Genomic DNA, 143,844 nt, shown 5'->3' on the forward strand with positions numbered 1-143,844 from the left:
CCACACTCTGTAGTGGTATTTGATCCACCCATGACCTTGGACTATAGGGTCTGAAGGAGGCAGTGCTTCCTGCTGTTGTCCATGACCCCTTAAAAGGAGAGAGAGAAGGGTCACATGTCCCTGCTCGCTGCTCCTGCCTTTGAGGTGGGTTTGCTCCCAGTCAGATCAGAGAACAACTTCTGCTGTCTACTCTGTTCTGTATTCATGAGTGTTATTTCCTCAATTTATATCTTAATAAATCCTGTTACCCATTTAATAGACTCACGTGGATTAATGATAATAACAGTCTATCTCAAGAGAGGAGGAAAGAGGAAGGGCGGTGGAGGAGGCCCCTCTATAACCCGATTCAGAAGGGCTCACGTTCCCTTTGCTCTCGTCTCATGGGTGAGGTCTTATGTTGTTGGTTTTACTCTTTTACGCTTTTGGGGGCCTGCCACCCAGCTCCCAACAAATACATGGAGACTTAATTCTTTCTTATGAATACCTGGCCTTAGCTTGGCTTGTTTCTAGCCAGCGTTTCTTAAATTTTCCCATCTACCTTTCACCTCAGGGATTTTACCTTTCTCTATTTCTATATATCTTTTCTTTCCTTCTTATTCCATGTCTGGCTGTGTGCCTGGCCCCTTCTTTTCTCGTTCCTATTTCTTCTCTACCCAGGTTCCTGCTCCTATTTATCCTCTCAGCCTGCCAGCCCTGCCTATCCTTTCTCCTGCCTAGCTATTGGCTATTCGGCTCTTTATTAGACCAATCAGATGTTTTAGACAGGCAAAGCAACACAGCTTTACAGAGTTAAACAAATGCAACACAAAAGAACGCAACACATCTTTACATCATTAAACAAATGTTCCACAGCATAAACAAATTTAACACATCTTAAATTAATATTCCACAACAGTTTTAGTCACGAGGTCAGATGGAAAGTGATACTGTGAAACAGAGACTCAAAATGGGCATCTGTGTGTGCTACAATGTAGAACTCTGGCTCAAAGGCCGATGATACCAAGTGAGTGAAGTCTAAAGATGTGCACCTGGGCAAGTGATGAAAACACATCCACAGTGAGACAGGCAGACATGAAAAAAAAAAAGTTCAGATGCTTGTTTATAACAGAAAAACCTGGAAGCACTTTCTGTTTTCTCTGTTAATACTATTTTCCTTCTTGGGTCTTTGATGAGGTTGAAGACTAGATAGTTACAGTGGTCCTGATTCAGTTATAAATCAAGCTGGCTTTGGAGTTGAAATGTGGCTCTCTCCTTCTTTAAACCCAAGCATGTTGCTAAAAGAAAAATTAGGAGATTCTGTCTCACACTGGAAGAGCCAACTGGTGTGGGACAGAAGAAAACCAGTAATCTAGGGACCATTGTTATCAAGATTCTATTTCTTTTCATGCTTATCCTTGACTTCTGGGAATCCTTCCTCAAATCATCCCAAATCCAAACTTTCCATTTTGATGTTAATAATGTTCAAGTTTTCCACAGTGAAAAATAAGTCTTTTCAATAGCAATCTCCAAAGTCTCCAGAAGGAAGACGGGGCCCCACAACAACAACTCTACCCAGTCAGGAATGATGTCATTGTACCCAAGAACATTACTTGATGATCAGCTTTGAACTGAAAACTCTCCAGGACAGTTCTAAGATGAGATGGTCCATCATACTACACTTCTAGCCAGAATCTCAGATAACCTTATCCACTACTCTGAGACTGGCTATAGACTCTACAGCTAGCCCTATTAAGACCTAACTATCTGAGCTTTCTTACAGGACCCCACAGAGATACCGTCGCCCCCAAACAACAGGAAGCAATTATAAGAAAACGACGCCCCCTCTCCCATTTTTCTCACGGTTAAGGATAAGTTGTTATAGGGTTGGGGTGGAACAATAAAATTTAGACTCAGTATTCTCTTTAAGAAAAGAAAAAGGGAAATGGATAGGTATAGGATATTAAGGTAGATTATTGTATCTACCAGTAAACTAATTTAGCAAACTATCAGCATTGGATAATTTGCACTGATATGAATTCTTGTATACTGATACAAATGTAAAATTATATTTGTCATACTGTATGTATGTTCTACCTCTGTTTAGGATATTTTGTATTGATACATATATAGGATATTGTTGTCATATTGCATATTGCACTATACATTTCTACCTCTGATAAAGATATTTTTGCATATTGTCTCAAGTTCAAGGTCATTGTCCCAATACTGTACATATGTTTACAGATTGTTTATTTCTATAATGTGAAGCCTTAGTCTTAAGTTATTTAGGTTGATAAAAATTACAGGTTAACAGTCACTCATGTTTGCCATATTTATAATCATGTTAGTTCAGTTTTCTAGATATACAGAAATATATGTTGGATGGATAGGTAATCTTCAAACACTTCATAGACTTCAAGAATATGGCATTTAAAAGTATTATTAACTTAGAATGCCAATGACCTGAGATGTGATTGCTCCTGGCAGCACCGATCTACTCACAAGAGAATGATGGGCTTCTAAGACACTCTTTCTCATAGTTTGTATTCTGCTTGGCACAAAGTGGCCTGCTGGGCAAAGAACTGATCTTGCCTTGACTGCTGACAGTGTGAACGCTGTCCTTTCTGGATGAGTGCGACATAAGGAAAAGTGACTACTGAACTCTGCCAAGACAGGGTAAGATGGTCTATCAAAATTCCTGCTTCTGAAAATGGTATGTCAGATATTCTAGGCCTGTAGCCAAAATGTATGTCCCAACAGTGCTGAGAAACTTTAGGCGACTGTCTAGGATGCCAGCTGTCTCTGTCTATTCTCACAAAAGTTTTTGAAAATTGCTTATATTACTTCTCAGATCTTTGATGGGGTTGAAAACTAGATAGTTACAGTTATGATCCTCTCATATCTTAGCTAAGAACTTTCAGATACTAATGTTAGATATTTTAGGATAGAACAGCTATTGGAATAATCTCTGTAATGTGCCATTTCTATGTTCTGGACATCTCTAGATTTTAGCATGTGTCTCTTGTTTGATATTGTTCTTGTTGGTTGTATTTCTATTTTTGCTTAGGTTATTACCTTTCCCCTCTCCTGGACAATACTTGATAATCAATCCTATTGTGTATAGTTTTAGATTCGGTTAGAACTTTCTTATTTATACAAAAGGGGGAGATGTAGTGGATAGCTGTTCTGTCTATGACCTTGAAGCATTGCCTCTAGAGTGCATCAGGTAACTGCTCTACCTGCCTATGACCTTGAAGCACATGCCCCTTGTCCACCCTTAAGACTTGAGATGCAGGGTAGGCAGCCCTCTCTTCGTTCCCTCATGGTTTGGATGTGGGATTGATTCAGATGGCTGGAACAGCATTCCAGAACCTGCAACAATTCTGCTCTGTACAGTGAGTTTTTCTCCCTTGCTAAATTCCTTTGGCCTTTAAGCAGAGTCCGTGGATTTCTCCTTATAGGGATGTTTACAGAACATGGGTGAAAAACTTGAAGGAGTGTAGGTGACTCCCAAATTGCATTACCACAGAGATGGACCCCATCATGGCTGGTGACTCATCAAGTCACATCATAGGGTCTTTCTTGAGACTAATGTTTTACTCTGAATGTCAGTCTAGAATCTCTTACATCCCCTGCAGCTGGGGTCAGCAAGGGGATGAGGGTTTTATGACTTTTAAAACATCTGTTAGGAAGTGTTAGTAGCCCTGTTAATGTTATGTTTACCGAGGACCTGGCTACCTCTGAATTGTTCTTGTTGCCTTGGCTACTGGCAAAATCCAAGATGGCATCATGGTATGCCCTGAGAAGGAGACAGTGCAATAGACCAGCTACTCAGAAGGAAACACTCAGGGCTGACTGACCGACCTGTCATAGGGTACGTATGGCTTTAGGGTCACAAAAACGAACTCCTAAGTTGGGCAAACGTGGGTTGAAGGCACACTTTTAAGTATATGTACTTGAGAATAATTTTCATTACATGTATTTATTTATTGGGAGGGGTGGACATGTAGTGGCAAGACAGGAAGGTCAGAGGACACCTTTCAGTCTTCAGTTCTCTCCTGCCCTGCGGGGTCTGGGGACCGAACTTGAGTTGTCAAGTTTGGTGTCGAGTGCCTTTGCATGTAGATCCCTCTGGACAGACCCTGCATGTTTTTTTTGTTGCTGTTGTTTTTTGAGACAGGATTTTTCTATGTGGCCCTGGCTGTCCTGGAGCTCAGTATGTAGACCAGGCTGGCCTCAAACTCACAGAGATCTTTCTGCCTCTGCCTCCTGAGTGCTAAAGCCTTCCTGGCTATGTGTTTTGTTTTTGCTTTTTGGATGAAGGAAGTACACATGAAGTGCACAAGGCCCATAGAATTGATTACACTGTCATATAAACAGCGATGGATATTAAACACATAAACTAGGGAAAACAAACAAAGCAAAACCCCCAAACTCAGCCAGGCGGTGGTGGCACACCTCTTTAATCCCAGCTCTCGGGAGGCAGAGCCAGGCAGATCTCTGTGAGGCCAGCCTGGACTACAGAGCGAGATCCAGGACAGGCACCAAAACTACACAGAGAAACCCTGTCTCAAAAACAAAACAAAACAAAACAAAACAAAACAAAACAAAAAAACAAACTCAGAGACACAAGAGTAGGTGCCCTGTGATACTCAAACAAGCAAAGCTAATCAGATTGGAAAGCTCTGGGCTCCCAGTGGGGGGAGGGGGCACCAAAGCAGAAGAACAGAGGCATGTTCTGGGGTACCAGCATTCTAGATCTTGTGCTGGGCTGTGTACCTAACCATGGTATCCAATGTTCTGGAATCGTGACCTGAACCTTAAGGACCTGGGCATTTTGTGTTACGTACATTACATCATAATTTTGAGAAAGAACGGGAGAGAACGGCCTGGCTACAGTTAGTAATCTCTGCAAGGGACCTGATGCGTGAGTCTCCGAGACCATGTGAGCTGATGAGATCTGAGGGTGTCTTTTTGTCTGACAGTCTCCAGGAAGGCAAAGGGCAGAGCCTCTGGCAGCCTGGCACTGTGACAGCTCAGTGGGGGGGGGGTGCTCCCCAGTCGCAGCAGAGTCTGCCTGACTGCAGTGAGTGGGAAAGGATGTATAAGCAGAGTAACAGGAAGTCCTCAGAACAGGCTCTGCAAACAGGCCCAGTTGAGCAGGCAAACCCGGGCAGGGCTCACAGGAGACCATCCACCATCTCAAACACTCCCTGTTCTTGCCTAGCTGCTTCCACCCCTGCTTTCATTGATTCTCTGTATTGCTCCCCCATAGTGGAAAAACCCACGTGGAAGCATTTGATTGGCTAAGTCTAGGCCAGGCCTCTGCCTAATAATCAGGTAGGGGTAAGGTACATTTCATTTTGACTTCTAGATTGAGTGAGCCGTGACCCTTGGTCACCCAAATTGTAATTTCAACCCTGTATTGGAAGGCATCATTTCACCCCATGTTTGAAAAAAACAAAACAAAACAAAACAAACAACAACAACAAAAAACCATGCTTCTTCTCAGGCTGGAGATGTAGCATGTAGGTCAGTAATTAAAGTGTTTGCCTACCATGCATGGAGCGCTGGCTTCCATCATGCTCCTGGGTTATATCATGCTCACACTCCATCTTTTTCTTGGGTCTGAGAGATGGCTCAGTGAGTAAATGTGCTTGCCACCAAGCCTGAGGACCTGAGTTTGATCAACCAAAACCACATAGTGGAAGGAGAAAACAGAATCCTGCAAGGTGCCCTCTGACCTTGATATACCCACCATGACACTCATTCACACACACGCGTGTACTCGCACACGCACACACGTGTACACACACATGTAATGGAAAAATATCGTAGAGTCACAGCAGTGCATTCTCTATGCGTCTCAAGGCAGGCCCACTGTGGATAGCTGTGTTCTAACCATTGATCCGGATTGAAGATCAGACTACAGGATCAGGTTTGGAAACGCTTCCTTGCTCATCCATCCAGAAGGGGAACCAGGACCTGGGCAGGAAGAGCAAGCAGTCTGAAAGCTAGTCAGAGTCAGCCAGGCTTCTGACCTGAGAGAAGTGGGTATGTGTCCTTAAAGAGCAAGATATAGTTCAGGTTTTCATGGTAGTTTGGAAGGAACTAGGCTCTTTTAAAAATTTATTTATTTATTTATTTATTTATTTATTTAATATTTTACTTCGCTGACAATTTTGTAAGGTTATGTTCTGATCTAACCCAGCAATACCCTCTCCCACATCTACTCCCAACAAGTCCTCTCCAGCTCTTCAGACAAGAGCTCATACATTCCAGGGTGTCCTAGAACTCAGAATTCACTATGTCCCCAAGGAGGATGAGCATCCTGCCTTTCCTGGCTGGTATTACTCATTCGTGCTCACCACATCCAGTTCACCCAGTGCTGGGGATGGAACCCAGAGCTCCATGCATGCCAGGTAAACACTCTACTAATTCAGAAGCAGCGAGTTTTTAACATGGGGTGAGATGGTGCCTTCCAATACAGGATTAAATCACACTTTGGGACACCAAGGGATGCCTTTTAGCTGAAACCTGAAGGCTCTGGTCCCCGGTGGTTAGGTAGAGCATGCAGGGGGGGGCGGGGTTCTGGAGGAAAAGGTCAGGGGTGAAGTGAGGCGCAGCGCCGCACGCGCCCCCCACCTCCCCCAGCACTAGGCCCCAGCGAGCAGCTCTGGGCCTGGGTGCAGCTCCCGCGCAGGGGCGGTCCCGCGCTCAGCTCCGGCCCTCGGTGGGGCGGGGCCGCGAGCACGCCGTCACCCGGAAGAGGCCGCTGCGGGTAGGCTCTAGCTGGGCTTCTCGGGGGATCCCGGTCGGGAGGGGAGGCTGCGGAGCCGCGAGTGAAGCGATGCCTGGCCCCTTGGCTCTGGGCGCGATGGTAGCCGCGCTGGTGGCCTCAATGCTCCTGCTGCAGCGTGGGGACGAGGGGTCCGGGGCTGGCCCCAGGTAACCCCGGGTTGGGGATGGAGCTAGACCCTGCAGCCCTGCCCAATCCGCCCGGGGTCCCCTAGTGTAAGAGGCTGGGTGGTGTAGAGACACCTGTGCCATCCAGCTGGGCACATTTGTGGTTTGGCCATCGTACCGAGCCCCGCTGTGACTCAGCACTCTCCCTGGGCTGGGACTGTGTAGATACAGTCTCTTCTGTCCAACGTATCAACCACCCTTGTTCCCCAGGGTACAGACGTCGTCGCCTAGCACTCTGAGACAGTACCTGTGGGTGTTGTTTCCCCCAGCATGGTGGACAAGGAGGCTCTGCCGAAGCTTCGGGAAGACTTCAAGATGCAGAATAAATCAGTCTTTATTTTGGGCGCCAGCGGGGAAACCGGCAAAGTACTTTTAAAAGAAATTCTGGGACAGAACCTGTTTTCCAAAGTTACGCTGATTGGCCGGAGGAAGCTCACATTCGAGGAGGAAGCTTATAAAAACGTGGTGGGTATTTGAGCTGGGGCTAAAAAGAGTGTAGCCGCAATCATTTTGCTGAGGGGAAGGTGTCCGCATCCAAAGGCTGACCCTTGCCTGGTGGTGGTGGAGACAGAGAAATATCAAAATTCTAGAGGAGCCCTCCTAGCAAGCCCTGGGTTGTGCCTGGCTTATAGGCCTGCCTTCTATCCTATAGCGTCCTGCAATGCTGTTCAGGTGTCTGGAACCTGGATTGGAATGGAGATTGGCGGTCAGAGAAAGCCTCTGTTTATAGTTCTAGAGCACACTGCTTGCCCATTTTCTCCATCTGTGCGCTTCACGATGTCAGAGTGGGAAAGTGTGACAAGGACAGGTGGAGTTTTTCCCAAGCAGGAATCTGCCCCCTTCACTTCCCAGGCTGTGTCTGTAAATGCAATATTGCCTTCCTTGTAAGTTACACTTGGATGGTTAAGCAAATGGTAGTGCCAGACTTCCACCTGGTAATAACACCTAAGCATCTGAAGTCAGAGCTTCCGTGTATATTTTGTTCTCCAGTAAACAAGAGTAACCTATCAACTACAGCACATTAAACAGTGCAGTGTGCTGCTGGGACCACAATCCAGTCCCATGGGTCCCACAGAGGGACGTTCTGACTGGAAGGCACACTTGCAAATACATGTTCTTGATTCCTGTGGTTTCTTGGTCATTTGTTTTACAAATGCCTGGTGTGTCAGACTTGCTGGTTTAAATAGACCTCTCTGTGTGGGCGCAGGTAGGTGCTGGGTAGACTCCATTCTTGAACCCTGGGGAGATTCCTGGCAAGTGGAGCCTATGATTGCAGTCTTGGTGGCACATCTCTTAAGCAGGCCTTTTTGTTTGTGTTTTTTTGTTTTGTTTTTGTTTTTCTCTAGTATATACTGTGCCAGAAAAATCCTTAGGAAGGGACTGAAGATAGAGACAGCCCCAGGATTTCATTTCATACTGCCAGTTTGACGGCCAACCTGTACTCTTAGATACAGGTTTAGGTTTAGATATGTAAGCTGGCCTTGAACGAATGCAGGTCCCCTGTCTCTTTCTGCTGATGCTGGGATTACAGGCAGGTGCCACCCACTCTTAGTCTGCTTAGCATATACCAACTTCAGGTATGTTAGAAAGACCATGGAGAAAACCAAAATGGGGCTAGGGATGCAGCTCAGCTGATAGAGTACTCACTTGAGCGGGCACAAGGCCCCTGGTTCAATCTCTAGCACTGCATAGAATGGATATGGTGGTGCAAACGTGTAGTTTTAGCATTTGGTCGGTAGAGGCAAGAGGATCAAGAGTTCAAGGTCAGCCTCAGTTACTTAGGGAGTTTGAGGCCAGCCTGGCCTGGAGAGGGAGGGAAGAAGGGAGAGAGACAGAGGCTGACTCACAGGTGTTGGAACAAGTCCCAGGAAGACAAGTGTCAGGTTCTTTCTGCCTAATTCTAATGAAGGTAGTTCATAAATTGAGCTGAAGGAACACTGTCACCCAGACATTCCAGAGTGACAGAACTGAGGCATACACAGGATCAACAACTTAGCCACTGGTTTGGAGAAATGGCTCTGAAGAGCTCGGGCTGCTCTTCCAGAGGACCTGGCTTAGATTTCCACCATACACATAGTGGTTCATGACCATCTGTTAATTCCAGTTCCAGGGTATCTAAGGGGCCCTCTTCTGGGTCTTTTGACTCTACAGACATGTGGTGCAGAGACATGATGCAGGCCAAGTACCCAAACACATAAAATAAGTTTTTAAAAAATTTAGTTAAAAAATAAAAACTTGGCCACAATTGTATGTCTGTGAGTATCAGGCCTAAGATTTGAACCTGGATCTTCCTTGCGATCCTACTTACCACTCTGTGTCCACATCCTACCTGAATGGTTTCCTTCCTGGTAAAGTATAGTTTTTTTTTTTGGTTTTGTTTTTGTTTGTTTGTTTGTTTTCCCAAAGGTAAGGTACACATGACCTTGATATTTCATTGCTAGGCATACAACCTAGGGCCTCACATGTACCCTGTGAGCACTTGGTCATTGAGTTCCATACCCAGCTTCAGGTTTTTGTTTTGGGGCGTGTGTGTGTGTGTGTGTGTGTGTGTGTGTGTGTGTGTGTGTGTGTGTGAAAAGGGGAAATTGGCAAATTTGATGTTATGAGTTTAGACCCTTCAATAATCGTTTGCTATTTATCCTTTACATCTTGAAGAGTGTTTCATCTCTTTTTAAGTGTATGAAATTATATGCCACTGTGCCCTTCCTTGTCTAGAATCAAGAAGTGGTGGACTTTGAGAAGCTGGATGACTACGCTTCTGCCTTTCAAGGTCACGATGTTGGATTCTGTTGCCTGGGAACCACCAGGAAAAAAGCCGGAGCGGTGAGCAAGAAATACCCTGTCTCTTCTCACTGGCCAGTACTATCAAGCATCTCTTCCTTTCTTTCTTATTTTATTTCTCTTAGGTGTTTCTGGGTGGTGGTGAGGGAGACACAGGATGGTGGGGAGAGCGCCGGTTACAGCCACAAGAGAATGCAGATGCCTGCAGAGTCCAGAAGAGGGCATCGGAGTTCTAGGTGTTATAGGTGGGCCACCTGGCATGAGTACTGGGAACTAACTCCAGGTCTTCTGCAGAAGCACTTTGAAATCCTAACTGCTAAGCGGTCTCTGTAGCCTCGAGGATTCCTTTCTTGCTTACTCTTTTTCTTTGGTCATACTGCAGTATTTAAATGTAGAGTGTGCTTAAGATTCCATCTGTTGCCCCATCTGTATTATACAAAGGACATTGCAGAGAAGGTCATCCTTAGAATAACCTCTGAGTTAAGGCCTGAATACCAGCTACATCACAGCTATTTAGATGATCGTGCCTATGGAGATATAATCATCACAACATCCCCTGACTAAGGGAAGCAGCCCACAGTCTCTGGGGAAAAGTAGTTGGCTGATGCTGTGGGCGGTAAGCTGTATGTTTCTTTCCATAATAAATGGTTTAGGCTTGAAGCATTTTCTCTCACTCATTTGCTTCATCATACTCTCAAGCTATCCTTTAAACTTGGGAGCTTGACCATCAGAACCCAGAGGCACGATTCAGTCAGCCCCCGTGATGATTTAGCAGTCAGCAGTGATTCAGCCCAGGGATGACTCAGCCCTCACTGACGCAAAACTGCTTTCATACGCATTTTATTTTCTCTTTAATGGCGTACTAAATTGAGTCAGCCCCTATCCAGAAGCTCTAGTTTACTGCATAGTTAAAAGTCATGGTTTATACTATAGATCCTGGGCAAATACTTAGATTGAGTGTGGTTTATGTCTCTGGCAGGATGTGCTTGCTGGAGTCCACATAGCTATTCAATATGTAGGATCCTGACTCGGCCATAGTGATTGTTAGCCACTTTTTCATCGCTGTGACAAAGTACCTGACAGAAGCCACTTGAGGCTGGAGAGGTTTATTTCGGCTCACAGTGTGAGGGTTCAGTCCATCCGGGAGGGGAAGCATGGTGGCAGGAACCTGAGGCAGCTGCTTCTCTTCCGTCCTCAGTCAGGCACTGGAAGGATGATGCCAGGGCCCAGTTCACTGTCTCCTTCCCATTCAGTTTAGGACCCCAGCCCATGGGATGGTGCCAGCCACAGTGAAGGGTCAGCTCTCCACCTCAGTTAACCAAATCTCTGCATGCTCTCCAGACATGCCCAGAGGTTTGCGTCCAGGTCAGGGCAAGTTGACAATGTGAACCTGTAGGGTGGTTTACACTAGTTTTGTTTTGTTTTTTTAAAGATTTGAGTGTGTGTGTGTGTGTGTGTGTGTGTGTGTGTGTGTGTGTGTGTGTGTGTTTTACAGCTACCTATGGAGACCAGAGGTATGGCTCTACTTGGAACCGAAGTTAGAGGCACTTGTGAGGCTCCTGGTGGTGTGTGTGCTGGGCATTGAACTCAGGTCCTCTGAAAATGCAGTACCTGCTCTGAGCCAGCCCGCCAGCCCGCCCCACTTACCTAGAGTCTATAACCTAGTAGATCATTGTGGTTCTGAACAGTGGTTTCTATGAGCAGAGCAGTGGCTTGGTTGTGTCTGTCTAGGCTTCTTGGTATGTTTACAAAAGGTAATTCTAGAAAAGGTTTCAGTGGAGGTGGACATTCCTGTCCTGTGCAGTTTTGTGCTTCCAACCTTGGAGCTCAGGGCTGGGAACTGGATTCCAGAGAAGTTCTGCTTCCCCAAGAACTGCATTTCTTCCTACAGAAGGGGCCATGTTCCTGCTCAGCTAGTGCAGTCCTTTCTGGCCTGGGCCAGCCATAGGAAGCGTGCCCTCCAAAAGCAATGAAGAGCTTTTGTGTCTGGCACACTGCAGCCTCCAGCTCTGGGCTCAAGCCTGGGTTTGGTAATGACTCAGCAGAGTGAACTGCAGCATTAAGTACAGAGCAAAGCAAAACGAGTGTGTGTGGGGAATGATAAATGTCACATTGAGCTGGAGTTCTAACCAGAGGAAAACAGTTGTATAATTGGAGTAGGTCCCACCTCTGAAGCCACTCAGTACCTTTTGTTTGTCTTTAAAATCAGTGTGAAAAGATAAAGGTAATTAGTGAACACAAAGAGCAAAGAGCAGCCAGGTCAGTAGTTGAAGGACCAAGAGGATGGGCAGGAAGTAAGCTGACGTGTGTGTGTGTGTGTGTGTGTGTGTGTGTGTGTGTGTGTGTGTGTGTGTTTGCATGTGCTCATATGCGTGCTCAAGAGTGCCACAAGTTCGGGTGCACATGTGGAGGTCAAAGGACAACTTTGGGGTGTCTCTCCCACCTTGTTGGGGCAAGATTTCTCTTCCTCTACCAGGCTTCATGTTAGCCAGCCTTCAAGCTTCCAGGGTATGCTCTTGTTTCTTGCCATAGTAACACACTGTGTATCATCTTGGGCTTTTTCCTGTAGGTTCTAGGTGTGGAGCTCGGCTCATGAGGCCTTTTAAAGCCTGGTGTGGTATGTGCCTGTAATCCCAGCACTTGAGGTAGAAGCTGAAGCTGACACCAGCCTGGAGTGTGTGAGACCCCGTCTCCAAAGCAAAGAACAGAGACCTTAAACACTGTTTGGAGACTGCAGTACCTTCGGGTTTTTTGTTTGTTTGTTTTTTTGAGACAGGGTTTCTCTGTGTAGCTTTGCGCCTTTCCTGGAGCTCACTCTGTAAACCAGGCTGGCCTCAAACTCACAAAGATCCGCCTGGCTCTGCCTCCTGAGTGCTGGGATTAAAGGCGTGTGCCACCACCGCCTGGCTGCAGTACCTTAGTTTAAGAGGCAACAACACACAGGTGGCTAGGAATCGTGGTTCAAAGGGGTTTTGTGACTCTGTCAGCTCATCCCCGCTGGGATTCTGGGTTAGCAGGCCTCTTTGGAGAAGGACTAGCCAAGTGGTTAATCTGATGGACACTGCAAAGCTGGTGGCCAGCCTCCTATCTTCTGGTAGCCATTTGTTCCACGAATATACTGTTTTTATCTCAGCAATCCAAGTTTTCAATAGAGAAGCTTGGAGAAGTTCAGGTTTCTGTTTCAGTGCTCAGATTCTCTGAGTAGCTGGCGAGGTGCCCTATGACCCTTTGTGGACTGGTCTCCTAAGACCTAAGGAATTGAGTCAACAGCAGTATGTGTGGCCTCACAACTTGGTAGATAAGTCTTGAGGTCAAGGTATTCGTGGGTTGGTTCTTTGATGAAAGGGTTCTCTCTCTGCCTTCTGATGGTTGCCTTTGCACATGACATTTTTCCTATGTGCATGTGTCTGTGTCCACATTGTCTTGTTTTGTGAGGACATGAGTTGTTGACATTGCATGAGGGGCCAGTTTGCTCAAGTACAGCCTCTTCACCAATTACATCTGCAGTGATTCTTCCTCCAAGCAAGATTGCATACTGAGGTATAGGGGTTAGGACTTAAACTGATTTTAAAGACAAACAAAAGGCACTGAGTGGCTTCAGAGGTGGGACCTACTCCAATTACACATCTGTTTTCCTCTGGTTCAACCCTTGGATTTCAGGCTGCACAGATTTTCATTAGAGCTGACAGTAGGCAGAAGCCTTAGCTTTCTTCAGCTGTTTGGAAACCAATGTCTTTCAGTGGTAGCTGACTAGATGCTAAACTTCTCATAGGCAACAGCTGTGTAGCTGGTGCAATGGCCTTCTCACTTGGCCCTAATCCAGATCTGCTGGATGATTATCTCTCAGGTTAGAGGCTTGGAGTCTGTTTTTCCCTTGTTTCTTTGGGAGATCCTGATATGGCTGATCCTGCTTCCTTGTTGGGCTTGCTTTTGGGAGGCACGGGGTTGTACTCGTTTCTTCACCTGCTGGTTTTCCAGGCACTGTAGTTCTAATAATCTTGCTTTTCCCCAGGCACAGGGGCCAAATGAAGGCTGAGATACCCTTGGAAACCAAATATACCTTGAAGAGCAAAAGTCAAAGACACTGCTGGGCATAATGCAGGCCCCTTGTGTGCAGTATGAGAAGGGTGTGGGCAGTGAGTGCGTAGTTTCACCCCTTTGAGTAGCTCCTGTTAGCAGTGAACTCTAGCAGCCCGGGTCTGTGGAAACTGTCGATGCTTGTTGCTGTTAAAGTGATTAATGCAGCCACTGCAACGTTTACCAGGCATCCGTGGAATCTCATTGCTTCTGACTCCAGTAATATACTCTGCTAATGCAGCCTGGGAGTTGACTGCCACTAGCCATCAATTTTTGTGTGGCCTGTGACCAACAGATGTTTTTAAATGGCTGAAAATTTTATACCACATGAAAGCACAGTAAGTTCTAATTTTAGTATCCATAAATACATTTTGGTTAGAACACAGCCAAGAAGTCCATTACATTTCACATCACGTATGGCCACTTTTATGCAATAATGGCAGATCTGTGTAGGTGTTAACAGTCCGTCGCAGCCAACACATTTGTTCCCATCCTTTGCAGGATGAGATGCCCAGCCCTGTTCTGAGCTCCACTGGTTTGTTTGATTTCAGGAGGAGGCTTATGAAATGGTGAAGTCCTTGATAGTGCCAAGGACCCGGATCACAGGTCCTGTGGGAAAGCAGGAGGTGGTGTAGCCTTGAGTGTGTAGGTTGGTGTCTGTTGAGCACCCCTCCTTGTCTAGCACGGAGCTCCCTCAGACCTGCAGAAGTCCTTGATGGCAAAGCAGAGGATGGACTGACTGGAGTGAGTGCAGTGATGGACCTCAGCACCATTTGGCTTGAGTTCTATGCTTTTTCTTGAAGCATGAGCTGCCTCTCATTTCTGTATGTCAGATAGTTGCCATGCAGGACACACATGGAGTTTCAGGTGATACCATTTTCCTTTTCTCAGCATCTGTTTTCTACTCTGATTTAGGGTGGAACTGAAAAGAGGAACAAGAACCACTGAAACAGAATCACACTGAGACCATTTACACAGTGATAGGTCTTCTTTCTCAGGAAGCGCCTGCAGACCATTAGTGGTTCCAGAATGTTCTCTGGTCCTATCACTGCTTAGCTACCTTGTATTAGTTACCTTTCTATTTTTTGCACCGTGACCAAGGCAACTTATAGAAAGGTTTATTTTGGCTTATGATTCCAGAGGGTTAGAGTCCATGATGGCTGGGCAGAGACAGAGGCAGCAGGCTTGATGGCTGGACCAGCAAGCTGAGGGCTCAGGTTTTGAACCACAGGCAGGAAGCAGAGAGCCTACTGGGAACTGCGCAAGGCTTTGAAACCGCAGTTGTTAACATGAGTTGTTCCTGGCCTGTTATCTCCCCACTTGGGAGGTAGAGGCAAGAAGATGGGGCTTCAACATCATTGCTGGCTACATAAGTGAGTTCAAGGCCAGCCTGAGACCCTATCTCCATGAGACCCTATCTCAAAGCAACAAGAAAATGACAGCAAAGATGAGTTGTTCCAGAGTTACAGTATTGTAGTGTTGTTTTGTACACTTGGATTTCAATAAGACTTGAAAGTATCAGGGGAATTGTCTGTGCTCATGGTGGAGCCCCTGATGCAAGGTGTATGCATTCTTTTGAGTGGGTCTGGGAAAGAAACTTACCGTGGAAACTTAATCGCTTACTCTAGAAAGCGTCTCCATCTTAAGAGTAGGGCACATTGGCTGTGGATGTGAAGACTCACTAACATGATGGGCTTAGGACTCTCCGAAAAGAGGCCTGGCTTTTCTCTGGCTGTGTGGTTAGACAGTGAGTTGTTCAGAAAAACTGTTTCTGGGGCATGGGGTAGCCTCAGAAGTTTGTTTTTCTACTGTTTTTAATTTGAGCAGCAGAGCAAGACCAGGAGTTAAGATTAAAGTGAGGTCCTTCCATGGGTAAGTAGAATCTTCCCTATTCCAACTGCCGCACCCCCAAACCTAACACACACACTGCTGTCTCTAGCCAGTCCTCAGGGCTTGTTTCTGCTTGCTTTTGGAGTCCTTGGAAGCCGTTGACCCGTTTGCTTTCGAGTCTAATTCAGCAGCTAAAAAGGCCACGCCATCAGAGTGAAGGAAGTGAAATTCGAAATTTAGTGTGCTTGGAAAAGTACGTATTTATAATGAGCTTGAGGGCTCAGAGGATTTGTGAAGTCGGTTGGGATTAACAGCCATTGATTGCTAATAAAACAATATTTAGCTTTGTCTGGAGAACAGCCCTGGAGAAAGGTGTGGGCACCTTGTCACCAGGGCCCATTGAGAGGGGATGATGGGCTGAGGACAGGGGTCCACACGTTGGCGTGGGTGCTGGTCCTTCCAGAAGCTGTTGTCAGTTGCTGGCCAGGCCGGTGAAAGGAAGGACGCCAGAGCCTGATGGCTGGGGTGGTATTGATGTGTCTCCGCTGACTAATCAGATTGAAGGAGTCCATGGCATGTATGTCACTTTAATTTCCATCAAACAATTGGGGGCGACAGCGCTCTATTACGGAGAGCTTGATCCAGAACTAAAGCCAAATAAATTAGGGTCTCAGTTTAATCAAATTATCCCTCTTCTGGCCCTGGATTAAGTGAGAGAGATAGCGTCGGTCTGGAGGCCTGTGATTGGCTGAGCCTCTCTTATTTTTCAAGAAGCTGCTGGAAAAAAAAAAGCATCAGAACACAGACAGCTATAATAATCCAAGCATTGTGCTAACAGAAGACAAAATTTATGTTGCTAGCCAACTATGCATTGTGAATAGTACACCATTTCTTAAAATTGCTTTTCATTAGACTAAGTGAAAGAAATAAATATGAGAGAGAGAGATCCAGGGAGGATTTTTCTCTATAGTTTGGGGTTTTCTCTTTCAACTCACAGCATATCTAAAACTCTCCATTTAGAGAAATCAAGGGAATCAGCTTTCTCTTTCCCCTTCGGGAAAGTATTGCAATTTGGTTTGCTTTACATTTTTTTTTTTCATTTATTTATTTTGGAGATATAGTCTTGCTCTATAGTGCTGGCTGGTCTGGAACCTGCTATAAAAAGCGAGCTGGCCTCAAAGTTGCCATGATTCTCTTGCCCCTGCTTCCCAAGTGCAGAGACTACAGGCATGCACCACTTTCTCTGGCTGTTTGCACACGCATGTTGAAAAGCAGAAACGTGAATTCGAGTCAGCATACGGGGCTGGCTGGCAAGGGTCAAAATATAAAACACCGCAGAAGATAGTGGTGATTCCTGGCCAAAGAGATGAGTTCCAGGACTGTAGAGATGTCTCAGCGGTTTCCTGCTTTTGTACAGGATCTGGATTCAGTTCTCTCTTGGGAGTGAAAGCATGTGTCCTTCAGTTAGGCCCCATTACTATGTAGTTCTGTCTGTTTATCCTAACTGGACTTAACCTTTTCACTCAGATTTTTGGAGCTCTGATCCTGTGATGTAAATTACCAATGAAAATTCAGCACTGTCCTCACTGGGCTGATCCTTGGGTGGATGGGGAGGGTCAGGGAGTGGCCAGCCTTGTGTTTTGTAGCTTAGGCTGTCTTCAGACTCAAAGCAGTCTTCCCAAACATTTAAAAACTGTGTGTTGGGGCAGTGAGTAAGCCAAGCACACTTAGGGAGGCCCGAGGACAATTCTGTGGGTTTAGTTCGCTCCTTCCACCTTTACATAGCTTTGGGGTTGAACAGATTCAAGGTGGCGAGCACCTTTACCCACTGAGTCCTCTTGGTGGGTCCCTTTTCAACGTTTTTATTACACACTTACCAGTTTTTAAAAAACAGAAAGCTATGCATTGCCATATACTATGCAAAGGATTTTGTAAAGGCCCCACATAAACGCGATGTCAAGTTTTCCATTCTCACAGTGCCTGGGTGTTCCCATGTGGTACTTTGAGACCCCAGCATGGTAGAGCTGACACAGGGAAAGAAAACAAAAGAAAGCAGATTTGTAAAATTGTTAAAAGAACGGGCTGGGGTTGCGGCTCCCTGGCAGTGTTTGCTTGTCGTGTGTGCAGCCCTGAGTTCAGTGCTGAGCAGTACAGTAAATACATAAACAAACAAGCAATGAAGAAAGAGGAGGCACACATGTGGCTGAGAGCAAACTTTCCAGTGCAGCCTGACCGTCTGCTCAGCTCCCTGTAGATTTGTTTGCTGTCTGGATGGTCATCCTGTGGCGTAGTGGAGTCCATCTCTGTCGCTGAAGCTGCTGTGTCCAGCTGGAGGATCACACTTGGAGCCTTTTCCCAGGGTCCAAGTCTGGCTTTCGAGTATGGCTTAGACGTGTCCTATTTAGATCCCATTGCCCCCAGGCCTCCCAGCCTGCTGCAACCTTGGGAATCATCTCTAACATGAGCGTGCAACATTAGGAACTAACTCAGGTCCTTTCCCCCAGGAAGGATTCGTCCGTGTTGACCGAGATTATGTGCTGAAGTCTGCAGAGCTGGCAAAAGCGGGAGGCTGCAAACATTTCAACCTGCTGTCCTCCAAGGGGGCCGACAAGTCCAGCAATTTCTTATACTTACAAGTAAAGGTTTGTGCGTGTTCTGTCTTCCATATACAGAGAGTAATTGACAATACTAAGCAACCTGTATAATCCTTGAAAAAAACCCCACATTATATTGTGTATTTTTCAAAGCTGCAGGGACATACTGTTGGGAGAAGCATACTTAGAAAGCAGTCATGGTTTAAAAGATGTCTTGTCCATGAATTATTCAGTAAATTGAGTGGAGGAAGTAGAGGCAACCTTGGCCTTGGATGACATGGTCTCTCAGCCTCGGAGATGACGGTCCCTCCATTTTCCTCAGGCTAGGGAGACAGAATTTTATGTCTCCTGCCAGAACAATACATGGCCGTTGGTGATTTTAAGCAGAAGTTTCCATTCCGAACGTTGAGTAGAGTTGTGCTGCAGGAAGGCAGACCCGGTTCTGTGCTGTGCGTCTGTCCCGAGACATGGTTGTCTGTCCTCAGTGTAAGAGCAGTGTCTGAGGGGTTACCAAGCCACAGACCCCTCGGTGTGAAATCCCGTTTCAGAAGCACACTTGCCTTTTGCTCAACTACTCCAGCAGAAGGGGCTTTCGTCTAGTGAGGCACCATTTGTCAGTGGTCCTCACCTGGACGTGGAGTGGATGTTTTATAAACACCCGTCATTTCGAGACTCAGTTCTTTGCTGTAGTCATAGCCATCACTCGGGGTCCCCGTTGCCCAAACTACTTTCTTCCAGGCACAGCACCCTGAACTCTTGGCTCCATTTTTCATTGGTTCCTATGCCTACCCCCTTCATCACCTTGGTCTCTTTACTGAGTAGACGTTGAAGAACATGTCACACTATAGCTCCCCTGGCCTCCCTGATTACATGCCTGGTGTGAAAATTCATGGCTTTGAAATTTAAAGCACATTCTGTCTGTAACTTCATTTTTTTCTTCAGGTCTGGGTGGGGGTTGCTAATGCTTCGAAGTGATTGACAAGGAGGTCATCTGTACCCTCCTGACCACCATTTTTTCTCTGACCTATCATAACTGCCTGTACACTAAAAAGGTGACTGTGGGGCCTGTGGTTCTCTGGAGGGACTGAAAGGGGTTGGGTTGATGCTTCGTTTACCCTCTCTGGGTCTGTTTAGACACTAATAAATGGAGTACTGTGGAGCATGGCCAGCCCACCAGGGGTCCCACCCTTAAAGAAAACTCACCTTCCGCCTCTAGAGGCCATCAGCTGTCCACAGTGCCTCAGTTAGGGGTGGGAGTTTGTCAACCCCACCCACCTCCATGCTAGACTGTTGACTGGCTTGATCTTGTTCAGGCAGCCACAGTGCAGCGGCCCTGTCATGTCCAGAAGACACAGTCTTGTTCAGGTCCGTCCTACCCTCTGGTTCTTACAATCTTCCTGCTTCTCCTCCTCTACGGTGGTCACTGAGATTTGGGGGGTCTGGGGGTGATGTCAAGCATTTGTGGTTGAGCATTCCCCTGATGGCTATTCTCTGCATTTTGACCGTTAGCAGATCACTCTCGGTGTGCCGGGGTTAAATGGCCTCTTCCTCGCATCCAGACCCTAGACTCAGGCGGTCCGTTGGGACTGGTGTGAGGCTTGACAGCTGCAGATGCTCTTCCAGCCCAAGTGATGCCTGCTCAGGCTTTAGCTGGGCGCTTTGGTCTTGGTCACTGGTTTGATTTTACTTTATTTTTTAAAATCGTAACAGGGAGAAGTGGAAGCCAAGGTTGAAGAATTAAAGTTTGATCGCTTCTCAGTGTTTCGTCCAGGGTAAGTTTTATCCTGCCAGGGGTAAGTAGAGAGAGGCTGACAGCTAAGACACCTATGAACAAGGTTGGCTAGTGATGGATTGCTTCTCTGGGGGACCCACCCTTCAGCTTTGAAAAAAAGAGTAGCTGGGGGCTGCCTCAGAATCATCTGGAACTTTCTGGAAGTAGTTGGTTGCTATGTGCACTTTCCTTAGCATTTTAAATCTTATTCACTTACTGCCTTTTTAACCCCCCACCCCTCACCCTTTATTTAACAAATCAAACTTTACAACCACATGAGCCAACTGATTTTCTTGAAGCTGGAGGTTGGTGTCTGCTGAGGTGCCCCTCCTGTTGGCAATGTCACTTTCTAGATATGGCCTCTCTTGTGCATGTGCAGAAAGACGTCTCATGTCTTTCTCATAAGAACAGCAGCCCTGTCCTCCCTCAATACGTCTTAACTCTAATTACCTCCATAAGGGCCATCTCCAAATCCAGTTACCTTTGGGGTTAGACCGGCTTCTGCTGACAGGTTCCCGGAAACAGAACTCAGTCTGAAGTCTCTATAAAGTCTTGGGCGCATGTGCCATCGCTTCCTCTGCCTTTCTCTGTCTCCTAGAGTCCTACTGTGTGACAGACAAGAGTCTCGTCCAGCTGAATGGCTGGTTAGGAAATTCTTCAGCTCTCTGCCAACCTCCTGGGCCAGTGGGCACTCTGTGCCTGTGGTGACGGTGGTGAGGGCGATGCTGAACAACCTGGTGAGTCCCAGCAGTGGACAAATGGAACTTCTGGAAAATAAAGCCATCATCCACCTGGGGAAAGAAGGTGATGTGCCCAAGCTGTGACTGTGCAGGAGGACAGCTTGTTCTCAAACCTCAGTGCCTGTCACCAAATCAGTCATTTGGGGGGTCTATAAAACTGTCTCTCTCTAGTCTTTGTGGTGTCCCTCTCCTCATCCATGCAGCTCCCAGGAAACAACAGTGCTCTGCACCAGTTGTTGATGTACCAGTTGTACATTGAAGTCACCCAGGGAGCTGTGGAAGGACAGGTTTGCGTCACAAACCTTCTGGAGTTGGTGGGTTGAGGACAGGGATCTGTGATTTTTGACTTCCATGTCCACTGGAGGCCTCTGTGCCTCTGGTTGTGAGCCCAGCTTTGAAGCACTCCTACAGAGACACCTGAGCAGTGGGGCCCTCACACTCCAGGCAGGCGGGTGCTGGTGAGGCTTGTTGACAGTCTAGTCACTCCAAGCTGCATAGTGCTGATGAGCTGCATGGTGCTGAGTGGACACTGTGCCTTTTTTCTACGTGTCAGCACAGACGTTATGAAATGAGCTCCTGTGATTCTTTGAGGAATAAAAGTAAATGGACAAACACTGGGTGCTGTTCAGTTGCAGAAAACTGTGGAGGCATTAGTGGAAAGGAGTAGTGACAGTTCCTGGGGATGGCGTCCCAGTCCCCAACACTGCAGGTGTCTGCAGGATCTTAGGTTTATGTCCTTGGCGCTCTAACTCTCCAGCAGTCCTATAAAGCCATATTGCTGCCCTCACATCTTTATTTTTTTTTTTCATTTAAATTTCTACTCCCACCCTCATATTACAGGTGGGGAATCTGAGTTACACAATGGTCAAGCACCTTGCTCAAGGGTCTAGAGCTGAAAAGCTAAAGCTAGGAAAAGGCAGGGTCAAGATTAACCCCACTCAGCCTGACCCCATAGCTTGTATTTATTTTTTTATTTGTGTGTCTGCCATATGTGTGTGTTCCCTCAGGCCAGAAGCTAGTATCAGATCCCCTAGACCTGGGGTTCCAGATCCACCTATGCAGGTGCAAGGAGCTGAACCCAGGTCCTCTGGAAGAGCAGCAAGTGCTTTTAACCACTGAGCCATCTCTCCAGCCCCAGAAGCTGGTTTCTTTAACCACTCTGTAAAAGAACCCCATGTCCATCTATTTCTAGAGGGTTCCAATTAATTTAGCACATTGTGGATGCATAAAACTTAAATTCTTGGGTTTCTCCATTGGTCCAGGGTCCTTACAATTAACTGCCAACAGTGGTTAATCTAAAATACTTTGATACTAAACAGGAAGACTCAAGTGAGATGTGCTTTTCTATTGTTTTGTTTTGTGACAGGGTCTTGGGTAGCCCAGACTGGCCTCAAATTCAGTAAATAGTCCAGGATGACCTTGAACTTCTGATACTTCAGCCTCCACCTCTCAAGTTTTGGGGTTACAGGTGTACCCATCAGGCCTAGTTTTTGTAGTACTGGATTGAACCCAAGGCTTCATGCATGCTAGGTAAGCAGTTTACTAACTGAGCTGTGTTCTAGTCTGAGCTGATACACTTTAAACAGGCAGGGAAGGAAAACAGAGAGTGGGAAGGGCCAGTGCCCAGAGGAGCACACGGTGCCAGTTCCATCATGGAGCAGGTGCAACTTAACTTCTGTGCTGGGGAACCAAGTCACTTGACTCCAGTGACTGAGTCTATTATCCCAATTACATCTCACTTTCGGGTGGACACTGTGGAGTGAATACCATCCCCTACAGTATGGGTGTACATTCTTGGAAGACAGTAGACATTGTCAATGTTAAGTCTTCTAGAGCAGATGGAGATCCTGGAATGTGTAGAATGGAATGAAGGAGACAGTGCTGGATGCATGCCTGTAATCCTAGCACTAGGGAGGCTTGGAGGATCATGGTTCAAGGTCAGCCTGGACTGGAGTAAAACCCTGTCTCAAAATTAGAAGTTTACTTCCTGCCCATGGGGTTCCCTTGTGGCTGGGCTTGGAAGGGCCTGCACATGTTTCCGTCACATCAGTCTTGGGCCCCCAGAAGTGAAGCAGCCTTTGGGGGTACTCATAAGAATATGCTGAGCCTTGTAGGCTCTGAAAGCAACCAGATTCCGTGGCCAATTACTCTCTACCATTTCTGCACATCAAATGTTAAGGAGCAAGTGAGTCCACACTCAGATCTCTCTAACAGTAGAGTGATGTTAGAAGGATCTATGTTCATGTTTGGAAGAGAAAATTAGCCAATGCCCAAGCCCTGCACCATGGTGAGATGTCAGCTTCACAGAAGCTTCTGGCTCCGTCACCTCCAGACTGGCATTGTTGTCACTGACAACATCTGGACATCACTGTGATTCAGCAGGTTCCTTCAACAGAAAAAAAAAAGGGGGGGGGCCTTGCTGGAGAGAAATATCAAGTTGGTGATGAATTAGTGGGCAGTGTAGTAGCCAAGATTTCTGGCGATGTCCTAGAATGTCAGGGTGCTTCAGAAGTTAACATTTGGTGGGCTCCATCCTCTTCTGTGAGTCACTGTGGAGTATGGCCAGTGGGAAAGGAGAGAGAGGAGATGGAGAAGATAAGTAGATGGTAGTAGTAAGAAAGACACAGGCTATGCCTGGATAACAACACAGCCTGTTGTTAGAGATGGTGGCAGACTAAGCACACCGGGGAGTGCTGCAGAGAAACGGTGTCTTCTGGACACGATAGGACTTCTGCACTCAAACGCTGCAGCTATGGTTGCCTGTACAAGACCCGAGCCAATCAACATTCTAATGATGGGGTGGGGCTTCATGAGCTCCCAACTGAGGAGCTATGGGAGAGGGTGAGGGAGTTTTCTTTAAGGATGTGGCCTCTGGTAGGTTGGCCACTCCAGTGGATGGTCCCCACGCCCAGAGTATATGGGCTCCAGAAACTAGAACCCATGTTTTTGTTTTGTTTTGTTTTCTAAAGGATACAAAGGTGAGGGGGAGGGACATGGTTGTGGGTAGATCTGAGAGGAGTGGGAGGAATATGATCACAATACATTGTATGAAATTCTCAATAAAAGTATTTAAAAATATATAAGTGGCGGCGATGTGAGCAAAGTCCTAGGTGGTGGAGCAGACAGGGAGGAAGCACCCACTGGAGAGCTTCAGAGATCAATAGTACACAGGCCTGAGGGTGTGCATGGTGGGAAGCATTATGCAGGCCTAGCTGGCCATGTCCTCAAACATGTCCTGTGCATAGTCCAGCCTTAGACTGCACCCGTTTGAGGGAATCCCATGGTTAGATACTAGGAATATTAGAAAGGAGTCAGCCTGAAGAGTGGGAATCACCCCATCGCCAGGGCAGACACATTTGCTGGCACGTATCAAACAGTCCACCTGTTTCCATGGTGTAGGATCAAAGTCTAAACTTTTCACACACGTGAATCCGTGTAACCCTTACTATAGACCTTAGGCTACTGCAGTCGCGATCATGTTTTACCAGCCAGGAAACTGAGGCCGAGAGAAGGCAGGGGTACCTGCTCACGATCTTAGACTCCTAGCAAAGGTTGAAATAGGATTCACACTCTGTGTAAAGTCTATGTTCTCACTTTCCCACTTTCACGCCCCTAGTAGGGGGTGGAGTTTGGCTCCATTTGACTTCAACGGTGCACAGTATCAGGAAAGTTGTTCCCTGAGCCTTCTGCACAGACACCTAGTGTGCTGAGCCTAGCCGGCACTAGCCACCTCCGCCGCCAGAGGGCGCTGCGGCAAGTCGCGCTCAACCTCGCCGTTGCGCATGCGTCCACGCTGCAGCGGACGGTAGAGGGGCCCGGCTTCTCGCCCCACCCAGTCGACCCACGTGACCCGGAAGCGCTCTCCGGCCGGCGCACGACCGGCGTCTAGGTTGCTCCGTGACTACCGCGCGCCCGCGCTCGCTCCCTGGCTCCGGTGCCGCGCTGTGCGGCCACGCGCTTGTTCGGCGGCCATGTGTTCTCTGGAGGCGGGGAACGGTGGGTCCCTGGTGTGGGCGGCGGGGCAAAGGCGGGCTGGCGGGCGGGCGCGGGTCCCGGTGCTGACAGTGTGCCCCGCAGGCCAAGGCGCCGAGCTGGGGCCGGAGCCCCCGGAGCTGTCGGACAGCGGGGACGACGCCGGCTGGGAGGACGAGGACGCTGAGCCCGCGCACGGCCGGCAGCACACGCCCTGCCTGTTCTGTGACAGGTTCGTGCCCGCGTGGGAAGCGCGCTGTGGAGCTAGCGAGCACGTGGCGGGCCGGAGGCCGTGGTCCACGCGTGGCCGCTGATTGACAGGGGCCGCTCACGTGGCCCGGGGGGCGGAGCGGAAGCCGCTCTGGGTTTGTCTCTGCAGCCTAGTCAACCACCCCCACCCCCAACACCCACACCACCCCACCCCCGCTTCCCGTCTCAGATCCTAAACCGGGTCTGGCACACCATCACTCTGGAGGCTGAGGCAGGAGAATAGCCACGAATACCAGGCCAACCTGAGCTACCTAGCTAGCTAGACCTCCCTCTCAAACTAAAAAACCAGAACTCCACACTTTAGTCTTAAATCATGAGGACACAGTATGGGTAGTTTTAATCTGTTTTACTTGGTAATAAATTTTCGGGGTGTGTAGTCTGGAAGAGCGCTTCTGTTTCTACCATCCTATAATGACTAGTCCATCTCCATGATTGAGGGAGAAATTGCTGCCTTTTGTACTTAGGGGAAATGAAGCTGCAGAGCCACCAAGTTGTTCAAGGTCATGAAGCTGCATTCTATATTCGAAGAACACAATTCTTTTCACTTAAAATCCTGCATCTTTGTTTCAAGAAAGTGACTTTGGGTGTGTGGGCATGAAAAGAGGGTGTTTGACATTGATCAATGCTGCTGAGCTCCCAGTATGGGGGGGGGGGGGTGGGGGGTGGGGAGAGACACATGGTGCAGACTGGTGACATATGAGTGTTCCTAAGTGGCACCTCATTGGACAGGAGGAATGACTGCACACTCATATTTATTGAGCATCCGTGGTGCAGTGTCCTGTGATAGGCTGTGAGGACTATTCAAATGACCTATCTTGGCAAACACGGGTTGAGAGTTGCCTGTGTGCTAGGCGTGCAGAAGGGTGCAGAATCTATCTGTCTGTTTGTTCTTGTTCCTGCCCTTCAGTGTTGGAGGTTACATACAAAAGAGGTGTGATTCTTCACATTGCAATGCAGGTGCTGTGGGACAACCAAGGTCACTTGAATTCTCTGCCAGCTGGACAGTTGTGTGCTGTGTGTCTAAAAGCATGTGCTGTGCCGGTTCACTGGGAGGAGAAAGCGAATCAAGTAGGGAACTTGTGTGACTTGAGAGACACAAAATACATCAGAGAAAGCTGTGTTACCCAGAAGCCTTTGGGAGATTTTAGGGTCGTCAGTATTTTGACTTCCCCGCAGACTGTCCCATGAGGCTATTGCTTGTCTCTTCAGGTTGTTTGCATCCGCTGAGGAAACATTTTCACACTGTAAGTTGGAGCATCAATTTAATATTGATAGTATGGTCCATAAACATGGTGAGTATCTCTTAGAATAAAGACAATTTTGCTTGTGAAGTTTAGGCTCAAATTTTACCATTTTCCAGACCCTTTATTTTCCTTGTGTGTGCTTCCCCAAAGTGGATGTCAGGTGACTTCCTGAGTTGTGCTCCACTTCCTGGATTGAGGCAGGGTCTCTCACTTGAACCCTGAGCTTGCTGACATGGATAGTCTGGCTAGCCAGCTTGTTCGAATGATCGCTGGTCTCTGTCTCCCAAGCACTGACATTATAAGAGGCCACCACTCTGCCTGGTGTTTTGTGTAGTGCTGGGAATTCGAACTCATGTCCTCTTGCTTACCCATTTAGCTACACAAGTCTAACGGCCTGAGTTTGCTCCCAGGAGCTCACACAGAGGTGGAAGAAGACAGCAGTACCTGTCACCCCCCTGACACTCATACCGTACCCCACATCATACATTCTAATCAACAAAAATGCAAGGAAAGCACCTTAAAACTTGTTAAATATGGCTGTTCCTCAGATAAGGTATTTACAATTATCAAAATTATAGTTTCTAGTTATTAATACAAAATTCCAAATACAAGTGATACTTTAGAGGTCAGAAATACCTCATTGGAAGAGCATTTAGTATCAGTTAAATATATTGTATTAAAATCAGTGAATTATTTTTTCTTCTCCTGTTTAGGACTTGAATTTTATGGATACATTAAACTAATAAATTTTATTAGACTTAAGGTAAGTTGGAAATGTAATGAAGTTCACCGAGGCTGCCATGCCCCTGGGCTGATTATTAATGGACTATGAGCGGTTGTTTCAGATTTGGCATTTTTCGTATTGTGAGAATTGTGGACATGAGGGAAGAGTGCGGGGTGAAGCTCCCGGTGGGGTGTCCCCTGCTTACTGCTGTCATGGTTAACTGTATTGAGTCAGTACTGTGCAAAAAGCACTTGTCAGGTAAAAGGAAAATTGTCAGTTTTTCTGTAAAATCAAATAATTTCTAGTCTGATTCCAAGTACTTTGGATGTATTTTTTTTTTTGTTTTATTTTTTCACAGTTTATTCTCTTTTAAAATTTATATTTTATTTTATGTGTATGAATATTTTGCCTGCATTCCTGGTGCCTGCAGAAGCCAGAAGAGGAGGACGTTGGATTCTCTAGAACTTGGGTTACAGATGGCTGTGAGCCACCGTGTGGATGCTGGGATTTGAACCTAGCTCCTCTGCAAGAACAGTCACTGCTTTTAACATCTGAGCCATCTCTCCATCCTATGTTATTTAATTTTTTTTCAAACATTTTGTTCTTAGACCTATTTAAATGAATGTTTGAGCTGGGGTCACTTTGCCTGCATCAGATAATATAAGAATACGCAGGGCTGGAGAGATGGCTCAGAAGTTAAGAACACTGGCTGTTCTTCCAGAGGTCCTGAGTTCAATTCCCAGCACGATCACAACCATCTGCAATGAGATCTGGCTTCCTCTTCTGGCCTGCAGGGATACATGCAGGCAGAACATTGTATACATAATAAATAAATAAATCTTGCCGGGCGGTGGTGGCGCACGCCTTTAATCCCAGTACTCAGGAGGCAGAGCCAGGCGGATCTTTGTGAGTTCAAGGCCAGCCTGGTCTACAGAGCGAGATCTAGGAAAGGAGCAAAGCTACACAGAGAAACCCTGTCTCAAAAAACCAAAAAAAAAAAAAAAAAAAGAATACGCTCCAGCCTGGTAAACACAGATGTACCAGTCTTGTGCAGAATTCAGGTTTTTTGGTCTTTTGGTTTTGCTTCAGTTCCTCAGTTCCCCACTCTTTTTTAGGGAGCTTTGTTGTTACATGCAATGAATACAATGTGCTCTAACTTCATACCCAGAATCCTACAGTCGAGTATATGAATTCCATACACAGCCCTGTGCCTTGGGAGAAAGATGAGTACCTGAAGCCAGTATTGGAAGATGACCTTTTGCTTCAGTTTGGTAAGATGAACCTTCTTTATCTACTTTAGCTAGTGTCAGGCCATTTCTTACACCAAATGAAAGCAAAGTGCTTTGTGAAAACGGACCTTAATTGTCATCCCCATCCCTCCCCCCCCCCCCCCCCACCTCCCAGGTGATTTTTCTCCTTTCTCTTGTTTTACGTGGTCAGCTAAACTGGATAATTCTGAAAGTAACCAGTTGGTAAGTTTTAAGTTAGCTGCTGTTCTGGGAGGCATGTACTTTGCCAGCCTGTTCTCTCCCTTCCTGGCCTGCACTTCTTGGTTTTGTTCAGTGTATCCACACTGTGTATGCTACTCACTCTTTAGTTATAGATATTGGATTGACTATTGCAGTACCACAGTGCTCATGTTCAAGGAATCCTTTCAGGAGACTATATTCATACACTTTTTACTGTAGTGTCTTGTTGTTATTGTTAATTTATTTCTGTGTCTTATTTATTGACTAAACTTTATGGTGGATATGCAGTATGATAAGGAAAACATGGTTCATAGAAGGTTCAGTTCCAGGCATCCACTGTAGATCCACCCTCCATGGATAATGGCTTCATTTCTCAGGACCGCAGCGGGCTGTCAGTTTTCACAGGTCTGGGGATGTAGCTGAGCCGATGAGGGCTTGCCTCTCATATCCTGGGTTTGACCGCAAAGCACTTCCAGCCTCAATAAGACTGCATTCTTGTTCCCGATCATTGTGTTACTGATTTACTCTCTTATTCCACACAGACACACACAGAATTTTTATTGCAGCATTGTAGCTTATTTCAGAATATGGAAAGAAACTAAATGTCCCCTTAAAAGAGAGTGGCTGAGTCAACTGTGGGCAACCACACTTGGAGCAATATATCCTTAAGGAGAACAGGCATCCCTATGAACTCTGTAGAGTTCTGCACCCACAGAGCTCAGTGCTTCATGTAGTAGGGCCATGCCTTCCAGGGCTGCTACTGTTTACTGCTTCTCTTTCCCTCCAGTTTATAAGATTAACATCACTGAATGGTGCTGCATATTAATGTTAAATTATGACTTTTTAAATTGTAGCCATAATAAAACCAAGCTTGCCAAACAGCTTGAATTTGGAAATAGAACACAAAGTAAGGATTTGTAGTAGTTTTTGTAGTTGATGTGATCAGATAATCAAGAGATGCAGTTGGCGGAGGAAGGGCTTATTCTGGCTGACCATTTAAGAGGACCATTCCACACTGCAGGGAGCAGCTGGTCACATTGGGTCTACATCAGAAAGTCTAGAGTGGGTGGGATGTGGGGTTTAGGTTGGGGTTGGAGAGATGGCACAGGAGTTAAGAACATACACTGGCTCTTTGGTTCCCAGCATCCACATGGCAGGTTTCAACCTACTATAACTTCAGTTCCAAGGGATATGACACCCTCTTCTAGAGGCTTCTGTGAGCACCTGCATATATATATATATATATATATATATATATATATATAGATAGAGAGAGAGAGAGAGAGAGAGAGAGAGAGAGAGAGAGACTAGCAGGTAAACATACACATAAATACAAATAAATAAAGCTTAAAAGCTTATTGTCCTTTCCCAGTAACCCACTTCCTGTAGTGAGTTCTACCTCCTAAAGGTTCTACAACCTTCTGAACATGACCACCTAGGGACGGAGTGTTCCAAACACATGAGATGACTCTTCTCTGAATTGAGGTCAGTGATGAGGCATTGTGTGTGTGTGTGTGTGTGTGTGTGTGTGTGTGTGTGTGTGTGTGTGGTAGGGGGGTTTCAGCCTGGGCTCTAGACTCCTGGAGCAGCAGTGTGTCCTGGTTAGCTTAGCTGTTGGGTGGGTCCCAGCACTGAAGAAGTGTCTTCATAAGTATCACAGCAGAAACCCAAGTTGGGGTGGAGTACTGTCCCCAGTCCTGCATGGAGGACAGTGTCTGCAGTCTGTTGCTATAGGTAGACCTGAAAGTTAATGAAGTCTCCTGCTGATTCTGGGGTTTCTTAAGACTCACTGGCTCCGTCTCTACAGGGTTATTTCTATACTAGATGTTAATGATGGAATTAAGACTAAATCAAGATTTTGTTTGTTTTGGCTTTGGTTTTTCAAGACAGTGGTTCTCTGTGTAGCCCTGTCTATCCTGGAACTCTGTAGCCCAGGCTGGCCTCGAACTTCTGAGACCCGCCTGCCTCTGCCTCTGAGAGCTGGGATTAAAGGCGTGCACTACCACTTCCTGACAAGATATGGTTTTTTAGCCTAAGATTTGGCTGCATCATAATATCAGAAATAAGATTTTAGTGTCTTGCCTGGGATGGGAAGGATTTGGATATATAGCAGTCCTCATCTGTACTCCATCCTTACATTTGATGAAGGTGTGATTGAGTGTAACCTTCGGGTATGCACAGTTGTGATGCTGTGAACATAGACATTATGAAATGGCTGTTGCAGTCAAGTAGATTAGCATCCAACATTTTACCTACCATTTTTATGTATAATGAGAACACTTAAGCTGTGCTGTGTTGGCACATTGCACGTGTACACCAAGGCATCAGCTATAGTCACATGGTGAGATGTTCTGAATGTATTCATCTGAAGTGAAATCTTAACAGTCCTAACACATGGTGGCCCTCTGCCTCAGGAGACGGTGTTTTAAATGCACTTCTGAGTGAGATTTTGTGTGTGCCCTTTGGTGTTGGCATGTTTTCTTTCACATACTGCCCTCCAGGCTCATTCTTGTTGCACCCAGCAGGAAAACCTGTGTCTTCATGTGCTGTCTGCCGTACTGAGGCTAAGGACACAGGCTGCGAGGTGGCTTTGTTAGGGTCAAGAACCTGGGTTGGTAAGGCAGGTGTTGGGTTTTTCTCTTCTCCAGTGAATAACTGTATGACTTTTGAGTTGGTCACTAAGCTTTTTCGAAATTTATTTTCTCTGTGTCTGAAGTAGGAATAACTGTTTGCATTTCAGATTGTTTTGAGAGTGAGATGTAATGTGATATGTGCACACTTGAAAGCCTAGTGGTGAACACTGGAGTCTACCCCCTGTGTTTGGTTCAGTGTATCCATGTATACACATGTTCAGTTTAGCTAGCTAATGACAAGCAGACTATCATACTCCGTGAGGTCAAATCAGAGAGCTTGGATGACAAGTATGTGAAAACTGCTTTTAATCATTTTTCTCACTTGACCGTGGTAGGCACTTAGGCCTGTTTGTCCCCACTGTGCTGCTGTGAGGTGGCCCGATAATGGTGTCTGTTTACCTTTTAGATGTAGAAGATCTTTATGAGCCAGTGTCGACTCCCTTCTCATACCCCAATGGACTCAGTGAAAGTACATCCATTGTGGAGAAATTGAAGCACATGGAGGCGCGGGCACTGTCTGCTGAGGCTGCATTGGCTCGGGCGCGTGAGGATCTGCAGAAGATGAAGTAACTCCCTGTCCAACCAAACGCTGCTTTAGGTGTAGGGTAGTTACCTGCAAGAACACTTGGGATGCTAGACACTCAGTGCATATACTTAACTTTAGGAGCATTAAAGACATATAGCGTTTCATGGTGTGTGAATATAGATCACTGTAGCGTTGCATTTTTATGTACTTGTACATACTTCATAATTACTTTGCATGTGTAGCTGTTCTAATTTGCTCTTGAATATTTGTTTTTAATATTTCCTGCCTTTCAAGGTTTTTTTTTTTTGTTTGTTTGTTTCTAGTTGTTTTCACCTCTTTGATTGTCTTATTCTAGTTTTTCAGAAATGGAAGAATTATTATTATTATTATTATTATTATTATTATTATTATTATATTTAGGTATTGGGAAAATATAGTGTTGAAAAGTTGTTTTTAAAAAGCCAAAATGTAGGCGGTGGTGGTGCACGCCTTTAATCCCAGCACTTGGGAGGCAGAGCCAGGTGGATCTCTGTGAGTTCGAGGCCAGCCTGGGCTACCAAGTGAGTTCCAGGACAGGCTCAAAGCTACACAGAGAAACCTTGTCTCCAAAAACAAAAACAAAAACAAACAAACAAAAAAAACCCCAAAATGTGACAGTAGTGTAGAATTTAAGCAAAGAACCAGGTAGACGGGGGCAGTTTTTCCTCACTGAGTTGGCATTCTCCAGGAGCCCTGAATCTCTAGGGGGAACTTGTTAGTCTAGAGGTGGGCACAAGCCTTCACATGTGCGTCCATAGCGTGCCCACCTCCCAGCTTCTCCCTTCTGCATCTGTAAGCTGGTCACTAGGACCTGAGTTCCTAGTTCATGGCTGGCCAGAATGTCAGGGGCAGGAAGAGCAGAGTCCCTTCAAGTCCCTAGTCCTTGTTTCTGATTATCATGCTTGGGAACATAGTCAGCCGTCACCAGCTCAACTTTCTGCCCTTCTGTCCTCCTCACTCTTGTGTAGCTTGTAGATTACTAACATGTCACCACCTGAGTGAGACCCGGAATGGGGGGAGTCAGCTGACTTGGGTCTGCTCTGCTCATTTAACCCATTTCAGGAATATTCAAATTTGAAATAGGCTCCATTGATGTAGATGCTAAGAGGGAATTTTAAAACAGTAGGAAAAATAAATTTGAATAAACCAGATATTGCTTCAGATCCAGCAGGGGGCGCTGTTGGGGCTTCAGCTAGAAAAGGATTTAAGATGCTGGGCACACTCCCTCCCCTTTCTCACCCTTTAGCCTGGCCTTTTCTCATGGTCCAATAAACCTGTCTCAAGGGTATATTTCAAATTGATTACAGACAATTTGCTCAGGATTTTGTGATGAACGTAGATGTCAGAACCTGCTCCTCCACGACTGCCATTGCAGACCTGCAGGAGGATGAAGATGGTGTCTACTTCAGCTCCTACGGGCATTATGGGATACATGAAGAAATGCTAAAGGTTGGACAGAGTTCATGTGCATCAGATCCTCCAATGGAGAACTCTATGTAATAGGCCTTAATACCCAAGAGTGAGTGTGTGAGTGTGTGTGTGTGTCTATACCTCTGGTGTTTAGATAACTACTCCTCAGATGAAAAGTTTACAGAGGTGTCAAGTCCCTGTGAATCCTATTAAGTTAATATTCATCTTTTCTTTATGAAGCCACTTTTTGCTTGAAATTGAACGTTGGAAAAAAACCTGCTTGGTGGTTCTGGCCTTCCCAGGAATATCTACTGTGTGAAGTGGGAATTAAATGACGTTTTTTAACATAGGAAAGAAACAATTTTAGTTTTTAAAATAGCAGTGCTGACTTGGTTTGGGCAAGTAATTTTCTTATAAAGTTTAATTTATAATAGTTCTCACAGTATTCATGGTATAACCCACAAAATCATTGATAATATAGAAATGTTTCCTAATGTGGTCAGACCTGGTATTTGAATCTGTTTAGTTTTAATAGTCATAGTGTAATGTCCATATAAGATAGAAGTAGTTTCTAACTTTATATACTGACAGTACATTTTATCTAGTACTGTAGATTATAGTAGTAAGAGTTTTAACTCAGCAAAACTGACTCTACCTGAATAGCATAAAATACAACAAATTTTGATTTGTAAAATTTTTAGATGTTTATCTCTAGGAATTTTAGATGTTACAATCTTTTTTCCTAAAATCAATCAATAAAAAATCCTTCCTACAGCCTCCCTCCAGATTATTCTATTTAAAGTTGGCCCAAGGACTTTAAAGCAGTGTCATGCAATTACTAATGCCATATATCAGTTGCTGTCACCTGGGTAATGATGGCATTGCATTGCAAACAGTGGATACCATATAAATGAGTGAATTTATGTAAAATAAATTGGCATGCTATTATTTTTATCTAAGTTCTATTACCAGTAAAGACTCAGGAGTCAGATATTGGGGTAAAAACCTGATCAAAGAAGTGGAGGAAGAGGAGGAGGAGGATCAACCAACTGACCTTCCCTTTTTTCCCAGAAACCCAGCAAGCACATCTCTCTTCTCTCCTGACCAAAAAAGACTGCGCATCTCTAAGTCTCTCCCTACTCCTTCATGTGTCTTTGTCCGTCTCCCTGGGTCCTCTGTATTCTCTATTTCTTGTCAACTAGTTCCTGGCTCTGCCCCGATCCAAGGTTAATTTTATTAACACAGTCTTAGAGTTGCACATTGTGATCAGATATCCCAAAACAGCATACTTCATATTTGGAGTTGACTATTTTCTGTAAAGATGATAAGCTGTCATCTAAGCCCCATTGGTTGTTTTAGATCTGTCCACTTAGTGCTTCATGCCCTTCGTATCTTTAGTGTGGAACTTGTGTCGCCTTTTCCAGACAGGTCATAGTTGCTGCAAGTCTTGGGGATGGAAGTGTTTCCACTGCAGTGATCAGAGACGGCTGCTTTGCATAAAACAGCTCTGCCTAGGACTCATGCGCCTGTGTGACAGCAGTTAGAGACTGTGATATGTGACCAATGCCAGACTCCTGGATGCACACGGAGACTCCAGCTGGAAGGCTCTTTACTTTTAGAGAACCACTTAGGTGCTGTCTCTGCCACAGTTTAACTTCCTGTGGTACAGAATTACTCTTGGTACAGTACTCTTCGATACTGGCTAAGTTAAGGAGTAGCATGCCCTGGAGCAGGTTGTAGTTCCTGATTTTCACCAGAACAGCTCTCAGCACAAATGAACGGTTCCATGGTGTCTTGCTACGGAAAACCTACCTAATTCCGAGAAGTCATATCAGAATGGGAAGCACTTAGTGTCAGTCATTTCTAGGTTTGAATGTAATTGTTCAAAGTTTAAAGACAAAGTTGACAGGGGTGTGGGTTGAATGAACTTCAGATAGCCCTTGCTACCTTGGGCCTTTGAGGAAGAGCTGTTGGCTGTAATGCAGATCTCAGCTGCGCCCCAGTCTGCCTGTGTTTGCTGTGGCAGTGACAGCCGCTGTCTGGGTATGCAGGTCTTCTGTCTGTGCTGTTGAGAGAGAGAAGTGTGGGCGCTTATTATGTTGTCTCCTCGCACCTGCAGCTGACTGGGCTTTGTGTTCCCTTCCTACGCCAGGGCACCTTGACGGCTTGTGTGTGGATGTAAAATTGTCTCGGTGGCTTCTCTGCCTGAGGATCAGCTATAGTGGTTTGTTTAGAGGGATGGAGCTGAGCTCCGGTCATCTCCACACAGCCTCCTATGTATCAGAGCTCTGATTTTGTTCTTTGCATCTGGTTGAGGAGAAAGACACCTTCCAAGTGTTATTCTGTACTCTAGAGTAAGTCTTCAGAACCTTGTTCTATTTTGAGGATTTTCTTTATTGTTTTGTTTGTTTGAGACAGGGTTTCCTGTATGTAGTTTAGGCTGGCCTGAGACTCTGTGTTAGCCAAGGACGACCTTGAACTCTTGATCTTTCAGCCTCCACTGCCACATGTTGCAGGGTCACAGGCCTCCACTGCCATCCTGGTTTGGAAGCAGTTTTTAAGGCGAGTTCTTTGGTAGCTTTCCTATTCAGGATTGTGGGCTTTTTTTTCTCTAGCAAACCATCAGTTATTGAGCCGAGGCTGTGTGTTATGAGTTTAGGAACAAGGCAGATGATGGGAGAGGCCACAGGAGGAGCATAGCCAGGTAGCAGTGCGGTTAGGACAGCAGCTGGGATGCTGTGGATTTAGTTGGAGTGTGGAGAGGCAGGGTGATGGGCAAGAGCCGTTCAAGCTGCTGCACCTGTGACTGATGCACACTTTGAGTTAGTTCTGTTGTTTCAGCAGAAAATGTGCAAATGGTGTGCATTTAAAGGGGCATTTTATTTTTATGTTTTCTTTATTCTTGAAAATTTCTTATATGTATACAATAAAGCATAATCCTACCCACCCTCCCCCCCCCCCCAATTTGCCCCACACCTGGCACTAATTGGACTAAGTGGACTGCCCCTCCCCCCCAAAAAAAGGGGAGAAAATTAATTTTGAAATAGGTCTGTTTGAGGGATTTTGGAGGAATTGTCTTTGTGATGTAAGTTTACTGTTTATTTTGTGGGGAAATGAGAAGACAGGTCACTGGTGTACATTATTTAGGGAAAGATAACAAGGTCGAATGGGCTCAGGACAGATTTGGTTATTTGTCTGAATCCTTAAAAGTGACACCCACAGGTAACAGAGGGTCGACTATTTTTATTTCTTTCATTCATTCATTCATTCATTCATTCATTAATTTATTTATTTTGAGGCAAGGTTTCTCTGTGTAGCCCTGGCTGTCATGGAACTCACTCTATATAGACCAGGCTGGCCTCAAACTCACAGAGATCCACCCGCCTCTGCTTCCTGAGTGCTGGGATTAAGGTGTGCATCACTACTGCCCAGAAGGCTATTTTTATTTTTTATGTGAAACCCAAAGCTGGAGGTTCTCACTTGGTGACACCTATCTTTATCATACTCCTTGCCGGCTTCAGAGCTCTTCCTCTCCTCATCTGCAGGCTGTGTGTGTCTGACTTGGGGATGCAGCTAGGTCACCAGCCAGCAGGAATGGGAGGATGCTGTAGGCCTGCATGGTAACAGCATATGAGGAACTCCTGAGCATGGATACAGCAGGGTTCACATGAGTTCCTTCTAGGCCTACAGGCTTTGAAGCATCATTTACTACTGCAGAAATTTCTAGAAACAAAATAGTACTATAAATCAGATGCTGATGTGGCTTTCTTAGAAAAACTTCATCAGTGTGAATTTATGATCCTTGTGCACCTCACCTTTTCATGTACCTATTTTATCTTTTCTGTTCCTAATTTTCACGTAGCTTCAGTGCAGGGAGCCAGGCTTAGCTTCACGGGTGCCTTCTCTTACTATTTATCATCACTTGAGTCTGACAGTGACCATGTGTGGAAAGAGAAAGACATGCACATTTCAAACTAATGGCTAGATCTAACTTTCACTGATACTTTTTATATAGAAATTTTTATGTGTTGCTGCTATTTTTCCTCTTTATTATTTTCTTTTAGAAAGAAAAAAAATTAAGTAGCTCAGTTTTCCAGGTAGAACGTAGCTGTGGAAGCTAGCAGTGTGTAATACATTAGCCATAAGTTCATAAAAGAATTCATTTCCTCAGACTGTCCCTGTAAACACAGTGCTTTGTTCTCTACTCTAGGACAAAGTCCGCACAGAAAGCTACAGAGATTTCATATACCGAAACCCACACATCTTCAAAGATAAGGTGAGTGAGTGAGTGTCTTGAACCGTCCATCCTGGATGCTTGACTCAGGCTTTGCTTCCCAGGGGCCTTTGATGCACTGCTCTGTGGTGCTGTATTCTGACAGGGCTGCCATTCAGGGTATCTTTTGTAAAGCTGAACATTGTTCATTACAAAAATATAGCCTAGTTAAACTTCGCCTATCCAGTAGTTTATAGATTATAGTTTTTGATTTATGGTGATTGTGTGCTTGGAATGTATCAGATAAACCCTATGGCAAAGCACACTTTTAATTATTATTCTACTGTGTTGTATAGTTAAAAATTCATAATGTTGACTAGAGTTAACTGTAAGAGCTAAAGTTTTTTTCTGTAAGATTTAGTCCTTAGTGAGTTAAATGCTTTATGGGACATCTTGTAATCACTTTTAATACTGTCTAACTTATTTAAAGACATTAGTACATTTTACTTATTTATTCTTCCCTCTCTCTCCTTTACATGTATGTATTGTGTATGGTGGAGTGGGCATATGCGTACCACAGAGTGTGTGTGGTGGACAGAGGATGGTCTGTGCTTCTACCATACAGGTTCCATGTTGTCAGACTTGGCAGCAAGTACCCTTTCTACTGAGCCATCTCGCCAGTCCTGTTGTGTGTGTGTGCATGAGCACAGATGGAGTTCAGGGACAACTTGCCAGAGTCCATTCTCCTTTCACTAATCTCTCTGTGTGTAGTAATCCTTCCTCACAAGTTCTCACATTTCTTCTCTCCACTCCGTCCTTTCCTTCCCTTTCTACATTGGCATGGTTGCCTAAAGCATCATGTTTCTGTTTGTCTTTGTTAGAAGTCACCCCACTAATTTGGTCAGGAGTTACCAGTTCTGCTGTCGGAATACCTTTCCTGGAGTTTCCCTCCATGGTTCTTCCTTCAAGACTCGAGACTGTGAGAGCATGCGGGTGTTTTTAGTTCATCAAGCTCCTGTAGGTTGTTTCTTGGGCTTTTGTCTTGGAGGAGCAGAGAGTGAAGACCTTTGTTGGGAGAGCCACTTCTGTTCACACACTGGGGCATGTCTGGAATGGCTTTCTATTTCCTTTCTTTTTTTTCTGTATAGTTCTAGTTTGGTTATTTGCAGGTTGTTATTTATTTTTTCCTTATTCTTAACCTAGTAAGATGTGTAGAAATGAAGCAGTCCTTGTCTGGCCAGGCAGGAGCCAGCTGTAGGATCCGGACACATGGGGAATTGCTGTGTGCCTCACTGTGTGCCTCACCTGCAGACTGAGTTTTCAGGTCCTTCCTCATTGATGATTGCCATTGTCAGAGCGCTCTCCTGTCTTTGAGGCATCTTCTCATTGCTTTGTGATGTGAGTGCCGTAGGATTTGAAGTGGTGATTTAGAAGTTGTTCTCTTATGCGCTCTGGAGTAGAAGGGATCAAATACTAGTTACCAGAGGATTTAGTCTTTTGAAATAAGTTATTTGTGACTAGGAAGAGTTCTTACTATACACAGCGACTTTTGCTCATAGTTTCTTTGTTGCAGTAATGTGTGTGTGTGTGTGTGTGTGTATGTATTTGTGTGTGTGTGTGTGTGTGTGTGTGTGTGTGTGTGTGTGTGTGTATATATATGCTGGGGATATGGATCAGTGCTAAAGCACTCGCCGCACAAGTTGAGTTCACATTCCCAGCATCTGTGTAATTTCCAAGTGCAGTGATCCAGGTGCAGTGAGGCACAGATGGGTTCCCTGCAGCAAGCTGGCTAGCTAGAAAAGCTGAGTCATTGGCTCCAGGCTTGAGTGGTGGAGAGTGGTAGAATAAGGCACGCCAAGTCAATCTCTGGCCTCTGTGTACAAACATACATACATGTAAATGTACATCTTGACACACATGTGCATGCACATATGTGTGCGTGCGTGCGCGCGCGCGCGCGCACACACACACACAAAACATGGTACTTTTTTTTTTGAGCTGAGGATCGAACCCAGGGCCTTGCGCTTGCTAGGCAACCACTCTACCACTGAGCTAAATCCCCAACCAAAACATGATACTTTTGCCTCATCAACAAACCATGGCAAACTGTGGAGTCAGTTTGCGGCATTCTGCTTCTCTTATTGAGAGAGCCTGCCCAGGGGAGGAAATGGCAGGCTAGTGTGAGCACCTCCTTGCTGCCTTGCCCAAGGTGTTAGCCATTAACTTTATCAGTGTGATGAATTTTGCTTAGCATTTGTGGTTTCTCAAAAGTCACTGTAATGTGAAATGTTTTAGCTTCTTAAAGCACATTAAGGACACAGGTTTTTGTGATTAAGGATATTAAATAGTCTACAGCTTTTAGCTCCTCTTGCACTGTGGCTGTGGCTATGGCTGTAGAAGATGCAGTACCATGTATTTAAGTGCATCTGATGATGCATAAGTCATTGTGTAACACCATGGGACTAGATGTCATTTGTCTGCTTTACCTGTGGTTTGTCTTAAGTTTACTTTCAAACAAGGAGGTTAATTGATGTCTTCAAACCACAGAACTGGGGAAAACAAAAAACAAAAACACAGGCTTTGTGTTCTAGTGTAGTGCTTACAAGCCTTATTCTTCGTACTGAAAAGCAGTGTGTCAGTGTAGAAGAGATGGTAGTTAGGGTGGGACTTGTTAGTTACAGTGTGGCTATTAACACACATACGTATGTGGTTGTTGCTGTGTGGCATGGCCATGTAAGTTTTTATATGTTTTTGTTTTAAAAGTCCATGAAGTTCATTTTTTCCTGCATTTTATTACTATGTTTCCCCTTTTATGTATTAAGTAAACTTCATGTTACAGCACTGGCTTCTATATCATACTGTACAGTGCATAGTAGTATCAAAGTATTGTTATGAGATGGCTTAGTGGTTATACATGCAAGCATGAGGATCCAGTGAGTTTGTATCTCCATAACACACATAAAGCTAGATGCAGTAGCAGGTCTGTAACCCAAGAGTCCCTTGGGCAAAAGGGAGGCAATGCCAGGAGACTCCCAGAAGCTCTGAACAGCTTGCTTGGGGCACACAGCAGTAAGTAGATAACAGAGATGTTGTTCCAAACTAGCAGAAGGCAAGGATGGCATCCGAGGTCCTCTGACCTCCACGTATGTCCTGTGGCACACACATCTTCACAAACACACAGTGTACACTTGTTTTTTTTTTAAGGTGGCTGTAATTAAAAATGGTCTTTTTCTTCTTTCCCATTCCCTCCCAATCTTCTCTCCTTTCTTAATATTGTTTCAGTTCTCAAAATTCCTGTGGAGACCATATGGTAACTCAATTAATTTAACTTTGGGTGACATTTAATCATCCTTTTCCATGCTCATAATTAATTTGTTTGGAGTCCATTGAAGAAATTCCCAGTCAGGTGCCTTTTTATGCTGCTGGCTTCTGTCTACAGTTAAGGTTTGTTAATTCACTTTATTTATTTATTTTAGAAAAAAGGAAATCAACTTCCTTTATCATTTTATATAGTAGCACCAACTTGTTTTGTTATTTTCACTGCTTTTTCTGAGCCTGTCAAGTTTTACCTGTCTGATCACTCAGTCATCAGCTAGATGTAATTAACTACTAAAGTTCAATGGAGACTATAATTAGGCTCTGGAAGCAACTGGACCTGTATCAGAGACAATCACATGATTCACCAGCTATGGATCCTGGACCTGCTTCTTTCTCTTTGGAATTTACTTTGATCATTTGAAAAATGAGGATTAAATCAGAGAGAGAGAGAGAGAGAGAGATGGATCTGTGTGGTATGTCCCTGTTAGCACAGGCCCCAAGGCCAGTAGAAGGCATCAAGTATCTTCCTGTATCATGTCCCCCTTACCCGAGTCCCCTGAGTCACATTCCCTGGGGCTCCCATTTTATTGGCTAGAATGGAAGCAAGGAAGCCCCAGAAATCCTCCAGTTGTTCCCCACTCAGAGATGTGGTTGCAGGCATGCCTGCAGTGCTGGACTTGTTGGATGGGTGCTGGAATCTGAACTCCAGTCCTCATGATTACCTAGCAAGCACTTTTAACCACCGAACTCTCTCTCCAGCCTAAAAACACATTGTTAATTGAACTATGCTTGTATATCCTAAAGCTTTTTGTGCAGTTATTCTTTATAGAAATTATCCCTTATTAATATTTCTTCTTCCATTTTCCAGTGTGATTAAATAATAGAGTTTTCTGTCTTAGTCGTTTTAAGTGTACAGTTGCGTGGTATTCAGTGTAGTCCAAATGCTGTGGCCCATCACACCGTCCATCTCTAAGCTGTGTTCTTTTGCAAAGCTGAAGCTCTGCATTGGTGACTCCCCACTCTCCCCCTTTGGCTCCTGTACATCACTATTTTTCTTACTGCTGTGACTGTTCTAAGCATCTTATGTAAGTAGAATCATGTGCTCTCTGTCTCACATAACAGTGGCTCCAAAGACTTTATATTGGAACATATGTCAGAATTCCCTTCCTTTTTAAGGTTGGGTAAACTGATGACACTTGTATATGCCCTGGTATCCATCCATCGGTCTGTGGGTGGTCAGGTTACTTCTATACTTCTCTCTGTTGCGGATATTGTTGCTGTTACATGGATGTTGAGATGCCCTCTGAGAACCTACCCTCTTTGTTTGGAGATGTACCCAGAATTGGAATTGTCTTGAAGGCTGCCACATAGTTTTTTAGAGTGGGTTTTCTCTCTTCCATTCCCAGCTATGCACAAGGCTTCTGAGTCCTTGCTAACTTTAGTTTGTTTTCTGTCCTGTAGCCATCCTAATGTGTCTGAGAGGTGCTTATAATTCAGATGTGCATTTCCCAAATGACTAACAGTGTGGAATATCTTTCCCTGATACATTATAATTGTTTATTTATCCAGTGTCCTTAGACACCTTTGCCAGTGCAGCATATGATCAAGCTTATCAGGCCCTTTCCAACCTTTTATTTCTAATTCTACAAATTGTATTTTAATGAGGATTTTGGGAGATGCTATGGATTCTGTCCTCGTCACAAAAATGAACTTTTTTGGGAGCTTTTGCCACACTGTCATGCTGCATGTAGCCACATTGTACATTTGTACTGTGTGTTCTACTGCTTTCTCTCTGTTTTGGTGTATTTTACTTGGAACTTGACAGAATTATTTTGTTTTCAATGATATTAAAAGAAAATTCTTAGAGATTGCTGATGTTGCCTCATGGGAGGAAGAGGTCTAGAGGGTCACTGGGCCCTCACTGAGATTCCAGCTTCCCCTTCCTGCATCTTCTTGCCATTTGTAAGCTAATTCTACTCTAATCACACTGGCCTCATGGTCTGGGGAGGTGCTAAAGTATGTAGAGGGAAGAAGATTAGCTGAAGGGGGACTCCATCTGTGCAGCTGTGGGGAAGTTGTAAGTAAGCCCCATCAACTCACTGGCTTTCCAAGTTGGACTTCTGAACCATGGTTTGTCTTGGTACCCTGAAGGAGGGGTTAGATATCATTTCTATCCCTCAGGGAAAGTGTTCCACAGCAGCTGAGTCACGTTATAAATAATCTCGGAACTTCTAAAGGATTGCTTGATTTATTTCTGTTGTAAAAAATTTAAACCTGTGCTGGGTTTGTGCACACTCTTCCACTGAACTACAGAACTCTGATATAAGGTTACATTGGAAAGAAGAAAGTTAGCAACTCAATAGAAAGAATAAGAAACAATATTTTATGTAGTTCACATATAAATACAGAGGATACTATTTGTGCTTGTCCTGTTGGTACACATCCTGGGTGTTTGTTACATAGTCTTACCTCATAGTAGACTGGCCCTGTGGATGTCACCTTGGTTATGTGTAGGCAGGGTTTTTTGTCATGACCACTGACTCCCCAAATAACTACACAGAGACTTATTATTAATTATAGTTGCTCAGCCAATAGCTTAGGCTTGTTACTAACTAGCTCTTAAAACTTAACCCATATTTCTTATCTACATTCTACCAGTTTTCAGCATGTTCATCTGCTTTCTCTGTGTTTGGCTGGTGACTCTGCTCTCTTCCTTGCGCTCTCTTTTTGTCCACAAGTCCCGTCTAACCTCTACCTGCCTAGCTATTGGCCACTTAGCCTTTTATGAAATGGATCAGAAGTATTGGCAAAGACACATCTTCACAGGGTACAAAAAGATTATTCCACAGCAGTTATGTACCCAGATCTTTGCATAACACAGTCCTATTAAGGCTTGGTTCTCTAATAATATTAATCAGAGGTGTTCTCCAACCTATTTAAAACTTAAAAGGAGTATATATCTTTCCCCATGCTCTAGTATTTATTCCAGTTTGTACTACATCACTGCTTGGCATTATTTTATATTCTTTTATTCATATTGTTCATTTCTCTAAAACAATTGTATTAAGACAAAGACTTGGGGAGCGAGGCATGGTTGTACACTCCTATAATCCCAGCATTTAGGAGACGGGGGCAGGAGAATTGCAAATTCAAAGTCAGGCTGGGCTACAGTGACATCCAGTCTCAAAACTACAAAGATAGGGTTTTGGCTTGCTTGGTGAATTCCTCACCAAGATCAGAACCTGGTGCTTAAAGTAGATGGGCCCTGGAATGACACATATTTGGTACAAATTTATAGCTTTGCGGGCTACAATGACAATGAAAGATCTAAAGCCTGGCAGTTTACTCCAGGTGTTTCTTAGGTTAGCACAGAAGGCATTAGATACTACTGTGACATTCTCAAGCAAAGTGTTTGGGAGATCCTCTTCCCACTCATGTTCCCTGGCCCTTCCTTCTGGTCTCCTCCCTCATGTGCCCTTTTGCCTTTGTAACTGTTTCTAAATTGTATGAGATCTACCTTAATTCCTTTTGCTCAAATTTGAAAGGCTTGTTTCTATCCAAATTTAGAACCACTGAGCCTCAGTTAGACTCTAGCAATTAGCAGGGTAAAGCACCTTTATGCTGGCCACAGAATTACTCAGTTTATGCAGTCTTTTAATTTAGCTGTGTTGGCCTAATTGTAGAAGACCGTGGCCAACTGCACCGTTATTAATTTACAATAACCCATAATATGTTGTTTCTGCACATACAAGTTAAACTTTTTATCAAAAGATATTCCTATCCCCAAATATTCTCACATTTTGTGCAGTTGGAAATCAAGGCCTTCCTCAGTAGTAGCTGTTTTATTTTCCAGGTTGTTCTGGACGTTGGGTGTGGAACTGGAATTCTCTCCATGTTTGCTGCCAAAGCTGGGGCAAAGAAAGTGATTGCAGTTGACCAGTCTGAAATCCTCTACCAGGCTATGGATATCATAAGGTAGGCATACATTTAACACTCAATTCATAATTAATTTTGGACTTGAAAATTTACACATTTCATAATTTTTAGTAAATGTCTAGTAAAAGATACTCGAGATATTTGTCTTTTTGCAAAAATCCACCAGCACAATAAAATCTTAAGTTGTGTTGAGCTGGAGCTGCATGCCAAGTCATGCTGACAGTTATTATGGAATTGTTTTTATGCTGTTTTGACCCAGAAGATTATAATATAAAACCAGAAACTATCATAGGATGATATTAACACAAGACTCCCCAGAGCAAATCTGTCAGTGATACTTTCTTTAGGACTCAGCAGTTATATTATATATACACACATACATTAAAGTTAGATTAAAGACTGAGCTTCTGTTTTTATTCTCTGGCATCAGCTGGATTCCTCCTGATTATACAAAGTAAATTCTGTAGTGGCTAGAAGTGAGCTGAAGTTGTGGCTGTGTGTATGCCATTCTGCAGTTTTGTAAAGGCTTTTATTTCTCATTTATTTGATGCACAGTTAAGTATGTCACTGTCACTCTAGGGGTCATCTAGCAGGTATCTCAGTCGCTTGTGCTAACAAACATGATAGACACCATCTGAAGGAAAAGCTATTTTAGAACAATTAACGAAAACTCACTGTTGGTAGTAAGATCATAGCAAGGCACTTTTGCCAGAAAGTGCAAGACTTATGTACTAGCTTGATCCTGCAGAACTGGACCACCCGTGCCTTCAATTGAATTTTGTGTTTTATTGACGTGATGGAAAAGGATAGTTTGTTTCAGTTCTGAAGAGTTTTAGATACATGTTTGCACATGGTCATGTTCACATTCATTGTATCTGAACTGTAGAACTCAAGTGTATAGTGTTCAAGTTTAGAAACATGTTTAGAACTTTTTTTTTTTTTTTTTAGTTTAAAGGAAAATTGGATGTGTTTGGTCTGTGTGTATGTATATATGTGTACCGTGCACATGCCTGGTGCCTGCAGAATCCAGAACAGGACATTGAAGCATCTGAAACTGTAGTTCCGGGACAGTTGTGAACCACTGTGTGCATGCTGAGAACTGAACCCAGGGCTTCGGGAAGAGCAGCCAGTGCTCTTACCTGCTGAGCCATCGCTCCAGCCCAAATTTATGTGTACATGTTCAGGTTTCAGTTCCATGATGAGCTCTGTTCTGCAGGAGAACTTAATTCAGTTCACTGTTTCAGAGGTCATGGCTCAGGGTCAGCTGGATTTATGTTGTTATGTTGGAGTTGAGGCAGAATACTGCTATGGGATAATGCTAAAAACTTCTGACTACAGAATACTTGGGTAGAAGGGTGTAGAGGAAAACTCACTTGATGTATGGGTCAGGGGAAACCCAGGGGGCAAGGTCTTGTCTTCAAGGTGTAGTTATTTCTTCCAGCTAGTCCCTGCTCCCTAGTCCCATGTCCTTGTGACATCATGAGGTGGACTTACCTACCCATTGATGAAGGCTGTGCCCTCTTTAACCACGCACTTCCCCAAAGCCCCACCAGCTGGCAACACAGCCTTGACACCGCTGCAGGAAGGAAGGTGTCTGTGATACATACACAGGACAGCTTCTTTTTAGTCTCTTTTCCTTTGTGGTGTCTTAACACTTTGTCACTCATGGAGGGTGACAGTGACATCTCAAGAAGTAGTAGATTTTAGAGTGTGGTGCCCCTGCACATGCTTCTCTTACATCTGTGTGGTGGGAGCTGAGAGGTGGACATCCCAGCTGAGGAAGTAACTTCCTGTCACAATTCTTGGTGCTGGGGCAGGCCACTGCCTCTGGCTGCTTGTTGAATGAATACCTTGTCACTCTAGGTTTTTTGTGTCTTTTTAAGGATGGATATTTTCAGAGGCAATAGCTGTATTCTAATACTGGTGTTTCTATAGTCTTTATCTCACTGTGCTAGGTGGTCTTGCTTAAATTACAATGTGGACATTTGCCACCGAGAGGAAATCAGGCTTATTTTGCTAAAACTTACATTTTAATTTTCTTGAAACTGTTAGATAGCTGCGTACCCTAATCTGTTTCAGCCACACATGATACATGGATCATGATGCCCAGTTGCAGCAGTTCTGACTATGTTCTTGTCTATCACAGCCCATCCTGTTATTTATTTTTGTGGGAGAATTTTAACATAATCTAATATACCATATCAGTAAGTGGATCATCAATCATGTATTGAATCTTAGTTCAAATTAATTACTAGTAACTTACCAAGAGTGCTCAAACTATAGGTTCCCCCACTTACTAATAAACTACTAACATTTCTTTAGTTCTTTCTATTGAGTTTAGAGTCAGATACATTTTAGTTATTTTAAATCAGTGTGTTAAAGTTTAAAAATAGTTTGACCACCTGTTCTGAGGTTGCCTGTATGAAAATATACTTAGGATTTCAGAGGTGTTAGTATAGCAAATAAAACTAAAACATGGAAGAGAAGGAATTGCTTTGCTGCTATCATGTTTTAACTGTGCAGAGAGTAATCATTTCAGAACATAAACTTCCATGAGGGTAGCAAAGCTCTTCAACCGCCACACAGCTACACACTGCGTTCACTCTCAGGTCTCTGCTGGTTGTATTTTGCCATTTCTCTGGTTTCTCCCCAGCTCAGCCATGGACGGCTAGCTCATCATTTAGACTTTGACATAGCTGGAGAGTTTTCATGGGAAAGCTGATCTATCTCATGTTCACAGTGTGGTATTTTCAGCCCCAGTGTGAAATGGAAGGCGCAGTCTTTCATGTTGCCTCTGTCTAGTGTATTAAACAAGATAAGAAAAGCCTGGTGAGGTGTATAGCTCAGCGGCCAAGCATGTGCCTAGCATATGTGAGGCCTGTGCTTGACCCCAACACCACAAACAGAATAAAGAGAATAACAGGCCTGTTTTACCTGCTTCCTGTTTATATAAGTGTCCTCTAGACTCTCATCTTTTCTCCCCTGACACCTGCAAAGCGAAGTGCTGGTGGGCACTTAGCAACACTGAATAGAGCTGGCACAGGCTTCCTGAAATGCTAGCTCCTCTGGCTCGGCAGGGACATGAGGGGCTCCTGTGGACACCTGTCTGGTGAGCAACTAGATTGAAGAATTTTCAACACCTACGACAGCACAGGTTCAAGGCCAGTTAAGTTGCCCTCCTTGGGTCTGGAGCCTCCTTATCTGCCTGAATGTGGTGACTGTCCTCACTGCTGCTTGTCTTGTGGTAGCGGCTGAGTTACTGTATTGTGACTTGTGCCGATGGATGCCCCGGAAGTGGAGAACTCAACCAGTAGCCTTGTCCTGGGCTCACCTCTGAGGTCTGGATCCTCCTCCCCTTTTGTTTATCTACCAGGTAGTATTTCTTTTGAAGGGATTATACAGCTGTGAGTAAGGAAACTGGGGTGGGTCTGGTGTCTGAGGGGTGGAGAAGGAGTCCTGGTCAGGGCAACATTCTCATAGTCATGTTTCAGCCCCTTTGGCACACCCACCTCGTGGACCTCTGTGCTCCCTTTGCCGTTTGTGTTGTGAAGAATGGCTTATTCATTTCTCTGTGCACTTGAGTGCTGGGTTCTGCATAGGTTTGCCTGATTTGGTTTTCTCTCCCACCAAATAACCAGAATTTGTTGTTTTCTGATATCCTCTTACAAAACCTCTGTTTTTATTATTACATTTTAAATTGTCATTTCAATATGTTTGGGCAAAAAAGGTGAAGAAATAATGTGGTTTTGTCTCACTGAACTGAAAGCTCATCAGTGCTATACCTATTAGAGTATTCTCACCTCTTGTCACTCACTCTCAACTTTTGTTGACATACCTGTGTTCTTTTCTTTGCATTTTAGGACCATCTGTCACCACTTTTAAATGTCATTCACTTGATTGTGAATTCCCCTGATGCTCTGCTTTTTACTTGTGTATTTTCTCATGTTTCTTAAAATGTTAACCGTGTCTGTATATCAAAATCACTAGGCAAAAGTGGATTGCAAACTTAATGGTACACTGCTTATTCTAAAGATACATAAATGGCTCTTCATTGTCTTAAGGAAATATGACTCTGTCAGCCTCACCTTTCAACTCTTGGTGTGACCCCTGCCTCTTCCATGTGGTAGGTACACTGCTAGCTCTTTCTCCGAGGCCTCTCCCGGCACCAGCTCCACCGTGGAGATCTCATGGCACCCTGTGCTGCTCATCATCCTCTTCCCGCTCTGACCTTCTCTGTAGGGCACTGGTGTATGTCAGCTCCCTTGATACCCCTCTCCAGTATCTTAATGAAGTAGATGAGATTGCTGCTCTGCAGACAGGAAATAAGTGGAGAGGGTTTTGCTTAGTGCAGTTTCCATGCTAGAACAAATCGATAATTTGGTGCTTATTGGGTTAGTTGAGAGCTGCTTAAAGGGTTTTTTATTACAGAGAAATATTCCCACAAGTTGAAGCTTTACTAGTTTTACAGCAGATTTTGCTAAAGAGATTCATTTAGAATGCTTTAAGGCTCAAAGTAAGACTGGGGTGCACTTGGGTTTCTAAGTTCAGTCTGTAGATATTTTCTTAATGGGAGAAGTCAGCTGGTGTTGAAAACTGTGTGGAGCAAACTAAATCCACCTGGGGGTCCTGGGAACAATGGAACTTTGTGTCTTCTGTGTAGCTTTGAATTATCTTCTCTACATCCATATCTGAGCGGGTGATTTCTGGTGCTAGCAGCATTGTGAGTTGTAGCAAGATCGTAAATCACCCAAGCAGACAGTTGTTCACAGAGCAGGCCATGTCTCCACACAGCCTTCCTGAGATGTGGCTGCATGGGTGGGTGTGTGGGTGGATGGGGTGCTGCTCCTTTAAGCAGCATGAAGTGTTTGTTTATAGCTGCTAGAGCCTTAGTGTTGTAGAAAATAGCAAGCAGCTATATATAGTATTTTCAAAGTATTCCTTGGAGAAATTCAAAACGAAGCAATTTTTCCTTTTTTGTTTTTGCATGAAATACAACATAGATATAAACAAATGCAGAAACATAAGTGAGCAGGAAAATGCATAAGTATTCAAAAATCTCAGAGGAAAATAAACATACAGTAACCATCACCCAGGATGAGAGCCTGAATCCACCTTATTCTCTGCCCTTCCCCCGTCAGACAGGCTTCCGTGACTGCTGTGCCAGTTTCCTTCCACATGTGCCCTCACACGTGTCTGTGGGATTTGAGAGTCATCTGGATAGACCCACCTGCTGACTTCCTGGGCGCTGCTGCTGGCCATCCTCTCAAGTCCTCATGCCAGTCTGTTTTGGCATCAGTCATGCTTATGCATTCCCATTTGACGTATCTGCAGGGTTGTTAATAAGTCTTTGTAGTGCCCATATAATTCTCCTTGACTCCCCCCTCCCGTGTGTGTGTGTGTGTGTGTGTGTGTGTGTGTGTGTGTGTGTGTGTGTTGAGACAGGATTTCTCTGTGTAGTCTTGGCTGTCCTGGGACTTGCTGTGTAGGTCAGGCTGTCCTTGAACTCACAGAGATCTGCCTATTTCTACCTCATGAGTGCTGGGATTAAAGGCGTGTGCCACCACAGTCCAGCAATACCCTTGCTTCCTTTTTTTGGTTGTTTTTTTGTTTTGTTTTGTTTTTTTAAGTCATCTAAACAGCCCCTCTTGGTAAGCTATTTATTGCTTTGCTCATCCTTTCTTTTCTTGCATAGAATTTTTTTTAAGATAGCCATGATATTACAGTTTGAAGTTAACTATAAGTGAGCAAGGGCCTCCAGAGAACCTAACTCATAAGTGGAAAGCCCTCTTATCCTCACACCTACCCACAGGCCTACTAAAGAAGCCATGCAGGGAAGCATGTGTTTCAGATGATTCCTTTAGTGTGAGTCTGCAGACTAGAAATGTCCTAAGTGCTGAAAGAAAGAAAGCTGCCAGGGGTCAAGACCAGTCTCAGTTACATAGTGAGTTCAAGATGGTCTCCAAGAGGGAGACTCGAGGGGGGATAGGATTCTCTGAGAATTAGCAATCATCGTCCTTCATGTGTTGTTGATCATGGTCACCCAAGTATAAGTGTTTCAGCAAAGTATACTTTACAATGAATGCTTTAATGTACAGTAATGCCTTGATATTAGGGCGAGTCTCTTCAGCACGGGTAAAACTTCCATGTAATTAAAATGCACGTTCTCTAATTGAAAACGTGGTTTAATTAGATAGCAACATAATCTACAGCTTGCTTCTTAAGATGGTCATTTTACTTCTATCATCTTAAATTGCAGAAAAGGAGGGATTGAAAAATACATGTTCGTCATCAAGCATATAGCGGTATGAGTACCTTTGGGCAAGGTTACAAGAAATTTTCTTTTTCATCTGGTGGTTTTGTGTTTTGTTTGTTTGGTTGATTTTGTTTGTAGCCCAAGTCAGTCCTGAACTTGTGGCAATTCTCCTGTCTCAGCCTCATGAGTATTGTGATAACAAACACATAACACCATGCCTGGTCTGAAAATACTATATGATTGGTTAGTTCCTCTGCACAGTAATGACTTTGCTATTCTGTGCCATGTTTGAGGTGTGTCCATGATGTTCACCAGTTTGTGGTCCCCCAGGAGCCTGTGCAGCGAACAGGCTGGGTGCTAGTGCCGTCTCTTACCATGAGTTCCACTAGGCATGGAGGTTAGCAAGTTCTCTGAGAGTGGGCAGCTACAGTAGGGGAGGGTGTTATGTGCCCCGGCTTCCAGTTTGCTTATTGCTGTCACTCACTAGTTCTGGGAACCTTGCCTTTGTTTTCCTTGTTGCTGTTTCTACTCTTGCTCTTTGTTTCTAAAGACACCATAACCCCGTGGAGCAGTGTTCTTCATACATGCAGATTTCTTTTCAGGCTGAAGTGTTGTGGTTAGTTCAGGGTTACTGCCTTGTTAACCAGAGCTGTTGGGGCACTCATCACTAACACTTACAATGCCCAGGCAAAGGGACTTAAGCAGGCTCTTTGTTCAACAGTGTGAGCATTCTGCAAAAAAAAAATCATGCCATTTAACCAGCTTCTAGAGTCTGTTTAACACACTGGAACAATGGAGTCAGCAAGAACTTTCTGAATAGAATTTTCGTGGCATGGGAGCTAGTCCCTGATGTCAGCAGACAGGACTACATGAAATTAAACAGCCTTTGCATAGCAAAGTAAACCATCAGCCGAGCACACAGACAGCCCACAGCATGGAAGACAAGCTTTGCTAGCTGTGCTTCAGGCAGGGGCTAATGTCTAGAATTTACAAAGAAATGCAGAAACTAAACACCAAAGCAATAAGACTTTTAGCCAACAAATGGGCTGATGAAACAGTTCTCAAAAGAAGAAACACAACTGACCAGTGATTACTTTAAAAACTGTCCATATCCCCAGTCATCAAAGAAATGCAAATTAAAACTAGTTTTCCATACCACCTCACCCTAGTCAGACTAGCTGTCATTAAGAAATCTGACAACAAATATTGGAGAGGATGTGGGGAAAGATAAGCCCTTATTTGTTGTTGGTGGGGGTACAAATTAGTACAGCCATTAAAAAAAATCAGTTTGGAGAGACCTCAAAAACCTAAAACTACATATGACCCAGCCATTCACACCCAAGCACTTACCTGCCAGAGATATTTGCACATCCATTTTTATTGCTGCTCTGGTCAACTGTCTGCAAGGAGATGGAACCAGCCTAGATGCCCGTCAGCAGATGAATGCAAAATGAAATGTGGTACATGTATAGAATGGAATATTATTCAGCTTAAAAATTAAATCATGAAATATACAGGAAAATGCATGAGAAATATATTAAGCTAGGCGACAGAAATTCAGGAAAAACACCTCATGATCCTAGCCTATAATGTATAGTGTGTATATGTAAACAGGTGTAAGTGTGGGTATAGTATACCACTTAGAAAGGAAACCAAGAGAAGCTAATGTTAGGTGATGAGGAGAGAGAATGCAGGCAAGAGGGCGTGAGTCATGGAAAAAGTTTGATTGATCGTAATGTGTAAAACCCTAAATGATGCTTCATGGCTTCAGAATGTCCATTCTAACTGCAGAAGTTCACTGAGATCGGTAGTTCAGGACTGGATAAGTGTTGGAGTGGCTACCCTAATCTAGCGGTGCAGTGTCTTCTCTGAGTTATCAAAGTATGGTGATTTTTCTTTATACAGTTTGTAAATAAATACAATATTTAACAGGCTGATCTAATTCATTATAACTTTCAGACTAAATAAGCTTGAAGATACCATTATACTAATTAAAGGAAAGATTGAAGAAGTGAGTCTTCCTGTAGAAAAGGTGGATGTTATTATATCAGAGTGGATGGTAAGTAAAGTTTAAACAATTTTCTTTTAAATGAACATGGTAGCAGTTTTACTCATTATATTTGATAAATGATGATGGCGGGAGCTGTTTTAGATAGTGCTGACTTTGTGGCCTCTGCAGGCAGATGTAGCAAATTTCTAGGTTTGTAGGGACAACTCCAAGGGCTAAGAAGGATAGGCTAGGGCTGTGCCTTCAAGTGTCTCCATCCTGCTCTGGCCTCTCAGGCCCATGTGCTGTGCCATCAGTGGCCTTTCACACCCTGTAGAGTTCATTGACCTGTCTTATGTAGCCTTATAGAGTGTGTTAAAAGCTTGAGTCAAGGCAGAATATTTAAGTATATAATTAAATGGTGGTATTTACCAATGGATAGGAATTATTGATACAACTTGATAAAATCTTTTCAGTGACAGATTTCCTGTATGGAAATTTGAAGATTTCTTTTAAAGTTCTGTATGTTAAACTGTATTTTCATGTAATAAATGTATTAAAAACAATTTAAGCTGCAATTTTCTATCATTCTTTTATGGACATAGTGACTATCCAGCAATATAGCAGTAACTTTTGGGAGCTTTCAGAGTGTGAAGGTTTAATAGTTGGTGTCTAGTTCAGAACGAGCATCACCTGGGTGTGGACAGCTTAGCCTTAAAGTTTATGTTTCAGTTTCTTCTTTTTTGCAAGTAGGTTTTCAGGACATGGATCAGCCTAGTGTATCATTCCAAGAGGTGGGCCCTGCAGTCCTGTGGTCTCTCAAGCTGATGGGTGTTGTGTTTGGGGTCAGCTGGCCTGCCGGTGAAGCCCTTGCAGCTGGTACTATGAGCATGTGCTCTTTCCTGATCTCCTCTGCTTTAAGGGAGAGAAGCTCACATATGCATTATTGATGGGAAATTTTTAAGTAATGTAAAATGGAGTGTTAAGCATATACCACTTTAATTACCACAGTGTTTCCTGAGGTAACTAATCTCACCTAGCCGTAGCAGTGGCTCAAGATGAGGAAAGATAGAAAGCAATTTCCTTCAGTGGACACTGCTTTTTTTTCTTTACATTTCTTACTTCTCCGTTTCTTCATTTGTGGAAGGAAGACCTTGGACGTCTGTTGACAGCCTCTGCTTGGCTGTCTGCTCCTTAAAGATGTGTGCAGTTTGTTCCTGCGTAAACTCTTTCTTTTTCCATTTTATTTTATACTATTTGTATAAATGTTTTTGCAATTATAATATAATTATATCATTACCCCATTTCCTTACCTCCCCTTCGGGGTGTGTGTGTGTGTGTGTGTGTGTGTGTGTGTGTGTGTGTGTGTGTGTGTGTTCGTTCCTAGATACATATATATGCTCAGTCCATGTAATGGTACCTGTGTGCATATGTTTTCAGGGCTGACCTCTTGTACTTCAGTTGACCTCTTGCACTTCAGTTGACCTTTTGCACTTCTGTTGAAGCTTCTGTCACAGCGTCACAGCTTACGTTGTTACTAAACCTTTTCTCCAGAGGATGAGCAACAACTCACTTGGTACTGGCAGATTCCATCACAATTCTCCGTGTAAATAAATGATGAGGGACTGACTCTCTTTGCAAGAGATCTTGTCCTGACAGAAGTTCATTGGCCCCGGCGCAGTTGTATTTGTGAATTTCTGTGTGAGTATGAAGGCAGATGGTGTATGGCAGGTTGAAGATGTTGCTGGGAGTCAGACTGCCTGAGCTCAGCCTCATTTCATTACCTCTGGGGCATGTGCTGGAACCTCTCTGCCTCGGTTTCCTGCTCTGTAAAATGCAGAAACAGTAAGCACTCATTTCATGGGCTTTTGTGAGGATCAGGTGAGCTGCTGCTTACATATGTCTCATGATGGTTCTAGTGCATCCTAACATCTCAGGAAACAGCTGTTCAGTTTCAGACAGTAGCACAAGCGAATGAATGAGTCACTAGGCTGGGTTGTGAAGCATAGAATGGCTGAGTAACTGCCCAGATGGCTCTCCTGGACAGTAGGCCTGGCCCTGCAGAGACGGTGCCAGGATTCCTCCTGTTCTCCCTCCTTTTAGACATGACATTCAGGGTCATCCTGGGTTTGTCTGTTCTTAGCAACCCTTTTCAGTTCTGGAGAACAGCTGTGACCTTGATTTCCTGGATGAGGAGGACAGTGGCACCTACTCCGTGTTTCCCATCTTCACGGCTGATAAGTCATCCTGTAGACATTATGATGGGATTTTAGTGCTTGTCTCTTAACCACTGTTCACTGTCAGAATGTTGGTGCCAATGCTCCTTTGACCGTGGCCTCTCCGTCCTTCTCATTCATCTCTTCAACATGACTGTGGTCCCAAGTTCTTGTTCATGTGCTCTTAAGTCCTCTACCCCTGATTTGAAGGCTGTGAGTGTCTGCTCTTGCCTTAGCTGCTAGACAGTTTCCTGGACCACACTGTTTCCCACAGAACCGTTTCCATTGGTTTCAGGCTGATTTCTTCCCCCTGCAGGTGTTTTGTTTTCATGTAGGAATGACTGAAGAGACCTTAGATACATGTCTGGTTATGGAGAGCCTGTGTCTAGTGTCCCTGGAGGCCATGTTCTTCTGGGCTGTAATCGTCTGATTCTTCATTTAGGATATGTCTTAGATGCATCTGCTCTGTCACAGCCTCTGCTTCAGGACCTCGTGTGTTGAGTGTCTGGTCTCCCGATAAGATTTTTTTTTCAGTCTCTAATCCTTGTCCTATGTTAGATTTTCCTCCAGTCCTTCCTGATCATTGGTGCTTTTGTCTTATGTAGTGATTGCTAAGTCTTTCCTTGGTTCACTTTCCTGGTTTTCAGCATCTCATCTTGTTGCTTTACTTTCTCATCTTTGAATTCCATTCCTGGTTTATGCTGAGTAATGTCCGAGTGTTCCATAAGTTGTGCTCGTTACCAGGCTGAAATCTACATCTTTTGCTCATTATCCTCTCACATATTGTGTGGAATGATGGAAAGGAGCTGCCGTGGAGTGTTGTGTAGCTGCTGTGCCTCACTTTGTTTTTTTCTTCCTCCTGCAAATGCATGGGCTCTGCAGATTTGCCTAACATTAACATTCACAGAATGTTGTGTCACACAGAGGTAGGTAATAAATGGCTGTTCAGGGCATGATACTTACTGTGTACCCTAATAAACTTGCCTGGGGATGGGAGGAAAGTCCACAACCAGGAGCGAAGAAATGAAAAATCCAGCCATCTGGATCCAGCTGGTTAGGGACTTTGGCCCACATAGGATGGAGACTCTGGTCATGTGCAGCTCAGGACTGAGCTGGGGCCTGCAAGGCCACAGGCAAGGGGCTTTTTTGTGAATTTGTGCTACAAACGTTGGGCTCCAGATGTAGCGCGACTCTTAAAAGGTCTTATAGTAAAAAATCCAGTGCCAGATATTGGGGTGAAAGCTGAAAGATCAGAGAAGCAGAACAGCCAGCCACTAGCTTGCCTCTACAAAATCCTCAGCCTCAAGAGAGCAAGTTCCTGTTTCCTCATGCCTTATATACCTTTCTGTGTCCTGCCATATTACTTCCTGGGATTAAAGGTGTGCATCAACACTGCCTGGTTCTGTTTCTCATGCAGCCCAGTGCGGCCTTCAACTCACAGAGATCCAGGTGGATCTCTGCCTCCCGAGTGATAGGATTAAGGGTGTGTGCCACCACTGTCTGACCTCTATCTCTAATTTAGTGGCTGGTTCTGTCCTCTGATCCCCAGGTAAGCTTTATTGGGGTACACAATATATCACCACAGATACTGGCCTAAGATAACTTGGCTCTGGAGCTGCGGCATTCCAGCCTTCCACATTCTTGGAATTCAGTCAGTCAGCCTTTATAGATACACCTTCTTGGGAACTTTCATTCACACAGCGGAACAAAGCCCCTTGTCAACTTGAAATACAGGAAGTACACAAGGAATTTACCTTATTGACTTTGGCAGGATTTTAGATTACTGGCTTTGCCTCAGTTCTTTGAGCCACATCAAGCATTAAATTAGGGCTTTATTCCCTGAGGCTGATTTGTGCTTGAAGGTCCTTCAAAGTGGGGTAGAGTGAGGAGGAAACAGTACCAAGCTGTTTGGGTGGGTTACAGAATTCACTGTGTTTGGCCAGCCTTGTTAATGGATGGGGCAGTTTCTTGCAGTCTCACCTCAGCTGCACCCCCTTGCTTCTTCACCAGGTTTAGCAAATACCAGTAGGGTAGAAGCTTACCATGCATCTGACAAGATGGTCTTTTCTTATTATATATTTGTTGTATTTGGAGATTGAGGTCTTGTTATTTTAATTCTCCCAACATAGTGCTAGTTATCATTTCCTATAGCCTTGAAATCATGTCTGTGTGTGTGTGTGTGTGTGTGTGTGTGTGTATTATGGAGTCACTCTTAGTGTTTATGGTACTACAGCAAAGTACTTGAGGCTGGGTAATTTGTAGATAGACAATAAAAATTTCCAAAAATTCACAGTTTGCAAAGCTGTAAGTCCAAAGTCAAGGTTCTGGCAGGTTCTGTGTCTGGTCAAGGTCTGGTGTCCACTGCCAAGACAATATGTTTTTGTTGTGTGCCCTAGAGTGCTGGACACTGTCTTCATATAGACAAGGACAGAAGGGGACAAGTCCACTACCTCAAATGTGAGCAGCTTCCTCCTAATAGCTCAATTCCTGTGTAAAAGTCTTGAGTTCAATTCTTTTGAGACAGGGTCTTCCAGGCTGACGTCACATAGAGCCCTGGCTGGCCCTGAACTCACTGTGTTCCCGCCTCAGTGTGGGATTATAGACATGCTCCACCATGGCTAGCTTTCCTTCCATCTCCCATGTTTATAGTCAACTTTTAGTTAGCATACAATATAAAGTGCTTTATTCTAACATTTTCACATATGTATGTCACTCATACATGTCTAGCCTGCCTTCCCCTTCCGTGCTCTCCGTACATGGCTTGCCTCCTCTACACAGCTTTCATGTCATTCTTATATATAAATGTGTGCATATAAATCAAGTTGACTCACACGAGAGAAAACATGATTCTTCCCATTCTTCCCCTGTTGCCCCCTTAGTCCCCTCTTTTTAGGCTCCTTTATGTTCCAGTATCTATTTTCTTGTCCTATGTATGAATTTTTTTAAATACAAAGTCTGCATATGAGAGAAATAGGTTTGCCTTCCTTATTTTCCATTATACCAGTACATTGTTGGTTTAGTTTTAATACATGAATTTGGGGAGACACATTGAGATCATAGCACACTTCTTTAATACGACTGTCTTTGCTAAGGGTGCCACTAATACTTTGGTTGTTCTTATAAGTGTGGACTACCCGCTTATAATTAATGATTCCCCTGATTTGATGTGGGGACTCTTGCTTTAGAAATGCATTATATTCTTCAGCTGTGAGAGCTGAGTCTGGAGTAAGGTAAGGAGTAAGGTAAGGGTGTGTGTATTCTGATCTTGAGATGCTGTTGTTCCTTTTTGAATTGTCCTAAAACACTGCCACAGTGCAAGAGTGAGGGTCTTATACTGATCAGATCAGAGTGCCATCTAGTGGAAGAACGGTTTTAAACATCAGCATTTTCCAGATGAGTAGCAAGTAGAGGAAGGGGCTCTTGCTCTCCCCATAACCATGGCACTAGAGAGTAAGCAGTGTGTGGTCAGGGGTTGGTGGGAGGACCGTGGTGTTGCAGGACTGTGGCTTGCACATAGATGCCTAGCAGGAGCAGCCTCTGCTGAGGTTCATGTTCACTCTTCCTCACACAGAAGGCAGTCATCAGATGAAGTACTAGGAAACAGCTCCTTTGACCAATGTTTATTTTACACATATGCAATTGTATCATCTTTTGACAACACACTAATGTAAAAATACTAGAAAATGTATCCTTCATCTTTCCTGTCTCTCAGGACTCATCCCTCTCTTCCACCAGAATCTGTGATTGCCCTCTTGAAGTGTGTGTGTCTCCATCCCCAACGTGCTCATTGGCATCCTATGTGTGGCAGAATCAGGTGCAGGCACTGTGCATTCCAGCCCCACGCTTATGTTCATGGACACTTATGTTACTGGATGTTTTCAGTATTTATATTAGGATGTCATATATATTTCTGCCATTTCCCATTTTATTTCGCTTGTATTTGTGTGGCAATTGAACCCAGAGTCTTGTGCATACTAAGCAAGTCCTTGACCTCTGAACCACACCCCCAGTCCTTCCCTTTAGCCTGTTTCTGTATTTGAGTGGATTTCTTATGTAACAAATACAGATGGTCCCTAACGTAAGAGATCCCAGGTTACAATTTGTCAGCTTTATGTTTAAGATCCTCTGGTTTTTGCCCAGCAGTGGCAAAGCTGGGTCCTATTGTGATAGGGTTCAGTTTTTTGAGGTCCTCTGTACTGATTTTCATGACAGATACACTAGATTACACTCCTACTGTTTGAGTAAGTGTGCCCTGTGTCTCTTTCTGTGCCTTTTGGTGAGGTCTGAGTTTTGATGTCAAAGTCCCTGGTCCTTCCCCCACTAAGAAGGTGAAAATATTTTTCATAAACTTTATCCCTTTCCCTCTTACACTTGGTCTTGAATCCACTCTTGGGGTATCTGCAAGGCAGTTTGATGATACTGACCGCAGTGTTGAATGTACTCATCCAGAAATTTTGATAGATGCGTTAGATCCTGTAGGTATGTTATAGGTTAGATCTTACAGTCTTGTTATTGGGTATAAGCAATCTTTCTTTTCCTCTAAATTATTTCATATGACTGTTTGTTGACAGTCTTTCTCCAGAATAATTTTATTTTTAACTATCTCTTAACTTGGTTTTTGCCTAAGGGTGTTTTAGTCATTTGGTTATTTGAAATTAGGAAAGAAGCTGGTACTCAAAGTGTCTGCCTTTATTTAGTTGCCAGTGAACCTGTACCAGGAAGATATGAGCATGTTAGGTGCAGGCTCCTGTTTTTACGAATGTGAGTCTGCATCCCTGTGTTCCATGTGCTCTTTCGTGGCTCTTAAGAGTTGAAGGACGAATGCAGTATTTAATTTTATAAAGTAAATGTCAGTCTTGAAAGAAGAATGCCCCATGAGCATCATAGGAGGCACTATCAGGTATAATCCTTCCAGATGGTGCCCTACAGGTGAGGCAGCAGCCTGTGAAATTATACTCTGAATTGCACCACAGATGATTGGGGCGTTAGGTGCAAAGCTTTCTGGTATCAGTAATAAATGACTTGATTCGGAACCAAGGACAGTTCCCAGGAAGTTAAAGGCTGTTTAGTCACATTGGAAGTCTAGTAGAATGAAGTTAGCAAACTGGAAAGTTAAGAAGGACAGTAGCTGTTAACAATTCATACGCCATCTTTACCAACTTACTTTATTTTATTTTATTCTCCTCTCATATATTACATCCCAATTCAGTTTCTCCTCCCTCCTCTCATCCCAACCCCAAGCCCCGGCCCCCCCATACCCCCAACCTCATGTCCACTCCTCTGTTTGCCTTCAGAAAAGGGCAGGCCTCCCAGGGATATCAAGCAAACACAGACTAACAAGCTACAATAAGATGACACAAACCCTCATATTAAGGCTGGATGAGGCGACATAGTAGGAGAAAAAAGGTCCCAAAAGCAGGTAAATGAGTCAGAGAAACCCCCTTCTCACTGTTAGGAGTCCCACAGGAACACCAAGCTACACAACCATTTTACACACACAGACACACACACAGACACACACACACACACACACACACACACACACACACGACCTAGCTCAGACCCAAACAGGCTCCCTGATTGTTGGTTCAGTCTCTGTGAGCCCCTGTGAGCCCTGGTTAGTCACTTACTTACTTTTAATGAGATGCATTAATCAATTTTTCTCAGTGTCATGTATTAATTCCACTTGTCATCTTTCATGCTGGTGTTTCAGTTGCTCACTAAGATGCCACTCTGAAGTATTCTGATTCACATAGTTTAAAATTCTGATCCCATTTAACATTTCACTTCAGAATACCTGAGTCCTGCTGTACCTATGTCATCTTAATACAGACATGTAATCTTCCAGTTAAGCAAATCAAATAGAAATTCAGACCTTGGCTTCTGTCATCAGACCAGGTAGGTTCACAGTCTGCTTTAGTTCATTCACTGTTTATGCGACTGGATTTTTTTTTAGGCTTAAGCTTATTTCTAAGCCTTGGTTTCTTCATGAGGTGATGGCAGTGACAAATGTATTCTGTGAGATAATTCAATGACATTCTCTATAAAGCACAGTCAGCACCATTTTTAGTACTCAGCAGTTTGAAGTTTTAAAGAAGAAACTATCACTTTAAATAACTAACTTTATTTTGTGCCATTTTCAAAGCAAGTCTCCTTCATTTTATTGGTGTGGATGCATACTTGTTACATGCTGTTGCTCATTCAGAACTTGCTGTTCCAGACAGTGTGGACCATGTGCTTGAACTTCTTGGAGCTTTCATTGTAGGGCCATTTATGATTGGTTAGACAAAATAGTCAAGGAAATAGATGTGGATGAGCGACAAAGAAGAGAGCATACTTAGTGACTTTGGAAAAATCCAACTTCATGGATTAACAATTGAGCAATTACCTGAATAGCAGGATAACCAGTTAACAGTGAACCTGTCAAGCTGAGTCTTCAGTAGTGTTCCAAAGCTTCCAGCTGTGACATGTATGATTTGTTGTTTGAGGGGATGTTTTCCCATTGACTGGCTGGCACCTCTGTTTTTTGTTTGGTTATTTTTGTTGGTTTTTTGTGGGGGAAGGGGGGAGTGGTGGTGTTTGTCGTCTCTTTATGTATTCCTGGCTGTCCTGGAACTCACTATGTATACCAAGATGGTCTCAAACTTACAGAGATCCTCCAGAGTGCTAAAAATTAAAGTTGTATTCCACCACACACAGCCAACTCCCCTGTTCTGTAACTTAAGGCTTAACAAGGACTTTGACATAGTAGAAGCTTATATGGGGGCAGAATCTTGCATTAGAATGGAAACCCTGATCAGAGAGAGCCATGAAGAGAGGAGAGGAGGCGGAAAGGGAAGAACTGACTTAATGTAGCTGTCTCACTCTGTCCCTGCAGCCCTGATGAAAGCCCGTCACCACTGAGTCTGTGTCAGATATGTTGGTCTCCATGAGTGCCAGGTGCTATGCCTAGTCTCGCCAATGAACTGATAGAATTCTTTGCTTTTGGAAATCTCTGACCAGACCAGTAACATCTGGGTGGAAAATGGGGAGCAGAGATCTGGCATCTATGGAGAGTATTTATGCATGAGTAGTTACATCCCTTGGTTACTCTATCGGAGATCCTCAGAGTTGAAATTGGAACTGATTTGGATGGTTTGAGCAAATTGTTTTTATTGTGCTTAAAATTGTATTTCTTAGTTATGAATTTTAAAGACATTTTGAGAGGTTTTATATTGTCTAGTTTAATTAAATGAATAATTTTTAAAAAATATATTGAGAGTATTAGCTAGTTTTATGTCAACTTGATACAGAATCCTTTTACAAGAAGGCACCTAGATTGAGAAAATGATCCCACCAGATTGGCCTGTGGGCAAGCCTGTGAGGCATTTTCTTAGTTTATAATTGATTTGGAAGGACCTAGCCCATTGTGAGTAGTGTTACCCATAGGCAGGTGGTCCAGATTTGTATAAGAAAGCAGGCTTTGTATGTGAATAGTTTGCCTGAATGTATGTGTCAACTTCCATTGACATATACAGATCTTGTCTGCTGAACCTGGCATGTGAGGACCTGAAAGAATGGGGTGGGCTACAGTCTAATGCTGTAGATAACCTTACTTCAGTTTCAGTATACTTTTATACATGAATGTAACAAAGAAAGCAGTGAGCCAAGGAAGGTCGTTTGAGTTCAGAAGAACATGTAATAAATGTCAGTAAGCACATACTAAATATGAACAGAGCAGCCCTTTCCTCAGCACAGACCAGTTTAAGTATGATTGTCTGGTACACAGTATAGATTATATGTGGGAAAGCAGGAAAGCAAGGCAGAAGGCCGTATCCAGATTCAGGATATAATGAAGTTCTCGAGAGAACAGGGCTGCTGCCGTACTCTGAGCAGGCGTCACACTTTTCCACTGGAGTTCGTCTGCTACCAGCCATGTACCAGCTCAAGGAGCAGGACCCTAGTGTAACCAGGGAATGGCAGTGAACCCTTCCCAGGGAAAAGGTAATGGAATACCCAGGGAAAGGAGACACCAGGTTGGATTCTATAGCTATGATCTGACATCCTACAAAAATAAACGTGTCTTATAAATTGAATGTAAATGTGTGAAATCACATTCTAGAACAGTCCAGTGAACAAAATGCACCTGAGATAAAAGGCCTTCTGCCATTTTCCCTGGAGCCTCTCACAGTTACCCAAGGCATTGTTCACCATGGGTCATTCTTTTGACCGTGTGTTCTGACCGTGTCTGTGCCCCACATGTGTGACTGGTGTCAGAAGAGGGCATTGGATCCCCCTGAAACTGGAGTTACAGATGGTTGTAAGCAACCATGTAGGTGCTGGGAACCAAGCCCAGTCCTCTGGAAGAACAGCCAATGCTCTTAACTGCTAAGTCATCTTTCTAAGCTCCAGGCCTTCAGTTTTTGGGTGTTTTTTTTTTTCTTTCTGTTTTAATTTTTAAAAATATTTTGATTTTGGTTTTTCAAGACATTGTTCCTCTGAGTAGGCCTGGCTGTCCTGTAACTTACTCTGTAGACCAGACTGGCCTTGAACTGAGAGGCCCACCTGCCTCTGCCTTCCTAGTGCTGGGATTAAAGGCATTCACCATCCATGCCCAACTTTAGGTGATCTTTCTATTCCTGGGGTAACCCACTCTTAATAATTCCTTGACACAAATTATGATTCACTTTACTCAGTGCAAAGATTCCGATTTAACAAGCATTTCTGTCTGCATAGTACATACTGTGCAGTGTATTAATAGAATATGGCCTTTTTAGGACCCCCAAGAGTGTCTCCTTTCCCTGGGTATTCCGTTACCTTTTCCCTGGGAAGGGTTCACTGCCATTCCCTGGTTACACTAGGGTCCTGCTCCTTGAGCTGGTACATGGCTGGTAGCAGACGAACTCCAGTGGAAAAGTGTGACGCCTGCTCAGAGTACGGCAGCAGCCCTGTTCTCTCGAGAACTTCTAGTGTGTGAGTGTGCCCTGTGAACCTCTTTGAGGAATGCATGTTCCTCCTGCTGCTTGATTTTTTTAAAAAATTCTGGGCAGTACATAACTATAATCTATTTAGATCATATCTACCCCTCTGACATCCCTCCCAACCTCTGGCCTCCCCCTCCTCCCTTTTTAGTGACCCACTGAGTCCAGTTAGTGCTGTCTGTATGCCACCAAAGAACGCTCTGTAGGCAGTGCTTTGGGAGATGGCACTTTACACCCAGGTTCTCTGCCTCAATCACTGGTCAGGTGGCACTTCCGTGGTGGGCTGCCATGTGCATGGCAGGATGTGCGGTAACATGTCGTGGCTCTGCTCAGTGGACACCAGTAGTGTTTACACTTTCACCCCCAATGTGATACTGAAGGTGTCCAGTGTGACAGATCCCCACAGACGACAAAATCTATCAGGGCCATTACTCCCAATTAATCTTGCAACATTCCATGGAGTTGCAGGGCTGATAAAAAGTTTCTGCCTGAAGTTTCCCTTCCACTGGGGAAGAAACAGACTGAAAAGTGGTGGCAGATGCAGATTTTGTACTTGCTCCTGATTGCACCCGTTATATCTGCCTCACACCCAGGCCTGGCCTTCCAGTGCTCACTGTATAGAACACAGTGACTGGCAGAGTTGCATGACAAGGTAGAAAGTACTTGGTGACAGGGCCATCAGCTGCTCCACTGGGTCTCTTGTGGCCGTGCCCATTCCTGATGCTCATCGTTTCCTTTCTGCACAGGGCTATTTTCTTCTTTTCGAGTCGATGTTGGATTCTGTCCTTTATGCAAAGAGCAAATACTTGGCAAAAGGAGGATCAGGTAAGTAGTACATTTCTGTTTTAATCTGATTTCAGTGTGGTGCAACCAAATGAACTTCTGAATTTCAAGCACACTGCATACCTGAGAGAATTTCAGTAGAAATGAAAGATGTTCCCATTGGAAGGAGCCTTGGTTATTTAAGATATGGGGACTCCAAGGCCATGGTTTCTTAGGATATCTTTGACTAGGTTTTTATTGTTTGTTAGCTTGCTTGTTTAATAGAAACATAAAGACTAGGTGTGGGAAGCTTTTACTATTCAAATTAAAGTGTGTCAGAAGCATCTTTGCATTTTTAATCCTTGTGTCATTTGGTTCCTGTTTTCCACACGTAATCTTAGCCAGAGGTCAATAGCATGTTTCATACTAGGTTGGAGACTATTGGCTTTAGTAGCAAATTTCCCTTACCTCACTAACTTATAAGCTCCTTCACTCTGTGATTTAGTTCTGGTGCCTAGAAAGGTGAATCTACGCTAAGCAGATCCCTCTCAACTTTTTTCCATGTCTGTGGGAAAGTTGTGTTCTGGTTGCATTCTCGGGCGGAAGTGCACTTCCCCAGCCTTGTGCTTGGATGCCTGGTGTCCTTAAGAACAGGGAGTATGCTCTTGCTCAGGCCTCCTGCCCACGGTACCCTGCAGCTGTATAGACTGTTACAGCACAGTTGTACAGTTGAAAGTCCTCAGAGCAAACCAGGAGAGCCAGGACAGGTCCTCCAGACAGTGGAGCACTCTAGTAGCACTCTGTGTGTTCCCTCCTTCTCAAGGGGCACTTGTCATATAGTCCCTGCATTCACTTTGAAGTACTTCTTGTTCTCTGCTGTGAACCTGGCTAGAATTTTAGATGTCTTACCCTGAAACAATTTGTGCATCTTTGGTTGTTGTGGGCCTTTTAGTGACTGAAGGAAATAATATCACTTGGTGGTTCTCTAGTGGTCGTCACCATCACCCTTGCTTTTGTTATACATAATCTTTACCATAGCCCTTTGAGATTTGGGGAACAGTATTGAAGATGTCCAGGAAGATGACACCATTAGGCAGCCAAGCCTGCATTTCTTCTTCTTGTTTTTAAACTCATATCTGCCTGACCTAATCAATGTTGATGTTCTTTTCACTAAACCTTGTTTCCCTATTAAAATGCATTTAAAGCAGCTGATTTGCTGTGGGGTTCTAGGGGACCCCCACCTCTTCCCTCCCCATACCTCCCCAGTGGTGTCCATTGATCTCACTGAAGAACTGACAGCAGCTAATGCATTTAAATCGAGTTCTCAGTGAGGTTCATTAGGCCCCACAGCCATGGGACCATGGCAGCTGGAGGGATAAAAGCGAGGTTAATGATTCTAGCTCAGTCCATATTTTTATAGAACTGATTAACATTAGGGCGTAGTCAGAACAATCGGCATTTAGCTGCCTGAGCAGTGCTGTGGAATGCTGTTTGTTAATATTATTAGGAGAAAAATAAGTAAAATATGAACAACATGGAATGAACAAATATTGCCATCAGATGCTCATGTGTATTGTGAAGTGTTACTTTATGTTTTTCTTAAGCGAATCCTTACCAAGAAAGAATGATTTCATTATGGAATCGGGTGTCCGTATCATGGGTCCATGATGTGAGTGTAAGTTCATCTGTCTCCTCTTCTCTGCCATGAAGAAGAAGACCTAAATCAATGTAAAGAAGTTCGCCCAAACTTACTGTAGACTATGATGAAATCCAAAACTACTAACAGTTGTTAAAATTGTAGATGAGAATTATGTATATTTTCCCCTTTTTTGATGTTAAAAATTATACAGTAGCATTTCTAAGTTTGTGCTGCTGTCCCAACCAACAGGTTTGTCTTTAATTTAAGCTGATTATGAAATTGGTGTGGAAAAGTAAACAGGAATGGTAAGAAACCACCAAATTAGCAAGACCCTGGGGCAGTGGAGATAGGAGAAAGAGCCCTGCCATATATGAAAGTGCACCTTGAAGTCTAGACAATAGAAACAGCTGTTACTGTTTCCTATGTGGAAGACAAGCTGAAGAAAATTGAAAATCTGGTTAGAACCACATATGTAACTAGTACCTCTTACAATGCAGAAAATAATTGTTTTTAATAGAAAATTAAAATAAAGTTTTATTTAAAAATAAAACAAAGGTAAGTATGGTAGCTTACACCTGTAATCCCAGCACTTGTGAGATGGAAGCAGGAAGATCAGCAGTTCAAGGCCAGCTTCAGCTGTTCACTGAGTTGGAGGCTATCCTGGGCAACATAAGTTCTTGCCTTAAAGGAAAAAAAAAAAAGATCAATTAAAGTAAGGTTCAGCTGGGCTCAGTGGTACATTCTTGTAGTTCCAGCACTTAGGAGGCTGAGGCATGAAGAATGCTCAGGCCCAGCCTGGGCAACATAGTAAAACCTTCAGACAACCCTTCTTCAAACAGCTTAATCCAGACAATAGATTGATCATTGTAATTTACCAGTGAATCAGATAGAATGCAAACATGGTAGGCTTGAGGGAAGAGTTTTTTTAAGAACTTAAATTTGGAAGCCCTGATAGATGGTTTATGAAGTTGACTGTAAATTCTCACATGACAGACTCTACTAAAGCGGAGTCACAAGGACTGAAGTAGGGAATCCACCCAGCTCCTCCCTGAAGTGTAGTTTCTAACCTATTGGTGGAGCCCCCAGTAAGTAGCCAGCAAAGCCAAAGGAGCACTGGACAGAGTTGAATGACAGCTCCCAGAAAGGGATGGGAACAGCTGAAAGGGGCCGTCTTTGTCCTATTGCATGCATGTCTCAGTGGAGGACACACTACTTGAGGTTACACAGGATCTTTTAACTTCCTCCTGGAAGTTTTAGTGTTTTCATTGAGTTCATGATTCAGTTAAGGATCATATCACCTTTATCGCACCCAGAACAAGAGAGACAAAGCAGAAGGTGGAGAGGGGAAGGGCGAGAGGAAATGAGAACATGAAGGCCAGATCTCGATGTGGGGCATCTTTGCAGTTTCTCTCCTGTGCTTTTTGAGACAGGGTCTCTCATTCCTTTCACCTCCACATTGCTTTAAAAAGACTTGAAATTAAAATGGTGTCTAATGAATAGGACAGTTAGAAAATTACCAGCCTCTTTGCATTGAGCCCCCTGTGAGTTTACAATGCTGTCCTTGCAGGGGCAAATCTGTACTGTTTTTCAGTTGCCTGCCTGTAGCATAGAACATAGAAATGCTTTGCTTTATTAAGCTGATGTCCTATGGTATTGCTGAGGTTGGTGGTTATTTCTAAAAGGATTTCCTGTGTAAACAATCCAGTCGTTTGCAAAGAGTTTTAATGCTACCTTCTTATGCTTCCTTTTCTTACCTATAACCCTTTGATTAAAAACAAGAAATGGAATGTCCTTTCAAATACAAATGACAAATAAATGACCACAGCTTGAAGAATGAGATGTTTACCTACTTTCAAAGATCCTCCATAAAATGTCTGCTAATTACAGCAGGGCAAAGCCAGTCAGTTCCAGTGTGAAAGCCCAGCCACCACCGAGAGATCAAAGCTGACACGCTCAGGAGCGGAAGAGATTGAAATTGCATCTGCTAATAGCATGGAGAAGTAATCCACTCAAAATCAGCAAGAGTTTCTGAAATCGTCTTTTGCAGAATCAAGTTGAGAAGCTATTGACCTTCCTTTGTCAGGAAGGAACTGTTTTTGCGATTGGTCATTACACTGTCCTGGACTGTGAAAGCAGGTCCCCTCATGCTAAGATCCCAAATGCTTTTTGGGCTTTCAGGCTTTTATTCACTTCCAAGTAGGAGGGCTAGCAGCCTGTTCCAGTTCACAGCCTCTGATTCATTTTACAAGGACCAACACAGTCACAAGGGGCTTTTCGTTAAAATAGAGATGCTCAGGATTCGTGGAAGAGGCCTTTGAACACAATCAGAGGCAGAGTTTTTTCAGTGCTTCTTCTCTTTATAGCAAATGTGGTGAGAGGACTTGTTGCAGGAAGCAGAAATCCACCCCAGTCAGTGGAAAAAGGACTTACGAAAGGGCAGGAGTGCTCCAAAGTGTGAAAACTGGGAAATGATGCAGCCGGGAACTGTTGCTTTGCCAGACCTGTGGGCTTCAGAACGAGGCTTCTACCTGTGACTGATGCATTATGCTGTGTAGGTGCCCTGGAGATGACACTGTCCCTGTACCCCTTTACCAGAGCCTCCCTCGCCTACCAGCCTGGCTGGCCTCCTTTAGAGTAAAGAAAGTACTTCTGCCATGTGCCTCCTGAGGAGCAGCAAAATAGAGCATAGGAACACAGCCAGCAGCCTCAGCCCTATGCTGGACCTGTGCACACCAGAAGCTACCTCACGAGCATCCCTCCCTTGATGCCTCCTGTTCTCACAGCCGCTGGGCTGTTTGCTCTTCACCTCACTCTCTGTCCTGTCACCAGCCACTCAGCAGAGTGAGCAAGCCTATACATCTCTGCTTTGCTCACTTAGCTTTGTTAATAGTTACAGTGTACTTGCTCTTTCTCCTTTGCCTTCTACCAAGTGCTCCTTTGCTTTAGAAGGGTGGAGTTCTAGCATGTGAAGAGCAAGGCAGCAGGCGGGCATGCAGTGGGAAGTCCGTGGTGTCTGTGGGCAGACCTCAAGACTTGCGTGTCAGCTGCCTGTGTATCTTCTTAGCTAATGAAGACTGCTTCTCTTGGCGTTACTTACCTCTGTCCCTTCAGTCTCCTGTTTTGTAAAAGCCCAGCTATAGACAGTCATCTCAAAGTCTGGTGTTTCGTTATGTAGTAAATCTCCTGTATTCTTGCTGGAAACAAGAGCAGCATTGGCTTGTGCCTTCGTGGTGAAATGGGTTTGAACATGGCACCTTCATCCAGCACATTGAGTGTCATACTTGTGCATAGATGACATCACACAGAAGCCATGGAGGTTGATTTCTGGGACTCAAAATTTCCTGTGCTGTTTCTGTACTTTACAGTTTTTTGCCACATTTTTTTTCTAGAAATATCCTTATAATGTTGTTTATTTTTTTCAGTGCATAGTTTTTCAAAGCATATTTCATCTACATATTAAGTCTACCTAACTTTAATGGAGCTGATCACTATTTATAAGGTAGTATGAAGAATAGGTCTAGTTCCCAATGAATATTCAATTTCTAAGTTACTCTTGCTCTGTGAATTGGTGAGTGCTTACCTGTATGCCGGTGTTTTGTGGGAGTTGTATTCTCATATGCCTCAGTCTCAGCCATTAGGCCTGAAGTTTGTGAGGCCTTCCCTAGGGATGAAGGAGTTCCCATCTTGGTCTGCTCACCTCATGAGCCATTCCAGTGACAGATGAATGCTGGGCAGTGAGTCGAGAAGGACACAGATGTCAGAGCCGTGGATTTATAAATGGTCTGGTAACTGGCTGCTTTTGTCCAATCAGCACTTGGCCGATTTCACCTACAAGCAGGCATAATTATTCAATTATAGCTTCTGTCTGACAAAAAAAGGTGACAAATGTGTGAGACTGTGAAGGTAAAGGGTTAGTGGCGTTCTGGCAGGTGGCCCAAGGTTTAGGCAGCTGTGCCAAGGTGGATGCTGAACCCCATTGACCTCTAGCACTGATTACAAAGCTTTATGAATATTCATGTCTTTCTGAGAGATGAAAAATCATTTCTGAGTTCAAAAATAAAAACCAGGAATTTTTGTATCTTTGAAATATAATTAACTTGAAAACTGTGCCTCAATACTTGGAGAAGAAGAACCATTCTGCTCTTGATTTTTTTCTCTAAACCTGGCTTGCGGTCAGCCACAGTTTTCCTTATGCAGGGGGCATCTTTGTTCTCCATGGTGTCCTAGCACACCACACAGCTTGTGGGGGTGGCAGGTCAGCGGCTTTGGGCCAAGGTCCAGGTTGCATTGTCAGTGTGACGGGCCACGTCCATGCCCTCTCTCTAGCTCTGGCACGGTAGCACAGTGCAGCTGTAGATGATGGGTAAGCACGCTAGTGCAGAGGGCGTACAGTGGGTTTATAGACCCACGCAGCAGACTGGATTGATGCATGACCTGTGGTTGGCAAACTCAATGATGGCATTAAAAACAAACACCAGACTCAGTGAGGAATTTTAATCATGTTCTGAACTGCCCGTGAACTGCAGTAAGTCACATGACAGTCCGTGTCCTATACAATGCTGCAGTACATTCAGTTCCTGTGAACTATAGGAGCAGTGGTACTCCTAACAGTAACAGTTAACCACTGTGATAAATCTTACCATCATTGTCTTCCCTCTGTTCTCTGGCAGGGTCTCTGGGTCTGACCCACTGCTTGTCTTCTGGACAAGGCTTTGCTGAACACAGCCATTCTGCTTTCACAGTGACCTCAGAAAGTGTCATTTCAATAAAAAACAAATGGCTTCCAAAACCTAAAGTGTCGACTTTACAAAAGATGTCTGCTGGCCTAACTGCCTTTGTGTTCCTCAGGCCGTATGCAGAAAGCTGAAGTTGTGGCACAAATATTGTAAAGGGTAGAGGAAGCTACTGAGCTACCCTATACTGCCCTGCTGCGCTGCCTCGAGCTCAGTTCTTGTCTTTGTTTTGCAGGTTAAGGATGTGGCTCAGAGAACTAACTGTAGTGCCTATGGCGGGTCTGTTGGTAGTCAGCATCCCAGTAACAAATTTACTCAGACTGGAACCAGCTAGAGAGCTTGGCATGCTACTGAAGGAGGAGAACATGACCCTGAGCCCTGGGCACTGGGGAGCCAGCACACTCTTGTGCATGGCTCTTGGGGATGACTGCAGAAGCTGAACTGTGAGGAAGCGTTAGGGCCCGTGTCCTGCTTTGATGCAGATCTTATGCTGGCCTTTATTTTAAAGATAATTTAGAGCTTTGACTAATATAGTTTCTAAAGGTGAAGTAGAGGATGATCTCTAAGTCTGAAGATTGGCTGCTGACCATGGGCCATTTTTGTGGTTATTTTATGGTTGTCATTTGATATGTAACTGACTTTTTTTTTGAGTCATGAATTCCCTAAAAATTGATGCTTGAGATGTTCACAGGAAAAGTCCATTTCCACGTTAAGTCACCAGAAAGGAGCTGTGTGCTGTGTCATAGTGACCTTTGCTGTCCCACAGCATTTCTTCTAGTTCTTCTAAACCACTTCCCACCACCCTCAGTGCCCTTTTGGCTCTCTTTCTTCTCTGTCCCCTCTCAGCCCCTTTTGCTACTTCTCGTGTGCCATAAATTCTGGTGCTGGGTCTTACGGGCTTCTGCTGTGTGTTTGTTTGCATGTTCATAGTCTTCAGTTTTGTATCTTAGGCCCAGATAATCCCACACCTTAGGTTTCATCTCCTCTTTGACGTTTTCATCAGTCCCAGAAGCAATGCACTCATTCCTCCTGGATCTGTTCATATCGATGCTCTTTTACAGTTGACAGTCTGCTCATTCTTCACATAGCACTTCAAATGGTTGTTCTAAAACTGAAGTCTGATCACAGTGCTACCCTAGGTAAAATTTTCACTGAGGTACCATTCTTAAAATAAAGTCCCGTTCACTGCAGTGGTTTATAGAGACCCCATTGAGCCTGTGTCTTTCTGCCTGTCTAGTTAGAATGCAAGTGGTCACCTTAATGGTGACTGCTACACACTCTCACTCTGCTAGAACACTCTTTCTCTCTCCACTTCGAGCTGATTTCTACTCTTACATGGTAGCCTGCTTCCCCTGCTGCAGCCTCCTCTGATTTTGCTGATTTTGCTGGGTGATCCACAATGCCTTGTGCTTTCTCTTTTGAGGCCAGCCTGGGCTACAGGAGATTCTGTTTCAAAATAAATAGATAAATACAAGTTTCTCTCTAAGGGTAGAAATTTGTATCCACAGTCTTTATTTAAACTGGCATATACTTATCAATCATTTTATATTAAATAAGAGTATAGTATGAGCTGGCCTCTACCTGTGCAGAAAACTCCAGTGTGATATCCACCCCACCATGGTGCTAAATACTTTGCAAGATAGTTTGTCTCTTTATGTGTACTTTAGAGGAATATATGAAATAACAGTTTTTCAAGTGGTCATATTAATATGTTTATTTCAAGGTTGTTTCAGTAATTTTAATAGGAGCTCTTTGTTGGGATGCTGTTTTGTTTTTGTTTTGAGACAGGGTTTCTCTGGGTAGCTTTGCGCCTTTCCTAAAACTCACTCTGTAGCCCATGCTGACCTCAAAATCACAGATATCCGCCTGCCTCTGCCTCCCAAGTGCTGGGATTAAAGGCATGGGCCAGCACTGCCCAGCGGGATGCTGATTTTACCATCATGATTATAGGCACTCGGGGAACTTGGTTGTCTCCCCGTCCCTGTCTTCATCGATCTCTCCTTGCTAGTGGTCTGTGTAGATAGGTTTGATATTTATATTTAGCCATTTAAAACCATCCTCTAAGTGAAGAGAAGATACTACATATAGGAGCATTTTTTTTTTATTCCAGTCTACCCTGACATTTGCACCATCAGCCTAGTGGCTGTGAGTGATGTGAGCAAGCATGCTGATAGAATTGCCTTCTGGGATGATGTCTATGGCTTCAACATGTCCTGCATGAAGAAGGCGGTTATTCCAGAAGCTGTTGTGGAAGTTGTAGATCACCAGACTCTTATTTCAGACCCTTGTGGTATCAAGGTAGGTGTGTATATTCCCTCTGTGTCTGTGAGGCTTGATGCTAGGACTCCATGCACATGTCACAGTCCATATATGTGCAGAAAACCCTTAGGCAAGATGAGGAAGTGTCTGCATGTGGCATGCATGCATCCTTTCATACACTTTAAATTACCACTTACTTCACTTAAACTACCTGCAAAATGAGTGCTGTGTAAGTAGTAGGCCATCTACTTACTAGATGCCTGCACATGCTCAGTACGGGTGAAGATAAGGTAATACTTTCAGTCCACAGTTGCCTGAATCCAAGGATATGTCTGCTTACTGACTTTCCATGTGGGCTTTCTCTGATTTTAATTTAGTCTAAAATGGGATCACACTTGCTTTTGGGCCATCATTGCTTAGAATCACTTCTCATGATTCCATTTATCAGCCTTTAGATCCAAGTCCTGGAGCTGGTTGAATCACTTATACATAGTTTGACCTCCTGAAGGCAGAGGCCTGCTTCTGCAGTGCTGGCATCTGCCTCAGGACCACCTGGTATCACACTGGCTCCCACAGAGCATTATTCCCATCTCATGCGTCACAGTTTAACTTTTTACTCAGATTTCTTCCAGCCTCGTTAGATTAATTATCATGAACTTACCTGAAACTGAAGGGCACCTGTGTGGAAAAGTCCTCATGAAGTCCTTTTGTGTTTTATTTTTGTCCATGTTTACCTATGGGTTTGCTGTGACTGTTCACCATGGCTTGGCAGTGAGGAGTCACACTGAGTTTCTTAGCCCATTGGTTGTCTAAGTAGATAATGGAGCGTGTGAAGATTTCAGCTGTGGGTTTAGGGCAGTGTCTCCTTCCAGTAAATGACTTTTGTAATATGTAACTATTCTCTGAACAAAGGAGACTCCTCAACAAGCAAGCTTGATTAACTTTGGGGCTGCTGGGTGCCCTGGTGCACTCATGGCCACTATGGGCCTGGTCCGTGCTCTGCTGCCCTGGTACCCTGGTAGGAAGGTGTGTGGAGCTGTTTGCTTCAGGGCAGAGGGGAGCAGTTACTGCCACCTTGGCCCTGTTGCAGAGCAGGAGAAGCTAGGGGGAGGGAGTGCTGAGTGCTCTCCTGCTGCCCTTTTGCTTGATCTTCAAACTACTGTGAATAATTGATGTAGCTGGTTTAGGACTGAATCTCCAAGATGCCTAGTAGATGCTCTGTGACATCAGACTTGCCTGTTCAGCATCATTTGTGTTCCCCCATTCTTCCTACACCTAAAAGCCCTCACACTGTAACTTGCTTTAAAATTTTTCTTCAACTATCTTAAAGAGAGTGATGTCCCAGGCTTTGGCTATAAATTCTATTACTTGTCAGCCCTTCCCAAAGTGACCTGGAGAGCTTGAGCCAGGGCAGAAGACAAAGGAATGGGCTGTTACTTTCCAAGATGAATCCTAATTTCTGCTGTTTGAATTATTATGGCTTTTCCTACTACCTAACTAGCATATTTAAATACATTGAGAGAAGAATTTTCCTGGCAATTTTTCCCTTCACCAGCATGTGTTTTCAACTTGCCTTTTCCTCTAGAAGATTAATTTTATAACCTGGAGCATAGCAGATATGGGTGGTGTGCGGGATGATCTCGGTGGAGAAAAAAACACTAGGTTTTAAACTAGAAGTCTTCAGTGTATCAGCAAGACTAGCAGACAGATCCCTGTGTGACTTTGTAGATACTATTGCTTACAGGAGGTCAAAGTAGAAGATGCCAATGTGATTTAGAGAAACAGTAACTAACTGTCAATATTCCTTAGTTTGGAAAGAGTCCTCAGAATGGCTTGTGATTAGAAGTCAGGAAACACTGGTTTGCAGCTGTTGTGTGTTAGCTAGGCTTTGTTATTCCTGTTTACTGATCTTTTTCTTTCTCCTTTCTGATGGGAAGCATATAGATTGCCACACTACATCTATGTCAGACTTGGAGTTTTCTTCGGATTTTACCCTGAGAATCACAAAGACAGCCATGTGCACGGTAAGCCACCCTTTCCTACTTCCACAGATCTCACTGGCAGTGCAGTTGATTGTCAGATTAATGAATTAATTAACAGGCTTGTGATAAATGAAAACGGCTATTGCCATTGACAGTCTGTCTTTGCCTTTGCTATCGCTGGACAGATCTGCTTAATAGATGAGTAGACTTCAGAAAGTCCCTCCAGCTGGGCATGGTGATGAGCGCCCGTAATCTCAGCCCTCCCTCAGGAGATAAAGGATGGCCACAGCTCTAACACCCTGTCTCCTACAGTCAGTTTAGTTAGTAGACAGTAGTGGGCAATCTTAGTTTTTACTTTCTTTCCTTTTTTGGCTATTATCTATCATACTCAATGGAGAACATTCAATTTTATCTTCAAAAACAAAAGTTTTTACCCTATGCCTCCCTGTAGGTCCCCACACATAATTTAGATGTGTTTAAGGACTCAACTCTGGCACAGGAGAAAAGATATGGCCTTTGAAATGGTAGGAAGATCCAAATACAGAGACAGAGTCTCACTGTGTAGACATGCTTGCGTAGAGGAATCCAGGACACGTTAAGCCCAAGCTGTCAGGGAATTGTGGTAAATTTTAGCTGAGAAGCAGATATTCCCATGTAGTACTGAATGTTAACATTTGTGAGAGTTTTCTTTCACATAATTTTAAAATAAAATACATCTCTCGGCTGGGTGGTGGTGTGGCACACGCCTTTAATCCCAGCACTTGGGAGGCAGAGGCAGGCGGATCTTTGTGAGTTCGAGGCCAGCCTGGTCTACAGAGCAAGATCCAGGGAAAGCTCCAAGCTACACAGAGAAACCCTGTCTCGAAAAACCAAAAAAAAATAATAATAATAATAAAATAAAATATATATATATACACACACACACACACCTTCCTCTGATGACAGGAAGAGTGCATATGAGCACTGAGTAGCATTCTGTCACTCAGTTTTCATAATCATTTATGTTGACTTGGTCTGGGATGTTGCTTTGTACTGGCAAGGAATAAAAACTCTTGTCATGTTTTACTCATGTACCAAATGCTCGACATTTTCCCTGACCCCTAAAAAGCCTTGTTAGTGGGATTTTACGAGTCACCAAAGAACACAAGGAAGCCTAAACAAATAAGACAGTACAGATGTGCATTCAGCCAGACTACACACCTGAAATAAGTGTGAAATGTGTTCCATTATAGACATGGGAGCCAGTAGTCTAGCAGCTGTTGATGGAGAAGAGGATGGATATGTTTGAATCCTTGTGCAGTCCAAACAGAGACAGAGTTAGATTTAGCTGAGGAAGTAGGCCATGCATCTCTCCTTTGCAGCAAATACAAAGTAAATCCTGGGCTAGAGAGATGGCTCAGCTGGTAAAGGGTTCAGGCCTCAGGACTTACATAAAAGTGAAAGGTGAGAATGTGAGAATTGATTTCACAAGTTGTTCCCTGACCTGCACACATATAATAATAAGGAAGTCTTTTAAAGAAAAAAGAACAGTAGATCTTTGAGTTTTTAAACCCTATCTCTTGAAGAGGACTGATTGGTGAAGCATCTGCATTTCCAGCAAACCCCTTCCTGTGCTCACTTGACCAGGAGTCCGACGTGAATAGGATCTTTCCATCTAATGCTTCTAATAAGCTTCGTCATCTGAAGCCTGGCTCACCCCTTTGGCTCTGCTTCACCTCTCTTTGGTCTGGAGCTATTGTGCAAATATGCTCCTGAATAGATAGCCTCTATGCTCATGAAGAATAATCCAGCACAGACATATTTCAGAGGACAGGTGTCTGAGTACAACTGCTCCCCTGCTATTTTGGGCAGAGCTAGTGAAGGGCAGTGCCACTGATGGGCAAAGCCAGTGACAGGCAGACCTGGTGACAAGCAGAGCAGGTGGCAGGCAGTACCAGTGATGGGCAGACCTAATGATGGTGGAGGTAGAGGGCTGAGGGGCAGCCTGGGGAGTGAGAGGAGTTTGTTGTGTTTAAATAGAGGGAACAAAGTCTGTGGATTTGCACTGGGAAGAATAAACTTCAGAAAAGCTAAATGTCTTTCTCATTCTGAAACTAGATACATAGTGACAAGCTAACAATTTCTAAGGAGTTAAGCATGTTTAAATATATGCATAGCCATTTTTGTCCTGATAAGATTCCAAATTTGTGGCCTAATCAAAAAACTAGAGAAAATTAAAGTTTTCAAAATAACAAGAACACCTTTTGCAAAGATTTAATTTCCACAGCATGTATGCTGTAGGCTGATAGGCTTCTGTAGAGCCTCTCAAGGTAGTTAGAACCTTCTATGCATAAACACCTTTTCTTTACACAACTGTACAACCGCCCCCCTCGCTTGCCCACACATGTACACACAGCATGGACATTTCAAATCAATTTTAATTTGTTAGAGTTTGTTGACTCTAAAACTAAAACAAATAGCTTCATCTTGTGAATTCTAGGTTTGTTATTGTTGTTGTTTGTTTTTTATTCTCTATGGATGATGGGTGTATATGTGCATGCCAGAGAAGAACATTGGGTATCTTCCTCAGCCACCTGCCTCCCTGTTGCCTGGAGACAAAGTGTCTCACTATTAGCAGAAACTCATATTGTAAGCTAGGCTAAAGGCAAGAGAAATGCACTTGCCTCTGTCCCTATGTTCTCCTGCAGAAGGCACACAGCCATTTGGGTCTCTTCTTCATGCTAGGGCTTCCTCCCCTCAGGTCCCAGTTGCACAGGAAGTGCTCGTCCCTGCTGAGCAGCTCCTCAGCCCCATCTGGATCTCTCCTTAGTCTTTGCTTTTGTTCTGTAACTGTATGGTTTCTTACTGTGCCAAGCACCTTTACAGAGCGGCTTCTGAACCCTCTCTAGGAGAGGAAGTCATCTCTACCGGGCATGGTCGAATGTGCCTCTGAGATCAGCCTCCCTACGCCATGAGATCTGTCTCAAAAACAAACAAATAAACAAAAAATTTTGGGGAGTACGGGGAGTTTTTTCAAGAACTCATGCTGTAGATCAGCCTGGCCTTGAGCTCAGAGAGCCACCTGTCTGTGCCTCCCTAGTACTGGGATTAAAGGCCTGTGCTGCCACCGCCACCTGACCAAAAGGAAAAAAAAAAAATTTAAAGCGCCAGTTTTAGAAGTTTTTTCCCCTCTCTTTAACTACATTTACAATCATTTTTAAGGTCTGTATTTGCTGCCTCCCTGAGCCAACCCTAACTATGTTTCTCTTGCTTAACTTCTTCTAATTATGAGTTTTCCAATTTATTTTCCTACTATATATAATTACTAACTGATTAGAAAAGTGACTCAATAGTTAAGATTACTAACTGCTCTTACAGAGGACCCAAGTTCTGTTCCCAGCACTTTAATGGCAGCTCACAACTACCTGTAACTCCAGTTCCAGGAGATTCAGCACCCTCTTCTGGTACCCACACACATCTGTACATACCCCCACACAGACATACACATAAAGAAAAGCCATCGTAGTCCTTATATAGTAGGATAATTCAGACTAAAGTTCGTAGTCTTCCTGTAGAAGGTCATTCTGGAGGCAGTAGTTGGGGAGAGGACTGAGTGCCATGGTGCTTGCTCTCCAGTGTCTTGAGAATGGGATAAGGCTGTCCTCTGTCCAGCTTCCTGGGGAGCTCAGCAAAATAGGGCCAGGCTCATAGTTTGCTGCGGGAAGGGAACAGTGCCCTGACAAGCACCCTCAGAGGGAAGCAAAGTCAGTGTGTGCAGAGTGTTCCACTAGTGAGGTCAGTTGGAGAGAAAGTCACCATCAGGTACCAGACTGTTGAAGAGTTGGTCGGCAGCTAAGTGGTGAGTTAGTTTCAAAATGTCCACGAACACTTAACACGACTTGAGTTGCCTATTTCTTACTCTGCTCTTGCTCACTCACTTTTTCTTGAGTCATGGTCTCATGAAGAGCCCAAGCTGGCCTTGAGTTTACAGTTGTTCTGTGTCATCTTCTCAAGTACCAGGACTACAGGAGTTTGTGAGCACACCCAGCAGCCTTCTGATCTGGAGGAGGTTTTCACTGCGTTCGTTAACCAGCCTGTCGCTCATAAATAGGCTCTTCCGAGGCACCTAAAACAAATGTCTGTCTTGGAAGAGCGTCTGGGACACGGAGAGCTGACTGAGGAAAGCCTCCTGTCAGTGACACACTGTCATAGTGACAGCGAACTGTGGGAACCCACACAACGTCACCCTGTACCTGACAGTGACAGCAAGAACTCCGCCTTTGGGCTTCTCTCCTTTCCCAAGAGAGCCAGGCCCAGGCTGATGTCTCACTGTGTCCCCAGCATTTGTGCTCAGCTCCAAAAGCCACTGTTGGCCCGATTCTATGTGATATAGAAACACCCCTCTTTGGAAATAGCTTAGCATTCAAGGCTCCTTCCTAGTTTTTCCATTAGTTTATTTGAGACGTATCTAATATGCCACATAAATTCATTTTCTGAAGAGGTTGCCCCTTTTAACACGTGCTTTTTGTTCATTAAATGGCCAAACTAAAACATCCTTATACAGTTGGTGTCTTACTCCAAGAGCCAGAGTTAAAGTTCAAGGTTATCATTACTGGTATCAGCCACTGCGTCCCACTGTAAATGGCTTGTTCTTTGCCTTCTCATAGCAGTGCTGAGGGTTCTCAGGCTTGTGGCCCCAGAGGCTTGGGCCCAGCAGGTGGGAGAGGCTGCCTAGAGGAAATGCTGCCCTGGACTCTCCTGTCTGTGACCTTCATGAAAGCTGACTGGTCTGTGTGGCTAGGCAGAGTCTCCTGAGGCCTAATGAGAAAGTGTCTGCCTAAGAAATCTGGGTCTCCCTACCTAGGGTTTTGATGAGTTAAAAGTAAATGAAAGAGTGTGAAGCAGGAGCTGAAAGTCATGTTGCCTCTCAGTTTAGTTCTGCCTCACGTCCTGATGTGCTTGATGAGTGGCGGAAGCGATTTTGAGAGCACAGGTCTTGACCTTGTACAGAGTCAGGACGGGTCTTCAAGCTATTCAGTCTTTGAGGCAAATGGCACTGCTATGAGAATAAACTTGAGAATGTCTACAGTCGAGCTCAGTGATTCCTTAGTCATAGGACTTGATTTTGTTTTATTTTTCAATCAAGCTTTACATTTTTCTAATGGCTTAAGAAAGGAGCTCGCTTCTCTGCAACTGTTCTTCAAATCTTCTTTTAGGGCTCTTTGACAGATCTGATGGTGGTAACCAGCTCATGCCAAACTCATTCCCGGGTAGTAAATCAGCACTTGGCACTCCTTGGTGCAGTTTGACCTAATTTTGACCTTGCAAAGCTAATCAGCTAAACAAACTAATTATTAAAACACATCTGTGCTGCTTAGAAATGGTCAGATTTGTCTTGAACTTGCGTCATAGATTTCAGTGAGACAGCTGGCAGATGTTGTAATAGGCTGCCTTAAGGAAGGTTTATGTTGTGGGGGTGGGGGGGAGTGGTTGTCACCGACTTCTCTGTAGCTGGTGTTAGGTCTCCCTGTCAGGATGACCATGCTGTCTAGACCTGAGTCTGACCCGTCTCTCTGCTGCTTTGTGCTCAAGAATCACCAGGTACTAACTGACCTGTGCTAAGAGCTGGAGGCATTGGGGTATGTGTAGTAAGCTGACAGGTAGTTCTGTGTCCACAGTCAGTATTGGGAGACTCAGGTATCCACTTTACACCATGGATATTAGCTAGCACCAAAGAATGACTGAGAAGTTGTTAGACCGTGATAAGAACACTCTCATTACTTAATAAGGCCTGTTTAGAGAGGCATGCTGTGGGGTACTTGCTTCAGAATAGTTCAGCTCAGAAAGAAGAGTTAAGGAAGAAGTAACTTGCCAGATACTGTTGGTATTGGGTAGTGGGTGCTGGAAGCTCTATACAGTGTTTGTGTTTGAAAGTCTGTAGCAGAGTGCATTCTTAAGTGGCTCACTGAGCTATGCCTCGCAGCATTCTGAGAAACATGGGATGGCAAAGCAAAGGCAGGGAAGCTATTTGGTTTTTCATTTGTTTTTATTATATTTATCATTAGTTTTACAAGAGGTCCAAGAACAACTGTAAAAGTTGACTCTCCTTCCACCGTGAGGTTTCTGGGGTCTGGACTCAGGTCATCAGGCTTGATAAACAGTACCTTTGCCCTCTGAGCTATCCCACCATCCCAAGGAGGCTGGCTGCTATAAACTCAGCAACCTTTTTGGCCATGGAGGTTGCATAGGTCACAGCAGAAGTGCATTCATATGCATGTGTAGGAATCTTTATTACAGCCTTCTTGATGCCCCAAACTGCAGAGAATCCAAGCACTTAACAAGCACAAACAGAGTAAATGTATTTAACATTTAACAGGTATTTAACAGGATAAATAAATGTGATAAGAACATAGCAATGAAGAAAGTATGTGTGGCCACAACATGCCTGAGTCTCATGAGCGTAAAGTTCACCTCAGAACAAAGGGAACACAGAGGAGAAAGTTTATTCTATAAATTTTAGGCTAAATTAACATGATTTTTAACACCAGGGGACATGGTAGAAGGGGAATGGGAGAGAAGTTCCCAGTCAGGGAGTGGGTCATTTGATCAGTGCATGCTGTATGCATAGACAGAAGTAGCTTCTGCTCAGCCCCATTGGTATGTACAGGTAACGTGTTCATCTTTAGGAAAGAAGTCTAGCTTGGCTAGAACATGTAGACGTAGCATTTGCAGAGGTGGAGAGCCTTCCTGGTCATCTGCTACCTTGTGCTTTCCTCTTAACACAATGAGAAGTGAGTAAGATGCTGTCAGCCCAGTGATGTGGTGACAGCAGCACTTGGAACAGAGCTTTGCTGGATAGAGTGCTAAATGGACCAGAGTGGGTGCCGGCGCCTGGTGGGTAGGCTAGCCCAGTAGCATAGCCAAGAAATGACTGTCATTGACATGGGCGCTTTAGAAAGGAGATGATGGGAAAGTGAACACATCCAGGAACTAACTAGAGATGAAACCAAGAGAAGAAATCAGTAAAGGGGAGGAGAGAGGGTGACATGAAGCCACAGAACCGGAAGTCATAAAGTCACAGGGACAGATCCTCGGGTGAAGTGTGAAGTACTACAGCACTGGGACAACGGAGAGAGAACAGACAGGCAGGACTCAGCGCTCCGCTGCCGACAGGCCCTTTGTAAGAGCTGTTGGTTGGCCTGCCAAGGAGGGCTTGCGGCTCCTGGTCCCAATAACCATTTTATGGCACTATATTTTGAAAATGTTTCTCAAATGATGTTGACACTGTTTGACAAAGCTTATAAAAATTGCTGTTAACAAGTGTGGTTTTGTTCTGTTGTGTTGTTTTTTTGTTTGTTTGTTTGTTTGTTTTTTGCTTTTTCGAGACAAGGTTTCTCTGTGTAGCCCTAGCTGTCCTGGAATTCATTTTGTAGACCAGGCTTGTTTCAAACTCTGCCTCCCGTGCTGAGATTAAAGGTGTGGGCTACAAGTGTGTTTTTAACCTATGCTGTTTTCTAAGGTTTTGGGGTTCTAAAAGCTTCTTATTGTCAAGTCTATTAAGGCAGCATCATGTACAAATATACTGCAACAGGTAGACCAACTGAACATTCATAATAGCAGTGTCCCCAGGAACAGGAACTACCCCAGTATAGATGATTCTACTGTCCCAAGCAAGCCTGGCTAGTGGCCATTTTCCATTCCTTATCCCTTCACATGCTTCTCTGTCAGAGCATCTTGCTAAACTGCATGTGCTTGTGGTCTTCAGAAGGAGCCAGGAGAGTGGTGGTGTCATCTGTGATCCCAGCATTCCAGCAGCTACTGAGTACCCAACATGATATGTGTTCTTTGATTAGAATGTTGAAAATGGCCCGCAGTGTTTAAATTGCTGTTCATGCATCATCAGAGAGAAGGTGAAGATCTACAAAACAGGTAGCTCTGGAGCGGAGAGTGACTTGTCTGTGGAATCAGGGTAGTTCTGAAAGTCAGGCTATGGGCGGAGCCTCAGATTTGCAGACTTGAGGAACTGGTAACCCTTGACTCCACAAGCTCCAGACAGAATTGTACTGTAGAGGCATCATAACATCATTTGTTCTGAAACAACCTGTGTGGAACCAGAAATTCATGAGCTTTGCTGGACTATTAGGACACTAGATGGGACAGGGGTGTCTAGGTGGGGCAGTATCATGCTGGGACTCAGCAGTGTCAGTAGTCACACAGTCTCAAGCACAGTGTAAGAGCAGAGTATTTATTAAATAAGCAGCAGTAGGTTCTGTCTTAATGCTGTCAAAAGGCCTCTCCCCTGCCCTGTCTCCCAGGCCACCTATGGGCATTGCAGGGTTGTGATGATAAGTGAGTTGATGAGGTGTTTCCCTGGAGTGATGACCTATGAGAAAATCTTGCCCATTTAGGTCCTTTTGTGAATACTGGCCCTCAAGTAGGACAATGCTAACATACCCAGTGTTTCCAGCCCTCTCATGTCTATGGGCATTGAGAGGAGCACCAGTCTTCATGAGAAGATGAGTCAGGAATTGAAAACTAAATTTCTGTTGCATAAACTAGAAAAGTCACTGTGTCATTTATAATATTTACAGAAGTGAGTCAGTCCATCTTTTTTTTTTTTTTTCCACACAGCAAAGGAACAGGGACACTTTGGTCCTTGTTCAGCTTTAGACCCAATTAGGGCCCATTTGGAGGTAACACCGCTAAAACCCCTTCCTAGGCATTATTTTGGTATAATACATGCACACATGTTCTACTGTGCTTGGCATACACACACACACACACACACACACACACACACACACACGCACACACACACATACACAAACACACACTAATCTGTCCAAGACTCAAAAAGAAAATCCAAAAAGGGGGCTAGGTATGTGGCTCAGTTGGTAGAGTGCCTACCTAGTATATGAGGAGGCCAGGGTTCCATTCTAGGACTGCATGAACCAGCCAAAGTGTTCCCAGCACTTTGGAGGTAGAGACAGAAGAATCAGAAGTCCTCCTCAACTGCACAGTGAGTCTGAGGCCAGCCTAGGGTATGTGGGACCCTGTCACAGAGAATGAGAGAAGGAAGACACAGGAAGTTAGACAGACATATTACTGCTGCTGCCCTGCAGGCACTACCACTCAGGAAGCGGCTGACAGCTTCGTGTTGCCCCTTTTGGGAGCCTCCCATCGTAGCAAATAGAATGGGGTGCTTGTCTTCCTAAGGATTTGCAGTGGGAATCCTGAATGACCAATATCCAGAACAGGGCAGTGCAGAGACCAGAGAATTGCCATGACTACATGACCCAGGGGATCTAGAACCCAGCATTGTCATACGATGACTCTGGGTTTCTAGTTTCCAGGGCATTTCAGAAATAAAGTCAAAAATCTTTCCACAAGATTATTGTTATAATCCTAAAATTGTTTCTACTGGCAATTTAAAAAAAAATTCAGTGTATAGACATAATCAAAGGCAATCAGTGATTTTGAGAGAAGACAACGTGGACCAAGAACCAGACAAAACAGGAGGGGAATCTAGCTGCCATAGCTATTAGTCCACAATAGACATCCAATCAACTAGACTTGATATGTTCAGGAGGAAAGGACTTAAAACATTTTGAAAAATAAGGTACCCAATGTGAAAAAGAAGCAAACATTCTGAAACTCAGTAGAGTACAAATTAGCAGCAGACCTTCATAGTGTTGAAAGAGTCTGTGAGCTGGGCTTCACACCAAAAGAAAATAACTCAGGAGATGCAAGGACAAGGACGAGACATGTCCTCACTACCATTCCTATTGCTATGATGAAATAACCCTGACAAACACCCAAGGAGGGAAGGATTTGTTGTGGCTCTCAGTTCATGGTACCTTTCACAGCAGTTATTCTCAGGAACTAAAATGCAGAAGGATCAGTAACAAATTGAGATACATTCAGAAAATACTGGAGAAAACAAGGATTAGGGCACACCTATAATCTTCATGGATCTGGAGATCAAGGCTATTCTTGGCTAGATAGAGAGTTCAAGGCTACTCTGAGCTACAGGGGACTCTGTCTCAAGATACAAAATTGAAAAATGAAGAAATGAAGTGCAGATAAAACCTGCAGCACTGTGCTTAGGGAAGGAGACCGGGTACAGCATGGCCTGTTGTGAGAGTCCTTCCATGTGGATAATTCAGAACAGGCAAATGGAGGCATGGACTGGTGTAGTATGTACTAAGGCTGTGGTGCTACACAGCTCTGGCTGCATTGAAGAACATGACTTCATGCTTATTTAAATGGGTAGTTTTTATGGTATGTGAATTCTGTCTCAATTAAAAGGGAAGAAGAAACCCTAGACCCATTCAGGAAAAAAAACTCATAATCCAAGGAGAGTACTTTAAAAATAGTTAGGGTAGTAGGCTTTCTGACTTTTCTCCACCAAAACAGTAAGCCAGATCAAGCTGAATTGAGAAAGTATAATAATAGGTTTATTTGAGCAAAGAAACTCCTGGGCAAGTTCTCCAGTCTCAGAGATAAGAGCTGTGCCCACAAACAAAAGCAGGGAGACTTTATAGGTTGTAGGCGAGGTATGATGGTGTGTCCTCCACAAGCTTGGGTTTGTGCCCAACTGTGGTCAAAAATGAGCCCTTTAGGCATGACTTGGGCAGCCGGCAACATCAGGGGAGGAAGCTGCAGTTGCTTTTTGGCACCTTTCCTTTGTCCTTAGACTCTGACGGTGGGGTTTGGAAAGACAGAGACAGAGGAATGGGGCTTTCCGGATCATGTGGGAGTGAGCTGGAGGTGCCAGCCAAACAAGTGGGACATGGGGTCTGTACCTAAAGCCAGCAAGTAGACTTCTCAGTGGCAATGACAGAGCCCGGACATGGGGTCTGTACCTAAAGCCAGCAAGTAGACTTCTCAGTGGCAATGATAGAGCCCGGACATGGGGTCTGTACCTAAAGCCAGCAAGTAGACTTCTCAGTGGCAATGACAGAGCCCGGACATGGGGTCTGTACCTAAAGCCAGCAAGTAGACTTCTCAGTGGCAATGATAGAGCCCAGAAAGAATATCCCAGCACTTGGGAAGCTGAGGCAGGGCGATTTTGACTTTCAGGTCAGCCTGGGCTACAAAGCCTAGGTTTTAAAAAAAAGGGGGGGGGTGATAAAAAGCACTTCAACAAATATTCTTCCATTGTATAATACTAAAAGAGAATAAACCAACCCTAAGCTCTGCTCCAGTAAAGTTTCAAGGATTAAACAAAGTGCCATATGCCTCTAATCTTTTGTTTGTTTTGGTTTTGGTTTTTCTAAAACGGGGTTTCTCTGTGTAGCCTTGGCTGTCCTAGAACTCCCTCTGTAGAACAGGCTGGCCTTGAACTCACAGAGATTCCCTCTGCCTCCCAAGTGCTTGGATTAAAGATGTGCACTACCACACCCAGCTGCTTTCTGTTTCTTAATTTGAGTTTGAATTTCACAACTAAAGCTGGTTTGAAAGCTCACTGAATTGTGCATTCAATTGTATTTTTCTACATGCACATAATACATTGAGAAACTTTTAAGCCAGGCATAGTGACTTAGCCTTTTAGCCCAGAACTTGGGAGATGGGAGATCAGCAGTGGAGTGAGTTTGAGACCAGCCTGGCCTGTATAAGAACCTGTTTCCAAAGAGCCAAATAGGAGTAATACTATTAATATTTTAAAGGTAAAATACTAACTACATAAAACAATAGCTTATACATGACAGATGAAATATACAATTAGATGTGTTAAAGTAACAGTGTACAAAATGTCAGATGCTTGTTTTAGGTGAGGACAGTTGTACTTGTCTTTAGACATAGCTACTCAGGAGTCTGAAGCAGGAGTACCAAAGTCCACTTTAGGTAACATAACGTGGTTGTTTTTTTTTTTTTTTTAAAGTAAATTCTACTGTAAACTCTGAAAAGATGATTCAATTTGCTCCTAAAATCATGTTAATAAGCAATGTGAAATAATAAAAGGACGTGATCTAAACCTGAAAAGGCCTTCCAGCCGATAAATATCTGGGGATAAGTTAGCTTCGTGGTGAGATTTTGCAGAAAGAGGTCTTTTTAGGCATTTTGTGTGTTTTGTTGTCTCCCATGTTGTTCAGTCCTTTTCCAAACACCCTCAGGCTGGCATTGCCCCTCGGGAGTTGCACGGCACTTAACATGCATTGTCCCCTAGAGGGATCACAGCAGCAAACAGAAACGCAAATTCGCTCTTGGGGTAAAAGAGAAATTAATTGAAGAAGAAAGAGTCTATAATTTAAGGCATAGTCAGCCTCGGGAGAAAGCTGTGGCTTTCACATTGGCTGATCTCTGTGCCAGTCATCACAGCACTGCAGTCTGCTCAGCAGCGTGTCAATGTCCGTGTTTGTGTTCCGTGCGTTTCTGTATTATGATATAAGCCCTGAACCTTCCCCTGCTTGCTTTAGACCCTTCAAACGTTTGTTGGCGTTTAAATTCAGTGTTGAGATTTTGAAAGAAATACTCCACAGCAGATGAATTGTGCTTTTGCTGCAGAGATCCTGCCACATGGATTACAAGCTCTGTTTCTCCATGCTTGAATAAACTCCATCAAAAGCACATTATCCTCCACGGCTGTGGCCAGCTGCCTAATTGTATCTGCTGTAACCACGCGCTGGTGGAACATGATACCAAAGAGGAACAGAAATGATGAATTACCCCCTACAGGTGATAGTGATCATGATGATTTTTAATTTCCTTCCTCCTCATACAGTCTAGAGTCTAGACTGATTTCATTTCATTGGCTGCCATCTTCTTCCATGCACACATGGGTGTCCCCTTTGTAAAAAGACCCATCGCACTGACACACATGAAAAAGTCATTTGTTTAATCTGCCTCATTATTCTCCAAATGCATGAATGTAAAATGAACTGCTTACTTTTATGCATACAAAGTAAAACAAGCAAAAATGTGGCTTAAAAGAGACTTAAAATGGTTCTATTTGTAACTGCTTAGTGTTATTTTCTTCTGTGACATCCACAAGAGACATGAGCAGTTCCCTCTGGAATAGTGTTCTCCACAATAACTGACTACTTCCTCATGTGCCTCAAACGTCAGAATTAAAAGATTCTCAGCAATGTCAAGAGTGGTCACCTATCCTAGAATCACTGTCCACCAATCTCTCCTTTCATACTGTCCTCTGTCATCATTATCCATCTCACTTTTTTACCATGTCATGGATGGCTGCTCATTCCCCCTCTTGGCCTCCAAGCCTTGGAGCTAAAGCCTCTGACTGAGAAAGCTGAGTATATTGTGCGTTGGGGTGGGGTGGGGTGTAGTATTTAATTATCACCCTGACTTTGTAAATTAGCCAGCTAATTTTGATACCTCTTTCTCCCAAGCAGTCCCTACTGCTGCTGACAAGGTATCTAAGGGAAACTAACAGAAATGTGCTCTGTGTCTACCTTTGAGCCACCTGCTCTCCCTCAGCTCAGCTCCAGTCATTCACTGCTATTTCCTAGATGTCTCCATTTCCAGTTCTCTGTGGTAGTAATGGAGTTTTGTGTTTGACTTCAGGGGAGAATATAGGTCATTGAAATTAGCACCTGGTGCCAGGTGTGCTAGTACACATCTTTAATCCCAGCACTCAGGAGGCAGAGGCAGGCCTGGTCTATGTAGTGAGCTCTGGAACAGCCAGGGCTACACAGAGAAACACTGTGTCAAAAAACAAAAACAAAAAAGAAAGTAGAATGTTAGTGCTTGGAGGACCTAAGACAGGCTGTCACAGTGATGGCAACAAGATGGTGGGACTGTAATTGAAAAGCAGTAGCAACGTTATATTCTCTGGATGGAATAGTTTTGTTCTCAAACTAGCTGACATTTGATTGAAAACAATGGCTCTGTAGAAGTCCGAGCTCCAGCCATAGTTCAGCTGGCTTCCACAACTGCATTTGAGGTTGAGTCTTCTTCCTGTTTCTAAGAACCACTTATCTCATAGCCCCCTGAGTGCCTGAAATCATGGACAGTTCCCACACCAATGTATCTCATGTACTAGCCAACACATACACATGAATGTCTCCAGTAAAGTTTACCATACATTCAAAGCACAGTGCACAGTGAAAGGGTAACAGTATTAAAAGAGGACAGTTATAACATAATACTATAGTAAATTACTTTACATTTGTGACGATTTCTAGAATTGATTTACTGTTTTTAGAATACAGTGGTCCTTGAGTAACTGAAATTAAAATAAATCGAGCAAGCACAGATAAGGACAGATTACTAACACAAAGGGAGAAGAAGAAGACTGAGGCATGGTAAAGCTTGGTCTATCTAAGAACAAAATATAGTCCCAACACTTGGACTGAGTCAGGAGGAGCATGTGTTTAGGGCCAACCTGGGCTACACAGTGAGACCCTGTCTCAAACAAGTCCAGAAACTCCCCTTTGGCTTTCCAGAGCCAATGTGTTCTGCATTTTTGGTCCTAGGAAAGCACACTGAAGAGTAGGCTGTCTGCAGATACTGCTCAACGTTTCCTAAGTCCCCTTGGTTTTCTGGGGTCTGGGTCTCCAGATGCCATTGTGATGACAGGCCTACTGAGGAAGCAGAGGCAGATGCACATTCAGAGAGGGGAGTAGGTCAGGAGGGTTCCAGATGCTGGTCACCAAAACACACACACACATACACACAGACAGTCTCTCTCTCTCTCTCTCTCTCTTTCTCTCTCTCTTGTTTGTTTCTTGTTACCCCAAGTTCATCAATATTTCTTTCACTGTTTGTGGTGGGGGTGGGCAGATCCGCTTCATCTTTGATTTTTTTAGCTGAAATTCATAGGCAGTTGTTTGGGGTTAGAAGACAGCTCTAAGGTATCTTTGTACTTTGAACAGTACTATTCAGACTGGCATTCTGTCATCATTCTGGCTGTCCTGCCAGGTGATTGATTGACAGTCTACTTTTATAAAAAGCAGAGTTGGAGAAGTAGTTTTCTCTCTCTCTCTCTCTCTCTCTCTCTCTCTCTCTCTCTCTCTCTCTCTCTCTCTCTGTGTGTGTGTGTGTGTGTGTGTGTGTGTGTGTGTGTGTGTGTGTATGTTTTAATGCATCTTGGATTTGAGAAATGTCTTTCTTATCGTCTACACTTTCTCTTGCCTCTTTGTGCTCTCTCTTCATTGGAAAGTGTTGTTATTATGGTGTTGTTAATTAGGGGAGAGGTGACTCCTCCCAGGTCAGTCCGTTCTTATTGCATGTGAGACAGTCATTGGGCCAGTCTTTGGGGGAGCTGAGATGGGGTGGTGGTTGAAGTGTATGTCTGTGTAATGTTACAGGTAAAAAGAAGTAGTAGTCACAGTTACCTATTCCCCATAAGAGCAAACACGAATAATTCAAAGTCATCACCCGGCACCCCTAGGTGAGCTTCTTCACAGGTGCATTGTGGTCACACATGCACACACCGGGTTTGCCTGCCACCTAATAGCATGCTGTGACTGTCTCACCAGTCTGCAGTCACCTACAGAAAACCATTTCTCTGTCTACACACTGAACACCAAATGTCTGATTTTTCACCAACCTTCCCATTGTCAGACACCTGCCAGGTGTCCTATGATATCATTTCTGAACTACTTGGTTTATATAGTGCAGATTCCATGCATTAAGGTCTCAGCCTGAATAGCCCCACATTTCATTCACCAGTGGTAGATTTCCACATCACCTACCCTTCTGTCGAGCTGGGCTGCAGATCCCCACCCTCCTTGGTTTTAAGCAGTTTGCTTTTTCCAGTGTCTTAGGATAGACACAAGAGCAGGTCTGAAAATTCCCAGCACTAGAGTTGCCCTTGCCACAAAGGCACTGTGAACCCCTGTTCTAGCACACAGATGCATCTACCAGTCTGAATATTCCCTGAATCTCCTTCTTATGGGTTCTTAATGAAGATTCTATTGTGTGGGCATGATTGAGTAAATCTTTAGCCATTAGTACTTGACTCAGTCCCTGGTCCCCGATCTCTTCCCAGAGGAAGATTGTACCTAGTCATTCTCCTTTTCTAAATAAGCCAGTCTTAAAAACATACAGCAACAAAACAAAACAAAACAGCATAAAACATTAGATTCTTACCAATTTTCTTTATTTCTATTCATTTCTTTGGTGAATCATCAGTGTACAAAGTACAATGATTTAGTCAGTTATCCTAACTACATAAGGCTAGCTGTGTTTAAGAGACAGAGAACTTAAAATGTACTTAATAATGTTTGAGAGCTACATAAAATGATGCTGGGTGAGAAGTCTAGAATGTGAGCCATGCCTCAGCCCTGCTCTTAAGCAGACTGCACCCTGATAGGGCAGAGTGTGATGAGTGTGGTGAGTGGTGCACTCAAGTTGTGTCTACTCAGCACCATCCAGCAAATCTTTATTACATGCTGTGGGCCAGGCACCAGGAATGTAGTGGTGAAAAGGCAAGCACGCAGGAATCTACTTACAAAAGCAGCTCCCTCATCTGTAAAAGTGCTGTAGGTATTTAAGACACGGGGATTTGTTACAGAAGCTCGAGATAGCCTCATGGCTCTCCAGGATAGTCTGTGTCCGAGAACCTCTGCTTGTGATTCTGTTTGGCAGAAGTATCAACAGCATTTCCATTCCCTCTTGGTGTCTAAAATGCAATGAACTTCAAGGTTACGTATTGAATTTGCTTCGGACTCAATGTGACTTAGCCCTCCAAGATCAATAAAATTCCACATTCTTTGCAAAAGCAGCAGAGCACACAAATTGGCCTGATGGTGAATTTTCAATAATCAATGCCTTATTTTTAACAATTTGTAAGCTTAATTTAATGCCAGTTTTGAAAACAGATTAAGTCCACCTAATCCATTATGAAAGAAAAGGGAATGGTAACATTTAAGTTTCAAACAAACAAAGGTAGAATTGAGCTACAGAGATGCCTTGGTGGTCAATAGCTCATGCTGGTCTTGCCCAGGACCCAGGTTCACTTCCCAACACCCACTTTCAAAAGCTCACAACCCCTGTAACTCCAGTTTGGGGGACCTTTGCCCTCTTCTGGTTCCCAGACGTCAGATACACATTGAAATGACTAAATAAGGCCATCCTGGTCTGACTCCATTTTGTGTTTGCTTAGACAGTTCTTAGCCCACTACCTCATGCCCCCCACCATTCTTCCTTCTGCCTTGGCAACACATTTGAAATTGCTATGACCTTGATGGTCCAGGTATATTAGCCAAAATAATTGGCAAGGTATGTCTAAAGTAAATACTATCCGGGCTATCCGGGTTGGGGATTTAGCTCAGTGGTAGAGCACTTGCCTAGCAAGCACAAGGCCCTGGGTTAGAGAGAGAGAGAAAGACAGACAGACAGACAGACAGACAGACAGACAAACTACTATCGTCTGCCAGGAATGAACATTTCAAGGTTACTCTGACCCTGTTGAATTCTGATGTACCTTTGTGGTTTTTGCCTGTAAAATGCTGTATCCCTGAGCATGAGCATGAGCACCAAGATACTTTTCAGAGGCTCAAGCCCACCTTGGTCTGTCCATCAATGAAAAAGACTTAAACTTTCAATTTTGGATTATTCATCATGTTTATCAATAATTGTCTCATGTGAATCATTACCATATGGTGTCCATACCTACATGCAAGCACACATATACATAAAACAAAAATAAATCCTTTTTCAAATGTGAAATATATATTTATCTGAATGTGCTAATTTTTTTCTGGAGACTTTCTTGTATTGTCCTAATAATCTTTATAGTTAATTTTAATGTTTTTCCTCATATATATGTTTTCCACATATATTTTGTCAAAAACATATATATGTTTAATATTTTTGTAAGTGCAGTTTTGAGTACTGTGATTTATGCTCATTATATTTTTATAATAAATAGTTATTTAAAAATTACATCTACTAGTCCCATCACAAAGCTATTATAATTTGCTTTAGAGCTGTATGAACTAGATGAAAAGAAATTAAGTGAGTTGCATAACAGAGCTTTTCTTGTAACCCACACCAAACTGTAGCCATGATCTCATAGACCATGTTTCTGTGGATCAGTCTGGACCGAGTTCTGGCACTCCTAGCTGAGGAGAGCTGGAGGGTGCAGGGTGGCTGCCCTAACTGTCTGCCAGCTTTTCAGCCGAAGTCTGTTCAGGCAGCCTCGCTGGCCTCTGTTTCTAGCCTCTTACCTTAGGCAGTCTTGCTTGACTATTTCTCTGATAAGCCATTTATTGATTGTTTGATTAGCCTTGTTACCCTTATTATCATACTGTTCTATGGGGAAAAGCTAATTATATTCTTCATTTTACTTACAACATCTTTTCCTAGAAAGATTGTGACAAATAAATAAGTTTGTGAGGTGTCTAGTCTTTGAGATGGTTTCTAATTTGTCAAGTCTTAAAAGGCTGAATAGTTAATGATTGCATCATGTAATTAGTTTAATAATCAATCATATTCTTTTTTAAAATCACAGGCAGTTGCTGGGTATTTTGATATATATTTTGAGAAGAATTGCCACAACAGGGTAAGTATCATCATGAGTTATTCATAAGGATTAATTGTGCGGAGTACTCTGTTTGATTTGTGCCCCAAGGTGTTTGATCAGAAGCATTTTGCTGTAGTAAGCAGTCACAGCTTGTATTTGATGTAGTAGATTAATGTACCATGATATTAAAAATCGTGTACTTCATCAGATACTTCTGAACTTTACCAATGCAGGTCGTGTTCTCTACGGGCCCTCAGAGCACCAAAACACACTGGAAACAGACAGTGTTTCTGCTGGAAAAACCATTTTCGGTTAAAGCAGGTGAGTAACATTGCCTTCATTCTGGGGGAATGGTGGTCACTCAGAAGAACATAACAGATGCTGAGGTGGGAGGTCTTAGAGATGCCTACCTGTGTGTTTAAAGGATTTTAGTATTTGATTCCAAACGTATTTTAAGGAGTGAAGAGATGGCTCAGTTGTGAATGGCATTTGCTGCTCTTCCAGTGGACCCAGCTTCGTATTCTAGCACCCATATCTGGTGACACACAACCACCTATAACTCCAACACCAGGGGATCCAGTGTTCTCTTCCGGCCTCAGCAGATACCCATACATACATAGTATACCAACACACACACATACACACACTAAATAAATAAGTTTTTTTAAAAAATCTATATTTTAAGACAAGTTTCCAATTTTAAGTCTCAGGTTTGTTGCTTGCTTGTTTGTTTTTTGTTTTTGTTTTGTTTTGTTTTGCTCTGTTTTTAGGAGCTAGGGATTAAACCTGTAGTTTCACACATGCTAGCCAAGCATTCAACCATTAAGTAACATGGTCAAACCTTAAGTCTAATTTTTACCTTCTAAAATAAAGAATATTATGTACCTCAAAACTAACAGATAATTCAGGAAAAAAATTTAAAATTTATTGTATGCATGTGATAGTTTGTTTGCATGTATATATGTGTACTGCATATATGCATGTGCCTGTGGAGATAAGAAGAGGCCTCTGGAGCCCCTGGAACTGGAGTTGCAGATGGTTGTGAGCCACCATATGGTACTGGGACCCAGGTCCTCTGCAAAAACAACAAATGCTCTTAACTGCTGAGCCATCTCTCTAGCCTCTAGAAAGTGTTCCTTTAAGCAGTAACTAGTAAGTGATAGCATGCATATATGACTAAAAGAAAATGTTTTATTTCCTAAGTGGTTAAGCCACTATCAGCAATAGAATGTGTAAGACTCAGTGGTTACTGGACTGCGGCAGCTTTGTATAAAGAATTTCAGTAGAGGAAGGAAGGGTCTATGCTGAAGCTGGTTGCTTCAACTTTCTCTATATGTGTATGCAAATAGTTACACTCATAAGACTGCATGTAAGTGGGGTATTGGAAGAGTCTTTCACTGCCTCAGCTTCTCTCATTTTGTTTGTGAATGATATTTACATAAACAGCATTATTTATCTGACATACGTTTGTTTGTTTATTTTGTTTTTTGGAAACAGGGTTTTTCAGTGTAGTTTTGTTGCCTTAACTGGAGACTAGGCTGGCCTTGAACTCACAGAGATCCGCCTGCCTCTGCCTCCGAGTGCTGGGATTAAAGGCATGCACAGCTGCTCCCACTGCCACTGCCACAGCCACCGCCGCCACCACCCCACCACCACCTGGCTTTGTTACTGTTTTTGAGGCAAGGTCTCATTCTGGAGCCCGGGCTGGCCTCAAGCTCAGAGCAATCCTTCTGTCTCAGCTCCCTCTTTACCATCATCAACAGCATGACGGCCTCTCTACCTCTTCCATGTAGCTGCCACATTTACTTACTCATCTTTTCTCTGCCATCATTCAACTTATTTTCACTTTTCTCATTTCTACAAAGCACTGTAAAGATTTCTGTGACCATATGTTGAGAGACTGTTGAAAACACACCCAGGGAAGGTGTGGGGAGGGGACGTTGAGACTTGGTAGTGTCCAGCAGCAGGAGCATAAGTTCTGTTGTCATATATGGGAATGGCTCCAGACAGATGTTCAGACTTAGCAGGCTGCAAAGGGGTTCAATGTCAGAGATACTTACTGCTACGTTTAAAATTGAAGAATCTGTGTTCCAGTGTTAGGATTTGATGAAGCCGAGCAGGGACTGCATATCCCCATTATGCTAAGCTCTGTATCCTATTTCCTGACACTCTGAGATGGCTGTGATTTTATTGTTGCTGCATAAATAGAATGTAGGTGCAGATGAGGCATTAAAGGACAGCTGTATGTCCTGGCACCTCTCACTCCAGGTTTCAGTGCTGTCTGTGGGAATGAGACCTTGACATTCTGTGAAGCCTAGCCCAGCTGACCCAAGACTAACACAGATGAGGACTTTGGATGCAACTTTGCTTTCATTTTTGCAGCTCATGTTAGCCTTGCATGAAAACTTGAAGTCTTTCTTGTGGCGAGCTTTGTCATTTTAACTCTAGGATGTTAAAAGCAGGCCCACCCACCTTTTGTGTTTTAGACTTGAGGGAGATGGAAGATAGCCTTTAAGCTTGCAAATAAGTACTTGATAACTGGTCAGAATTTGAAATTGTATCTACTCTTCTAGTTACCCTCAAGATGACTGGTGCATGCTTCACCTCCGGGCTTTTCCTAGTGTTATGAAGCACATGTGTGATGCTAAGGCTGCCCTCTAGCCTCACCAACTTAACACCTTTTAATGAACAGAGGCTAGAAGTTTGTTGTAGGGCAAAAATCTAAAGAGGACAAGCAGATGAGACAAAAACTCTAATGCTGCATAGAAGGCTGATGAGAGAGCACATTGGATAGGTGCACAAGGGCAGACAGTCAAACCCAAACACTGCAGTTCACCGTGACTCTCGTGGTTCGCAGAGGTTGCCCGAATGCTGCTTTTACCAACTGTATTCCTTCAGTAGGGACTCAAGAAAGGCCATCCCTTTGTGGTGGGAATGTGTCATCCCCGTTACCTGCATGCACCCAGCAAAGCTTTGAAATGAGCCTCAGGGAACTAAAGTGCAAGAAGCACCTTGACCATAAGGGAAATGATGAAACCCGCCACTCCCCGTGAAGTCCTTCACAGCGGCATTTGGTCAGACACCAAATGCAAGAAAATATGAGCTCATAAAGACCCAGCAATGACAGGATTAGCAGAGAAGCACATTGAAATAAGTATATTTTCTACATGAAATGAGTGCGCAAGAAGACATTACACCCTAATGTCACTCTCTAGGTGGACAGAGGTATCTTAGTGGAAGACTGCGAGATTAGTATCAGGTCATTAAACTTGACAGTCCATGAAAGTGCTTTGAAAATGAGCTGGGTACTGGCAAATGCCTAAGATAGAGGTGTGAGTGATTAGAGTCATCCCCTGCTTCATAGTCAGTTCAAAGCTAGCCTGAGCTATGTGAGACCCTGCCTTGAAAAAAGCATTTCTCGGCTGGGCGGTGGTGGCACACGCCTATAATCCCAGCACTTGGGAGGCAGAGTCAGGTGGATCTCTGTGAGTTCGAGGCTAGCCTGGGCTACCAAGTGAGTTCCAGGAAAAAGGCGCAAAGCTACACAGAGAAACCTTGTCTCGGAAAAAATAAATAAATAAATAAATAAATAAATAAATAAATAAAGAGAGAGAGAGAGAGAGAGAGAAAGAAAGAAAGAAAGAAAGAAAAAAGCATTTCTCAGGTAGATAAATAGATGGATAATAGAGTGAAAGATAGATGCTTGAGTGATAAAGAGAATAGATTGGAGATGATTGGTAGATGTCAAAATGAGGGGGAGATTTAACTACAAGTACTGAGTTTCTCACTATGTAGGGAAATTTTAAATGTCCTGTCCTCAGTATAGTCGCAGAAGTCCCTAAGAAAAGCAGGAAGAAGAGACATAGGGCAAAAAGTAGTTATGACATAATAGTCAAATTTTCTACACTTGGTAATAACTGAAACCCACAAATTGAAAGTCTAGTAAGATAAACTCACACATAAAACAAATAGTATAAATTGCTGATCAACAGATTTAACAAAATACCTTTGTAAGGCAGACCTGAAGGAAATACTACATAGAGAGAATGAAGAGAGAAGAGACTCAGACCCACATCAGAGAGCTGACAAGATGGCTCAGTGGGTCCAGATGCTTGCTGTCAAGCTTGACAATCTCAGTTCAGTCCTTGAGACCCACATGGTGGAAGGAGAGAATCAACTCACAGGTATGGATCTCCGCATGTGTACACACACACACACACACACACACACACTCACAGAGTGATGAACGTGTGTGCATATACACACATTAAATAAACCAATAGTTTTAAAAGGAAGTGTTTAAGACCTGTCCATTAGAACTACAGAACATTACTGAGAGAACTTAAATCCTAGTCAATGTAGAAGTGCGCTGTGTGTTGGTCCACTCTCTGCACCATATACATAGACAAACACAAACACTCAATGGATTGTAGCTGCCGTCTGGTTTGTCAACAAAAACTTGTATTACATTTTATTTATTTGTATATATAGGTGCACATGTGGCAGTCAGAGGATAGCTTAGGGAGCTGGTTCCCCCTGTCCACAATGTGGATCCCAGGGATTGAATTCAGGTCCTCACTCAGGCTTGGTGGCAATGCGTTTACCTGCTGAACCAACACCAGAACTAGACATGTAAATTTAAAGGCTTTAACTATAAAGCACATGGTCAATAGGTCATCTTTTGAGACTTTTGGAGTGGCAAAATGAAAGGGAATGTTGGCAAGACTCTGAACTGTATATGCCATCAAAATTTTAAACTCCCTGGTTGGACAGTTTCTTCCAGATAAAATTCAGACTTTCCCAAAGCTGTTTATAAAGAATTCTTGTCTTTTATCCTTCCCAGCTGCACTCTTTCAGGGCTCCCAAACTAACTCATGCTCCAGCTACATTTTCTGGTTGGGGGTTTTGTGCTTGGGAATCAAACCCAGGGCTTCACAGATGCCTTGGTGAGCACTCTACCACTGAGCTGCATCTCTGCAACTCATAGATTGGTCATTTCTTATTAGCTCATTGTCCTGTTTTCTTAAGAACTTCCACGGATTTAGTCAAGATAGTCTTCTGCATAGCAGCTGCTGTGGCTTTCCTGTGTGAGGTCCACTTGAGCTCTGCTCACTTTTGGGAGTCGTACTGGTTGTCCTCAATCAATGGCTCCCTTACTCTCCTCTCCAGGTCAGCTTGTACATACATCTGCTGCTGCAGCCTCTTGGGCTGTGCTGAGTTCTATTGGCATGAGTCCTTAGCCTTTCGATTTTATCTGTTAGTGTTAGGCATATCAATATTGCTGTGCTGAGGGACTACAGTAAGAGAATAATCGCTCGCTTAAGTCCAGTTCTTCTGACACTTAGGGTGGTACAATGCCAGGGCACTTAACTCACTGCTATGTGGCCATCTTGCCAGCTCCATTGTGCTTGGGGTCCTTACTGTGTTGCTGGACTTGAGCAGGTTGTTTGGATTTTGTCTTGCATGGCTGAAAAGAATTTTCTGTGTGTGGTTTTATGCATGGCAGGTTTTTAGGTAGAGTTCGAGCTAAGAGTCTTCTATTCTGGAAATTTTAAAACAGGAATTTTGGTATCCATGATGTAACGTGCAAGCTATTTGTTTGAAGCAGGGTCTCAAGTAGCCCAATCTGTCCTTGAACTCACTGTGTACTTGAGGATAACTGAACTTCCAATCCTTTTGCCTCTTCTTGAATGCTGGCATTATAGGTGTGTACCACCATACACTCATGTAATACATTGTAAGTGTAGCCATGCAGTTATTCTTCCTAGATGGTTTATGTATGCATATGTCTGTTTCTGTGCTTATATCTTCAACAATGGCCAGTGTTATTTGATAAACTAGATTCACTCCCTGTGAGGTAGACTGAATACCTAGAAAGCAGGAAGATGGCTAGACCACATAGTTTACACTAGGGAGGCAGAGGCAGGTAGATCTCTTGAGTTCAAAGCTAGCCTGGTCTACATACAGAGTTCCAGGCCAGTCAGGGATATACAGTGAGACTCTGTCTCCAATTTTATTTTATTTTTTAATTTTTTTGTTTTTTGTTTTGTTTTGTTTTGTTTTTGTTTTTGAGACAGGGTTTCTCTGTGTAGCTTTGTGCCTTTCCTGGAACTCACTTGGTAGCCCAGGCTGGCCTGGAACTCACAGATATCCGCCTGCCTTTGCCTCCCGAGTGCTGGGATTAAAGGCGTGCACCATCACCGCCCTGTCTCCAATTTTAAAAGAAATAAAAAGAAAAGGAGGGCTGGAGAGATGGCTCAGAGGTTAAGAGCACCGACTACTCTTCCAGAGGTCCTGAGTTCAATTCCCAGCAACCACATAGTGGCTCACAACCATCTGTAATGAGATCTGACGCCCTCTTCTGTATACATAGTGAATAAATAAATCTTTAAAAAAAAGGAAAGTCAAGGGCTACTTCCGCCCCGATTGTTTATAACAGGGGAAAAAAAAAAAAAAAAAGAAAAGGAAAATAACAAGGGAAAAAAATGTGAATAAAGAATTTTTCCAGCCAGGCGGTGGTGGCGCACACCTTTAATCCCAGCACTCAGGAGGCAGAGGCAGGTGGATCTCTGTGAGTTTGAGGCCAGCCTGGTCTACAGAGCTAGTCCAGGACAGGCTCCAAAGCTACAGAGAAACCCTGTCTCGAGAAAAAAAAAAAAAAAAGAATTTCTCCAATTCTTAACAGTTCTTAACATGTCTGAAATAAGAATTCAGCCAGAACCCATTTGGATCGGAGCAAAACTCGCTAGGTTTTTGTTTGTTTTATTTACAGACTAGTTCTAAAAATAATTGTAAAGAAATGGCCCACTTCAGAATTTGGGGGTGCTCCAGCTTGATGGAGGCCTGCCTCCAAGGTTTAGTTGCAGAAGACTTCCTATTAATGTGGTGTTTCTTTGCATCTGAAAATAATGCGTGCTTTTTACATGCCTTGCACAAAAATTTTGTATTAAAAAAAATCCTGATCTGTTTCATATTTATATTTGAAAATATGATTGTGATCAGGCTGTGTCTTTACACACACAGTGCACTTGCTTGATACTCACACATACAGTGAGCTTGCTCAGGTTGTTTACACAAGCTTGCTCAAGCTTTTTCTCTATGTGCAGCAAGAGCTCGCCGTATGCACTCCTAGCAGCATCGGTTATTTATATCTGCCTGACACTGACTAATTACTCTTATCTAGCCTGCAGTGACAGCCACTGCCTTGGCACTTTAGTTCTCTATGGACAGTTGAAGGGGGCTCAGCAGTATGAATGATGTGTTTACCACTGTGACCCTTCACACCATTTAATTAACTTCAGTAAGTGTGTATTGCACCCTAATCTTTGAAATTATTGCTGTGGAAGAGAGGTCTTTTGTTTTATCTTCAAACATGGGAACAGCAGCAATGTCTGCTTCATATTTAAGGCAGTGTATGTTTAATGTTCCTACCAGTGCTGTGACTTCTTGCCACTTTTTGTTTCAAATAAAGTCGGTTATTTAGCAATTCTATATTGCATAATTTTATCTATACTTTCTTTGTTGTCTTTGTGTCTCTGAGACAGCCTCACTCTGTGATCCAGTATCTCCTGCCTCAGCCTCCTGAGTGCTGGGATTATGGCTGGGTCACTGCCCAGCTTTGTGTTTGTATATGGAATTTGCATTTGTCTGATTACTCATGACACCATCATTTTTCATCTGTTACTGGAATATGTGTGTCTTTTGTGGGGATTTTTGAGACAGTCTGTGTATCCTTGCCTGGCTTGACCAGGCTGCCTTTGAACTTGCTATCCTGCTCCTGCCTTTGCCTCTTAAATTCTGGGCAGTAGTCATGTGCTACCACATCCTGCCCTTTTGCCCAGTTTTCAGGTCTGTTATTTGTTGCCATTTAGTTGTGAGAATTAATTGTTTTTGTAAAATTAACAAGTTCTTTATCAGACAGGGGAATTGAGAATGTCTTCATCCCAATTCCTGCCATGTCTTTTCAAAGATAGAAAATCTTTATGAGTTTTACTATGTCAGTCACTGATAGCATGTGCCTTTGTGCTGATTCTAAAACTTCAGCTGATTCCAACAAGGATGTCGTGTTTCTTCTGGAACGTTCAGGCTTGCTCTCAACATTTAGGTCTATAATCTATTTCGTGTTCATTTTAAGAGTTAGTGATTCATCTTCTCAGTTGTTCCATCTTCATTTCTTGACAGAACTGTCCTTTTCCCATTTAATTACCTTGGCTCCTTTGTCAAAAATTAATGGGCCATATGCATATGGGCCTCTTTCTGAGCGCACACTTTGTTCTGTTGATCAATGTGTCTGTCCTTAAGCCAGGAGGACACCATCTTTATAACTGTTGAGTCCTCTTACTTGTTCAAACTATTTAGGCTCTTTCAGATTCCATTGACATAAACTTTAAAGGCATCTGAATTTCTGCCTTAAGCACTGGGGTGCTGATGAGGATGCACTGAGTCCACGGACAGTGGGGAGAATGGGGTCCACACAGGGCTAAGTCCACCCCCTGCATGTCTCCTCATTCATTTTGATCTGTAGCTTATTTCATGTTCAATGTTGATACCTAGCATGAGTTCCATTTCTCTATCTTATGTACCAAAACAAGTCCATTTAATTCATTAAGTGGCGTCTCCTTCCCAGTTTCACAATCAGTACACGGTAACTTCAGACCAAGTTTGTTGGTATAAAATAAAAGTTTAAAACTACAAAAGGATATGGCTTAGTTGGTAAAGTGCCTGCCCTTCAAGCATGGGGACTAGAGTTCAAATCCCCAGCACCCATATAAGGAGCCACATGTGCCCATAATCCCAGTGCTAAAGAAGCCAAGACAGCTTGATCCCTTGAAGCTCACTGGCTAGTCTAACCCAGTTGTGAGCTCTAGGTGTAGTGAGAGGCTCCCTCTCTCCAAGAAATAGTAAAGTTGGGCCAGGAGTGATGGCATATACTTTTAATCCTAACATTTGGAAGGGGGCCAGAAACAGGTGGATCTCTATGACTTCAAGGTCACTCAAGGCTACATAGTATAAAACCCTGTCTCAGAAAACAAAAAATAACATAAAGTGGACCCTGCTGAGGAGCTATTGGCAACTGATAGTTTCTGGGAGAGAAGCAGCCAGTTTTCTTTGTCGCCCCTGGTAGGTCACCCCTGTTCCATACAAGGCCACACAGACACCTAAGAGTATATGAGCAGCACATATTGGACTGATGGAGTTTAAAAAAAAAAGCTGTGCACTGTGGCACACGCCTTTAATCCCAGCACTTGGGAGGCAGAGTCAGGCGGATCATTGCGTTCAAGGCCAGCCTGGGCTACAGAGTGAGTTCCAGGAGAGGTCTTAAAAATAACAACAACTAAAAGGACACAAAGCTAGGTAGGAAGGGAAGGAGAATGGGTCTGGGAGGAGCTGGTGGGGTAAGGGTGAGTATGATCAAAACATACTGTATGCAACTCCTAAGAATTAATAACAAAATTAAATGAAAAAATTTTAAATGGAAGCAATTGAGAAAGACACCCAACCAAGGTTGACCTCTGGTCTCCATACACACAAGTACATTATGAAATATATATATTATGGATTTTCAAGGCAGGGTTTCTCTGTATTGCCCTGGCTATCCTGGAATTTGCTTTTTAAACCAGGTTGGCCTCAAACTCAGAGAGATCTGCCTGCCTCTGCCTTCTGAGTGCTGGATTAAGGGTGTGTGGCTGACTAAATATATATTTTTAAAGGGATTGGTAAGAACAATCAACAACATTACTATGTATTTTAAATTGCAGTTATCTTAAGATTTAGTGAAAATATTAATGTCATTGTTTGTTCTGTAAGTTAATGCCATAATCGATAAGTATATTCTAATTTATTAGAATTGCATAATTTAGACACTAATGCCATTACAGGAAGATGTGACTGGGTAGTGAAACTGAGGGTGTTTCATGTCCTTGTTAGCATATTTGGCTGTGACAACTGTTTTCAGATAGATGGGAGGCATAGCTATACAGCAGAAGGGCGCAGACTTGAGAATCAAATGACCTCTTTTATTAAATCCTGGTGCTTGGGGCAGGGTAGGCAGCTCAGTGGTAAGAACTGGCTTAGCATGTGCAAAGCTCAGGCTTAGTCTTAGCACCAGAAATACAAAACAACAACAACAACTTTTTTCCCACTTTGACCATTTGACTAGGAACTAGGAGTGGTGGCCATGCTACTGTTGGTGGCCATGCTGCTATTGGTGGGCTATTTCATTTTCTTATTGATACAGAGAAAAGGCTGGGTGTGTTATCTCACACCTGCAAGGCCAGCCTTGGCTGCATAGTGAGATCCCAGTCAGCCCTGGGCTATAGAGTGAGATCCTGTCTCAAATAATAATCACAACACAGAGGCTATCAGAGCCACAGGCACACATAACTTTTTTTTAGTTTTGTTTTTTGTTTTTTTTCAAAAACAGGGTTTCTCTGTGTAGCTTTGGTGCCTGTCCTGGATCTCACTCTGTAGACCAGGCTGGCCTCAAACTCACAGAGATCCGCCTAGCCTCCTGAGTGCTGGGATTAAAGGTGTCCGCCGCCACCGCCGCCGCCGCCGCTGCCACCACTTGGTTCAGGCAAACATAACTTACATACACATCAACGTATAAGTCACTTTTAGGTTTTGCTGAATGGATTGTGCCCTGGCCACACTGTTTTTTCTGTTGCTCTACCTGTCTTGCCTCCTTGCAAAGACAAATGAAGCATGTGAATAATGAAACCATCATATCCCAAGAATTGCTGTCTATTTTAGTCCATATTGGAGTGGGGCTTTTGTTTTTAAATGTATCATGTGTCATATGTTCAGCATTCAGACGGTTACACACACACACACACACACACACACACACACACACACACACACACGCCCTATCATCATTCGTCCCTACATTGTGTCCATTCACAGTGTGAAGCTGTGCCTAGGGCTGTGGTGTGGTCTTACTAGAGCAGGGGATGCTGAGGACACCACTGTCAGCCTTGTTTGTTGCTTTGACTGACTCTGCAGAGAGATGGAAAAGTTAAATGAAGGTTGCGTACTAGAAGGCACACGGCCATGCCTTTGAGTCTTCAGGAAAGCCTGGCTTTGCCCCAGAACAGGTTTCATTTGGGGAAGTTGTTTGTGTTCACTGTTGGACCTCTATTGGTTCTTCTGTTTACACTGGCCGCACCCAGAAGGCCAGCAGCCATGTCTTGTGCCTCTGTGATCACAGAAAAAGACAACCACTGGATGTTATGTTCACACCAGCCTGTTCTCTCTCTGTGCTTTGCTTCTTTGTAGGTGAAGCCTTGAAAGGAAAGATTGCAGTTCACAAGAATAAGAAGGATCCTCGTTCCCTCATTGTGACCCTGACCTTGAACAACTCAACTCAGACTTATGGTCTCCAGTGACCATCATGGTCTCCAGCTGCCCCAAAGCCTGAAGCACACATGACTCTCATCTTTAAAGTGGGCCTGGGTGGTCAGTGGGAGGGGCTGCAGCTCCTGGGTAGTAAGTGTAGATAGAATGGGGAGCTCGGTGGAGTATGGTGCCCTCCCGCCTCTGTGTGGGGATCCTAGTCACAGAAGCATGCTTGGAAGATTAGCTGAAGGAATTCCCTCTTCTGCTAAACTTGAGAGTCATTTAAATTGGCTTACTTTTGGAACAGTAATAGTCCTGGATTTATATATATATATGTTTCTTACTGTAAATTTTGTTTTAATTTAATAACGAGCAGCACAGAGCAGTGTTTTGTTATAGATTTCCTTTCTGGAGGAACAGTTTTTAGTTACACTCTTGTCTGCAATATCAGGGTATCTCAAGACTAGGGGGCCAGATCCTCTTTGCAGAGGCTGAGCCAGTCCTCTCCAGCCACCCACAGCTCTCAGCTGTCTCTCCTCAGCATTCTCTAGCCATAGATAGTACTGCCGGAGGATCTGACTTCAGGACTTAGCCTAGGTGCCATAGACTCCTCTTAAGGCTGAGGTAGATGTATGCCTCTCAAAAATGCTGCCTTTCAGACCAGGTTTGTGTGCCGAGGTCACACATGCATCTGCTATAATTATTAAATCATGTTATTCGGGTTAAAAGAACAAAAATATTCAATAAAATGTATAACTATTGGAAAATTGGAAGCATCTTCACACTGATTCCTGTTGTGAGGTCGTAAGCATTTAGCAAGTCAAGGAAGGAGTCAGTTTCAAGAAAATAGTGACTTCAGCAGGCCAGCCAGGCATGTTCTTTGTCTAAACTAGACATCAGCAGGGGCTCAGGCTAGCCCTGAAGTAGGTGGGTTCCCATGAAGCTGCAGATCTCAGTGTAGTTGTCTCTTTCCTTAGCCTGACTCCCCTTCATGAGATGCCGGTTACATTAGTACAGTTCGGGTGTTCAGGTCAGGACCTCAATAAGTGGAGATGACAGTATTGTCACCAGGACCACAATGAGTGACCAGCCTCGGCCGGCTGGCTCCTACCCGGCAGAAGAAAGGAACTGGACTGTCCACGGAGAGATTGCCCTCAGGTTGTTGTTGTTGTTGTCTTTTGTTTCACAGTGTTAGAATTTTTCCCCGGACCTCACCCCATAGTAGGGAAACACTAAGCAATGCCCCAGCCTTCTCTTTCTTCTTTTACTTTCCTTTGCTTGCAGTGAATAAATATTTTCTACCACTTAAAAAGGTATTTCTCGTTGGGCAGTGCTGACGCACGCCTTTAATCCCAGCACTCGGGAGGCAGAGGCAGGTGGATCTCTGAGTTCGAGGACAGCCTGGGCTAAAAAGTATTTCTCAAAAATTATCCCTCTTGCCAAGCATAGTGGTACACCTTTAATCCCAGCTCTCAGGAGGCAGAAGCAGGTGGCTCTTTATGAGTTTGATGTCAGCCTAGTTACATAGTGAAGATGACTTCAAGCAGGGGTTTTCTGGCAAAAACAGGGAGGGGGAGGTATTTAATTAGGGACAGAATAGGGGAGTTGGCTGTTTCCCTTAGACAAGCTTGTTTTGAAACTGGAGTCTGTTTTCTCTTTGCAACCACTGGGTATCTGGGGTTGGGCAGTCACTTTTCCAGTTTCTACATAGCTGGTTTCTGGGAGCTTTGAGCTCAGTTATGTCCTTGGCTTTTGGGGTGTGTTTGGGAGTGTTCCTTAGGGGAAGGTTGTCTGTTTTTTTTTGTTTGAATCTCATGTAGCCCAAGCTGACTTTCAACTTGCTTTGTAGCCAAGAATGATATTGGACTTTGATCCTCTTGCATTCACCTCCTAAGTAATCTGGTTTTTTGTTGTTGTTGCTTTCTTTTTTTTTTTCTTTCTTTTGAAGGGGGGAGGTTGAGACAGGGTTTCCCTGTGTAGCTTTCGCGCCATTCCTGGAGCTCACTCTGTAGCCCAGGCTGGCCTATAACTCACAGAGATCTGCTTGCCTCTGCCTCCCGAGTCCTGGAATTAAAGGCGTGCACCACTACCGCCCGGCCTGTTTCTTTTCTTAATTACCTTCTTGGAATTAACCGATGTGCCCCTCCTGTACCTGCCCCTTAGGGTGGAAGAGCCAGAATCTTATGTGAAGTTATGTATGTAAGATAAGTCTCAGGGCTCTGTACCCTCTTTCTGCCGGAAGTAGTGGCACACTACTGCTAAGGGCTTTTAGCCAGAGAAATAGCAAGGCATGTGAGCCATCCCACACTGTCATGAAGACCAGGGGTCATTTGTAAAGACTGAAACTGTAGCTTCCAGAGCCACAGATTTCATCTGGACCTGCTTTCTTCTCATAGGGAGGCCTATTTGTGATGAGAGGTAAGGTCAAGGATTGCCTGGTGCACACCAAGTGCCGCCATTTTGGTTCAGTGCTCTGAGGACTGCCACCTTCTTTATTTGAATTTCCTACAGTTGCTCTTGCACGCCCATGTCAGATGTGGCTCCCACAGCTAATGGTACTTCCCTGCTCCCAACTATAGTAGGCTCCCCAGCTCCTCTCATGCTCCATAGATTGTTGTGGGCTTTCCGCTTTTGTGAGAACAGGGTAACTCGACCATAGTGTTTAGAGACCATGTTTCCTCAGCTGAGACTGAGGTAAAATCTGGGTGAAGTAATTTGAGGTAAGGTTTATAACCTGTGCAGAAAAGCTACTTAGGAAAGGAATAAATGTATTTTTAGTGGCGGCCGTGAGAAAACAGCTCCCTCCTAGGACTCATGACTGGGCACGGCAGAGAAGGCAGGCACAGCAGGACAGAGGTTACAAGGACTTTCTTTTTGAAAATCAGAAACATGGAGCGAATGAAGCAATTGGAGGGCCATCTGTGCGGATGGAGGGTTGACTAGAAGGTAATTTTTACATTTGTCTAGTTAACCATGTCTACACAGTTACAGTTGCTGCTCAGTTTAAAGAAATTTAGGAAACTGCAGCTTTGTAGCTCATTATCCCTTCATTTAAAATGTTCCAGTAGACTGCGTAGGCAAGAGCCAAGCATAGTACTCACTGGTTATCCTCATACTTAGAAACGAAGGTAGGAGGATTGCCTGAGCTACATAACGGTACGATTTGATGTACTTCCCAAGGCTGGTGTTGGTCTCTGGTCCCAGCTAGTAGTGCTACTTTTCAAAGTTGTGGAAACTTGAGGTGACATAACCTGGAAGTAGATCTCTGAGGCCTGGTCCTTGCAGAGAGCTTATCCAGCCTCCTTCCTTGGGTCCAGGTCCTTGCATAGACTCCCTACAAGCACATGGGGCCAAGTGAGTACATGCAGATCCCTTGACACCGTAATCCAAAAAAACAATTTCCAGGCCAAGCGTGGTGGTGCATGCCTTTAATTTCAGAACTCAGGTGGGAGCAGAGGCAGGCAGATCTCTGTGAATTCCAAACCAGCTTGGTCTCCTTAGTAAGTTCCAGGCCAGCCAGGGCTGCCAAGAGACCCTGTCTCAAAAGAGAAAAACAGCAGCAGCAAAATGTAATCCCTCTGATTTTGATCAGAAGAATGAGAAAAGTTACTACACATAGTCAGACCATCTCAACAAACCAAACAGAAATGTGTCACCAGAAGTATTAAAAGTTGTGGTTATCACAGCGCTACTGTAAACTACGAAGTGACTCAGCAAATGAATGGCTTCCGAGTCTTAAGGAATTTTCAGGAGTCTGGCTGACCTCCAGATCTCTAAGAGGGGCTCGGTGAACATATGTCATGTCAGCAGTGTTGCCCATCCTGCTAGGCTGTTTCATGACACCTCAGACCCTGAGGCAGGATATTTAGTGCACCCTTGCCCACCTGTCAGCAGCCATTGTTGCCTTGAAGGCTCATCTAGTTTTTAAACTTGTCATGATTTCAAGTGTCTCCTTCCTAAAGTGAAACTTTCCAAGGAGAATCATAAATAAGCAGTTTCAAAATATCTTTACAACTCACTTGACCTTCCTAATACATTTTTCATATATTGTCTGAGCATCTTGGCTGATAGAAAGTAATTCATATTCCTCTAGGTCCAGATTGTAGCTAAATAATACATTAAAATGTCACTGAATTCATGTGATTATTGAGAGTTAACAGTGAAGAAAGAAAGAAGGCAACTAAGTCCCAGTATGTTCTCTGCATGGAATATGCAGTCAGTAAAAACCAGGTCTCCATGACAACGTGAACCTTGCCGTTGGGAATGTTGAACCAAAAGGTAACTTGGGATGAGCCCAGTTCATTTATCTCTTCATTCAAGAGTTGTATTTATTCATTGTATGTGTATGGGTAGTTTCCTGTGTGTATTTCTGTGTACCACGTGAATACATCCGTGTACCTATGGGGCTACGGGGAGGGCCTCAGGTCCCCTGAAATGGAGTTATAGGTGTTGTTGAGCCACCATGTTTTTGCTAGAATGGAACCTGAGTCCCCTGGAAAAGCAGTCAGTGTTCTTAACTGCTGGCCCATCTCGCCAGCCCCCAGCCCAAATTTTTAAAAGGCTACCCATGCCAGAACATTAAAAAAGAAAACAATTACTTGTTCAAGTGTTTACATCATGCGTGATTCTCCATAGCCTCACTTTCTGTGGAGTGATAGAAATTTGATCAATTTTTAAAATTCTCAAAACAAACTGGGTAGTTGTTGTGTGGACTTTTCCAGGGGCAAAAGAGAAACAGTCACTCCAGCTCAGGCTCCAACAGCAGACCAAAAAGCAAGTCCACCACTGAATCGAGCCTGGTGAAACAATGAGTTTCATGCGGGTTACCTGCAGGAGCATGGGCAACACCTCACAAAATCTCTTCCCTCAGCCACCAATAACCACCCGTATGGTGGAGAAGCCCAAGGATGGTCTGTTGATGGGTCTGGGCTGTGCACATGATCACTGAAGTTGAGAGAGTTCATGAGAATGGTAGCATTTGAAATCGTGTTGTATAGTGTTGAAAGTAGCAATGAATCCCGATACACCAGTCACCCATCAGCTGGAATGTGGAGGCCCAAGAACTCACCTAGAAAGATCACTGATTCTCACAATTTACTAAACACACTCCTGATGAGACCCCTAAACTTGCAGGCCATGCAGAAGAACAGAGCTATTGCTGACAGCGAGAGGATAATTGTCTTTATCCTGTTCACAGCTGCACTGATTGCACAAGGCAACCGTGCGGAAGTCACAGGCTCCCAAAGAAAGGCTGTTTACATTTTGTGATCTCTTTAATTACATATGAAGTATTGGCATCTTTTTTTTTTTTTTTTTTATCATTTTTCTGTGATGAGGTGGGGAGATGCATGCCACACACAGCACACATGGAGATCGGAGGACGATTACTACCTGGTCTCAATATATATTCTGAGCTGGACATGGTGGCACATGCCTATAATCTTAGGGCTTAGGATCCAGAGGTTGGTGCATCTCTGAGTTCAAGGCCAGCCTGCTACAGAGTTCCAGCCTAACCTGAGCTGCCTACTTGAGACCCTGTCTCAAAAACCAACACACACACATTCAGCATGGTACTGACACAGTGCCTTTGCCACATGCCACAATACAGTATTCATCTCCAGGGAAACCATCTGTGCCAGGGCATTGTGAACCTATCTGTCTTTGGAATGCATCATCATTTCTACCTGAGAGAATGACTTACAAGCTGGGACTAATAAAACAGAAGGAAGAGTTCCTTACTAACAAATAGTAAGACTCAAGAAGCTAAAATTAGAATTTTGGAAAATAAGTATCCCTCCTGAGAGCTCCAGGCTTCCTGGTGATTGTCTTGTTCAGGTAACCACAGCTGTAGTAAGTGCCACGGTGCAGTGGCTGTGGTGTCCAGAAGAGACCACTGGGCAGCACTCGGGTTCCCTGCTAGGCCAGTGGAAGACTGCAGCACCACTCACTTCCAGGCCCATCCTCTGTTCTTCCCACGGTTCTGATAGCTGTCCCCGGTTATCTTTCCAATCTCTCTCTTACTTTCTCCAATAGAATAAGAGCCCCAGGAAGGTGGGGGAGGGGTGTCCATTTTGAGATTTAGTGGTAATAGTGACTTAATTTTAGTACTGAATAATAAACTATACTGGCACTGAAAGGTCTTCGTAGCTCAGTGAACTACCCACACACACACAGGTAATGTTACAAATGCCTTTTTTTTTTTTTTTTTGGTTTTTTGAGACAGTGTTTCTCCATGTAGTTTTGGTGCCTGTCCTGCATCTCGCTCTGTAGACCAGGCTGACCTCGAACTCACAGAGATCCGCTGGCTCTGCCTCCTCCTGAGTGCTGGGATTAAAGGCCGGTGCCACCACCGCCTGGCACAAATGCCTTTTCAAAGGGCACAGTAAACCTTGAAGTTTCATGTTACAAGCCAAACGTTGGTTGGTGCAGTTTAAGATTCCACACTGCAACTGACCTGTAAGATACTGTTGTGTGTTAGCTTTTGATGAGGCAATTTTTCATAGACTCAACCAGAACGGCTTGCCCTTAACTGTGCATTCTGTGGGATTTGTAACAAAGACAGGCACTGCTGCTCTTCTCACTAGATGGTGGGTTTGAAAAATAAAGCTATTTTCATAACTATTATTTCTGTTCCTATCAATGTGAGTATCATTTTAATTAGTAAGCACAAAATTTTCTATCAGAACAAAAACGACTCATACCACAAGGGCCTGAGCTTGCACATCAGGCTGGAGGGTCCTGTAGTCTGCATATGCACATATAATATAAAGCTGGCAACAGTGGGTCCTACCATAGTAAACTGGTTGCCCAGATACGAAGCTTTCCTTAAAAGATCTGATTATTTCTAATTAAAATGTTTAAAAAGCTGGATGTGTTAACCAATGCCTGTAATCCCAGAAGGCTGAAGAGGACAGATAGAGAAGTTGAGGCCAACCTGTGTTCTATAGCAAGATCTTGTCTTCAAATAACAATACTAATTGGTTCACTTAGAATTAGCAGGTAAATAAAAGGGTGCTATCATGAATGACTCAGCAAAATCTCGGATGTACTGCCTAGACAATTCTAATGATTAGAAACATTTCAATACAGTTCTGAGCAGGCAATGGGAATTGTTTGAAGTAGCCATCTTCCCATCTCTGTTCAGAGTTTTCAAAAGAACGAGCGGCTTGTGTAGGCTGGGAGTGTGTTAAACATGAGGTCTTCATTAGCATGCATCTCCATGTAGCCCTGCTGAGGTCTCTGATAGGATTCTTCCCACGAACCTCCGCTTGTGGGCTCCTCTGCAGTTCAACAGCCTGTGGCTTAATGATCCTGCCTTTTCCTTAGACACAGGTGTGGCTGAGGCAATTCAAAATCCTGCGGTATGTCCTGCCATTTTGTTAGACTTTGATAGCATCTGGAATATGCTGAGCCAGGAAGATAACGGTAGCCACCTAGCCTGGGAAACGTGGGCAGGGCTGGCCAGTTCTCACCTCCTGGAAGTCCATGTGGGCAGGACTAGTCCATCTCACCACCTGGAAGCTTAGTAAAGTGGAAAGGGTGAGAACATTCTGGAAAGTAGGAAACCCCAAACTGCTTCTTACTAAGTGAGATCTTGAGACAATTCTAGCTTAAGAACTAAAGAATTTAAGTATGGTGTCATTTAAATTTATGTATATTTTGCTTTTGTTTTCCTTTTACTGACAGAAGCAGAGGCTTGATATGTAGCCAAGCCTAGCCTCAACTCAAATTAGTCCTCTGATTCAACCTCTTGGTTATAGGTGCACAGCTCCATGCCTTGCTTTGTTTTGTTTTTTTATGTTGGTTTTTATTTTGAGACAGAGTCTCACTCTGTAGCCCAGGCTGTACTTGCAGTGATCCTCCTGCCTCAGCCTCCCACATGCTAGGATTATAAGTCACCATCATATGTAAAATGTTTTAACCAACAGTTAAGACATAGCAAGTACAAGGCCCTTGGTTTGACTCCCAATACCATAAAATAATAATCAGTTATGCAGTAAGCATAGTAATGAATACTAGGAAGGACAAGGTAGATTTGAAATAAATACATTTAATTCTCTTCTATCATAAGAAAAATAATCATAGGTCCCATTTAAATGATGTTTCAGAGAGAGGGGCTATTTGGGAGGCATAAGAAATGAACACAGGGCTAGAGAGATGACTCAGCAGTTAAGAGCACTGACTGCTCTTCCAGAGGTTCTGAGTTCAATTCCCAGCAACCACATGGTGGCTCACAACCATCTGTAAAGAGATCTGCTGCCCTCTTATGGCCTGCAGTCCTAGTGCTGTATACATAATAAATAAATAAATCTTTAGGAAAAAAGAAAGAAAGAAAGAAAGAAAGAAAGAAAGAAAGAAAGAAAGAAAGAAAGAAAGAAAATGAACACAGAAAGGTTAAACCCATTATTTGTAAGGTTGGTTCTGGGAGAGGAGTGGGGTTGCAGAGGACCGAGGCACAGGCATCTTTGTGAGAAAGGCTTCAGGCTATAGTCTAGGTTAACCTGGAACTCACTGTGTAGCTCAAGCTAGTGTCAAACTCCCAGCATTGGTTCTGCCTCAGCCTCCAGAGCGCAGGGTTACAGACGTGAGCTACCACACCCCATAAGGGTGTCTGTGTGATGATCAGTTTTTGTTTTGAGCATTTCAAGCAACCATAGCTAGCTAGACCTGACCTGCCTATTAGTAGGTTGGGCTAGATGGACAAGGGGAGCCTGATGGGACACATGTGACTCTGGTCTGGTAGAGTCCCAGCTTTGGCTGTTGGCCTTGTTGAGACAAGAATGATGTCGGGTAAGCGCAGCCTCCCCTGTTCCGGTGTGTGGCCTTCCTTTGAAGATTTGTGTGCCAGACCAGAACTCCTGATAGAGCCTTATAAAGTGGGGCTTTGTAGCTGAGATTTTATCCTCGGGTGGCCTGAGAAATGGCTGTTCTGGCTAAGTTACCGGTGGAGGACTATGGGAGCCTGTCTCTGCCGCAGCCCCGTGTTCCCGAGAGCCGCTTGGCCACTCACTGCCTGTTCAGTACATCCTAGGAGGCCACCCCTGTTTGTTTTCTCAGACGGGATCTCACTTGGTAGCTGTTGCTGTTTTGGAACTCATTTTGTTGGCCATGCTTGCCTTGAACTTGTGGTAGTCCCACCTCATCCTCCTAAGTGCTGGGAATACTGGGGTGTGCCACCATGCCTGGCTAATACTTTATTCATATGGGTTTTGTTTTGTTCTGAGATTATGGGTGTGCCATTATACCCAGATTCTAAGTTGTTTCTTTAAAACCCACTGTGTAGAGCCTTCCTAAGAAGTGCTGAGTATAGCGATCTGTTCCTGGCATCCCTTGTTCCCATTGTCCTGTGACAGCGGTCATCATCTTGCAGCTTCAGTATTCCTGAGGATCCAGTCAGGGAGCACTGCATTTGGAGAAAGACCGGTGAGGCCATTAAAACCCCCTGCTCTGGAGCTAGAGCAGCCGAGGCGGCTCATCCTAGCTGCATGCTTTCCCTCTGGGGTCTCCTTCTTGCCTCAGTTTACTCTGAGCTAGAAATAGGTAGAGTCTGTCCCTGCAAGGTGAGCACTAGGTGCAGTGCAGAGCACTAGGAAAGTGCTGTGAACACAGTGACCGTTGACATTTCCCTATCATCAGCCTCTGGCATGGCCACTAGCGTCTCCCCCAGACTGCACGAGGAAGGTGATGGGATGGAAGGAGCTCCTGATGTCCCCTGAGCTAAAGCATTCCCAGCCACACAAGAAAGGTTGAAAATTTGCCGTTTTCTTTCCAGAACCTGCCAGCAGGGAAAACTGGTTTCTGACGTGTGTATTTAAATTAAAGTTCCTTAAATAGAACCCATTTAGCTGTCCCATGGCTATAGAGGACTTCCTGTGGCTTCAGGAATGACAGAGCTTTTGAGGCCAGCCTCTTCTGTCTGCATCCCCGTCATCAGGAGCAGGACTCATCACCCTTCACACAAGACTGGCCTGGGTTCCCACCTGCCCCAGCCACCTTGTAGCCCTGGCTCTCCCCAGGCCAGTGAAGGGCATGAAGCCCTCAGTGCTTTGCTTCCTGCCGACTTAGCTGGCTTGTAGCAGAGGAGATGAGACTGCGGCATGTAGAATCAGAAGAGTTGGGGAGGAGAGACCAGCCACATCCTACCTTTGTGAAAGTTGGATTTTATTAGGGAGAATAGGGTGAGCTTAGAGATAGGAATGAAGAAAGGCATCATAAAAAGTACAAAAGGAAATAAACAATATTTTGATTTTGGACTGGATTACAAGAGAATATCTCAAAATGTAATAAAATAAATGGTTTTAATTTCACTAGACATTGAAAACATTTAACAAACATCAAGACGTGTTTGCTTGTCCAGATGAGCAAAGATGGCTTTAACTCCTAAAACTTAATGTTGGCAGAAGTGTGAGGAATCGACCCAGCGTTGTCTTGCATAGTTGTTTAGGATTCTGCCATCTTCTTGGAGCAGTGATAGACAGGACGCGTCACTGTTGGAGGTGCATATGCTGTTTGATGTGGATGGCTGACTTGAGAAATATCTCTGAGAAGGTGATCAGTCAAGTTATCCAAGGTGTGTGTCCAAAGAGCTTCAAATAGCTGATAATAGTGAAATATTGAATGGAAACCAATAGTAGAGACAAAATTAATCCCAATAATGAAAGTTTAAAAAAGAAATCTCAACTGATTATTCATGTGGTAGAATGAGCTATTGGTCTCGGTATTTGAAATGGAGTTTTACTATGTTGTTCAGGCTCGTCTCGAGCTCATCAGCTACAGTATCCTCCATTTCACCTTCTGAGTAGCTGGGACCCCCAGAGGAACCCACCTTGTACCTCACCCCTGTCTAGTCACATGTGATCCTCACAGGCAGAATCAGTCAGCTTCTGCATCCTTTGACCTTGTACTTGGCATGTGATGTCCCTTGGTGGGTTGTTATGGAAGTCTGGCCACAGTTACCAGTAGGTAAGTAACATCCCTAGTCAGACCCTCACCTGAAACGCTAGTTCCCATCCCCTACCCCTCCACAGCTGCAGGTAACCTGTCCCAGCTGTGGGAGACCGGCTCCCACTTTTTCTCCAGGGTACTCTTGTGGAGTGAGGGGTAAGAGATTTAGATAGAAATATAGAGGAGAGAGAGAGACAGATAAAAACACAGGGTAGCCTCGGGAGGGCCTGGATCCTAATCCACCAGCCCTTTCTGTCGCTTCTAAAGGGCTTTTTAAAAGAATGCCAAGGGGTGGAACAAAAGACCTCCCCCTAGCACAGCCAAGTGCAGACCCGTCCAAACACCTGGTAACTACTCATGTGGTCAATCCACCATCCCCTTATGCAGCCCCACTGTGGAAAGCAAGCTCAGATCTCACTGGGAAATGTCTGTGGGCTCCCACACCCAGCTGCCTGTGGTCATGGCATTGCTAGAATGCTTAGGTGGTGGGTGGGCACTGCAGATGGGGATCTCACTGGGGCAGCCTTCGTACCCCATCACCAGTGCTGGAGTGGACTGCTAGGCAGCTGCCTGACTCATCGTGCTCCTGTAAGTAAGCCCAGTGAACCCATTGGTTCACTGAGCTGGGCTTGATTCTTTTGCCCTGTCTTTAGTGCCCTCTTATCTGTGGGGAACATGTGTCTGTTCACATTGTCTCAGGAACTGTCACATATACAAACGCTGTTAGACCGACAGGACCTAGGCCATAAGAAATCTTAACTTTGCATTCCTACTGTATTTCCTGTAAGAAGGACATGCTCCAGTGCTTCCTTACTCCAGGAAGGGTCAGCTACCCAGGCAAGACTCAAGCTAGCCACTGTTGTCGAGCTGAGCACGTGTCCAGATGGGGCTATTCCAGCTCAACCAAACCCCAGCCAGCTTATAGGAATGATACAGGTGGCACAAGCGCAGTCTGAATTTGCTCAAATGTTTGTACAATTAAGTAACTGTGTGGGGGCAAATGGTTGTGCAGCAGTAGTTGATGACACAGTCCACCAGTTGCAAATATCTTACACCGTAGTAAGCAACTGTTTCAATGGTCAATATGGCTTCAGAACACAAGCTTTCTAGGTAGAATTACATATAACAACATGGGCACTCAGACATATGGCGAGTTGTGGGTACTTACACAAAATGAGAACCAGGGAAATACTGGGTTCTTGAGCTGGAGTCTTTGGTTTTATTTTGTTTCAGTTTTCAAAGAACGTGGGTCTATTTCATTCATATCTACTAAGAAAACAGAGTTGCCTGTCTGGAACAAAGAGGTGTTCTGCTAGAGACTAGAGAAGCTCAGAGGACAGGCAGTTAGGGAGAAGGCTGGAGCACAGGTCCAATATTTAAAGAGGCAGACAGTGATGGGGGCAGGGGAGAATGCTTGCTGAGGGTACCAGCTCTAGATCCTCCCAATATATATACAACACTATTATTTTAACTGGCCTCATTTTGAAGGGAAGAAAATCTCCAAGATTCAGTGGGGACATTTTGCTGTGACATGACTTCAGAGGGCGTCCTCCTGCCAGTGTGCACATCCATTCCCATTGCATGGCTTTGAGCAGCGGTAGTGATGTATGGGGCTGACAGGAAACACCAGATTTGGGGTTGTAGCATCTGAACTCTCATACAGGAGGGACTTGGATAAAGGTCAAGCAAAGAGCATATAGCACAAGGGATGGATTGCAGAATCGGCTAGAAACAGAGGTCATGTGCTCCATCAGCCCTGGTAGCTGAGTCATTGTGTTCCAGCTGCAGGACGCTTCTAACCTGGCTTTGTCCTGCCATGAAAACCAAGAGGCACCTGCTTCTCTGTTGTGAGAGTCCCTTCAGTACCTGGAGTCATCAGTCAATAACTGCTAAGATTTAATACACATGAGATCACTTTGAAAATGAAATGCTAACCGGATACTAAGAGCTGCAACCTGGGTTTAGGGGAAGTTGAAGGGGAGTCTGTAATCTTAAATCATACACCCACTCTTTGAGAGCAGGAAAGGAGTCAGCAGGAGAGACACACCAAAGGAAATCTGCAGGACAGTGACAGGCTGGAGCCTAGAGATGAGTACGTGTGACAAGTTTAGAAGGTCGCCAGGGTTTCATAACAAGAAAAATATTGCTGAGTGTGATGAAGACCACTTCATTAGGAATTAATCAGAAGTGTGTTGACAAATCGGAGGGGCAAAGTACAGCTTCTGACAATGTTTTCTAGGCTACTCATAGAAAGCCCCCAGGCTTTGTGTGAAATGCTTTACCCAGGTTCAGTGTTAATGTCAAGCCTTCCCATCTGTATTTGAGAAATAAAAAGTGAGAAACAGAAACTCTTGCTTTAGTTTAGGCATGGCCCTGCAGTCAGCTGTGTGCAAGCCAATGTCAGAGCAGTGACATCAGCATGAATGGAGTCAGCTGAGTGCCCGGCCTCCTAGACTCCAGGGAGCAGAGCCTGCCAGGACACTAGACCTGGATGTCGCTGTAATTTATGGTGTAGGGATATGGGCTGGAGAAGTGGAAGCTGCCAGACATCACTTGCTTGTATATTTTCATATGCTAAAAGATAAAATAAACCCTTTAGGTGCTAGAGAGATAGCTTAGCAGTTAAGAGCACTTGTTACTCTTGCAGAGTAACTGGTTGATTCCCAGAACCCATATGGTAGTTCACAACCAACCATAAGTCCATTTTCAGGGGATCTGATGTTCTCTTCTAACCCCTGAGGACACCAAGCATGTACAAGGTGCACACACTTACATCAAGCAAAACACATAGAATTAAAATGAATCAATAATTTTTTAATTTTATTTTTATTCACTTGGTTTTAAATTTTAGTTTATTATTATTATTATTTGTGTGTGTGTGTGTGTGTGTGTGTGTGTGTGTGTGTACACACAAATACCCTCATAATCTCATAATATAGGGGACACATGTACTGTGACGTGTGTGGAGGTCAGAGCTCAATTACTTAGAGTCCATTCTGAATGTCCACCTTTATGTGGGAGCTCAGGATCAAACTCAGGTCTCTAGGCTTGCCCAACAAGTACCTTTACCCACTCAGCCATCTTGCTGATCCTGTTTACTCAGAGTTTTGAGACATGCCCACAATATAGTTCTGGCCAGTCTAGAACTTTCTACATAAACTGGATTGGATTTTAACTTGCCATGACCCTTCTACTTCTGCCTCTTCCAAAAACATTTTAAAGGTTGTCCAAGCAATACATGACTAGCTTGCCCTTCTTACAAAGTAAAACAGTACCAGGAAGATGAAGCCTCTTCAATGCCAGTCCCAGGCCCTACATTGTTTGATTCAGTGTTTGTGGTTCTAGGCTATCTTCTGTTTCCATGACAACTGATGATCGTTCTGTGGGATGGCATCAGACTCTGTCATTCCACAGCTTGCTGTTTTCCACTCCTGGGTGTGCCTTCCAGAATTGTCTGTCAGGTCCTAGTTCTACCATGTTCTCCCTAGTTCTTTTGCACATTATTGTGGAATAAACTAACAAGGTTTGCTTACAGGCAGAGGCTCTCCTCTTTCCCTGTTTACTTTTTAGTGGTGATGAACAAGGGCTTATAGGTACCTTCTTCTGGTGCCTCTTGTCTTCATGTCCCATCCACGTACTCCCAGCCCATCACACAGATCAACATATTGAGTGACAATCAGTCCATCACACACAGCTAGCTTTTCAGTGCTGGCACCCTCACACTTTCTATTTCCTGTCCCAGATCATCTCTGACCCCTGTTGGAGGAATAGGGCAGTTGACACCAAGGACCACAGTTGGCAGATGGAAAACTTGGCTGTTAGCCTCCCCTGTATTTCTTCAGATTCTCAGGCCAGCTCACCAGCAACATTAGCCTTCATGTGTGTTAGCCTTTGTATATTTCACTCTGGCACATTTCGGGTTGCCACCATCTGAGAAGCCATTCCAAATCCTGGTGGAGAGGCCACATCCTCCCTGAAGGCACCATCTCCTGTGGAATTGGGTTGCACTGTCTTCCTAGAGCACCCAGAGGAACTACACAGCAATACTAGTGCACAGAGGGAAGGGCCCCTGCCCTCTTCTGTCTCCTGAAGCAGGCTGCTCATGCCCCCACAGACCCACATAGCTCCTCACAAGACCACTTTACCGACCTCCGAGGGCTCAGACATGAATCTGTGGAACCAAGGCCGGGGACAAGGAGTTGAGCAGACATCTTGGTGATAACCAAATGTCATTTCTCATTATTATGATGACTCATATGTCACACACATCTGAGTCCATTCTAGGATCCATTAGCTGAGTCTCCCTGATATGCACGAAAGGTCCCATGAATGTTACAGAAACCCATATCTGCTTCAGAAAGCATCATTTCCCCTGGCCTGAGCTGGCAATTTTCACTCATTCTTCAGAACTTAGCCCTACAGCCCTTGAGGCCCCTCAGGCAGACTAGGAGCCCCTTTGGTATCCTGAAGGTGCCCATGTAGGACACTAACTCCTTCTCTTCTATGCCATAACCATTCACAGTGCTGACACTCCCATGAGGCCAGTTGAATGTTGAGAACAAGCTGCCTGGCTTGTCTTTAAATTACCCACTCATAGCCTGGCCTGTCTAGGCAGTTAGAAGATGCCTCTCAAGGGAATAAATGAAGGAATGAGACATTGAGCTCTTCCCTAAAGCATAACCATCACTGCTGGATGGACTCCCATCCAACTGGCTCAGGCTCAGAATGGCACCTTCAGGACCTGAGCCAGGTACAGAGAAGTGAAGAGAGAGAGAGGCTACCAGAGGCTAGGGAGGGGTGGGAAATGGGGGAGTCTTCTAGTTTGCTTTTCTTTTGCCATAATAAAACACTTGACTAAAAGCAATTTGAGGAGGAAAAGGAGTGTTTGGCTTATAGGCATCTTTCATTGAGGAAAGTCAGGGCAGGAACTCAAGTAGAGACCATAGCAGAATGATACATTCTTGCTTGCTCCCCATAGCTTGCTCAGTCTGCTTTCTTGTATCAACCAATCCTACCTGTCCAGGGGCAGTACCACCCACAATAGGCTAGACCCTCCCAACTCAATCACTAAGAAAATGCCCCACAGGCTCGCCTGCACACCGGTCTGCTGGAGACACTTTTCCAATCAAGGCTCCCTCTTCCAATGTGACTCTAGTTTGTATCTAGTTAACAAAAAACTAACCAACCAGCACAGGAAGAAACACAGCATGTGTCCCAAGTGACAAGAGTAACCAAGTCTGGACATTTTGCACAAACTTGGAGTATAGTCTAAAATAATGAAGTCTGTACTCAAAATAGTTAGAAGATAAGATTTCACATCTACCACAAACAGTAGGTTTATAAGTAAGTCTGTAAGTAAGTTGAAGGGACATGCTAATTACACATAGCAGAACATCACAGCACACCCCATAAGTTCCTATCATTATGAAAATGGAAGCCCTGTTGGACATTGCCCTTCTCACTTCATGAAAACATTCTACTCACTGCTGTGTTTATCTCTGTAATAGTGATTCTCAATCTTCCTAATGTTGTGACCCTTTAATACATTAAATTCCTCATGTTGTGGTGATCCCCCAACCATAAAATTATTTTCATTGCTACTTCATAACTAATTTTGTTAACTGTCATGAGTTGTATTGTAAATATATGTGTTTCCCAATGGTTTTAGGCAATTTCTGTGGAAGGTGTTGCAACTCACAGGTTGAGAACACTGGGTGGGCAGTAGCTCTTTATCAATGTCTGGGGAAAAATCCAATGTATTTTGTGTATTCAGTGTATTCCATGCATCTCCTCCCTGGAGACATTAACTGGTTTGATTTTCCCCCAGACATGGAGCTAATCTCCATCCCCTCTCCCAACAGAGCAGGACACGGGGCTGTATTATTGCAGACACAAGCTTATGCCTCCATGGTAGCATAGCAGAGGCAGGTGAGTGGCCTCCCAGAGGGATGGGCAGGTGGGATGTGACCACTGAATTGAAACTGCCAGGCAGAATGTAGAGGGACTTTTCTTTCTATTAATTGCATTTGTAAAAGGTGCTCCATGATCCCCAAGAAGGATGAAAGGCAAAATCCACTACAAATCCCACAGCCCTGAGCTGCTGCTGCATGCATGAGTGTCTGTGCACACACAAATGTATGTTCAGCTAGAGATGATGGTGACGAGAATGGTAATGGTGTAGCTGTGGCAAGCTTGTTTCTATAAGATCCATGTGGCAAGCTCACTGTTACTCTATAGGTTGTGACCCCACCTCATAGTCCTCAGGACAGCAACTGCATTCTAGGAAACAGGAAAAGGCAAACTGAAAGTGAGAAGGAAGGTATGATGTTCTCAAGGAAGCATCCATTTGGTCTTTTCACTGAAGCTTCATTGGCCTGAACTAGGTGATGCGGCATGTCCAACTGCAAGAGACTTGGGAAATGTCAGGTTCTGGCAGCTATGTGCCCAGCTAAAGCCCCCTTTGCCATGAAAGAAGGGAGGGGGCTGGAGAGATGGCTCAGAGGTTAAGCACACTGACTGCTCTTCCAGAGGTTCTGAGTTCAATTCCCAGCAACCACATGGTGGCTCACCACCATCTGTAATGAGATCTGGTGCTATCTTCTGGCATGCAGGCACACATGCAGGCAGAACACTGTATACATAATAAATAAATAAATCTTTAAAAAAAAAAGAAGAAGAAGAAGGGAGGAATGGCTGGCTATGGGTAGCTGGAGCCTCTGTCACATTGTTGATGTAGTATCGTGTGATATCGTGTGACAGTAGCACTGGCACCATGTGATGACGACATCAGCTCTGGAGGTGTCTGTGGTAGGAATCTGCTTAGCACCTGTCCATTGATGCTCTTGTCTATAAGCCACACTCAGGAGAAAACAAGCTGCCTCGTAGGATTTCTGCAGGGATCCAGTGAGCTGACATATATGAAGGGAGTCAGGATGATGCCTGACAGCAGATACTACAATTTTGGAAGAGTGAGCTGGGATGTTTGTAGCTTTCCCATATTTTGTATGATCTGTCTGTCTATTTACCTATCTATCATTTATCTGTCTGTCTATCTATCTATCTATCTATCATACATACATACATACATACATACATACATACATACACATACATATCCTAGAAATATATAATCTTAAACAATAATTCAGGAGATAGAATTCCAGAATTTGAATCCCAGCATTAAAAAAAATTAAAAAGTGCATTTATTTATTTGGGAAGCATTTGCATATGCCGTGACACACATGTAGAGGCAGAGACAACTTACAGAAGTTGGTTCTATCTTTCATTGTGTGGGTGTCAGGGTTCAAACTTGGATCATCAGGCTTGGCAACAAGTACCTCGACCTGCTGAGCCATATTGGGGCTCCAAATTTTAGCCTTTTTTTTCTTTCATACATTCATCAATTTGGTGTGTTCAGGGTTCCATGTAATCCTCAGTAGCTCTACAGATCATTTTGTGTGTGCCCATATGGTCCTGGGGACTCAAAGGGGGCCTTGTGGATCTAAGCAAGTGCCCTACAACTGAGCTGCATTCCTAGCCATCTTTACGTTTCATTTTGTGATCGTCCCTTGCTCCATTGACCAAGCTGGCCTTAAACTCAAACAAAACTCAAGCAAACTGACATGCTGTCTTCTTGCCTCAACCTCCCAAGAAGCTGGGCCTATAAGGCTTGTGTACCATACCAGGATGTAGATAACTGTAGGTTTTTCTTTTCTGTGTGAGACTGGAGAGAGTTCAAATTCACTGTCTTTGATCACCATCTTACATCCTTCCCACTTTTTGCTGTTGTCAGAATATAAATTTGCACTTCAGGCTTGCCACTATAGGTCAGTTCCTGGAAGCAAGAGTGCTCAGCCAAACTCACACAAACTTCACGTCAGTGACACACAACCAAACTTAAGCAAACAGCTTCCACCACAGGGAAGCATTCCATTTAACCACGAGGTTTTGAACAATTGCTGTTGGCTGAGCCGTATGCTGGATGAAATACATGCCCTGTGGCAAGGAAGGAAATGACTGCCAGGATTTGTGATGAGCTTTGGGACACTGAGTGCCAATGACCAAGGTTTGGTCTGGGATGGTCATCTGGGAAGGTCTCTGTAAGAAGGTGGTGAATCACCTGAATTCATGATCCAAAGCAGGTGGGCAGGGGGAGAACCGAGGGGAAAGTGTGTCTAGGGAGAGGGAGTGTGTGAAAGACTGCAAGGTGTGAGATCAAGAGGACATCTGGGGCAGTGCACTTAGGTCCAAACGTAGGCTATGCCATTTTGGTGCCTGAAAAAAAATGACCTCTCTGGGCCTTGGTTTACTCACCTTGGCAATGAGGCTTACACCAAGCTCATGGAAGGTATTCACTGCAGCTAACACCAGCTCTTCCATTTTCCGGGAAGTTACTGGTCAGCAACACAGCACCCTCATGCCTATATGCCTCCCTCTCCACATCCAATATTTCTGAAGACTCCACGGAGACCATGCTGAGCAAGAACCCTGGGTCAGGCTTCAGAGAGCTGACTACTGCTAGTAGGAAAGATTTTCAATTAAAATCCTACAGGTAAAGGCATTGAATTAGCTACACACCTATTGCTGTACTGCAGAGAAACAGGGTGATCTGCAAGGGTCTGTCAGGGGCACAAACAGAGGAGGCCTGGGAGAGAGCATCACTGGACACCAGCTGCAGGCCGAGAAACATCCCAAGCCTTTCCCCCTTGATTCTCATTGCTGTGAGGAAATACTTGACCAGAGGACCTTAAGGAAGAGTTTGTTTGGCTCAGAATCCATCATAGTGGCAGGAATGCAGGGTAGCTGTTTACTTGTTGACAGCCAGGAAGCAGAAAGAGGTGAAGGCTGCTGCTCAGCTTGCCCTCTCCTCTTTATTCATCCCAAGACCTCACTCCATGGAATGGTGCTGCACATAATTAGGGTAGGTCTCCCTGCCTCAGCGCAGCCTAGAAATTCCCTCACAGACATGCCCACGTGCTAGGAGATACTAGATCCTGTCAGCTTGGCAATCAGTGTTACCATTATATCCACCTTATCTTCTCCTGTCCAACACTCTGTGAATTGAACATGCTAGATAATGAGGAGACAGAAATTCTAAGAGCTCAACTACCAAATGGTCAGGCCTCTGAATGCAAGGTCCTGATTGTTTACTCCATGTTGCTTAAAGCACTGGAAAGGCCCGGAGCTTGCTACCTGGGTCCACGAGACTCTCAGGAAGGTGTTCCCCCACACAGGGATGTGGTTTCAAGCAGCAGAGAGCTGGAAATTGTGGAAACATCCCTTCAGTCAAGTGTGCAGATCATTAAGCTGCAGGAGCTCTTAATATCTTCAGCATTTTGCAGCAGCCAGCCCTGAGCTCTCTGAATACAGAGAGCTCCAGCACCCATCCTTAAAAAGGTGAATGAAATCACTAGCTCACCACAGCATCTAAGAATCTTCCTATTTGCCTTCAATTACCTCGGTCCCCAGTTACATCATTGCTAGTGAGATGATTAACAAAACCATGGTAATGTCAGCAGCAATGAATTAAATGGGAATAAAGGGAGCTCCGTTTCTGTTCAATTTCCAACTTGGGGACAGCTCCTAACTGTGTTCTCTAGCTTCCTACTGGGATTCCCACATGGAAGTAAATGTGCCTGGTCAAAACCTGGACAAGTATGTGTCGAGCACTGGAATCCAAGTATGGGGTCACTTCCCCATCCAAGGGTGAGTTCCCAAGGCTGGTGTCATTGAAGATGGATATCCTTCATCAGACGTTCTGATGAATCATGTAAATAGACTACATGTGTCAGAAAAAAAATGAAATAAATAAAAAGGATGATGATGTATTCCTATATTCCCAGTAATTGGGGGGGGGGGATAGCCATTATAAGTAAACACAAAAGTCATGCAATGTTAGCACACGATTTAATCCTATCACTTGGGAGGCAGGGATCTGTCTGGATATAAGTGAGTTCAAGGCCACATTGGGGACAGAGCCAGGTGTGGTGGCACACACCTTAAATTCCAACACTAGTTAACCATGGAGGTCAGGAGGTCTGTACAGACAGACAGGAAGTGACAGAGCTGGGCAGGAAGAGGAAGTAATGTAGCTGGACAGAGAGGAGATCAGAGGGCAGAACAGCAAGGCATATAGGCGTGGGCAGACAGGAAGTATCTCGCTTTTGGAAGCTGTGAGTTGGTGAGGTGAGGTCAGCTGTCCCTATTCCTCTCATCTCTCAGGTTTTCACCCCTATGTCAGGCTCTGTGTTTTCTATTAATAAGACCATTTAGAAATTCATCTACACACAAGGAATGAAAGAAAACCAGACACATTGGACTTTACCAGAATTTAAACTTGATGCTCTAAAGGACACCATTAAGAAAGGTAAAGGGGGGGCTGGAGAGATAGCTCGGGAGCTAAGTACACTTGTTCTTGCAGAGGACCCAGGTTTGATTGCCTGTTTAATTCCATGGCATTTCACGACCATAACTCCAGTTCCAGGGAATCTGATGCCCTTTTCTGACCTCTGAACGGTGCATGTGCACACATGCAGGCAAGACACCCACACATAAGATAAATATCTCTAATAAATATAGCTTTAAAAGCAAATTAAATAACAATTGGGCATGGAGTCACATCCCTGTCATCCCAGGGATGTGGAAGAGCTGAAGCCAGAAGATTTGGGCAAGTTCAAATCCAACCTGGCCCATATAGTAAGACTACATGTGTCAGAAAAAAAAAATGAAATAAATAAAAAGAATGATGATGTATTCCTATATTCCCGGTAATTGGGAGATAGAGACAGAAGGATTAGGAATTCAAGGTCACCTTAACTACATAGTGAGTTCAAAGCTAATCTAGGAAATATGAGGACTTGCTTCAGAAAACAACAGTTAAAGGACACCGTCCTTAATTGTAGGAAATACTTACAAATCCAGACAGATTTCAAGGGACTTGAATTTGGAATAAATAACACTGTCACTTTAAAACAAAAAGATAAGCCAAGTCTAAACATGGACAAAAGATTTGACAAATTACTTCTCTGAAGAAGATGGGCATGAGGCCAGAAAGATCGTAGGTGTCATGAGCCAGCACAGAAGCAGAGCCAAGCCGCCGAGGTCACTTCACTGTCCCAGAGTGACTCTGTAACAAGTGGGGAGGCTATGGGAAACTTGAGACTCCCCCATGTTGCTAGGGCATGTGTGAATCTGCCAGGATGAAATATATTTCTTTAAATTCTGAACTAAAAAAAAGTAATAAAAGATAAAGAGGTTCTGGATGTGTGTGATAGCCCCTCCCCATTTCCCCTTCCACCCTACAATGAAAGTGCCACCACCCATGTGCTTCTTGCTCTGTGACCCACGCTAGACCTGCACACAGAAGCCACACAGGACCTTTAAACTGAATTTGTTGTAATATGTTTTTTCAACAGTAACAAAATCTCACCAGTCTCTTGTGAAAGCCGTTGGACTCACAAGTCAACTCCGTGTACACAACTGGAGAGCTGAGTGCTCTGTGACCATTAAGATTTGGTGGAGCCCTGTTCTACGGGCTTCCCATGAATCTTGCTTAACCCTCATTGCAGACCTATGGGGTTTCAAGGAAGAAACTGAGGCTCAGAGGGGTACAGAGGCAGTAGGTAGCAGGGTCTGCAATTGCGGGTAGCCTTCCTGAGAGGCTTGTCCACACAGCTACCTGGATGCAGGCAGAGTATGCTGAGGCAGCAGTGAGCAAATAACAGTGGTAGAAATAACCTCATCGTGTCTTATTCTGCTTTTTTAAGAGCAGGGGTGTGATGAATTCAGCTTTCCCTGATGCTCAGGCAGGCACTGCCATTTACTTGCAAGGCACATGTTCCTGGCTTCCTGGGGCGAGATGCGTTCCTCTTATCTAAGCCAGGCCGGCTGGGTTTTTTTCTCCGTTTGTAACTGTCTGAAATCCAGCCTTCTCCCAGCGGGCTCCTAGAGCTCTCTCTGCACGGCTCTACACCTGAGATATTTGCTGCAAGAAGAGCCCATTAGCCAAATGCCCAAGGCCTGCTGCTTGTTTTCCCGCTTGCTTGCGTTGTTTTCCTTCGGCCATAATGCTTTGTTTGCAGCACAGTAATTGTTCCACGGCCACTGATTCCTCCATCATACATAGGAATGAAAATCTGAATGTGCAGGCAGGGGGAGATGACAAATGTCACTGTAGGCTGGTTCTGATGTCAAAGCTACACTGCAACACTTCCTCTGCAAACCTTGCCCACATTGCCCCCACTGTCTTCCCAGTCCTGCTGTTACTCTTAAGTGAGGGCCCAGGTGTAAGCCTGAACCCAATGGAGGCTGATAAGCCCAAACATGTGCTTTTTTTTTCCTGCTACAGGAAACCCTGAGCTGTTTGGTCACCTGGGCTCCATGCAAGCAATCAAGCTTTGGTACAGTTACGCCGCAGTTCCCAATGTGGGTACAAAAGCCTTTCAGAGGATAGCCAAGACTGAAGCCAGCCTGGATCTCCAGACCTTTCCAGATGAGGTCTGAGAATACCTCAACCAGCGAGAAGACAGTGGCCCAGAGTGTGGTTTTGTTTCCCAGAGGCCTCTGGGAAAGAGTGAGAAGCCTCCTAGCCCTATCATGGTCCAGAGGCAGCCCTGGCATTTGGAAGATGAGCCTTGAAGCTTAGTCACTTCCAGCTAGGGATATAGCTCCATTTGTAGAGTGCTTGCCCAGCACAAAGGCCTTGGCTTGATCCCTAAGCCACATAAACTGTAATCTACACGTGCTAGAATACAGGCAGGAAGAGGGAAGTTCAAGTGGGTTCCAGGTCAGTCTGAGCTCCCGAGACCCTGTCTCAAAATACCAAAAACAGAGAAGAAGAAAAGAAAACTGATCAAGAAGAACCCCTTGCCTCTCACCTCTGTAGTCATGTTCCTCCTCCTTCTCAGCCCGCTTTCCCTGTACTCTGTCCATTTCCTCCATCTTCTCTCATGGTACATCCCTTCCCTCCCCTCCTCCCCCTTCTTCTTCTTGATTTATTCTATGTGTATGTGTGTGTGCCTGTGTGTGTGTATGTCATCACATGTGTGCAGATTCCTGAGGCCAGAAGAGTGTTCTATCCCTTGGAACTAGAGTTACAAGCAGTTGTGAGACGAAGCCACCTGATGTAGGTAATGTGAGCCAAACGTTTGCGAGATCAGCAAGCTCTTAACTGCTAAGCCACTTCTCCAGCTCTGAGACCTTTCTATCATACAAGTTTATCATATCCTTTCTCCCATCCTGAAAGGGGAATTCATAAATAGAAGCCATCTTCACACACAAATTTAAATAGCATCATGATGTCCTTGTTGTAAGAAACATAAAAATAATGCCATTCGTTTTAAAGACGCATTTCCATAGGGGAGTATTTGGGGACCGCTTATACATGTTCTCAGAATCACATATGTTCTTAGGGAATTACACAGATGGTATCCCTATTCGTGGAATGATACACACATCTCACACAGGGTTCTGTCTATGGCTGTGTTCTAACAGCTCTGTGAGCAGAAGGACACGAGGATGCCATGCTGGCGTCTCAGGTACCAGGAGCTTTGCACTCCCTGAAAGATGAATTTCAAGTCTAAACTCTCATTAGAAAGAGGAGAAGGAGGAAGAGAAAGAAGAGGAAGAGGAGGAGGTGGCAAAGCAAGCCAGCAATTCCACCCCTAAGGATATGCCCAAGAGAAGTTAAAGCCAATGAAATTCGCACCAATACTCTACTGGAACACTTGCAGCAGCACCAGAACCCTGACTAGAAACTGTCTACTCTCGACTACTGAACAGGAAAGTAACGTGCAGCATCCCACCATGGAAAAGTGTGACCAATGAAAAGTAAGAAATGATAGCAGTATGTGATGGGTTGGCCTAAAAATCAGTATGTTAAATGAAAGAAGGGATGATGTCATTCTGTTTAAGTAAATCTTTCATAAAAGACAAATCTAGGGACCAGAAAGATGACTCAGCAGTTAAGAGCGCTGGATGCTCATACATAGGATCTGGATTCCACTCCCAGCACCTATGTGGAAGCTCACAAACATCCATAACTCCAGTTCCAATGCCCTCTTCTGGCTCCCATGTGCATAGCCCACATGCAGTGCACAGATAGATGCTGGAAAAACACTTATACATGTAAAAATAAAAATATTTTTTAAAGAGACAAATCTAGGGAGAGATTAAGTTGGGGATATGTCCGTGCTTGAGGAGCATGAGCAAGACTTTGGCTCAGTCGTGGGGGAGAGAAATAGCCATTGCCTGTGGTCGGAGTGGGAGGAACAGTTGATGGCAGGCAAGCCCAAAGGGTGTGACTTCTTAGAGTGACAGGAGTGTTGGAAACCAGCCTGAGGGTTAGTTGCCCAGCTCTATCACATTCACCAAAGCCGCAGACTTGGTTACTTAGTTGGATTGACAAGCCTTTGTTTGGGGGATTAGACACAGGTTAACTTGGTGGTCACTTCTGACTGAACAAGCCTGAGCCATTTGCACAGTCGTTTTAATGTTGCTGCGTCTCAGATGTGTCATCACTGAGACAGGACTGAGTAACAACGTCAAGCAGGTTGAGGGTGAGTCACTCGATTGCCCTTGTTAAGGCTGGATACGTGGCACATGGTAGGAATAAATTCAAAACTTGTAACAGCCTCTTCCCTGGGCACCAAAGAGACAAGGAAACATGAAGTAATGGCCATTGCTGGGTCCTGTTGAGATTAGTCAGGGGAGGCCCCAGAAGGGGGCAGCCAGGAGCTGGCCTTCCACAGATAAAGGTGAATAACTTCCTGAGAGAAGGGTGATTCAAGAACATGAGTGGGAAAGAGATGAAGCACCTCAGCCAGATGTGACGGTGCATGCCTGGGACCCCAGAACTCAAGCTGCTGAGACAAGAGTATTGAAGGGCAAGTCATCTTCGGCTACATAGTGAGTTTGAGGTCAGCGCAGGCTACCTGAGACCTAACCAAGAAAAAAGATGGGGGAGGGGAGGAAAGAGGAAGAGGAGGAGGAGGAGGAAGAGAAGGAAGAGGAGGAGGAGGAAGAGAAGGAGGAGGAGGAAGAGAAGGAGGAGGAGGAGAAAAAGGAGGAAGAGGAGGAAGAGAAAGAGGAGGAGGAAGAGAAGGAGGAGGAGGAGAAAAAGGAGGAGAAAAAGGAGGAAGAGGAGGAAGAGGAGGAGGAGGAAGAGGAGGAGGAGGAAGAGGAGGAGGAAGAGGAGTCCTTAAAAAATAGTTTCCAGAGCCAGGAAATTATGAACAAGATTTTTTCCTCTTTAAGTGTTTATGAGAAAGATCACAAGATTTTTTCCTCTTTAAGTGTTTATGAGAAAGATCACAGAGTGTGGCTGGTTCTTTAATTAGGAACTATCCTGCACCCTTAGGACAGCTAACCACCCCACCCCCTGCCCACTAAGTCTCAGAAGCAGCCTTGAATCTGCAGTAATGAAAATGACCCTGTAGAGTTCAAGTCACCCGCAGGAAGTGACCTCTTCCATTCTGAGCTCTTGGCTGTAGTCTAACATCACACAGAGGGGACCCAGGCCACCCAGGGGCTGAGACCTGCCCAGTGATGCATCAAGTGCTTAGCTAGATTGAGTACAGACATCCTGATTGAGTGTGGCCCTGGAGAGAGCTTCTACTCTTGATATTTCTTTTTCTATACTTCTCCAGCATTCTGATACCAAGAGTGTGCTCAGTGTAATCCAGAGTTCTGGAAGTGACTTCTGGTGGGGAGGATGGAGATTGTTGGTATTGGAAGTCACTGTGGGAAACTGAGGCAACAGGGAATGACTGCTGCCATGAGTCTCAGTTTTGAAGTGGGATGTCTGAGTCCGGGGATGTCAAACACCCACCATGCAGGCTACAGTTCCAGCCTCTCTTTCCACAAGAAATGCAGGTGGATCAGTGTTCAAAGCTATCCTTGGCTACATAGTAGTTAAAAGCCAGCCTGGGCTACAAGAGATCCTATCTCAAAAAGCCAAATATAAGTAGCATATATTATAAATATATATATAATATAATAAATACATAATATACAATAACGGTCTGCCTTGTTTTAATAACAGCTCTATAGACTTCTGCAGTATGGATGATTTCTTAAACTTTTTTTTTTGGTTTTTCGAGACAGGGTTTCCCTGTGTAGCTTTGCACCTTTGCACCTTTCCTGGATCTCACTTGGTAGCCCAGGCTGGCTTCAAACTCACAGAGATCCGCCTGCCTCTGCCTCCCAAGTGCTGGGATTAAAGGCGTGCGCCACCATCGCCCAACTTCCTTAAACTTTTTAATTACATGTATTGATGTGTGTGAGTGCACACAGAGGTCAGTGGCAACTTGCAGTGGTCAGTTCTCTCTTTCTACTATGTGGATCTTGGGGATCCAACTTAGGTCTTCAGGCTTGGTGGCAAATGGCTTAACCTGTTGAACCAATTGGCTGGTCCTTGATATAGTTTAGTTATGAGGTGGTTTATGGATTCACAGTCCTGCTATAACAAATTCATGACCCAACAGCATTACAGTAAAGGTGTATCGGAACACCCAGTGTGCTTTGGTTTTCTTATTCTGATCCAATGGCATGGCTCTCCAGGACTAGAGAGGATAGCATCAGAGGCCATTTCCTAACAAGGGCCATTTTTGCTTCTAGACATACTGCTCTTGACTCATTCCTCATGTCCTCCCAAATCATGTCCTGGGCAGAGACCCTCACCAGCTAGACTGAGGCAGCTTTGCTCTGCTTTTCAAGATGCCCAGCTGGCAAATGCCTTGTTTCCTGGTAACCTGAGGTGACTGTCAAGTACCTTTATTTGAACAGTAGTCTTTTCTAGAGGGAAAGAAGGGAAAGGCAATGCACAGACAGATGGATCTAAATTGAACACATTCTCAGTGCTTAATTTCCCTAATGCGGAGCACAAACAGCCTTCTGGGAATACTTCCCCAGCAGTGCCTGCAGTCTTAACCACTCACAGCCCTTAACCATATTGAGTCTCAGGGGCTCCACTCCCCAGCACCACCCAGGAACCCAGCCAGAGCCACCATTTACTCTGGTAAGTGTCCTGTAAGGAGCACCAACCAATCTTCCTAGTACAAGCCGACCACAACACTGCTCAGCAGAGCCTTGGTGTATAGCTCTGATGAGAATAAAAAGAGCCAACACAGCCCTTCGGAGGCATGTGCTCCCTTTCCAATTAAGATGTCCATCCTTTGGTGTCTCTTTCTGTTAGCCTGTTCATTAACAATCATGGGGTAAAAAAAGATCAATATAAAGGTGGACTTCTCAAGCCTCATTCTCTTTTCTCAACCTATATCCAATTAAATCTCCTCTGTGATTTTTTTGTCCTGCTTTGTTTGAGACAGGGTCTTAGTGTACACACTAGGCTGGTCTTGAACTGGTAATCCTTCTGCCTCAGCCTCCCAAGCTCTGGATTACAGGCTTGTGCTACTATAACTGACCATGATAGATCTTGTACAAGTCTTGACATTGGCACACAGGCAAAACACACATGAAATGAATAAATCTAACTTAAAAGAAAAATTTAAAAAGAATAGATGTATCAGAACCAGGCTGGGGATGTAGCTTAGCTGGTTGAGTGTTTGCCTACTGGCTGGCAGCCCTGGCTTCAGGACCAGTTAAACAACATTGGATGTGGTAGCACACACCCATAATTCCAGGATTCAGGACGTGAAGGGAAAAGGATCAGAAGCTCCTTGGCTACTTACTGAACTTTTGGCTAGCCTGGGCTACTTGAGACCCCAGCCAGAAAGAAAGAAGAAAATAAAGTAGGAAGAGGAGCAGAAGAAGGAGAAGGGAAGGAAGGGAGGAGAAAGAAAGAAGGAAGAGAGAAAAGAAAGAAACAGGCCAGGATGAGAATTAAATCCCCCCCTCACACTCTGATCTGTTAAAAACAATGGCAACAACAAAACCAACAACACCAAAAACTGGTGCATGGCTGGCAAGATTGCTCAGTGGATCAAGGTCTATGCTTTGAAAGCCCAGTGGCCTGAGTTTGATCCCCCAAATCCACTTAAAGGTGGAAGAAGAGAACTAATTCACAGAGTTACCCTCTAACCTGCATGCTAAAGTTGTAGCACACACACACCCCCACACACACACACTACAAACTGTAAGGCTTGGGGTGAAGGAGAATGCCAGGAACAAATTATATACCAACCTGGTAGACTACGTGAAGCTGGCAACCATCTTGTATTTGTGTTCTTTGCAGAGTGACTTTTTAATTCTTCCATTAGGAGAGGGAATCTGGTTCCCCAAGATAGCTGAGCAGGTAAAGGCACCTACTGCCAAGCCTAATGACCTGAGTTCAATCCCTGAAACCCATGTGGTGGAAACAGAGAACCACTTCCACAAGTTGCCTTCTCATGACTACATGTGGGCTGCACTTGTCCCCCACAAGCATTTATATGCGTGCACACACACAAAATAAAGAATAACGTTTTGCTTTAAAGGCATGAAATCTGCTTTCGAACCCCTTGCTTCTACACTGGTGTATGCCTTCTTTGGCCAGTATAATGTGATTAGAAGGCGGCAGTTGCAACTCTAGTCTCAGTCCTGGACCTTGGATATTTTCTCCTTCTCTTCTCCATGTCACCACTGTAAGGTCTGAGATGACCCACCAGAAGGTACAGAAACATGAGAAATGGTGATGGCTAGGAGCTAAGAGCTGACTGCTCCTCTACTCTTGAGAGCCACATAACTAAGGTCAGTTTACTGAAGATAGCTGTAGAAATCTAGCCCAAACCAGGAGGACCACCTAACTGAGATCATCCCAGCTGGCCAATCTGAAGAACTGTGAGCTTAATAGCTGACTGTTGTTTCTAACCCCCAAGTCTTAGGGCGATCTGTTCTGTAGAAGTAGCTACATAAACACAAGAGCCTGGAGAGCAGCCTGTGCACAGGGGAGCAGGACACTGAAGGCTGCAACACAAGACAGTATTCTGAAGTATAGGGAACGAATGTTCATGTATTTAGTGAAGAATTGTACAGTGCTTTGCTTTGGTTCATGGAAAGGTTGGCAGTTTGCTATCAGTGAGTTGGAACAGGGTTAGGGATAAAGTTCAGTGGGAAAGAGCTTGTCCTGTTGGGAACAAGACACTGGCTTCAATCTCTAATTACACACACACACACACACACACACACACACACACACACACACTTGTATGAGAATAGAACTGTAACCCTCTGGTTCTAAATGTCTTATTTAATAGCATTCACATGACCACCATAAAACAGATGCTGGGTAGCATTTCAATCCCCATTTCCGATACCTGCTGATACCAACAAGCTCAGAGGAGGGAACTCTTGTTCATTTGTAGGGAAAGTGAAGTGACACCGGGAAGAAATCCAAGTTCTACCTTCCTCAGAGGTTAAGGAATAATAGAATAATCGTATTTGTTAGATGCACAAAGACAAACATCAGAAGAAATAACTCAGAATAGGTAGACAACTTAATCAAGCTGCACACCCAGTTGGAGGTATTGAGACAGAGGACAGTGGGTTTTTACCATAAGTCAATGGAATTTTGTTATAAACAGTTCCTGACTTACAAATTCAATGTACAGTGGTGGGATATACCATGCTCTCAGAATAAGCATGCTACAAGCTTTGGAATTTTGGTTTTATTCCTGGGTTAGTAACAAGGGGCACATTTCTCTCCTGGTGCCAGGCAGCTTCAAGCCACCACTCTCCTTCAGCTGTATGACTGGAGATAGACAACAGACCATCCACAATGCACTGTATTGATAAGCTGGTCTATTTGATCACTGCCCTGTGTTAAATGCACTTGACTCCAATATTTTCAAATTATGACAGATTCACTGGGGGTATAAGTCCATCCTGGGTTGAGGTGTGTGCATGTATACATACATTTTATATATATATTAGGCATAAATTCAAATTTAAAAGCAGATTTGATGGGTTTCTTTTTTCTTCTTTCCCCCCACCGCTTTGGTCATATTTGTCAAGTCAGCATCAGGAACCTGAACTGGCTATAAACTCAGTCTCCCATCCAGCCTGTGAACACAAGACTGTGGGCCTGCAATGCCACTCATGGCTCAGCAGGCACGCCGATGTGCTTACTAGTGGAAACCCGGATGCTATTTATCAGTGACGTTCTTCAGTTCCTGGCCCCTCACTTCTGAGTCCGCCGTGGAGATTTGACCCCCTGCAATGGCAGCCCTCTTCTCGCCATCCCCACCCTCTGTGGGCGACCCAGACGCCGTCACCCTCTCTTGCCCTCCACTGCTTCCTTCCAGCTCCTTGCCCGCCTCTCTTCATTCTTGTCTCCAAATAGTCTTAATGGAGCTGTCAGAAGAACTTTTCTTCTTTTATATATTTTTATTTTATAATTAACTTAATTTCACATATCAGCCACGGATTCCCCCGTCTCCCTCCTCCCACCCCCAGCCCTCCCCCCTAGTACACCCCTCCTCATTTCCCCCTCCTCCAAGGCAAGATCTCCCCTGGGGAGTCAGCCCAGCCTGGCAGACTCAGCCGAGGCAGGTCCAGTCCCCTCCTCCCTACACCAAGGCTGAGCAAAGTGTCCCAGCATAGGCCCCAGGCTCCAAAAAGCCAGCCCATGCACCAAGGACAGGTCCTGGCTCCACTGCCCGGGGGGCCAGAAAAGAAGGACTTTTCTGACCAGTCATCACAGACCTTTGTCCTGTCTAAATTTCCCGAAGTCCCCTTCATCTTCAGCGTCCATGGAAACTCCTTAGGATGCCATGCAGGGCTGTTCAGGCTCTGTTTGCTGCCAGTGTCATCCCTCACGCTTGTCTCCCATTCTGGGCTTCTTCCAGCCCCTTTATTTTGCTATGTTCTGGTTGGTTTTCAAGTTCTCACATGTGTGATTAGGTAGGACTTAGGTCTGGTGTGGCAGATGTCATTGGTTGCCTACTCAAAAATCCACTTTTTTTTTTTCTCCCCAACAAAATCCTGGAGACTGCCTGGTTTCAAAGAAGGAAGAGGGTGGTCTGGAGGAAGGCATATAGCTCAGTGTGGGCTAGTGGTTATAAAGGAAATCCTGTGGGAAACCTCTCTTTCCTCCTAAGAAGGCATATGAGAAAAACCTTTTCATCCCAGGGTCCCCTCACTTTCATCTGCAGGAACTGGTTGTGTATAGTAGTCAGGAAAAGGGAGAGGCTGATGCCCAGAGCTGTGATGTCCTGGATCCTATCTAGGACCACGGCTATCATTAGGGTCCGAGAAAAGCCCCCAAGAAAGACCAACAGTCACGGATGCAATTTAGCAGAGCGTTTATTTCCAACATGTTGAGGTGGCAAATAGTGACTCCCAAAGAAGGCCACAAGTTCCTTTTAAGCAGAGTTAGGGGAATTCCAGGGAGGAGGGATTAATCTGGTGCTGATTGGTGTAGGAAAGATTAGTCTGGGGGCTGATTGGTGGAGGTAAGATTAGTCTGGGAGCTGTTAGTGGGAGGCTGTAGTGGTTAGGGGCCTATTGGTGGTGGTGGGGTCTAGTATCTAGGGGCTTGTTGATGAGAGGGTTTCCTACCCTAGTTATCTTTAGCTAGCAGACGTCTGGGGCATCCGTTGAGCCAGCAGAAGGGGCTTGGGGTGCCTGCTGAGCCAGCAGGAGGCTGGGGGGGGGTGCCTATTGATTGGTTGCTCCTAAGTTATGATTTTCCTGAGAATTGCTTGCTTAGCTCCAGCCTGTTCTAGTGAACTGAAACTGAGGCCTGGTCCATGTCAGGGCTGCTAGGGGAGCCTGTCATGGCCCTGGTTTGGCCACCTGGTCCTCTCACTAGAAATCACTTACCAGCAATAACTCTGTACAGTAGCTCACTGCATGGCAGGCTTCTCTGATTTGCAGCTGGACACAGCTATCCCTCCGAGGCTAAACCCTGTCTGTCTTGCAAGGTTCAGCAGAATCTCTTCCTTAAGTATATAGACCAGATTAAAGAATTGGGTCCCTTTACCCCATATTCCCAGAGCTCCTTCAATCACAGCAGAGGGGCTAAAAGCATCATCCCTGAGGGCAATCATGCCAGTTCATAGACCATAGACCAGTTCTGCTGTACTACTACCTACAAAAGCTCTCTCTCTCTCTCTCTCTCTCTCTCTCTCTCTCTCTCTCTCTCCTCTCTCCTGTGTGTGTGTGTGTGTGTGTGTGTGTGTGTGTGTGTGTGTGTGTGGTGCTTGTGCATGTAGCGGGTGATGCAGAGGACATCAGGTGTCTTACTCTATCACTCTCCTTTGAGACAGATTCTCTGAATCACTGGCAAACCTAGTGATTCTCTTATCTCTGCCCCCGGACACTTAAGATCACAGGCCTGCTCAGGACCACATGCAGCTTTTGAAGGTGCTGGTGTGAACTTAGGTCCCATGCTTAAGCAGGAAGTTCTCTCACCCACTGAGTCTCTTCTTCATGTTTGAAACAACAATATGAGTATTACCAACCTTCTCTACCTTAAATGAATTAATGCATGTTAGTGTACTTTGTACCTGACTCCTGACAATCATTCAATTACTGTTAGCTGTTAATACTAGCTTCATTATATTCTTATCACAATAGCCTAATAGTTCTCCTTGGTAGATCATAAACTTAATGAAGGCAGCCACTGCATCTGTCTAGTTTATTGCTCTGTCCCGTGGAATATCTGGCTCAGATACTACCCAGTAAATGTTTGTTGAATAAATAAACACTTTATCAACAGTGTGAGGCATATATGCAAAGTCAAACATTATCCCAACTGGAATGGATTTCATTCACAGTAAAGAGTTAAAAACCTACAACTTGGTGAGTTCTAGAAGGTTACTATAGAAAAATAATTCCACTGTTGGCTCACAAAATCCCATGTGCTCATAAAAATCCAAGGCTAGAAACCTTCATTTGATCAAGAAAAAAGAAATCACCAAACCAGTCAGGAGATATTCAATGCCAAGTCAATGCCAATGGTCCATAGACCTCAGCCTTGTGCAAATGTGGCCTTGTGGAGTCTGATCAGAGACAAGACAAGTGGGAAACAGTGAGTCAGAGTGTACCAGACCCAGGTCAGGGTCCCCCAAGACAGGACAAGTGGGAAACAATGAGTCAGAGCATGCCAGACCCAGGTCAGGGTCCCCTAGCATCTCCCTTGTTATCTTTTTTGTACTAGGCTTTTCCTTGCCATTCAGTCAGCAGAACTTCTACCCCCTGGCCCTCATAGCTCACTTGTTTGGACCCTCATGACATAGTTATCCCTTGTAGCATCGGTGGATGTGGAGGTGGGAAGAGAAGCCTGCCCAAGGATGATTGCGGCTAAGTATTTTCTGGTGAATCGTGCCGTTTCATTCCGTCATGTCTGACAGGTGGGATGGGGGAGAAGGCGCCTGCATTTTTAGTCTGCTGCCATCGATCCTCTGGATAATTTACTTCCTTATCTCTCCCCTTGCCTTCACCTTGAGCAATTATGGCGCCTCTCTCTGTAGACGCTTAGTAATTGGAAAACTGGTTTACAAATCTGGTAACTTTTTCTTCCCTAAAGTTTTTTTTTTTTCCTTATCACACAGAAAGGAGAGACAAAGATATGAGAAAGAATAAAAAGCATTCATTTCAGTGAGTTATAAAGGATGAGAGGTGAATTTAACAACTCCACTTGTTAGCTTTCAGATAGAATTCTAAGGTCACAGGAATTCGATCTTGGATATTTTCCATTAATTTAATGATTTTCCTTTAAGATACTCTTTTAAAAAGGGCTGAGGCCATAGCTTACCTTCAAATACCTTAGGACCTTAGTCCAAACCCTGGAACTGGTGTAAAAAAGCTAGATATGCTATGTATGGGGCTGCATGCCCTTAATTCCAACACTAGGGCAGGGAGGCAGAAGCAGGTATATATTCAAGTTTAAGGCCAGCCTGGTCTACATAGTGTGTTCCAGGACAGCCAGTGCTACAAAGTAAGAACCTGTCTCAGAGACAAAACAAAAAACAAAAATAAGCAAACAAAAAATTCAGATGTAATAGTGTGAGTTTATAATCCCTGTGCTGGGGAGGTAGAGACATCGGCTTGAAAGTCAGCCAGCCTGGCACTTGATGAACTCCAGTGAGAAACCCTGAATCAAAACAAACAGAAGAAAAGATGGTACCTGAGAACGACAAGGTTGTTCCTGATCTCCTTATGTATATGCATATATGCACCCCTCCCCCCATGTGCATGCACCCACAATCACGGGCACACATAGTTTTTTTTAAAAGTGCTTGCAACATTTGTGCTGGTTTGACAATATTTGTGGGTGTTTGGTGCAGAGATTGCCTTAGGACAAAGAGGAACAATAGTAGCAAGTACAGCAGTAAACTTGAGGATGAAGACGGCTCGCGTTCATCAAGGGCTGTGCCAGAGACCCTACTTCCTTCTCTTTCAATTGCCCTGTGATGGAGGTTTGTACTTTAGTTTATACAGGGTTTGTCCCCCCCACAAGCACATGAACTGTTCACAAGAGTGGAGACCATGGTCTTAAGAGGTTGTGCCTTTGAGGGGTGATATGAAGCCAATAAGACCTTAAGGATCCCCTATAATGGAATCTTTACAAGAAGAGTCTTTGTAAGAAGAGGGAAACAGAACAGAGGACTCAGCTACATGGATGCTTCCTATCTCTTGCCACAAATTGTTTGTCCCACAAAGACACCAAGTGCAGCCCTTAGACCTCAGACCTTACAAATTCAACTTTGTTTCTTGAGGCCTTAACTGGTCTTTAGTCTTTTATTATTGGCAACAAAAAAAAAATGGCATAAGATAGTTTTGTAATTATCTCACTTCCAAAAAAGAAGACTAACACTTAGAGAAACTGTAAATGACTTGCTTCCAATCAGGTAGTTCTAAAGTCAAGAAAATCCAGTCTGAAGCCCAGACTTTTTTCTTTAATTAGAAAAATTATTTTATATGTATGAGTGCTTTGCCTGCATGTATATATGTCCAGTGCCAAGAGAAGCCAGAGGAGAGGTGATGGATCTTCTGGGACTGTAGTTATAGATAGTTGTGAGCTGCCATGTGGGTGCTGGCAAGACTGGGATCCACAATGCCCAGTCTTAACCTCTTTGGTGACCAACAGAGTGTATGACCTGCATGGATACTACCTTTACCAGTCACCTGGGCCAGGTACAAAGCTGTCCCCGGCTCCCTCAGGGTTCTTCCCTCCTAATTGCCCATGTTTTGGGAAGTTGGTTTTGAGGGAGTCACATGGAGACTAGGTAGAGCCCAGCCAACACATGTACCTTCCTGCCACAGAGTATTTTTGTTTCTTTTTTTTGGGGGGGGGGCAAGTTGAGACAGAGCCTCTCTCTGTAGGCTCACCGTGAAGATTACAGGTATGTGCCACCACACTCATCATGGAAGTCTTTTCAGACAGCACCAGTCAGTGGCTATTCTTCCCAGCACTTGTTTGGAGATACATCTTACACAGCTTGTACCCATCTGGATGCTGTTGACATCCCAGTTTGTAGTAGTTTTTTTCAGAGCTAGAAGGGTACCCTGAGGATGATTTGCCAGCTTATTTTACCCATTTTGGTCACTGTTTTATTTCTCTAATCTACCCTAGTTTCCTTGTGCACGTCATGTCTGGGCTCCTGGGCATCATCTAGCTTTTCCTAAGTCAGGTTTCAGGAAGGGCCCCAGTCACAGCAATAAGAACAGCACAGACAAACTGCCTGTTTAGAGAGCACATCTGTGAATTGAGTGTGACTCTACTCTGAATGCTCTCGGCTTGGGGATGTAGGGAAAAGGCAGCTCTATCTGGGGTATATTGGTCTCTTGATGGAAAAGAGAGCCATACAATGCTTTTTGTTGTTTGGGGATAGAATCTCCATATGTATCTTAGGTTGGCCTCAAAGTCACCACCCTTCCCCCTCAACCCCCTAAGTATTGAGATTTCGTGTGTGACCTACCACCACCCCAGCTCTCATAGAGTTCCTTAAAATGTGTCTAAGCTGCTGTAAGAAACCAGTCACTTGGACAGGGCACAGTGTCACACTCTTTTAATCCTAGCACTTGGGTAGCAGAAACAGGCAGATCTCATTGTAAAGTTCTCTGCTGTTGTTTCCAATGGGTGTTCTTCACAGTTGAGAACATTCTATGGGCTTCATCGTTCAATGCAGGACCTTAACTACTTCCCTGAATTCTTGAAAATAACATTATTCCTTTTTGGAGCTCCTCAAGCTTAAATTATTTGGTTTCCCTATTTAATTTCTAAGTTAGCTTACTGTAGATGACATATCCTTGTGCATAAAACTGTGCCTGCGTCTAGAGTACCCTATATGTAAAAATACTGCACGCTAACACTAACTGATGGCACCAGAGTGTTCTATTTGTTAAGGGAGATAATTAGATGATGAACTCTTATTTTTCAGATGAAAACCCTGTAGTGCATTGAAATGCCATTTTCATGATAAAAGGCAGGCTACCAACAACAGAGAACTGTATTTCAACAGTGTTACACTTCTGCCAGCCTTTACCTGAGGGTTGCAAGGCTGGGGGATGTTCACACCAGCTCACTCTGAGAATGCTTTTTTGGTCCCCACCTGGCACAGTAATCAAGTTCCAAAGTCTTATTAAGCAGGTATACCTTGGACCCAATACTTACATGTAGTCCCTAGCATGAGGATGAAAGATGAGGGGAATGAAGACTATTTGGTTCTCAGCTGGAAATGGTGAGGCAGACAGTCTGCTTGATGGTAGGACATCCAATGAGAGCAGCATAGGCTGTGGTATTACACATCTTCTGTGTCTCTGATATCTTTGTGGCCCCAGGTACCTCGTTAAACCTCTCTAACACTGTTTCTCAGTCTGAAACACACCACCCATCTTCAGACTGTGGATCAAAGGCACTGAGCATAGTATCTGGATCCCAGAAGCCAGTCCCATCTGGGGCTACTATAGTGAGCAATGCTCTGCCCTGCATTCGAGAGCCAAGCAGTGGTGGCCACACATACTCAGCCTTCATTGAGAACAGACACTGCTCACCTCCCAGAGGTGACCTTGACAGGCCAGGTTGATAGAACTGGCTTTCAGTGGCTGGAAGGTCTGCCAATCAAGCAAGGTGACAAAGAGTGCTTCACAGATACTGCTTCAACTTGGCAAATGTCTCCTTGCTCCACAGTGGCAGGCTTGGTGGGAGTTTTGCAAGGCAAGTCCACTCTATGTGTCAGTGGAATCTGAGCTTCTGTAACGAAGATGCCAGCTAACACTAGATAGCCTTTTCTCTTTGTATCCCACAATTTTTATTAGTGTATTCATCTATGAGGATGGGAGCCCGCACCTTGGAGTGGCCTGACTTATAGGATGCCAGAGTTTGAGAGAATGAGACAGAAAGACTGACAGAGATCAAGACCCAGAGAGAAGATGGTGCTGTGGGCAGCCTAGCAACTGTCTGCTTTGACATTTTAACCATGGTCTATCCATCCCCTGGCTCCCTGAGAGTCAGCCATCTTTAAGTTGGGGTTCTGCCCCTTATAATTGTGAGTCCTGATGAGATAAAGTCATTTTTAAAAATTTCCCTTCTAGGGTTGGGGATTTGACTCAGTGGTAGAGTGTTGCCTAGCAAGCACAAGGCCCTGGGTTTGATCCTCAGCTCAAAAAATAATTTCCCTTCTAAAACATAAGACCAAGACTTACCAGGGCTGGAGAGATGGCCAAGCAGTTTAGAGCACTAGCTGCTTTTCTAGAGGATTCAATTTCAATCCCTAGCACTCACATGGTGGCTCACAATCATCTATATCTCCAGTTCCAGATAATCCAATGCTCTTTTCTGGCCTCTGTGGGCACCAGGCACACATGTGGTGCACAGACATTCATAAAGGCAAAACACTCATATGAACAGTAAAAAATTAAATTAAACAACATCATAGAGCAGAGTGTGGAGGGACGCACCTTTAATCTCAGCACTAGGGAGGCAGAG

At 44.2% G+C, this 143,844-nt stretch overlaps 2 protein-coding genes across 6 annotated transcripts; both read left to right on the forward strand.

Annotated features, from left to right (window-relative positions):
• Nucleotides 1-6,385: 6,385 nt before the first annotated feature.
• Htatip2 (HIV-1 Tat interactive protein 2) lies at nt 6,386-21,346 on the forward strand. 4 transcript variants are annotated; one of them, XM_036193013.1, is made up of 6 exons: nt 6,386-6,401; nt 7,215-7,410; nt 9,661-9,768; nt 18,138-18,275; nt 19,938-19,999; nt 20,597-21,346. In XM_036193013.1, exons 1-6 carry the CDS (start codon nt 6,391-6,393, stop codon nt 20,820-20,822), a joined length of 741 nt encoding a protein of 246 aa, XP_036048906.1. In that variant the 5' UTR covers nt 6,386-6,390; the 3' UTR covers nt 20,823-21,346. The 4 variants fall into 4 exon arrangements, with proteins under 4 accessions (XP_036048906.1, XP_036048916.1, XP_036048925.1 ...); XM_036193023.1 differs by lacking the exon at nt 6,386-6,401 and adding an exon at nt 6,677-6,760 and having other exon boundaries at nt 7,156-7,410; XM_036193032.1 differs by lacking the exon at nt 6,386-6,401 and adding an exon at nt 6,677-6,760.
• A 3,238-nt stretch (nt 21,347-24,584) lies between these two features.
• On the forward strand, nt 24,585-105,802 carry Prmt3 (protein arginine methyltransferase 3). Of its 2 annotated transcripts, XM_036203085.1 has the most exons (16): nt 24,585-24,734; nt 24,816-24,942; nt 26,190-26,272; nt 26,938-26,987; nt 28,117-28,219; nt 31,457-31,616; nt 32,923-33,064; nt 37,236-37,301; nt 44,410-44,531; nt 52,705-52,804; nt 64,655-64,733; nt 73,153-73,340; nt 75,239-75,325; nt 93,684-93,734; nt 93,929-94,016; nt 104,973-105,802. In XM_036203085.1, the coding sequence occupies exons 1-16, from the start codon at nt 24,710-24,712 to the stop codon at nt 105,080-105,082; spliced, it is 1,581 nt and encodes a 526-aa protein (XP_036058978.1). In that variant the 5' UTR covers nt 24,585-24,709; the 3' UTR covers nt 105,083-105,802. The 2 variants fall into 2 exon arrangements, with proteins under 2 accessions (XP_036058978.1, XP_036058986.1); XM_036203093.1 differs by lacking the exon at nt 24,585-24,734 and having other exon boundaries at nt 24,912-24,942; nt 26,190-26,224.
• Nucleotides 105,803-143,844: the final 38,042 nt, after the last annotated feature.

This window comes from Onychomys torridus, chromosome 1, assembly GCF_903995425.1.
Source record: "Onychomys torridus chromosome 1, mOncTor1.1, whole genome shotgun sequence".
Taxonomy (NCBI): Eukaryota; Metazoa; Chordata; class Mammalia; order Rodentia; family Cricetidae; genus Onychomys; species Onychomys torridus.

Excerpts from the sequence above, each read along its gene's own strand:
- Prmt3 (XM_036203085.1), top strand. The coding sequence starts at position 24,710 with ATGTGTTCTCTGGAGGCGGGGAACG. Across the intron at positions 24,735-24,815 it reads TTCTCTGGAGGCGGGGAACG|GCCAAGGCGCCGAGCTGGGG; the intron begins GTGGGTCCCTGG and ends TGTGCCCCGCAG. Across the intron at positions 64,734-73,152 it reads CTTGGCAAAAGGAGGATCAG|TCTACCCTGACATTTGCACC; the intron begins GTAAGTAGTACA and ends TTTTTATTCCAG.
- Htatip2 (XM_036193004.1), top strand. The coding sequence starts at position 6,830 with ATGCCTGGCCCCTTGGCTCTGGGCGCGATGGTAGCCGCGCTGGTGGCC. Across the intron at positions 6,928-7,214 it reads GGGTCCGGGGCTGGCCCCAG|CATGGTGGACAAGGAGGCTC; the intron begins GTAACCCCGGGT and ends TGTTTCCCCCAG. Across the intron at positions 20,000-20,596 it reads TTCTCAGTGTTTCGTCCAGG|AGTCCTACTGTGTGACAGAC; the intron begins GTAAGTTTTATC and ends TCTGTCTCCTAG.